General features: G+C 40.5%; 5 protein-coding genes and 3 long non-coding RNA genes across 14 annotated transcripts; 5 read left to right on the forward strand and 3 right to left on the reverse strand.

The window, feature by feature from the left end:
* Positions 1–7937: 7937 nt before the first annotated feature.
* LOC108440279 (Fc receptor-like protein 5) lies at positions 7938–38465 on the forward strand. 7 transcript variants are annotated; one of them, XM_037535012.1, is made up of 20 exons: positions 7938–8001; positions 20587–20622; positions 20918–21187; positions 21315–21611; positions 21731–22030; positions 22150–22449; positions 22923–23198; positions 25004–25279; positions 25370–25651; positions 25883–26161; positions 26605–26853; positions 26965–27084; positions 27203–27316; positions 27583–27627; positions 27700–27774; positions 27932–28003; positions 29306–29383; positions 29578–29637; positions 37602–37674; positions 37848–38465. In XM_037535012.1, coding segments are annotated over exons 1-19 (3168 nt in total). In that variant the 5' UTR covers positions 7938–8000; the 3' UTR covers positions 37640–37674; positions 37848–38465. The 7 variants fall into 7 exon arrangements, 4 of the variants coding, with proteins under 4 accessions (XP_037390909.1, XP_037390895.1, XP_037390902.1 ...); XM_037534998.1 differs by lacking the exon at positions 7938–8001 and adding an exon at positions 9975–10020; XM_037535005.1 differs by lacking the exon at positions 7938–8001 and adding an exon at positions 9975–10020 and having other exon boundaries at positions 27583–27612.
* Positions 35449–40823, reverse strand: LOC119262524. Its single transcript, XR_005129719.1, has 3 exons — positions 40710–40823; positions 36432–37635; positions 35449–36318 (listed from the first exon to the last, which is right to left on the reverse strand). It is a non-coding gene; the product is annotated as an uncharacterized LOC119262524 (long non-coding RNA).
* Positions 40824–41895: 1072 nt separating this feature from the next.
* LOC108417099 lies at positions 41896–42588 on the reverse strand. The gene is made up of 3 exons (XR_001857326.2): positions 42282–42588; positions 42071–42187; positions 41896–41964 (listed from the first exon to the last, which is right to left on the reverse strand). It is a non-coding gene; the product is annotated as an uncharacterized LOC108417099 (long non-coding RNA).
* A 6274-nt stretch (positions 42589–48862) lies between these two features.
* LOC119264782 (cation channel sperm-associated protein 3-like) lies at positions 48863–52184 on the forward strand. The gene is made up of 6 exons (XM_037543675.1): positions 48863–48912; positions 49131–49272; positions 50207–50440; positions 50788–50970; positions 51550–51690; positions 52068–52184. The coding sequence occupies exons 1-6, from the start codon at positions 48863–48865 to the stop codon at positions 52182–52184; spliced, it is 867 nt and encodes a 288-aa protein (XP_037399572.1).
* Positions 52185–52470: 286 nt separating this feature from the next.
* Positions 52471–53682, forward strand: LOC108440280 (cation channel sperm-associated protein 3-like). Its single transcript, XM_017719077.2, has 2 exons — positions 52471–52650; positions 53190–53682. The coding sequence occupies exons 1-2, from the start codon at positions 52508–52510 to the stop codon at positions 53293–53295; spliced, it is 249 nt and encodes an 82-aa protein (XP_017574566.2). The 5' UTR covers positions 52471–52507; the 3' UTR covers positions 53296–53682.
* An 8036-nt stretch (positions 53683–61718) lies between these two features.
* On the forward strand, positions 61719–79815 carry LOC108440283 (Fc receptor-like protein 5). Its single transcript, XM_037535055.1, has 13 exons — positions 61719–61752; positions 66685–66720; positions 66864–67139; positions 70987–71265; positions 72777–73055; positions 74473–74721; positions 74839–74940; positions 75087–75179; positions 75362–75397; positions 75918–75995; positions 76191–76250; positions 78096–78157; positions 78437–79815. Exons 1-13 carry the CDS (start codon positions 61722–61724, stop codon positions 78449–78451), a joined length of 1596 nt encoding a protein of 531 aa, XP_037390952.1. The 5' UTR covers positions 61719–61721; the 3' UTR covers positions 78452–79815.
* Positions 79816–84621: 4806 nt separating this feature from the next.
* Positions 84622–104358, forward strand: LOC108440286 (Fc receptor-like protein 5). The gene is made up of 15 exons (XM_037535075.1): positions 84622–84655; positions 86934–86969; positions 87107–87373; positions 87707–87982; positions 88067–88342; positions 88667–88945; positions 98229–98477; positions 98588–98692; positions 98793–98885; positions 99071–99118; positions 99186–99260; positions 100690–100767; positions 100960–101019; positions 103125–103186; positions 103453–104358. The coding sequence occupies exons 1-15, from the start codon at positions 84625–84627 to the stop codon at positions 103465–103467; spliced, it is 1950 nt and encodes a 649-aa protein (XP_037390972.1). The 5' UTR covers positions 84622–84624; the 3' UTR covers positions 103468–104358.
* On the reverse strand, positions 98644–99922 carry LOC108440281. Its single transcript, XR_001858824.2, has 4 exons — positions 99781–99922; positions 99434–99506; positions 98975–99229; positions 98644–98882 (listed from the first exon to the last, which is right to left on the reverse strand). It is a non-coding gene; the product is annotated as an uncharacterized LOC108440281 (long non-coding RNA).
* Positions 104359–115752: the final 11394 nt, after the last annotated feature.

Genomic DNA, 115752 nt, shown 5'->3' on the forward strand with positions numbered 1-115752 from the left:
GTGAGATACAGTCTCACAGTAACTGGAGATATCAGTGGTATAAAGGCAGCAGTAGAACTGCAGTCAGTCAGTCTTTGACAAACACCTTCACCATCAGATCAGCAGCAGATCAGGATCAGTACTGTTGTAGAGGAGAGAGAGAAAACAGACCCTCATCATCACAGTTCAGTAACAGAGTGAATCTCTCTGTTAAAGGTGAGTAATTACTGTGATAAAGACTCTGAGATCAGTGTGTGGACTCTTCATGGTCTGAACTGCGTGCTTCATCTCCAACATCAGAAACACCTAAACCTGAACTCACATCAAGCCATAAAGGAGCTGCACTGATAGGAAATCCAGTGGTTCTGTACTGTAAGCTGGATCAGTCTGCTGGATGGAGGTTTTACTGGTCCAAACACACACAGAGCCCTGAGACTGAGACCAAGACTGAAACACACTCCTACACCATCAGCTCAGTCAGTGTCTCTGATGGAGGACAGTACTGGTGCAGAGCTGGGAGAGGAACCCCAGTCTACTACACTCACTACAGTGACGCTCTCTGGATAAACACGACTAGTGAGTACAACAGTTTGTGGTTTTACTGAAAATAAAATTGAGTTGTCATTATCTAGACCTTTTATAATTATTTTACTTCAGGTAACACTGTCACATGTGTCCATAAATTGTAGTTGTGACACTCAAACTCTAATGATTATGTTGTGACGGTCAGACAGATTTGCAGATGCTCGCAGATAAAGTGCGGTGACTTTAATTATCCACTCAGTCCAAAGGGTAAAACACAACTCACAGTATAAGATCCAGTCCAGTAATTGATAACATGAAACCATCCGAAAAAAGGGCAATAGTATCCAAGGGGCAAAAACACAAATTATACACGGGAAAACTCGTCCAAGGTTCGATACACAAAATATACAGAATAGTAGAATCAGGGAACACTCAGTGATTGTCTAAACAATACTTCGCGAAGTTCTCAACCTGAGTCCCTGCTTAAATATTAGAAGGGGGTGAGCATCAGGTGAAAGGAGTTCAATAGGTGACAGAGCACTGATAGGTGCATGGGGAAACCACATGACCTGTCTGAGAATCTTGGGGTTTGGAGTTTTCAAAGGCCGAATCCCCTAGCACGTGATCGATCATGTGGTCTCCCCTAGCACTCTGGGAGATGCTCCATCTCCTTCGCAGAATGCATGACAGTACCCCCCCCAAAGAGTCCGGGTGGACCCGAACACGGGGACGACCAGGACGACCATTCCCACCACCACCGGACCCCGGAACAGGAACCAAACCAGAATCGCCGGAGTAACCCCGAACCATCCCTTCTGGACCGCAGACGGGCAGGCAGTGAGCAAGAGAACCCCCCGTGTGGGTGACCTCGTGGACGGGGTGCTGGCCTGTCCGGACACTGATTGTGAAAGTCCCTGACGAGGCCCGGGTCCAGCACGTCTCGGGCCGGCACCCAGGTCCTTTCTTCCGGGCCGTAGCTTCCCAGTCAACGAGGTACTGTAAGAGTCCGCCACGCCTGCGTGAATCCAGCAGTCTCCAAACTGCGTACACTGGCTCTCCTTCTATCCACTCCGGTGGCGGGGTGTGGCGTCTGGCGTCTCCTCATCTAACGGACCTGTAACCACGGGCTTGAGAAGAGAGACATGGAAGGAGTTAGACATACGAGACAGTGGGGGTAGATCTAATTTGTAGGTAACTTCATTAATGTTCTTGACTACTTTATAAGGACCTATATATTTGGGAGGCAGCTTGCGACAACTTCCCTCAGTTAGTCGTAAGTTCTTGGTGGCCAACCACACTCAATCCCCTGGTTCGTATGTAGGAGTTGGCCCTCGATGCTTGTCTGATTGTTCCTTGTGTCGGCGGATGGCTCCTTCTATTCTTTGATGTGTCTGCTCCCAGACTTGTTCACTTCTCTTCATCCACTCGTCCACTGCTGGAACATCCGTTCGGGTTCCGGTCCATGGTGCGACAGGTGGCTGATAGCCTAAAATACACTGGAAAGGCGTCAATCCTGTAGCGGAACTGATTAATGAGTTCTGTGTCATTTCCACCCAGAGTAAATACCTTGACCAGTCCACTGGGTTGTCTAGACAGAAGAGCCTTAGGAATTTCCCCAGCTCCTGGTTGACCCGTTCACATTGTCCGTTGGATTCCGGATGGTAACCCGAGGATAGACTAATTGAAACCCCCAAATGTTCAAAAAAAATGCAGCCCATACCTTAGACGTGAACTGTGGTCCTCTATCGGAAACTATGTTTTCAGGGATCCCGTAAAATCGGAACACTAAGTGGAATAAAGTTTCAGCAGTTTGAAAGGCACTAGAAGGGCTTCAAAGGGTATAAACTTTACTCCTTTAGAAAATCGGTCTACCATGGTCTGTTAGGGATCGGTAGGGGTAACAGTTTACCTGCTGGTAACGTCTTTGGCGTTTTACATTGAGCACAAATGGAGCACAATGCCACAAAGGTGTGAATGTCTTGGAGCATGGTTTCCCACCAATATCTATTGACCAAGAGTTGCTGTGTCCGAGTCTCACCTGGGTGCCCTGATGTCAAAGAGGAGTGTGCCCATGAGATGAGCTCTGCTCGGAAAGATGGGGGAACATATAGCTTCTCTGGGGGACACTGCTCAGGTATAGTAACCTGTGATAGGGCCTCCTCAATCTCTTCATCTATCCTCCAACGAATGGATGAGATTCTAACTTCTGGGGGAAGAATCGGATGTGACCATTTTTCAGGGTCCAGAATACCTCCAGTGGAAAACTTCTGAGACAGTTCATCGGCTTTTGTGTTGCGGGTCCCCGGTCTATAGGTTATGCTAAATCGGAAACGCAAAAAAACCAAAGACCACCTAGCCTGTCGTGCATTCAATCTCTTGGCTGTCCTAAGATACTCTAAATTCTTATGGTCACTTAACACAGTAAATGGGTGATTGGCACCTTCTAGCCAGTGTCGCCATTCTTCCAGTGCTAGTTTAATGGCTAATAATTCTTGATCCCTGATGCCATAATTTCTCTCCATTGGGGATACCTTATGGGAATAGAACGCAATGGGGTGTAACTTCATTGGAGACCCGGTCCTCTGCGATAGAACAGCCCCTACTCCTGTTTCCGAAGCATCTACTTCTACCACAAATGGCTGTTCTGGATCTGGATGTGTTAACACCGAGGCATTAGTAAAGGCCTTTTTAAGGTTTTGGAATGCCTTTTCTGCATCCTCATTCCAGGCTAATTTCTTGGGATTTCCTTTTAGCAAAGAGGTCAGAGGGGCTGCGATAGTACTAAAATTTCTAATTAACCTACGATAAAAATGGGAGAATCCCAAAAACTTCTGCAACTCCTTTACAGACTTGGGTTGTGGCCAATCTAATACTGCTTCAACCTTGTGATCATCCATAACAATTCCCTGTGGACTAATAATATACCCCAGAAATGCGACTGAACGCAAATGAAATTCACACTTCTCCCCTTTTAGGAACAAGTTATTTTTCAACAATCTTTTCAATACCTCTCTGACGTGGGATTCATGGGTTTCCCAGGAGGGAGAATATACCAAATTATCAAGGCATGCTATCACGAATTTACCTAACATGTCTCTAAGGACATCATTTATGAACGCCTGGAAGACAGAGGGGGCGACAGAGAGTCCGAAAGGCATAACCAAATATTCATAGCGCCCCCTAGTGGTCACGAAGGCAGTCTTCCATTCATCACCTTTCACCCTTATCAAATTATATGCACTCCGGAGGTCAAGTTTGGTAAAGTACTGCTCATCTTGGAGCTGTTCTAGTGCTACTGGAACTAAAGGCAAAGGGTATGGGTAGGCCTTAGAGATCTGATTGAGTGCTCGGTAGTCTATACAGGGCCTTAAGCCCCCATCTTTCTTCTTGATGAAGAAGAAACTTGAGGCTATCGGAGAGGTGGAAGGTCTGATAAAACCTTGTTCCAGAGCTTCATTGATATACACATCCAGAGCTTTTTGTTCTTCCTGCGTTAGGGGATATATTCAGGCTTTGGGCAGTATTGGCTCTGAAACCAGTCCAATGGGACAATCATAAGGTCTGTGGGGTGGCAGTTGGGTGGCGTTTTTCTTTTCGAACACTTCCTTTAAATCCAGATATTCAGAAGGAATATTAAACGTAGAATTTGAATCGGGGCTTTCAATGGTTGTGGACCTGAGAGAAAGGGACGGTATACCAATACAATTTTGCACACAATTGTCTGACCATTTTGTTACAGTACGCTCTGTCCAGGAAATTGTAGGAGTGTTTCTCCAACCATGGAAGTCCCAAAATCACTTCAAAATCTGATTGCCCCAATATGAGAAACAACAGGTTTTCAGAAAGGAGAGCACTGACTTGCGTTTTGATGGGGACAGTAGCCTGGGTGATGGGGCGAGGCCCCACAGGATCGCCATCCAAAGCAGTAACTTTAAGGGTTTGTTGTAAGTTTTGTACAGGGATTTTTAGCTTCTTCACAATCCAAGAATTGATGAAATTCCCCTCAGCTCCTGAGTCAATCAATCCTGAAACGATAATATCATTATGGTGAAGGCACAACCGCACCAGTAGTAGAACAGATTTGGAGACCAACCCCTTTGTGGGAAGTGAACTCCGCGTGCTTTCCAGGGGTCGGCGCCGTGCTTTGAGAGGTCCTCCTGCGACACTCTCTTATACGATGACCAGGTTGCCCACAGAACAGACATAAATGATGGGAGAGACGATGTTGTCTCTCCTCTTGTGATAATCGGGATGAGTCACACAGCATGGGTTCAGAGCTTTCTGTAGGTTCTCTTCTCAATTGAAAATGGTGAGATGTGCTTTTGGGGTTCCTGAAACTTTCTTCTTACAGGAGTTCAATAAGTGATCTAGCTTTATTGTCAATGATATTAACTGATCCAAACTTAAATCTTCATCCCTGCTAGCAAGTTCATTAAGGATTTCTGGTTTCAGTCCTTGCCTAAATGTCACCAAAAGGGCAGCCTCATTCCAGCCACTGCTGGCAGCGAGAGTTCTGAACTCTAACGCGTATTCTACCACAGAATGTGATCCCTGTCGTAACTGGGCTAAACGTTCTCCACTAACTTTTCCCTCATAGGGGTTATCAAAAACAAGTCTGAACTCTTTCAAAAAGTGTGCATAGGTCCAGTTACTAAACGAGGACCAGCTAGCAGTAGCCCAGTCTAATGCTTTACCAGCTAGTCTTGATACCACAAACGATATTTTAGCTTGGTCTGTTCCTACAGGTGAATTATCAAAAAACACTGAGCATTGTAACAGGAAACCTCTGCACTGATCCGGATCGCCTGAAAATTTATCGGGCTTACTAACCGGAAATGTAGTTTGTGGAGTAGCAGCGGCTGGGGAAGTAGGTGTGAGCACCGCCGTCTGATCAGTCAGATTTGTGACGCGGAAGTGACTGGACATTTCTTTGATGCTATTCACGAGCTGCACCAGCTGAGCTTGCTGTTCCGACTGTTGATTACTCAGGGATTCCAAAGACCGTGTTACTCCTGAGAGAACAAGCTGATGTTGTCCCAAGAGTTGTCCCTGCTCCGAGAGCGCCCTTTGGATAGTATACTTCTCTGCCGTCTGCATAGTGGCTAATTATTCTGTGACGGTCAGACAGATTTGCAGATGCTCGCAGATAAAGTGCGGTGACTTTAATTATCCACTCAGTCCAAAGGGTAAAACACAACTCACAGTATAAGATCCAGTCCAGTAATCGATAACATGAAACCATCCGAAAAAAGGGCAACAGTATCCAAGGGGCAAAAACACAAATCATACATGGGAAAACTCATCCAAGGTTTGATACCCAAAATATACAGAATAGTAGAATCAGGGAACACTCAGTGATTGTCTAAACAATACTTCACAAAGTTCTCAACCTGAGTCCCTGCTTAAATATTAGTAGGGGGTGAGCATCAGGTGAAAGGAGTTCAATAATCAGGCGACTGAGAGCGCTGATAGGTGCATGGGGAAACCACGTGACCTGTCTGAGAATCTTGGGGTTTGGAGTTTTCAAAGGCCGAGTCCCCTAGCATGTGATCGATCATGTGGTCTCCCCTAGCACTCTGGGAGATGAAGTCCAGCTCCTTCGCAGAATGCATGACATATGTACAACCCCAATTTCAATGAAGTTGGGACGTGGTGTAACACATAAATAAAAGATATTTAATGTTCAAACTGATAAACTTTGTTGTTTTTTTGCAAATATTGATTAATAAAAATAACACCACACATCTGGCCACCGTTGATTTCACCACCTGCACTGCCTCACACCTTGGTGGAGCCGGCCCCATCTTTTTCTTGTTTTTTTCCTCTCTTTCTCTCTTGGCTTTCATAGGAGACTAAACCTGCTGTACTCCCTGGGCCAACTTGCCTGTGACCAGAACTACAGCAGTAAAGAGAAACTTATTTCACGCCTTTAAAATTACTGTATGCTCTTCTTAGAGGGATCATTGTTTTGGTCTTGTTAACCACTTATTTTGAGAGATTTAATAAAATTGACCCGGAGCCGCCCTGAACTGAATTTCCCTGAGCTCGTGCTGTCCCTCTCAGCAAACGCCCCACAATGTATAATCAATAGAAAAACATAATGTTTGTCATGTGTGTGTTTCAGGTGTGTCTAATTCAGGAGCTTCATTCTCAGTGTTCAGTCTGCTCAGTAGTTTCATGGCAGTGTCTCCATATCTGCTGGTGTCCATTGTTCTGGGGGTCAAATGCTACAGAGCTCGAGGTGAGAACTCTTTCAGTGTGACTGCAGATTACACACTGTTTTAAATCTATAACCATAACTGTTATTTTAAGTATGATTGGCAGGAGCAGGATTATTCATTTAAATAGCAGAAGTAGATTAAAATATTTTAACTGTTACTTACAGAGACTAACTGACCCACAGTTAAACACATTTTTGCGCTTAAAATAATTATATATATATATATATATATATATATATATATATATATATATATATATATATATATATATATATATATATATATATCAGCAGAGTGAACTATTTTAATGTGTTTTTGTTTGTTTATTTGTTTCGTTGCTTGTTTGCTTTTCTTTCAGCTCAGCCTGATGAAGATCAGTATTCAGTCACAGAAAATGTATAATGACTTACAATTGTTTTCCTACAGTGCTTTCACATTATCTTCACAACCTGCTCATGTTTCAACTTTAATCATTTCAAGTTATACACTTTTATCCAGTGTGAATAAAAATACTTCTACTTATTTTATTTTCATATTTTGTTGATAGTCATTTCAAAATCCTTTCAAAATAGCAAAAATATGTATAAAATAAACAAACGTTTGAAATGTCACTGTAAATATGTAAATAATGTTGATATGTATTACAAAGTTTTCTTACTTATCATTATGTAAATGGATATTACATTAAACTAAAAATAAAATTCATTTCAGAGAAAGCAGAGATTCTTTTGTTATGCTGAAATGTTCGACTCCTGATGAAATATTGTGTGATTGCTTCTAAATAATCTCCAGCTTTTAAACAGACAAGGGAATTTGTTAAGTTTATGCATGTTAGCTACTCTTGTGAGATCTCCACAGATCATTTGTGTTCATCTCAGTTTGAGCCTCATATAAAATATTGGTTAGATATTATTTAGCCTGTAGTACCACTGAGTGCCAGTATTTCATTTCAGCACACCAAGATCAAAAGTGACTGCAGAATCAAACTAGAGTCCATAAAAAAATCTACAAACATGCTGATACATAAAATCATGTGCTGGTGCATGCAAAGAAAATAAAATGATTTCCAGGCAAAACAAAAGGTAATTACAATAACAATACCTCTTGGAGGTCAGTCATACTACATAAAATCTAAAATACTCGAGAATCACCATTCAGAAAGCCAAATAAACCATATGGTGTTTTTAGGTAATACGATGGCATTTATCCTGTGCTGCCTCAAGAAATGTGTTTTGGAATATGCAGCTGCCAAAGTTCACTTAAGCTCATGACTAAAGTAAGTAAGTAAAAAAAAAAAGCCTCAGCAGAATCATTTAGAGGCGAACACATTCATATCATATCATATCATATCATGTCATGTCATGTCATGTCATATCATATCATATCATGTCATGTCATGTCATGTCATGTCATGTCATATCATATCATATCATATCATATAGTTATATAATTTCTCATTTTTTAATCACATTCATATTTACACAACTTTATATTCTTCAAATCTGCACTCGTGTTAAGAAACAAGACAGTTGTCAAACAATAAGGCTGGATGATCACTTGTAGCCCACAGGCCCATGAGCAGGTTAAAGTGCCCACGTATATACTGACACTTCATTAAGTAAAACTCTTCATTTCTACATTCAAAATTTATTTCAAATAAAGCCTTTCTGAGAAGATTTAATAATAAAATACAGACTGTAGTTCATATGTTTGCCTGGATACTTTGTAAACCCATTTTTACCATGTTCTTAAATGGTCAGGATCCCCACAGGACCACCACAGAGCAGGTATTATTTGGGTAGTGGATCATTCCCAGCACTGCAGTATCCCCTAGTCCTTAGCACTGCAATCCTCTAGTCCTTCATCAGTGGTCACTGGACACTCTTGGCTGAATATTTTTGCTTGGTAGGTTCCTGACTGAGCCGTAGAAGAGCACAGAACTCTGTGCCATGCAATGCAATACAATACAATACAATACAATACAATAAAATACAATAAACTTCAATACACAGTGCATTCAACAATAAAGTAAACTTCAAAACAGCGCAATACAATAAAATATGATATACAAGTGGAGCACAATATATTGGAAACGATACTTAATTCAATGTTCATTTAAGTGCTGTGTAAAGAGATGAGTCTTCAGTCTGTGTTTGAAGACAGCAAGAGACTCTGCTGTACGGACAGCCAGTGGGAGGTCATTCCACCACTTGGGTGCCAGTACAGAGAACATTCTCGATGCTTGTCTTCCACACACCTTGAAGGATGGCGGGTCAAGCCGAGTTGTCTTTGGGTGTGTAAGTTTGAGTGTTGGTTACTCTTTTTGGTGACCTTTGTGAATATTTGCAGCTTTTCAGTTGAGTTTCTTTCTGGCACAGGATTGAATGCAATGTCTTGTTCACACTTTAAATTGGGCTTGTTTGGTGTGTCAGGTGGAGATTCTGGCAACTGAGCTTTCAAAGTAGCTAAAAAGTAGCAGTACTTCTCAAAAAGTAGCTAAAAAATAGCCGCTACATTTTACATTAGCTAGCTACAAATTTTGGGAAGCACCTACAAAGGAGATAACTACAAATTTTTCAGCAGCTATCCCAACCCTTTATATATCACTATTATATTTACAGGGGGCAGAGGTGTTAACCTGGAGATTGCTGAACCTCAGTTTTGTCTTCTATCAAGAGGTCACCATTTACTCTGTTAAACACTTTAAAAACACATCAGAACAGGAGACATTATAATGCCCTCCTAAAACTCTTATGCCTGTTTAATCTAGTAGCTGTAAATGACAGGCTGCTTATTATTTCTACATTAATACAAAAATTGAGCTGAATTAAAGGGAAATTCCACAGATTTGTAAAATATTCTGTGATGGAAAAACAAAGTAAGTCAGTGTTTTGAGGTGAACTAGTTAATTGCAGAGAAACATACTGAATTGTCATTTGTTTAAAGTGATGGTGAAAGGCAGCAGAGGTCAAAATGTCTACAACACAAATTAACAGCCAATTATTAGACAACATGATGTTATTGTGTAATAAAGTTCTGCAAGGTAACAGGATTAAATCCTACAGATGACTATGGAATTGGTGAACTTATGTTTTCCGTTTTTTTTTTTTTTTTTATTGCTTAATAAAGTATTCTTGAGCTAACATGAGAAGTAAGACACATACATGCTTCTCTCTCTCTCTCTCTCTCTCTCTCTCTCTCTCAGGAAGTGATGGGTGTTGAACACAGAGCGTTGTTCAGTCAGTCAGTCATTACGGGGACAGTATGGAGTTCGGGTCTCTCTCTGTGATACTCTGTGAGTAAATGTTCTCTTTAAGTCTTCAGCAGAGTGAGAGCTGCTGTATGAAGATACTAATATTTAATCTGAATGATGAGGCTGGGTGTGATTATGTACACTGTAAAGAACTGATGTTAATTTAAGGGTAAATCTCTTTACCTTCATGGTAATTAGTTACTCTTTGTCAAACATGTTAGGATCAGGTACTTCATGCAGTCTTGAGCAGGCTGTCTTGAATTTTGTAGTGACAGGGGCGGAGCTTCCCAGCATTTTTTTAAATTATTATTTTTTTAAATGTATTTAGATGTTTTGTTGTTCGAACCATGATGGTGTTTGTCTTTTAGCAACTAGTCATACTGTAATCAGTGCAGTAACTGCTATAATGTGATGTTCAGTTCATCTTGTGGATACTAAACAGAAGTAAACTGTTGTGAAAGCGACAGTAGATTCACATTAGAGCACATATGAGCTGTACAGAAAAGAACTATGCAAATACAAAATGAAAATGAAGAGGAAACTGTTTTTTACAGTTTAAAAATGTGTATTTCACTCACCAGTCAGAGTAGAACAGAAAGTAATTTTAGTGACACTGCACAGAACAGTCTGAGAAACTGAGCTGTTTACCACATGCACTCATTTAACTCACTGTTTATTTATTTAGTCCCAAAAGTAGCATTTCTTTCTGTTTTTATATGGTAGACAAAGGCTCTGTAACAGCATAAGGTATAGCTGACAGAATTTTGTGTTTTAATTTTTATTTACTTTTTTTTTACTTAATAATGTCACATCTTTTGAATTAAGTCAGAACTTATTTGTCAAGGATGTATGTCCAATCGAATCATTTTACCCATTATAATCTGATTATAATATCATGAGATGTTAGTATTTAAAGTAATCGTGTTACCTTCTTATTCTATCTATTCTTCTATATTTCTTTATTTTTCAGATAATTCATAAGCACATCTCTGATAAACAACAGAAACGAATCAAATTTGACCTAAATACACTTGAATTATTCAGTTTGCTGTTGGAGTTTAGATTTTCTGTGCTGTAGTGTTAAGGATGTTTCTTTCTTGTTAATGTGTTTGTCAAGAATGCAAAGAATAAAGTCACTTTTTAGCCAAAGTGGAGAATAATGAGGGAGATGAAGCAACTAAACATGGCAGTTTATTAGAGTAAAGGTTCACAGCTTGCAGACAAGGGAAAGCAGACTTCCTGCCAAAGCTGAACACGCACTGACGCACCAAATTCATTGAGTCTCTTCCCCTTTTAAACAGAATAGGAGAGAGGCTCCCTCATTCACAGCTTTTACAAAGTGTATGTAACAAAAATGAAGGACAGACATAAAAATGGTTTCTCATCAGATTGTGCTTGTGTTATTCATATGTTGTACTGGCAGAGATGATTTGAATGTTTAGATAACAAACTGCTCTGTTAGTGCCACTAAAAAGATGCTCAGTGTCAGTTATGTGGGTTAACCGTGTTGTTTTAGTCCTCTGATGTGCTGAAACACCCACTGGTTTTGATCTGATGCAAAATAATACAGCTATTATGAGGTGTAAATGAATTGTATGGGAAATGTAGGGGAAATATTAGTTTTCTTGGAATTGCTTTTAAAATATAGTTTAATGAAGTTGTGGTGGAAATCGTGACAAAAAATGTATTTGAGCCTTTGAGTCTTTATCAAAGTGAGTAACAGGTTTATTAAAAAGCGAACATGATTCTCTCTCCCTTTCCTATATCTTTCCTAGCTGTGTGTTGTGCTTCTTATACCCTTCTGTCATTCCCCCGCCCTTACGTTCCTTTCATGGCAGTAAGCATTGGTCAGCATTATTCTCAAGTGTACACCATTCTCTTACATGTTTATCTTATACGACCTGTTTACTGCGAGCAGCCAAGCAAAACATCCAGATTCGACCCGTAGCCTCGTGGCTAGGCGCCACTGCCTTGCTGCCTCTATCTTCACACTCTGCTTCTGTTCTCATAGCGAGATCACTTCCACTTATCTCCTGAGACACAAAACAATCCCGCTACCTCTCGACCACTGTGACATTTAGAATCATCCTTAAGCATAATAGCTCAAAAGGCATATTTCAACACTATTAAATACATTTCCATGACATTTCCCCCCTTTGATTCTAAATCAACCTCTAAACTTTACTTTCCCTCATTAAACAATTGTTGCAAGTTCAAAGAATCAGAAGAAGGGTGATTTTGATCATCCTCAAAGTCCTTCTGTAACATGTGATATTGAGCAGTAAAGGAGCGGGCAATCATGGCAGAAATGCAATTAGAGATGCAGGGAGCAATACATATCACAAGAAGTAGCACACATATAAATGGTATTAACATAGTAACAATCCAGTGTCCCCATGGGCCCATCAGAGATGTCAGCCAGCTAAACCAGGAGTCATCTGCGATTGGTGGAGGCTGAATGCTAGCTCGCATGTGAGCAATGAGATCAGACATATTTCTATAATAATCTGGGAGTGAGAAACAACATGAGGTGTTCAATACCTTACAGACCCCTCCTTCCTTAGCCAGTAAGAAGGCAAGAGCCATTCTGTTCTGCAACACGGCTTGTCTAATTGCAGCCATCTCAGTATTCACTAAGGTGAGAGCTTTCTCTGTTTCACTGGCCAAGACTAGTATCTGCCTGGCATGGCCATTTATCTTGTTCAAGGCTGCTGCTGTGCCTCCCCCCAAGAACACAGACCACCCCACAGCTGTCCCTGGAGAGGTCCAGGGGTCAGCGAGGGTGTATCCATTGTAAGTTGGGGCACCTCGCCTAGTCCTAACGGGCTTATGGAACACGGCTAAATTGGGAACTACTATGGCGGGAGTACAGCACCCTCTCCAGTTATACCGCGATGCAATTGGGAACCCAGTGTAGGCCGACTGACCACAGACCCAGCTTACCGGGCTGAGGTTTAGGTGTACATGAGTAGGGTGCAGTTAATAGACTGGAAATAATGGGTGATGTTACCAGTAGAGACAGAACAATTAGTATTTTCTGGATTTAGGGCAGTAAAATTGACCCGGTACCGGTTGTGAGCTAAGATGGGGCCATCTGGGACACCTATTGAACACAAGCACATGGTAGCATTATAAGTGGGTATTGCAGAAAAAGATATGTTTTGAAACTGAGGTGAATACCTGGGACCATTAGTTTCACAATCATTGGGTCTATGTGCAATAGCTTTGGTGCCATTAGTGGCCCATACAGGCATCCGCCCAGTCAGTAAATATTCTTGGGAAACATTCAACATGAACCCCACCCCTGTGTTCAGTCCACAGTCTGACATGTTCTGGATCAGTGGAGCAGCTGTAGCATTGTCTAGTGGTGTGGGAACCCATGGGACAGTAAACTTGTGGCATGCTAAACAATGTCTGTCGGGGTCCACAGCATTAGCTGTCACAACAGACATCATGCAGGCTCTGTTACCTCCACACTGTTTCTCAGTGGTCTCCCAGGCTCCTGCCAGGGAGACGAGGCAAAGCAACAGTGTGATGTACATCATGTTGAAGTCGTTTCCTCAGGTGTCGTTCGAGCCCTGTATAGTGTCGAACTCTTATAGTGAGTGTGATGTACCCACGTTCCTTGTCCTTCCACCTTGACTGCAGTGTGGGTGACCAGAAGCACTTGGTGAGGTCCCCTCCACTTGGGCTGGTTCCACCTCCGCCTCCTCAGGTCCCGGATCAGCACCCAATCACCTGGCTTGTAGTCATGGAAGGGCTGGTCAGCTGCTTGAGGTAGTACTGCTTTCACCTGCTTAGACACAGACAGAAGCGTCTCATAAAGTGAGACGCAGTAGGCCGTGAGAGAGTGGTCAAGCAACTGGTTATCGAGTGGGGGTGGACCTATTCCCGTGTTGGGAGGCCTGCCAAACACTATCTCAAATGCACTTAGGCTGTTCTCGTTTGTGGTCTGGTCCAAAGGACGAGAGGGAGACATTTGACCCAATTAAGGCCTGTTTGTTGTGTCATTTTTTGAAGACCATTTTTGATGGTCCCATTAGCCCTCTCTACTGCCCCGGCGCTGGTGGGGTGGTAGCTGCAATGTTTTCTCATATCTATTCCTAGATACTTGGTCAGGCTATTCAAGCCTGTGTATACAAAGGGTTTACCATTATCACTTGAAACATGTTGTGGCAGGCCCCATCTGGGAATTATTTCCTTGAGGAATGCTTTGGCCACTGCTTCGCCATCCTGGGTACCTGTGGGAAAAGCCTCAACCCATTTGCTGAACATGCATAAACAGACCAGGAGGAACCTTTTCCCTTCTGCTGGAGTTAATTCAACAAAATCAATTTGCCAATGTTGGAATGGTTCTGTCACTGGGGGGTGACCCACAGACTGTTGTGACAGAGGTTGTGTGTGTCTGTGTTTGTTTTGTGCACATACTAAGCATGCTGAACAAAACTTTTGGGTGAGTGTGGAGAGTCCAGGTGCATACCAGTGTCTTGCTATCATATCCATTATCCCCCCTTTGCTCATGTGACTCCTCCCATGAGCAATAGTAATTAACCCTTTCATGTATGCTTTAGGGACACATGGTCTGTCTGTAGCATTGTGTACCCATACCTTATTTTGTTTAACACACCCTGATTTGGACCATTGAGCCCGCTCTGCCAGAGTAGCAGAGGACTGGATGTCTTGCAGTGTAGGTTTCTCTTGGTCTGTTACAGGAAGCTGTGTGGCGGTGATCGGATCTGTGCAGGCAGTATGTATTGCCACATGGTCTGCGAAAGCATTTCCCTTACTGACAGCGTCATCTGCTGAAGTGTGTGCTGCACATTTGACTACTGCAATTTGTCATGGTAGCAATAAGGCAGAAAGTAATTCATTAATGAATTTGTGATGTTTTATTTTAGTGCCAGAGCTTGTCAGAAAGTTCCTTTGTTTCCACATGTAACCGAAGTCATGTGCCACGCCCCACGCATATCTGGAGTCCGTCCAGACCGTGAGCGTTTTGCCTTCTGCGAGTTCACAGGCTTTAGTTAACGCAATAAGCTCTGCAGCTTGTGCTGAATATGAGCTAGGAAGGCTCTGTGTGTGCAAAATATCCGTAGCAGAGACCACAGCATATGCAACCCGATTTATTCCCATTTCATCTTTGCTGGCTGAACCATCAACAAATAGTTCTACCTCTGCGTTTGGCAGTGGCTCGTCTTTGAGATCTACTCTGGGTGTGCATGCATGTAGCAGCAGTAGCTGGCAATCATGTGGCTCTCCATCTTCTGGAGTAGGCAGAAGTGAGGCTGGGTTTAGAGTGGTGCAATGGCGCACCGTAACATTGGGCAGGTCCAGCAAAGCTGTATGGTAACGCAACCATCTTTGTGCGGAGAGGTGTACAACCCTTTGGTCTTGCAAGATGTTATGCACTGAGTGTGGAACCTTGAGAGTGAGGGGGGCGTACGCAACTATGTCTCTAGAGGCTACTAGAGCCTTTTCTGCTGCTGCCACTGCTCTAAGGCAAACTGGTAGGCCCTGAGCTAAAGGGTCCAATTTGCAGGAGAAATACGCCACTGGGCGTTACTTATCCCCATGTTTTTGTGTGAGGACTGACGTCATATAGATGCCTTTCGCATCCACCATTTGTACAAAGGGTTTTGTTGGATCAGGTATACCCAAAGCAAGCATGTTTTGCAAAGCTATCTTGAGCTGTGTGAAAGCTTCCTCAGCCTGCTCAGTCCACAAAAGCATTCGTGCTTTTTGTTGGAATGATTTCCCTAAGGGGCCCCTCTTTCTCAGCATAAAATGGAATGAAAGTGCGACAATATGAGCACATACCAAGGAAAGACAACAGTTGTTTCTTAGTCATTGGTTTGGGAGTTTGGCAAATCGCCTGTATTCTGTCTGCTGCCATTTGCTTTTGGCCTGCGGTGATAATGTGGCCCAGCAAGGTGACCTCTGGCTTGCAATATTGCAATTTGTTTTTGCTGGCTTTGTGCCCATTGTTGGCTAGATGCTGCAGCAACTGCTGGGTGGCCTGTTTGCAGAGCTCCCGTGAGGGGGCGCTCAGGAGCAAATCATCCACATACTGAACCAGCACCACCTCTTCAGGTAGTGTTAGTGAAGCCAGGCTATCTCCCAAGGCCGCATTATAGATGGTAGGTGATTCGCAATACCCCTGACAAAGACGTGTAAATGTGTATGCCTTGCCTTCAAATGAGAATGCAAACCAGAATCTGCTGTCAGGGTGCACTGGCACACTGAAAAACGCATTGGCCAGGTTCACTACTGCGTAGTGGGTGTGGTCAGTGGGTATTTGGGACAAAATGGTGTGGGGGTTTGGAACCTCTGGGGCTCTGGCTTGGACTGCTGCATTTACTGCTTGCAGATCTTGAACAAACCTCCACTCATCCCGGCCGGGTTTCTTTACTGGGGAGATTGGTGTTCTTACTGGTGAGTCTGGACATGGAACTATTACCCCTGTCTGGAGCAATGCTTGAAAAACAGGCTTAATGCCCTCAACTGCCTCAGGCTTCAAAGGATACTGGGCCTGCATGGGTCTGTATGCTGATTTGGGAGTGATCACAACTGGTTCACAGTCCCTAATTAGTCCCACATCATATTTACTGGACGCCCACAGTTGAGGAGGAAGTGAGGCCAGTTCTAGTTCCTCCTCCTCTGTGAGCGTGGCAGCCTGCACCAATGGAGGGGGGCCAAATAGCTCCACAGTGTGCTCCGTTCTCAATCTGCATTGAAAAGGGCACTTCCACGTTTTCGTGGAGGCACTGTACTGTACATTAGGGCGCTCTGTGTCAATCCAATCGTTAGCCTTGGCCACCCTCAAAGCCCATGGTCCAAAGTCTCGCCATGGGAGGGTGTGTTTAAATCTGGCTAGGGAGATGTGTGGGTACGAATTACCTACTGTGAACAGTTCGCTCTGAGCTTTTGTCAGTGAAACTAGGGCGGCCGCCATTTTGTCGCTCCATATGAGTGCTGTAGTGGCAAGGGATTCTGTCACTGGTTTAAAAAACTGTTTCTCATAATCATGATCTGGGCCTCGACTAATGTGTGAGGTGCAATGCACATCTTGAGTTTTCCATTGCAAAGATCCTAAAACTGTTGGGCTTTTGACAGAAAATGTTTAACAGTTTCCCCTTGTTCATCAACACAGCGCCATATGTAAGTGTATCCAGGGACACCTGATGCTAATTGAACCATGCATGGTTGTTCTAGAAAATCTATGGCTAGTCCCTCTGGTGAGCTAATCAAAGTGCATCCCAATTTACACATTAGATCCCTAGCTAACAGATTTACCGGGCAAACGAAAGATATTAAGAAACAATGCAAAAACATTTTGCCATTTAGAGAGCACTGGAGAGGCACAGACACTTTCTCGCTAACTACTTCTCCCCCTACACCTATTAATGCTTGAGATTTTCCCTGCTGTGTGTCACAGTGAAGGTCATTCGTTCTAATCACCGAATGGCCTGCCCCACTATCTACCAAAAATTCCAAATCCTTCCCTTGTACCGTTAACGTTATTTTTGGCATGCTTAAAGGGCATGTTGTCAGCTGCTGCACTAATGAAAAATAGGGAGAAGAAGATGGGACTTCCCTTTTTGGTGTGTCAGTGGATTCCACCTCGCCATCCTGCCCCTCCGCCGCCCATCACTTCTCTTGAGTGGACTGTCCTGGACAGTCTCTGGTGAAATGTCCAAGTTGGCCGCAGTTATAGCACTGATTCTCCCATTCACCCATCTGATCCACACTTGGTTGGAAGGCTGGCCCATTGCCAGCGAATCCTCTCCCTCTGCCTCTGCCTCATCCTCGACCCTTCCCCTGCCCTCTCCCTCGGCCTCCTTGGCGTGGAGCTCTGATGGGGAGGGCTGCAACTTGTTGCACGATCGTCAACATGGCTTGATCCATCGTGTCTGCTCGTTTAGTTTTTTTTTACTTTGTTTCTGAGTTGAGGAGGCGTTCAGGGTGTTTGGCATGGTACTCAATGACGCTGAGAGGCTGTCTGGCAAATCCCACACAATGCTTTTTTATGGTGCTAGACAGTTCTGGCTTCAGTCCCAATAAGAAGCTGTTACGCAAGTGTGCTTCCCATGGGCCCACGTGCTCTGCATCATTCGCTCTTTGAGCAGGTGCTTCCAGCCCGCTGTAATCTGTGTGCACTCTTGTCAAGCGGACTAGATAATCTTGGACAGTCTATCCATCTTCCTGCTTACATGCTGCTATCTTCCCCGTGTTCACATGCAGAGGGAAAGCAGGCGAGTTCTCAGACCCCTTATCATATTCCGAGCGTTGGGGTCCGGTTGGTCAGCTGGTGGCTGATAACTGGGGGCTGCCAGGCGAATGTCTCCATCTGGCCAGTTCCGGTCGATCTTGCAGTAACCGGACCCCAGCTTCTTGAACAAGATGCGTTTTATCTCATTTACAGTTGGGCGACAAGACATAACAAAGTCCTCAAATTCCTCTCCAAACTTTCGTCCTCCTACTTGTCGAGGATCAGATAAACCAGAGGCAGCTTCCATTATATCCTTTTCAGTCCAATATCGGTGGACTAACAACGGGCCTTCAGGTCCTGCAACTTCCACCATTGGAAAACATCCACTCGGAGCCTGAACTGCTGTAAGAACATTCCCATGGTGATGTCGGCCTCCCGGGGAGGTGGGCATACCAGTGAATGTCTCACTCCCCTCTATGTTGTTCTCATTATGGCTCCTGGTGTGTGCAGCCACGGGTGACCACATGGGAGGAGGCTGCAGCTGTCCAGGGCCGGTTGGGGATGGGCTGGTCTGCGGAGCCGCTGATGTGCTCTGTTGGATCTCATCCAGGCCTGCTCTCGCTGGTGCGTATGGGCTAGGCGTTGCAGGTCGTGGCGGTGGTGGGTTGTATGGCGGTGGAGGTGGTTGTAGCATCTCCGGTGGTGGTGGTGGGAGCTCTTCTTCTGGTTCTGGTGCTGCTGGTTCTCCTGGTCGGGGTCGTCTCGGTGGGGCGGCATCGAGGTCAGGATCAAGCGTGACTGAGACACACTGAGACACAGGGTTAGTTCCCCTCCCTCTCTTTCTGCCTCCGTTCGGCCTCTTCCAGCCAAAACCCTGCTGCTCTAACCATATTCTTTTTATGCTTTTTACAGTGTTTGATTACTGCCGTGGACATCCCACGTGCGGTGATATTACTCTTTCTATAAATTTATTCAAATATTTCACACTAAACTACCATTTGCTGTTTTTTTTCTTTTGCTGAGGGAGAGTTAATTTGCTGGAAATCCGAAATATTTGATCCAAAGGGGAACATGCATTACACTGTCAGTACCATAATCCTGGCTCATTTGCTAAAAAGAGCTGCAGTATGGACTTTAGGGTACAACTTTAACTCCTTAACTAATTGGGAATTAAATTAATTAAACTAAATTAAAACAATTAAACTAACAGCTAATTGGGATCCCATTTTGTTCTCTCACTTGATTTGGCGACTCAGAGAAATTTAGCCCCAACAACCAAGTCTCACCTCATTTTATCCCTACTTAATACTCAATCAGCACCCTGTACTATTGATATTACTTATGCACTCCTCCCCACGGTCCGGACCTATTGCTCTAAAGATACGTCTATCAATAGAGGCCTCGCTCTGACCAGGCTAGTCTTTTCTTATGCTCCGTCGAGCGTCCTGCCCCGACTGCCACGCAATGTGTTACACCGTCATGCAACTAAACTCGTCCAGGGCGGAGTGCTTTAGGCAAGGTGGAGGGGTATAAAATTCAACAACATTCAAATAATCTTAAACTTGTCACTCACCACCTATTCGTTCGTTGATGAGGCTTGGACTGCGTGCGGAGGGATGATTAGTCACACCCGCCCCCACGGTACTTCTCCCTTATTCTGTTTGATTTTCCCCTGCTGTTGGGTCCGGCTTCAGCCAGAGAGCGTCCTCGGTGGGTGTTTCACTTCTCCTCCCTTCGCCGCAGTCCGCTGCTCATCCTGTTCGTGACGCCAAATTGTGGTGGAAATCGTGACAAAAAATGTATTTGAGCCTCTGAGTCTTTATCAAAGTGAGTAACAGGTTTATTAAAAAGCGAACATGACAAAAAATGAATTCTCTCTCTCTTTCCTTATCTTCTCTAGCTGTGTGTTGTGCTTCTTATACCCTTCTGTCATTCCCCCGCCCTTACGTTCCTTTCATGGCAGTAAGCATTAGTCAGCATTATTCTCAAGTGTACACCATTCTCTTACATGTTTATCTTATACGACCTGTTTACTGCGAGCAGCCAAGCAAAACATCCAGATCCGACCCGTAGCCTCGTGGCTAGGCGCCACTGCCTTGCTGCCTCTATCTTCACACTCTGCTTCTGTTCTCATAGCGAGATCACTTCCACTTATCTCCTGAGACACAAAACAATCCCGCTACCTCTCGGCCACTGTGACATTTAGAATCATCCTTAAGCATAATAGCTCAAAAGGCATATATCAACACTATTAAATACATTTCCATGACAAAGTGAAAATATTGTTTTATTTTAATGCTTCCTTTATAGCGCGAAATGTGCTGCTGTTGTGCATTTTCTTGCAGAAAGGAAGGTTTTCAGTGTTGAAATCGTATTTCTGTTTCTCTTCCCTTTTTTAGTGCTGGTTTCACTTGTTCGAGCTGGACGTGTTCAAGGTGATTTATATGAAGTGAACTGTCTATTTTGTGTGTGCTTGTTTCACTTGTTGGGGAGCTGGAAAGTTGTGTTCATACAGTATCATGAAGAAATGAATTCTGTTGCTGAGTTAGTGTAAATATATCCAATAGTGCCCTCAATGTACTGATGATGTCACTCTCACAGTGACAGGTACATGTCTGATGTTGTAAAATTAAATAAATTACTATAATAATGAAATGGATTGATCTCCAATTGCTAGAGCAGAGTTTTATCAGTGCCTTTTAATAATATTTCATATATTTACTTGAACAGAGAGACCAAAAGCTTCACTGATCCTGGTGCCTGCTGGACAGCTGTTTATTGGAGAGGTAGTGACTCTCAGATGTGACATACAAGGACACACAGACACTGAGTGGAGATACAGCTTTTATAAAAACGAATATCAACCATTTTATTCAGAAGTTCGAGAATATTCATTCAGTGTTGTAGAGTCTGACAGTGGTAAATACACCTGTAGAGGAGAGAGGAGGAGTGACTCTTGGAGATCAGAGATCAGTGATGCTGTTACACTGACTGTATCAGGTTTGTGCATTAATGACTTTTTTTTGATGATATTCATCAACAAAATTACATCACTTCATCTAACATAGATAATTATAACATTAAAATTGCACTGACTTTACACTCTGTTTCCAATCTCTTCTCACAGCTTTACCCAGAGCTACACTGACTGTAGAACCAGAGAGCTCTGTGTTCACTGGAGAGTCAGTCACTCTGAAGTGTGAGATTAAAGGTTATGTTGGATGGACGTATCAGTGGTATAAACAGGATCCATGGGGTGGATTGATTACAGTACCTCAGTCTGTGCATCACACTGTAAACAGAGACACTCTCACCATCAGAGGAGACGCTGTGATTCATGGAGATCAGTACTGGTGTAGAGGAGAGAGACGTTACAGAACAACATCATCACAGATCAGTGACCCTGTTACTCTCACTGTAAACGGTGAGCTCACTGTTATTTTATGTTTTAATAACCAAATCTTGTAAAAATGTTCAGAGCACTTTGGAGAAATGTATGTTTTAACAGTGTAAATCGAAGTATTTCTCTTTTTGATACCACAGCTTTACCCAGAGCTACACTGACTGCAGATCCAAAATGGAGTCCTGTATTCAGTGGAGAGTCAGTCACCCTAAAGTGTGAGATTAAAGGTTATGATGGATGGACGTATCAGTGGTATAAACAGGATCCATGGCGTAGATTGATTACAGTGTCTCAGTCTGTGTATCACACTATAAACAGAGACACTCTCACCATCAGAGCAGACACTGTGATTAATGGAGATCAGTACTGGTGTAGAGGAGAGAGACACGACAGATCAATATCATCACAGATCAGTTCCTCTGTTACTCTCACTGTAAACGGTGAGCTCACTGTCATTTTATGTTTTCATAACCAAATCTTGTAAAAATGTTCAGAGCACTGTGGAGAAATGTATGTTTTAACAGTGTAAATCGAAGTATTTCTCTTTTTGATACCACAGCTTTACCCAGAGCTACACTGACTGCAGATCCAAAATGGAGTCCTGTATTCAGTGGAGAGTCAGTCACCCTAAAGTGTGAGATTTACTCTTATGATGGATGGACGTATCAGTGGTATAAACAGGATCCATGGCGTAGATGGACTGCAGTGTCTCAGTCTGTGTATCACACTGTAAACAGAGACACTCTCACCATCAGAGCAGACACTGTGATTAATGGAGATCAGTACTGGTGTAGAGGAGAGAGACGCCTCAGACCAACATCATCACAGAACAGTGACTCTGTTACACTCACTGTAGAGGGTGAGCTCACTGTCATTTCATGCCTTTATTATCAACTTTTCTAACAAATTTCAGAGTGGTACAGTTTGTGGATATTTCTAATGCTGTGAATCAAAGTATTTCTCCTCTTAATGCCTCAGTTTTACCCAGAGCTACACTGATTGTAGAGCCCAGATGGAGCCCTGTGTTCACTGGAGAGTCAGTGACTCTGAAGTGTGAGATACAGTCTCACAGTAACTGGAGATATCAGTGGTATAAAGGCAGCAGTAGAACTGCAGTCAGTCAGTCTCAGACAAACACCTTCACCATCAGATCAGCAGCAGATCAGGATTAGTAATGGTGTAGAGGAGAGAGAGATTACAGACCCTCATCATCACAGTTCAGTAACAGAGTGAATCTCACTGTTAAAGATGAGTAATTACTGTGGTAAAGTCTCTGAGATCAGTGTGTGAATTCTTCATGGTCTGAACTGCGTGCTTCATCTCCAACATCAGAAACACCTAAACCTGAACTCACATCAAGCCATAAAGGAGCTGCACTGATAGGAAATCCAGTGGTTCTGTACTGTAAGCTGGATCAGTCTGCTGGATGGAGGTTTTACTGGTCCAAACATACACAGAGCCCTGAGAATGAGACCAAGACTGAAACATACTCCTACACCATCAGCTCAGTCAGTGTCTCTGATGGAGGACAGTACTGGTGCAGAGCTGGGAGAGGAAACCCAGTCTACTACACCCATTACAGTGATGCACTCTGGATAAACACGACTAGTGAGTACCACAGTTTGTGGTTTTACTGACTAAAGTTGAGTTGTCATTATGTAGACCTTTTATAATTCTTTTACTTAAGGTAGCACTGTCACATGTGTCCATAAATTGTAGTTTTGACATGATTATGTATACCCCAATTCCAATTAAGTTGGTACGTTGTGTAAAACATAAATAAAAACAGAATACAATGATTTGCAAATCCATTTCAACCTATATTCAATTGAATACACTACAGAGACAAGATATTTAATGTTCAAACGGATAAACTTTATTGTTTTTTGCAAATATTCACTCATTTTGAATTTGATGCCTGCAACACGTTCCAAAGAAGTTGGGACAGGGGCGTGTTTACCACTGTGTGTTACATCACCTTTCCTTTTAACAACACTCAATAAGCGTTTGGGAACTGAGGACACTAATTGTTGAAGCTTTGTAGGTGGAATTCTTTCCCATTGTTGCTTGATGTACAACTTCAGGTGCTCAACAGTCCGGGGTCTCCGTTGTCGTATTTTGCGCTTCTTAATGTGCCTCACATTTTCAATGGGAGACAGGTCTGGACTGCAGGCAGGTCAGTCTAGTACCCGCACTCTTTTACTATGAAGCCACGCTGTTGTAACACGTGCAGAATGTGGCTTGGCATTGTCTTGCTGAAATAAGCAGGACGTCCCTGAAAAAGACGTTGCTTAGATGGCAGCATATGTTGCTCCAAAACCTGTATGTACCTTTCAGCATTAATGGTGCCTTCACAGATGTGCCAGTTACCCCTGCCATGGGCACTAACACACCCCCAGACCATCAGAGATGCTGGCTTTTGAACTTTGTGCTGATCACAATCCAGACAGTCCTTTTCCTCTCTGGCCCGGAGGACACAACATCCATGATTTCCAAAAACAATTTGAAATGTGGACTCGTCAGACCACAGGACACTTTTTCAATTTGTGTCAGTCCATCTCAGATGAGCTCGGGCCCAGAGAAGCCCGCAGGGTTTCTGGGTGTTGTTGATATCTGGCTTTCGCTTTGCATGGCAGAGTTTTAACTTGCACTTGTAGATGGAGCGACGAACTGTGTTCACTGACAGTGGTTTTCTGAAGTGTTCCTGAGCCCATGTGGGAATATCTGTTACAGAATGATGTCGGTTTTTAATGCTGTGCCAACTGAGGGATCGAAGGTCAGAGGCATTCAATGTTGGTTTTCTGCCTTGCCGCTTACTTGCAGAGATTTCTCCAGATTCTCTGAATCTTTTGATGATATTATGGACTGTAGATGATGAAATCCCTAATTTCCTTGCAATTGCACATTGAGAAACATTGTTCTTAAACTGTTGGACTATTTGCTTATGCAGTTGTTAATGAAGTGGTGAACCTCGCCCCATCCTTGCTTGTGAAGTGAGCCTTTCAGGGATGCTCCCTTTTCTAATCAACCTGATCACCTGTGGACTGTTCCAAACAGGTGTTTTTTGAGCATTCCTCAACTTTCCCGGTCTTTTGTTGCCCCTGTCCCAACTTCTTTGGAATGTGTTGAAGGCATCAAATTCAAAATGAGTGAAAATTTGCAAAAAACTATAAAGTTTATCCATTTGAACATTAAATATCTTGTCTTTGTAGTGCATTCAATTGAATATAGGTTGAAAAGGATTTGCAAATCATCGTATTCTGGTTTTATTTATGTTTTACACAACGTCCCAACTTCATTGGAATTGGGGTTGTACATGTATTTTAATAAAAATCAATCAATCAATAAATAAGTGTTAATACAAAATGAAAAAAAAAGTAAAAAAAAAAATCCTTGCCACTGTCTTTCTGCAGAGAGTCCCAAAGCTGTGGCGTCCATAAAGCCTGATGAAAAGGTATTCAGAGGAGAGACCGTCACTCTCAGATGTGACATGCAGGGAGGAGGAGACACTGAGTGGAGATACAGCTGGAATAAGGATGATTATAGTCACAACTCATTCAGCACAAGAAAAGAGAATACAATTTCCCCTGTTAGAGAATCTGACAGTGGTAAATACACCTGTAGAGGACAGAGGAGGAGTGACTCTCAGACATCAGAGATCAGCGATGCTGTTACACTGACTGTATCAGGTGAGTCTGTGGGTTGTTTCTTGATGTCATTCCATCAGGTGAGGTTGTTATTGTGTCTAAGTAAATTAACTCTGTGTTTCTGTGTAACAGACAGAGCTCAGGCAGTACTGAGATCTTCTCCACAGAGCTGGCTGACTGAAGGAGACTCAGTGACTCTAAGCTGTGAGGTCAGAGGCTCCTCTACAGGCTGGACATTCAGCTGGTACAGAGATAAAGATGAGCTCCTCTCAGACAGCAGCAGAGGAGCTGGAGGCTCCTACACACTCAGCCCTGCTGCTCTTAATCACACAGGAGTTTATGCGTGCAGAGCAATGAGAGGAGAAACAGCCTATCACACACAGTACAGTGATACACAGCCACTATGGATCACTGGTGAGGAAACGTAGTGACAAAAGTGCTGAGTAGCAGCATATATGTGTAAATCTCATAAATTAATGCAAATAAAGAGTAGTTATGTGATTTTTTTCCCAGCTGGCATTCTTTTGCCAAAGGTTTAATAAAATTGTTCTTCATCTATCCATGTCAAATTTGGTGTCTACAATTGATCTATTGGTCAATACAACCATACTTACACATCTGAATGTTCATTTGTTCATGTTTAAGGTGTTTCTCCTCCAGTCTCTCTGATGGTCAGTCCCAGCAGAGCTGAACACTTTATTACTGATTCTCTCTCACTGAGCTGTGAGGGTCAGAGTGACTCTACTGGATGGAGAGTGAGACGATATACACACAGTGAGAAGGTGTCAGATTGTTCATCAGGCTGGGGATCAGCTGCAGGAACTACATGCAGCATCAGCTCCCTCATCACATCCCACACTGGAGTGTACTGGTGTGAGTCTGAATCTGGAGAGAGCAGCAATCCTGTCAACATCTCAGTGACCTGTGAGTCCATATGATGTATATACTCTGTTAGACCGAGCCTTGCAAACTGGTTGCTTTTAGGTTACATTTCTGCTGAGTTAAGTGTTTTCCCTCATCTAACACTCTGAAGTCAAGCCATTTTAAACATTATAATTACCTGACTTAATTTTAAATTAAAAATTGTTAATTAGCTGATATGTTGAATCAGGTATGTTTAATAAGGCAGAGAGTTGAAGTCTGAAGTGTGGTGACTTGTGAGAATTATAGACTGACACAAGTTAGACCAAACAATAGCAAACTCTACAGTCTTTGAAGACTGTACAAGTTTTTTTTTTTTTTCGTTTTATACAGAATGAGCATTATTATTTGTGCTTTATTTTCTGCCAGTTAACATTTACTACAATACTGTGAGTATTGTAGTAATTGTTCACTGAATAAAGTGTAATATTGACTCTCTTCAACAGTTGGCTTTATAATTCTGGACAGTCCTGTCCATCCTGTGACTGAGGGAGATCCTCTGACTCTGCGCTGTTTATATCACCACACAAAGCCCTCAAACCTCACAGCTGAGTTCTATAAGAATGGATCACTCCTCCAGACTCAGACTACAGGAGAGATGACCATCCATACTGTCTCAAAGTCAGATGAAGGTCTCTACCACTGTAAACACCCAGAGAAAGGAGAGTCTCCACAGAGCTGGATCTCAGTCAGAGGTGAGATAGACATCATTTATTAATTTATTTTTGTAAAACAAATTTAAACACATCATGGAACGTTCTTCACATATCTTGTGAATTGTTTCAATGTAAATTTATATTTTTCAGTGTCTACACGCTCAGCTGCTAAATCTGCTATTGGTCTGGTTGGAGTGGTTGTAGGAGTAAGTTTTGCTGTGTTGTTCATCATCTTACTGATACTGCTGTGGTGCTACAGAACCAGGAAAGGTCTGATTACTCATCCAGATCATTTATGTGTAAATAAAACATTGATAAACACAGAGCTAAACTTGCTTACATTATTTAATTTTATTAACACTTTTCCATTTATTTCTATGTTGACCAGATGGTCAGTCCCTGTCTCACTTTACTGGACATCAGCAGAACATCAACCAGACATCAGTGCAGAACCACAGAGAGTCAGGAGCTGGGGACTCTCAGTCTGGATACATGCAGGCTGGTGAGTCAGAAAGTCATCATATATCTATATATATATATATATATTTATATATATATGTGTGTGTGTGTGTGTGTGTGTGTCATCATATATTTCATCATATATAAATAATTCTTTATGTACTGCATTTCAACTTAGAAGTATGTCCTCACTAATTATCTAACTTTAAAGTGTTTATCACTTGTGTTTCAAGATTTCCCAACATTCACTATAATATTTATTTATACAGCATTTTTATTAATATTTTATGTTTTTGTTCTTTTCTGTAGAACATGTTTATGACACGGTTGAAAGAGCTGGTAGGATTAACAAAAGTAATTATTTCTTGTCAAACATTATTGACTCTTACAGTTTTGCAGTGACTAACACACTGTATTCTGTATCAGGTGATGCTGCAGATGAGCTCAGTGATGTCACTTACTCACAGATCATGAGAAAAAACAGGAAATCCAAAAACAAAGGTATGTTCTGATTGGATTATTGTGACGCTTTTCAATATTTCATGTTGCATCAGATATACCAAATCAGCAGATATGGTGTGTCTGCAGTAGATTCATCACTCTAAGAGTGCATTCAAGATTCTATACATGTTCTTCAAAAGTTTTTCTACCATATCAGGGAAATATATTCCAGCAAAGCCTTCACAGACTGAAACCATTTACTCTGAAGTTCAGCCAGGAAAAACCACAGGTACTCTGCCTCTATCCTTCTACATGTACTCACTGTTCTACATCACAGTAGATATCACATGTTGAAAAGAGATCTCATGATGAATGATGACTGTTATACATGCAGCCAGAAGTGCCCATAAGCTTTAGAGCTGAAAGTAGTTTTGTAGTACTTGAGTACGATCTTAGTCTTAATAGTGTTAAAAACAATCTCTGGGTCATATCTCTCAACTTCATTCTGTTGGACTCTGTTAATAATGGATATTAATTTCAAGACCAGCGTCTTTTCAAGATCAGTGTAGTGCCTCTGTCTGAGGTACTTAGAAAAAAAATCTTTCATTATTATATATCAACAGAACCTTCAAACAAAATAAAATAAAAGTCCTTTTTGCATAATTAATTATTTTTTATATATCACTGGTCTGTTCCATGATGGCTTAGCTGGGTATTATTTGTTTGTTTATATTTGATGGTTACAAAATCTGAAACACCTCTTGAGGCCAGATCAGAATGTTATTATTGTTCTATTTTATTTAATAATAAAAAATGTATGAACCTCACCATCATTTGCTACCAAATGTTACAATGTAAAGTTGGACTAAGATTTTAATAATAATTAATAATACATTTTAAAATCCTTATTATTTAATGTTATTTTTACAAAAAATATATTATGGCATGTAATCTTTATTGATATGTATCAGGTATAGTGAATAATACTACATTTACAGTGAACTACAAATGAATGTTGTTCCCGTTTATTCTTTTTATTTTTATATTCTAAAAAAAAAAACTTTGGACTTCAACTCAATGTATCCAGGTCTCAGTCTTCATTTCTTGATTCCTGCTGGTGATGCTGCTGCTGATGCTGCTGCTGCAGCATAAACTCAAACTATTTAATTAACCATTGCTCTGCCAGTTTTCCCCTGTTTTGTATTCTAATATTATATACTGTTTGCTATCCGGTGTCAACCAGAGGAGGTTTTGAGTTTTGGTTCCTCTCAAGGTTTCTTCCTGTTGCTCTAAGGGAGTTTTTCCTTGCCACAGTCTCCATTGGTGATGCTTATGGGGGCTTGGTCCTGGATTTTTCTGTAAAGCTGCTTTGTGATGACACCTGTTGTAAAAAGTGCTACATAAATAAACTTGACTTGATTTGAGCTTGCTTTTATTGGTCTTGACTACAACACTAGTTGGAAGATCTCTTTGACAAGCACCAAATGTTCTGTGTGGGAAGGAAGTGGGCACTGTGGGATAAAACTGAAAGTTAGATGTCAGTGAGATGGTTGCAATTGCATTTACTTTGTTGTGTTTGTGGCTACTGCAGATGCTGATACTGGATCCATGGCAGTGACCTATGCTGAGATTGAACTGAAAACACAGAAGAAACCAAAGAAAAAAACAGGTAGAGCAAAACGAAGTCTAACCTAGTGTCACATTAATCAATATTTTAAATAATGTACTTTTTAATAGACAGGTTTTGTACAATTTACAAATCCTCTTTTATTCTTCTTTTATGCGGATAATTTTTTGGGAGTTGGTGGTGGATCTTTCTGAAATCTAATTCTGGGTTTATTTCTGGGTCTTGCTTATTTTCAGAGCAGACTAGTATTGATGCTGACACTGTATACTCAGAGCTCAAGCAGAACACAGATAAAGGTAAGATAAATAGTACAGAATGATTAAGATTATATTTAAATGTCTGACAAACCTTATTCTAATCATGTAAGATACATAGTTAAATCTCTGTATTATAGAACCATTGGTGTACATTCTACACCTTTAATAGGAGAGCGTTCACTTGGTAGAGCTCTAGGGTTGTAACTGTCTAATGCTATCATGTTGTGGAGCTACTGTGGCCTAAGATTAGGTGTAGAGTGATGAGGGACAAAAGAGCCTATAAGTAATGCATTAAACTACTATGCCATGTAGCATTGATCACATTTATTAAATTAGATACTTCAATGCAGGCTGCATAAAAGAAATGTGAAATGAATATGCAGGAGATACTGTTAAAAATGATAGCCACTCGAGATTTTTATTTTTGTATACATTTGTAAGATAAAGCTTTAACAGGTCAATATTTTTCCTGGAATTGGATCTGTGATGGATCGATTGTTACTATCTTTAAGATCGGTATCTCCACTCTATAACACTTAAAGCAGTTCTAAAGGTAATTTCATGGTGATTCAAGCTGAACTGAATTCATCAGGAGCATCTGATGATATTTAAAAAAGTTTAAAAAAATGTAAAAGTTAAATGTATACACGTGCTACAGATATTGTCTATATAACACATACAGCACTGTGCGAAAGTCTTAGACACCAAAGACAAAATCTATTTATTTGTGTAGTATGTGTTTATTTGCAGAGAAAAGTGTTGATATTTGAATACTATAGAATATAGAATACTAATTAATAATGATTTATATATATATATATATATATATATATATATATATATATAAAACAAATATTGATTTTATGGATGTTAGTGTGTTTGTTTAACCACTTTCAAACCTCTCCTCTCCTCACTGCTGAGGTAAATTGTTTAAAAATTTGCTTAGATGCCTAAAACTTTCACACAGGACTGTATAACTAAGAATACATCCATCCATCCATCGTCATCAGCTTATCCGAGTCCGGGTCGCGGGGGCAGTGGCCTAAGCAAAGAGGCCCAGGCCTCCCTCTCCCCCGCCACCTCCTCCAGCTCTTCTGGAGGGATACCGAGGCATTCCCAAGACAGTCGAGAGATATTATCCCTCCAACATGTCCCAGGTCTTCCCCGGGTCTGCTCCCCTTCAGACATGTCTGGAACACCTCCATAGGGAGGTATCTAGAGGCCATCCTTACCAGATGCCCGAACCACCTCAACTAGCTTCTCTCAACGTGGAGGAGCAGCGGCTCTACTCCGAGCCTCTCCCGAATCGCTGAGCTTCTCACCCTCTCAGCATCTCTAAGGAAGAGCCCAGCGACCCTGTGGAGAAAGCTCATTTCGGCCATTTGTATCCACGATTTCAGTCTTTAGGTCACTACCCAAAGCTTGTGACCATAGGTGAGAGTTGGAATGTAGACTGACCGGAAAATTGACAGCTTCGCCTTCTGGCTCAGCTCTCTCTTCACCAGGACGGGCCGGTATAGGGTCCGCATTACTGCAGACGGCGCACCAATATGCCTGTCAACCTCTTGCTCCATCCTTCCTTCACTCATGAACAAAATCCTGAGATACTTAAATTCCTCCGTGAAAGGACCGGCCGTTTTTGGTCCGTTCATGAAGAGGAACCAGAGAGTGGATCACCTGTCCTGTGGAAAGCCTCAGTTGCAGCAGGAGCGCTCGGTGCAGGAAGACAGAACGACTCTCTTAATCAATCAAAGAGTTTATTAAGTCTTCTGCACAAAGAAAGAAGGGCACTCCTTCTTTTATACAAACACGTCCTGCCCTGTTGCGTACAAGCAAACAGGGTGGACCCAAATAAGTTGTCTAACAGTCATGAAATGCTAGGCTGACACTCACGGACCACCGGAACTGCCCAAAGGAGGGGGGCTTCTGCTCTGTGTACGATAATCTTACCTACGAAAGAGAACAAATGGTTCTGGACAGAATGTTGTCCCGATAAGAGGAGCAAGTTGTTTGTGCAAACTGCCAAGGACAGTAGCTATGCTTGCTGCAAAGTCTGCTTAGAGCAGAGTTGGAGCAGAGTTAACCCTTTCACTCCGCTTGGGGCAAGAGTTCATTCCCGACTTGGACAGAGCATTCCACCCTTTTCTGACCAAGGACCATGGTCTCAGATTTAGAGGTGCTGATTTTCATCCCAGCCGCTTCACACTCGGCTGCAAACTGGTCCAGAGAGAGCTGAAGGCCTGATGACGCCAACAGGACCACATCATCCACAAAAAGCAGATGTGAAATCCTGAGGTCACCATACTGGACACCCTGGACTTTTCCAAGAAATTCGGTCCATAAAAGTTATCAACAGAATTGGTGAGAACGTACAGCCCTGGCGGGGTCCAACCCTAACTGGAAACCAATCTGACTTACTGCCGGCTATGTGGTCGAATGCCTTCTTAAAATCCACAAAACACATGTGGACTTGTTGGGTGAACTCCCACGCACCCTCCAAGACCCTGGTAAGGATAAAAAGCTGGTACAGTGTTCCACGACCAGGGCGAAACCCACATTGCTCCTCTTGTAGCTGAGATTCGACTAATTTTTTGGACTCTCTTCTCCAGTACCCAGGTAGGCTGAGAAATGTGATCCCCCAATAGTTGGAACACACCCTCTGGTCCCCTTTCTTAAAAAGAGGGACCACCACCCCAGTCTGTCATTCCAGGGGGACCGCCCCAGATATCGACGTAATGTTGTAGCATTAAAGACAGCCCTACAACATCCAGAGCCCTCAAGAATTCTGGGTGGATCTCATCCACCCCTGGTGCTCTGCCACCAAGGAGTTTTCCAACCACCTTGGCTACCTCAGCCCGAGTGATGGACGGACCCTCGCTCAGATCTCCAAGCTCTGCTTCCTCTAGGGAAGGAATGTTGGGGGATTGAGAAAATCCTTAAAGTATTCCTTCAACCGTCCAATGACATCCCAAGTTGAAGTCAGCAGCCCCCCAGCCCCACTGTATACAGTGTTGGTCGGGAACTGCTTTCCTCTCCTGAGGCACCTTACGGTTTGCCAGAACCTTCTCGCTGCCTGTCAATAGTCTTTCTCCATGGCCTCACCAAACTTCTCCCACACCAGAGTTTTTGCCTCAGCAACCACCGAAGCCACGACCCGCTTGACCCTTCAGTACCCATCTTTTGCCTCCAGAGTCCCAAAAGCCAACCAGACCCAATAGGACTCTTTCTTCAGCCTGACGGCTGTTTTCCGACGAAGGAGAGTAGCATACTCGAACAAGTTTACAGCAACGTGAGGGGGGCCTACAGGGCTGTGCTTCGGCTGCACTTTGGACAGTCCGACCACATCTCTTTGTTCCTCTACCCAGCATACAGACAACTCCTCAAGCAAGCACTTCCAGTGAGTAAGACTATCAAAGTTTGGAATGAAGAAACCGACTTCGGGTGCTTCAGGACTGCTTTGACAGTACAGTGCTTCAGTTCTGCTTTGACAGTACAGACTGGGATGTGTTCAGAAATGCTGCTATTAGAGAGGACTGTACTGTTAATCTAAAGGACTATGCCTCTGAGGTAACAGGCTACATCAGCAGCTGCGTTGAAAGCGTTGTCCCTACAAGGCGCTGCAGAAAATACCCCAACCAGAAACCCTGGATAAACAGTGAAGTACGGTCCATGCTATGTGCCTGCCATGCTGCATTTCTCTCAGGCAACACTGAAGATTACAAAAAGTCCAGATATGACCTGCACAGACCTATCAGAGAGGCCAAGAGACAGTATAGGCTGAAGTTGGAAGGCTGTTACACCACCATGGACTCCTGGCGCATGTGGCAAGGACTACAGCACATCACCCACTACCAACAGATGATCAGGGCGGTCACAACCAGACACACTACACTACCTGATGAGCTAAATGAGTTTTATGCTCGCTTTGAGGCCCTCAACCCTGGCCAACCAAAAGACATTATGGCCACTCAGAACACATCATTCACTGTGACATCAGTGGATGTATGCAGGACCTTGAAGAGAATAAACCCACGGAGAGCAGCTGGCCCAGACAACAACCCCGGGTGTGCATTCAGGGTTTGCTCATCAGAACTGGCTGATGTGTTTGTGGATATATGTGGAGACCATTCCGAACACTATACACCCTCTTCAGTTTGCATCGGAACAGGTCCACAGATGACACAGTGAACACAGCCCTTCACACAGCCCTGGAGGTCAAGGACACGTATGTCAGAATGCTCTTCATCGACTACAGCTCAGCATTTAGCACGGTCATCCCACACAAACTCTCAGAAAAGTTCCTCACCCTCGGATTGACACCTGCCCTCTGTAACTGGGTGCTGAACTTTCTCTCAGATAGACCCCAGTCAGTCAGAGTCGGCAGCCACACATCCAGCACAAGAACAGTGAGCACAGGGGTCCCCCAAGGCTGTGTGTTGAGCCCCCTTCTGTACATGCTCTTCACTTATGACTGTGTGGCCTCCCAGAACAACACCAGCATCATCAAGTTTGCTGATGATACTACAGTCGTTTGACTGATCACTGGTGGGAACGAGACAGCATACAGTAAGCTGGTGGCCTGGTGTCATAACAACAATCTTTCCTTGAATGCAAACAAGACCAAGGAAATGATTGTTGATCCAAAGAGGAAGCAGGAGCTGCACACACCCCTGTACATTGGTGAGACTGAGGTGGAGAAGGTGAAAAGCTTCAAATTCCTCGGCATCCACAACAGTGAGGATCTCAATTGGTCTCACAACACACACCTCGTTATCAGGAAGTCCCAGCAGCGACTGTACTTTCTGAGAAGACTGAGGAAATTTGGAATGCCAGCCAAAATTCTCAGCACTTTCTACAGGAGTACGATCGAGAGTGTTCTTACCAGCTCCATCACGGTCTGGTATGGAAACTGCACTGCTCAGGACAGGAAGGCGATGTGTTCAAAACTGCACAGTCCATCTCAGGAGCAGCCTTCCCCTCACTACAGGACATTTATCACGCCAGGGTCATCAGGAGGGCCCAAACATCATTAGGGACAGTACACACCTCCAGCACAGACTCTTTAAACTCCTACCTTCAGGCAGACACTACAGGAGTGTGAAGTCCAGATGATTTACGGACTGGCGGCACAATCGAATTTAGTAACAAGGCAGTTTGACATTAACTATTGTTGATATTCAAGGACTTGGTGAAGACTTTTCACACAAACTTAAATACGAACTTGCACTCAACCTGTGCGGTCCGGAGGAGTGATCAGTGTATCAGTTCTGTAGAAATGTGGAGGCTATGTGGTGGCAGGCTGCACTGATGAGATCACAATGGATTTCAAGAGAGAGGGAGAGTCATTATGACATCATCAGTTCTGCTAGAATATTTAAAGCTTCTCTCCACCTTGTTCCTGTGCCCCATGATGCTTTGAGTGACTTATGGAAAGAACTTCTGGTGAAGCTTAAACAGACAATGCTTATAACATCCTAAGAGAAATAATAGTGGGTATAAATGAAAAAAATAAAACAATAATCTTTCATACTGGGATGCTTGAATGTGCTTGTGTGCTGATGTTTGCAGCTTAATCGATCTGTGAACAGAAATGTGAACCTGCATGAGAGAAATGTTTTAGTTAAGGTGACCGTTAACTTTTCCTTTGTTTTATCTATGAAATAAAAAGGGGGGACAGTTAACATTACTCTGAGCAGCATGCATGAGAACAAATTACAATACTCCTATAAACGATTTGTATTTCTTGCTTTCCTTCAAGCCAAATTTGTTGCTTAGAAATAAGATGGTTCAGTCACTTGCGGAACAAATCAGAGCCAGGCCGGGATCGGGGCAAATGACCGGGCCCTTTATACTCTTTATTATGTAATAAAGCTCATCATAGCATCATTTTACAACATACACATGCCCGCAACAGCGGGGCTTACAAGCTTTGGCACCACAGAAAACAACTATGTCACTTTGAAGTCCATCAAGGACATGAAATATAACACACCAAGAGAACAACAAAAACATTAGGCTACATGGTAACTAATGATAAAACAACACAAATTCAAAGCAGTTCAGCACCACGGATAGCGGTTGGATCATTTTGACACCCAATTTATCTATCTATGCATTACGCACATTCCTCTCCATCTCAGCGTCTGTTGTGCTGTTGAGTTTCCACTGTTCATAGACAATGCATGCACCAAGATGTATTTGCATGGATTCATGCTTCTCAACTTTGGCAGAAAGATGTTTCCATTCTCTTATTCCATTTACCCATGCATTGTTGTAATACGCGGCATTTCGGTTGTCAAAAAGCCAGCAAGGCTTACAGTAACAGCAGTCTAATTTGGGGGAATAGCACATCCAGCTGCAGGGAAGTTTCAGGTCAACTTTAGTGGTAGAGGTGTAATAACTTTCCGAAAAACATAGATTGTCTTTATTAATGGGAAATGGACCTTTGGGTCTGCATGGACACATCTTAAGTATGTATCTTTTAATGTTGGCGTCCTGGATGTTGTCAGCAAAATTGGCCCGATCAGTCGGAAAACATTCCAGATGAGGGTTTTCATCATCCGCAGTCTGCGTGTCACCTGTAGCGGGAGGAGACCTGCTGCTGCTTTCATTTCCAGTGTCCAGTGCGGGTGAGGAGGGGGGCTGCTGGTCAGGCACCAGATCTGGCTCTACACTGGAGCAGCTAGCAACTGCTAAGTCCCTGACATCACCGCTATACCGCTGAGAGAGAAAAAAGGGGATATAAGCTAGGCGGCTGGGCTACTACAATTTACAATCACCAACAGTCTACAACTAACTCACACAATGTAAATAGTGATTGTTAGAATAGCTACCTGTAATTAACCTGGCTCCCTGGCTGTGCTGGCAGTTTTAGTGGGCCTAAATCGCTGCCAACAAAAAAGTCGGGTTCATCTCCAGGACAACGAACAAAATATGTGTCCATTTTTTGTAACTTGGCTTTTCCTTGCTCTCTTTTTTCCCTTTCTTTTCACTTGGTCACTCCACTTTTATGCTTATTTGAATTAGTGCCACTCATGTTAGCTTAGTCGGTAAAAATGCTCCACTTAGTTTACAATCTGTTGCCAAGTGACCGATGATGATGTTGGTGGACGGTTGGTGACGAGTTTTACCCAAAATACACTTGGAGAAAATATCAGCGATCCACTTGAAAATTTGCATTTCATAAAGTTAAATGTAAGAGTGAAAATAAAGCCAGTAATGCAGAACAACATTTTATTCAATATTTTACACCTACTACATCACTAAAGTCAGTCGGTCTGGTAAAGTTTTTAGAAACCATGACTCAGTCCTGACTGTGGCAACCTTTAAAAGCCCCGTGTAAAACCTGAATGATGGGTGATGTAAGGTAGGCTATGACTTTATTTAAAGGTTTGAACTTGGAAGTCCATCTTTTATTATTGTAGCATTAGCCTTTTAGCTGGTTAGCTTTCTGCTACGTCTGCAGCCTACTATTGAGGGCAGAATATATCTAGTTATAAAGAGAACATAATGTGTAAAAAAAGTTAAAGCAAGTCTATTAGGAGTAAACAGTAATGTTTAACTGGCAGTTTATCATCTGGTTGCATTAAATGGATGAAGATTACAGCTTTAACAGATGAGCTTTTTCACTGAGTCATTATGAAGCCACATTCTCATGTTTGCTGACCCTGCTGAATAAAACAGCACAAACCAGCAATCATGCTGGTCTAAACTGGTCTATACTGAAATATGCTGGTGTATGCGATCCACATAGAATATCAATATTCCATAAATTAAATGTGTGATGCGTAAGAAAGACATAAGCAATCTTTTGCAGTATGGAAATAGGTGGTGTGATTAAATTATCTAGCTGTTTTTTATCTTTAAAATGAGTTTTTTGAGAGAAGAAAAAAAAATAATAGAGAACAGTGAACTGGCTTTTTCAAAATCAAATCGTAAATATCAAAGGTGGCCATGCTCAGTGAGTCCTAATTCAGAATACATAAATGTGTTTTCATTTGCAGGTGATGTCACTGGACTTGATGATTCAACATCTCTCTGAAAAGAGAAAACATAAAAAATAAAAATAAATTGCATGTAAGAGAATTTCCAGCACAATACATATAATAACAAATACAATGTAATATGTCACATATTAATTATATGATAAGCAAAAGATTATTGTGTGTTATGTTACAGGCCTAATTTACAGTACATAAGAAATATGTCAATTTCAATGTGAAGATCTTAATGGTGATATTCTTTTAAAGGTCCATGACGAATGAGCAGAAAAACAGAATATTGCTGAAGATGTGAGAGGACGCAAGCCAGAAACTGATCAGACATCAGACATGCAACAATATGGAGCTAGCATTTCCTTACTTTTCCAATGCTAAGCGGGGTTAGCACTTTCTTCACAAACGCAGTTATCATAGTGTTCTTTTCAGCTTTCTTTGGTTTTGCTAAGTTGCTAGTTCATATTTGTGCATTGTTTTTGGCTGTCAGAAGCAATATTATTAGCTATATTAATACCAGTAAGAGTGCATTTACAGTCTAATGCATTATGTAATACATTGTATATCCAAAGGTATCCAGACACCGTTTAATAATACCCTGGGTGTCAGAAGAACTTTTGGATGAGCAGTTGCCTACAGGTGCCAAACTGCAAACAATAACCATTTGTTTAGCACAATTGAAAAACTTTGGCAGTATGCCAGGCTGCTTCTATAAGACTTAGTTACACTTTTGACTGATGCATTGCAAAAAGTATCCAATGTAATGTGTTGTTCTTATATGAATATGTACATTTTGTATATTCATGTAAAAATATGTTGCTTTTGAGCAAAAGAGGGGTTTTGATCAATTTGCATTAAATACATTTGATGTCATCACCAGCAAATATCTGCTTTTTATAAGCACAATAAGAGCTGTCCAAGTCACTCTCATCAGGTTCCTTTTTTATCAGATTTTTAAATTTCTAAGTATTTTTACAATTAAAATATTCTGATCTTAAAAAATCTGATAGCTTGTAGAAAGAAACTGTTGTACAGTCTGGCTGTGAGGGGACCTGAATGCTGCAGTACCGTCTTCCAGATACCAGAAGAGGGAACAGTTCATGTGAGGGGTGTAAAAACCTTTTGCAGGGCATTCATGCTGTAAAAGTCTTGGGGATCACCATTTGGAGTTTGTTGTGCTGAAAGTGAACCACAGTAGGAAATTGTTTGTCCGGAGCGCTCTGGCTCTGCCTCCAAAGGGTAGGGCCTCTAGAAAAGTTCTGCGTTCTAAACACTGTGTTATAATACCACTGACAGTTGACTGTGGAATATTTAGTAGTGAGGACATTTCACGACTGGACTTGTTGCACATCCTATCATGGTACCACGTTGGAATTCACTGAGCTCCTGAGAGCGACCCATTCTTTCAGAAATGTTTGTAGAAGCAGTCTGCAAGTGATTGGAATACCTGGATTCAATGATTTGGATAGGTGAGTGAATACTTTTGGCAATATAGCATCTATCTATCTATCTGGTTCAGCTTTACAGTATTTTGACATTGTTTCCACTGTTACCTACATTTTTGCTGATTTATTGTATTACCTGTATCGTGTCATACCCTCTTATCAAACACTTACATTTTAAGCTTTGTGTGATGTGGAGCAATGAGGCAGATGTGCACGTGCTGAGATAAACGAGTTTTATTGAGGGCAAATGCAGGGTCATGGTGGAAACGGTCCAGATTCATAGAGCCAACACGTAGATAAGGTTGGACAGACATAACAAAAGAAACACAGGATCCAAACAATACACTTCAAACAGACCAAGCAAAACAAATTCAGAAAATCAAACATATCCAACAAAGACCAACAGAAACAAGGGACAAAAATAGCACAAGGATGATGAGGGACAAGTGGGAAACAGGTGGACATAATCTGGGGCCGAGTAGTGAAACAAGGGGGCAGGACATCAAAGCATCAAAACAAAAGGGCACCTGGACGACCAGAGAGTAAACAGAAAAGCACATGGAGGAGCGGAAGGAGCCAATCATGACACTTTGAGTGTTTTCTTTGAGTTCCTATATCTGTACATGTCTGTGTATGTACAGATATTTATATAACATTACTGTAAGAGATTGTAAATATTAATTAAAGTCATGTTCAGAAATATGTTATACGAAATAGGGTCCTGTTTGTTTTAAAAAAGCACTTCACAATGCTTTAACCTTTTTTAGCATGTTCATTTTAAATATTCGTTGCTGTAATAAACATTACTGAAATAATTTGACTGATTCGTTTTTTTGTCAGATAAACATCAGAGGTAGTCTTTTAAGAATATTTTTAGTGCATTACAGTATTTCTTAAAGAAGCTTGAATCATTGAATCAAGTCTTTTAAATTTACAACTACACCACTGATTCAACTGAAAGGAAATGACTCTTGAATCGATTCAATGTCAGCTCTAAGATTCAAATTTATCAATGTGCTTCACTCACTGAGTGACGTGGGTCACATTTCTGTAAAATAGACCTCTGATCCTGACTACAGCCCTGATTACTGTAATTATTTTAATATGATTATCAGACCACATTCACACACTGCTGCCCAACACTGCTGATCCTAATGAATGCTTTAAAAAGAAGAGTGCTGTTCAGGAAGAAGATCTTGTTAAGAAACATTTGATTAGGGGCGCCACAGGGGGGCAGCAGCCATCTTAATGCTGTTAATCTGATTTCTTTCCTTTGCTGCTCTCAAGCGCATTTATGTAGTTCCTCCTTTCTCTTTTTCTCTATTTATCACAGTGTGGTGACTCAGTATTTTTCATGCTGTATATTTATGGTGTGTTAATTGGAGTGCAGTAAAGTTTGTCTGCAATCAGTTACAAACCGCTGGGAAAAATGTGATGAACCCAGTTAAGTCAGTCATTGTGCAGCTGAATCATAGGTCAGCAGAACACAGTCTGTTAAGATGGGAGAACTACACGCCCCACATTTATCATAGGATGCCCACAAGGCTGCGTCCTCTCACCCAGGCTCTACACACTGTGCACCTACTACTGCATCATAAAACACAGCTCCAACACCATCATCAGGTTTGCTGACTACACAACAATAATTGGCAGCACCACCAGGCCCACTAACCCCTCCATTTCCTCTGAAGGCTGAGGAGAGTCAAGCTGCCACGACAGCTTCTCTGTTTCACTGTGAAGAGCATCCTAAGCAGCTGCATCACGGTCTGGTATGGCAGCATCTCTACCGCTGAAGGTAAGGCCCTGCAGAGGGTGGAAAAACCAGAGGTGGACGAAGTACACAAATCATGTACTTTAGTTAAAGTAGAGACACCCAAGGTAAAATACTTCTCCAGTAAAAGTAGAAGTCCTTACTCTAGACCTCAACTTGAGGAAAAGTACAAAAGTATTTGCCTTCAAATGTACTTAAGTATCAGAAGTAAAAGTACTAAAAGATTCATTGTGGTATCATTTTTATAACAAGACTCACTTCCTGAACTCATTTTAGGTTCCTCCAGCGTTTTAGGTTCCTCCAGCGTCTCTCTTGGTAAATCAGTCTTTTAATAGAACGTCATTAATTAGAGATGCTGAAGTCTATTAAAATGATCATAAGCACAAAACACTGAAGGTAAACAGTTTCCATCAGGGAGAACCGAGTGGCTCTGAAATCACTTTTACAAACAAGCAAAGTTTCAATTTAAGATTACTTTGTAAATTAGTTACAAGTTGAATAAAAAACTGGCTTTAAACTCAGTTTTCCATTACTAAACGGCATCTGTGGGTCTCTGTTCATAAACATAAACTAACCATAACTAATTTACTACAAAATGAAAGTGTTTGTATGAATTCAGAAAAAAGAAACGTGCCAGTCACGACTGCATGTGTGGACATATTTCTATATTGTGGTCTATTTACACAAAGTTAGGTTAGTTCATCATTTAGGTGACGCATGTGCTCCCAAATTTTTACGCTGCTTCACAAACATTGAGCTGTGTGCTGCACTGGGTCGGTATGACCAACAGGTCATAATAAGAGCTCAGAATAAAGTGACCACTGTGCCCTGATTGGTGTTCTTGCTTTGCGCTACTTTTGTTTTGTTTTGTTTTTATACACACAAAAACCAAAAGGAATGACAGATTTCTCAAATGGAAAAAGTGGAGTAAAAAGTCAGATATTTGACTTTGAAATGTAGTGGAGTGGAAGTAGAAAGTCGCCCAAAATGGAAATACTTAAGTAAAGTACAGATACACGAAAAAACTACTTAAGTACAGTAACGAATTACATTTACTTAGTTACTGTCCGCCCCTGATTATAACCATGACCAAAGAAACTTTCTCCAGCTCCAGCTTCTGTTAAGGGTCACATTGAGTTCAGCTCATCAGGTTTAGCTGTGAAATACACAATGATCAACACTTCAAATTAGCCTTTAATTAACTTAATCAAAATGATTTTAATGACAATTAATTCAGGTTAATGAACAAACTGTGCTCTTACCTCGAGCTCTGTAGCATTTGACCATCAGCACAATGGACACCAGCAGATATGGAGATGCTGCCTTTAAACTACTGAGCAGACTGAACACTGAGAATGAAGCTCCTGATTTAGATTCACCTGAAAAACAAAATCATTGCAGTGCTGAAACTGTTAGACTCATAAAATTATCAAATAATATAAAGAAAATTTGTAATTCTATGTACTCGATCACCTCTGACTGAGATCCAGCTCTGTGGAGACTCTCCTTTCTCTGGGTGTTTACAGTGGTAGAGACCTTCATCTGACTTTGAGACAGTACGGATGGTCATCTCTCCTGTAGTCTGAGTCTGGAGGAGTGATCCATCTTTATAGAACTCAGCTGTGAGGTTTGAGGGCTTTGGGTCACGATATAAACAGCGCAGAGTCAGAGGATCTCCCTCAGTCACAGGATGAACAGGACTGTCCAGAATCACAGCACCATCTGCAGGACAGAGTAAGAACAACACTGAAGAAAGAATCTGTAGAGAATACAGGAACTATAACTCAGTAGTAGAGCTCAGTACTGACGTGTAGGAATGTGTAAATGTGGGATTCTTCATGTATTTTCATATGTTAATATTTCAGTAGAAAAAAAGGATTTCAGTAGATTAGTCCTGAAGTGATTTCCTCTTTTACCAGCTTCTGTGATTTTACTTCCATCTGGATTGGCCATTAAACAGAAAAAATTTGCTTAAAAGTTGCTTTAAATGTACTTCTAATGTGATCATTGGCTCCACATGAAAGAAATATATCAACATGATTACTATGTGTAAGTAATTAACTTACTTAATTTAAGTTGATGTGTGTCATTTGTGTGAAACCAATGTACACAATTAAATCATTTAAAATTATCCACTTTGTTTTCAGTGCAGTGTTTTTTATCTCTCTGAATCTCCTGCTGTTTCTCCACTGAACTAACTCAGCAATGTGCTCATTCCAAATTCATTGTTTTTTGTGTTTATATTCAGAACCCAGGATTAAAAAATAAGATGCTGTTACACTACAGCAGCATGCTCCTACATATGAAAATAGAATTATAAACAGGAGTGGACAGGGGGCAATAAGGGAGGGTGGTCTTGCACGTACAGGAGGACATTGCACATACTAGACAAATACACCAGATAACAAGTAACAATAAATAAAGCAGTGACCGTAAACAGTCCAGGTGAGTGGCAGTAAAGAATTATGTAGGTGGCAGTAATTACAATAGCATTACACTGTGAATATACAGTGTAGCAATGTGTAGCAGTATGTGCGGAAATAATAATACAATGTGAGAGAGCAACGTAAAATATCACGAGGGGTCGCACATTAACAGACACTACTGAATACAGTGTAATGCTGCAGTATATACAAGTCACCAGAATGCATAAACCTTCTAAACCACTTATCCTTCTGGGTCACGGGGTGCAATTTATACAATTAATAAAACTAAGCTATGCTACATCTGTGTTAGCTGTGAAGAGCTCTGTTGGCCTGGGGGAAGAAGCTGTCTCTGAGGCAGGTGATGTGCACTGTATTGCTTCAGAAGCATTTGCCAGAGGAACAGGACATGAGCTGGGTGGGAGGTATTGGAGATGATACACTGAACCCTTGCCTGGCATCAGAATGCCTAAGTGTCCTGAAGTTGTGTGAAGTCTGTGATGTTGGAAGCAGTTCTGACAGTTCTTTGATCATTTTAGTTCTCTTTTTAATCTCCTATAGTACCCATATTAAACACTTCTGGAAACAATGGATGTTCAAACATTTATTGATCCTGGGTGGTAGAACTTCCATCCTCTCTACACGAGCAGCACATAAGCAGGAAGAGAAAGAATATCAGGTAAATCAGTGAAGTGAGATCCCACAGGCTGATTAAAGGGGCGATTATAATGGCAGTTACTAGAGTATTGTGTGTAGTCTGGGGCTGGGCATTTCAATCATATCTGATATTCTGGATGCGTCTGCCTGTTGCCAAGTGAGAGCAGTGTCATAACTGTCAATCAGTTGCTATAGCAATAGTTCAGGGTGCTCAGCGCCTGCAATCATCACTAAACGTTTACCTTCCTTTTGATTTGACTGGTCAGCACAGAAAAAAGTTTTGCGATATAGGCTTCCTGACCACTTTGAGTTTGTGTACCAGTCTTTTGCTCTGTACAAAAGGCAGCCGTGCTGAGTGCAGACATCGTCTCAAATGGGCCTCAATCTGCAAACAATCCATTGTGAAACCTCCCAAACCTACAGGCTTTCATATGCTGGACACACTTTAGCACAGTGACAAGGCGGTGATTCCCCTCTGAGTTTTTCTATTACTCTATCATATTAAACCTAGATATCAAATCCAAAGTAAGTGATGTGGCTTGACATTTATACTGAGAAAGATGTGACTTTTTAATAAACAGACTAATATGTCTGTTTTCAACATTACCAGCCTCGTCTCACTTCAGACAGTGCAGACACTAATCTCCCAACCTAAACACTCAATTTATCTACCAAACAAATAATTATTTGTCTGCACTGGAAACGGCTTTTCCAAAGTAAAGTTAGAGATTAACAGAACAGACAGAAATGTATAAAACTCTGATTAGAAGCCATCCATCCATCCATCCATCCATTTTCTAAGCCGCTTCTCCGTCAGGGTCGCGGGGGGATGCAGGAGCCTATCCCAGCAGTCTTCGGGCGGAAGGCAGGATACACCCTGGACAGGTCGCCAGTCCATCGCAGGGCAGACACACAGACACTCACACATAGGGGCAATTTAGCATGTCCAATTGGCCTGACCGCATGTCTTTGGACTGTGGGAGGAAACCGGAGAACCCGGAGGAAACCCACGCAGACACGGGGAGAACATGCAGACTCCACACAGAGAGGACCCTGGCCGCCCGGCCGGGGAATCGAACCCAGGCCCTCCTCGCTGTGAGGCGACAGCGCTACCCACCACGCCACCGTGCCGCCCTGATTAGAAGCCATTAACATAATTTATGATAAAACACAATTATACAGAAAATAAATTAGAATTAATAACAATTGACCTGAACAAGTATTCTGCCTAGAAATGTTGTAGAATGTATGGCAGGGGTGTTGAACTCCAGTCCTAGAGGGCCGGTGTCCAGCACAGTTTGGTGTTTTACCTGCTCCAGCACATCTGATTACACTTATCTTTTAATTGGCAGGTTAAGTGGGTATGTTTGAGCTGGGAAACAGGCTGGACAGCGGCCTTCCAGAGTTGTGGACCCCTGGTGTACGGTGCAAGGAATCTTAGACTGCTGAATGAGGAGAAGAATGTCCAGTCGCCCATCTCTGTATATTGAGGTCATTTCATTGACTTTTTAAACTGTTTGTTGTATAATAATGAACATATGATAACACAGCACTGTATAATGCAGCACTTTGCTTTATAAGTATATTTTGGTCACCAAATTACTACCGCAAGTCTTACATAGTGCATTACGTAGGTATTTAAATACTGGCTCCTGCATCCCACAAGCACATAATATCACTAAGAATAGCCATGTGGGAATCAGCCACATCCACCCCTTTCATCTTTTATATTGCCATTTTACAGTGAATCGTGTCCTAAGTACTTTACCTCAAACATGTGATATTAAAGTTGTTTAGCATGTTTGCTATATTTTATTATACGACAGGTAGTTCCGGCCACGCAAGCTGATTGGTTGAGAAGCCCTGCTGTTATTTCACCATAACATCACAGGATTTTCACAAACACTGTATCACTCCGCTGAGACGCTGTTGCTAAGCAATGATTTTGACAGCTGTAAGAGACACTCAAGCCATTTGAACATTTTCACTTATTACTTTGCACACAAACAGAAAATGGACACTTAAGATTACATTTGACTTAGAGCTGATTTGGTCAGCTCTGAAGATGAGCTGGTGCAGTGATACAGAACTCCCTTATTGTAAGCAGGTTATGAGTGAGCAATAAATGGTTTCACCCAACTACTAAGCATGAGTGGAAAAGCTGTTTTTGTGTCATCATTCATATTCTCCACAAAAGGCCAAGAAAGCAAAAATACTGCCGGGGTATGTAAACTTTTGAGCACCACTGTATATGCCCTTCTATTTTAATGCTATATAATACAGGTGAGTCAGATGCTGAGAGGGAAGAGACAGAGTCCAGTGAGACAGGAGCAGTGCAGCAGGAGATCCCACAAACTCAGACAGCTGTTAGTGTAGATGAGGAGACTGATTTTGATTATTTTGCTCATCCTCAAAGACAGGATCCAAAAATGTTTTTCAGTTACCATCCACAGCAGCCCACAAAACTCCCTACAGCAGCTAAAGTGTTTTACAACAAGCAAGGCACCAACCGCAAATGGTCGGCATATAGTGAAACAACACAGCCACTGTATTGTTCTGTCTGTTTGGCATTTGCACCTGCTGCAACTGATAATCCATTCAGAAAGACTGGTATGAAGGCATGGAAACATATTCATCAGCGCATTGGAGAGCATGAGAAAAGTAAGATCCACAGGGATGGTGCTGGTACTTACTTTCTGATGGCTAAAGGGGCAGATGTAAAAAGCCTTCTGGCAGGCAAACAAATGTCTTTACATCATGAGCAGGTGAAAAAGAAGCATCAGGTAATGGAACACATAGTAGATGTGGTTAAAGTCATAGGAAAATGTTGGGATAGTGTAGTGGTTAACACCTTTGCCTTCTAAACTGTAGAGTGGGGTTCAATCCCCACCTGGGCAAACACCCCACACTATACCAATAAGAGTCCTTGGGCAAGACTCCTAACACCACCTTGGCCTACCTGTGTAAAATGATCAAATTGTAAGTCGCTCTGGATAAGAGTGTCAGCCAAATGCCGTAAATGTAAAATGTGGTCTCAGTTACAGAGGGGATAAAGCAGAGAGTGCTTATACTCTAGAAAACACTGCAGTCAATCGTGGCAACTTTTTAGAGTTGTTCATTCTTTTGAGCTGGTATGTTCTGTGTCCTCAGCAGCACATTAGCAGTTGTATTGAGCAAAGCAAATACATCATGACAGTGGGGCAAAAGGTAGGGGTTCTCTTGTGACTCTTGTATTGAAGGACATAGCCAACAAAGTTGTGGACGTTCTTAAAAAGGTGATAAAGAGCACGATTGCAGATGAAGTTAGAGAGGCAGGCATGTTTTCAGTTCAAATTGATACAGCTCAAGACGTTTCATCAACAGACCAGTGTGCTATCATCTTAAGATATGTTACAGATGTCATTCATGACATATGTCAGGGACTTTGAGGGAGTTAAAGGAGTAGCTGATGTGTTTGTGAGTCGGGCCAATTAGAAACTGGAAGAGGCAGACAGTGAACTTGTTGTGGAGACTGCACATCCACAAAAACATGTTTGAAAAAAGAAAAGAATGCCAGGAGAGCTCCTGGAAAATGATCCAGTAGCCTCACCTGATACTGCATTTGAGGTCAAGGTCCATAATGTAATTCTGGACACTGTGGTTGGCAGCATAGATGGGAGGTTTTCAGCCAGTGTAAAGCTTGTCTCAGATTTTGCTTGCCTTGACTCTAAAAATTTTCTGGAGATAAGGGCAAATGGACTCCCCCATACAGGGAGGGAGCAAGTGTCTATTGAGGTTTGATGACAGCAACTATTAGTACATTGCATGGAGAGCTGTATAGCCTGGCATCCCAATGGGAGAGATTGAAAAAGTCTCCTCTGGATGATTACATTGTCAGGACAGGAAGAGAGGTGACAGACAATAGAGGAGGATAGTGGGCTGTCGTATATGGAGCCAGAGTTTGAACTTGAGAGTAGGGCCTATGCCATCTGATCCTCTCACAGTATAACCTCCTCACAGATGCTTTCCATGTAATTGGGCTGGCATGTAAGTTTCTGTTGACCCTTTCAAGCACTCAGGTTCAAGCACCACAGGGTTGGGCCAGGTTTGGGAATGAAACTCTGAAAAGGGGGCCAACTCCGGTCCTGGGTGCCACTCTTCAAGAGAAGGAGCTCTGACTGACCGCCAGTCTTGCACCAAAAGCCTCCTTCCCACCATCATAGCAGTGTGAACTGACGGGATATCTGCCTCGTCTGCCCTCAGCAGGGTCGTGGTAGGTTAGGGGTCTCTTACAATAAATAACTGGAGTAAAAACAAATGGATGGTCTCTTATCCTCTCAATACAATCGTTAACCTGACACCAAAAACTCTAGAGCAGCTCCAGAACGCACGTGCAGTTTTCCCGATAGAGTGTATATATAGGGGTTGGCGGCGGAAACCCGAGCAGTAAACTTAGAGACCGGAAAGGTGAGTGTTTTTACTTATTTCTACTTTTATGTGATTTATTCATTAATGAAAGAGAGGAAATGGAGAAATACCGAGACTAGTCGTCTTAATGTGGCAAGATGCAGTAAAAGCGCAGTTTGAGCTGCTCTGCAGTTTTTCGGAGTCAGGATAGTATTTTAAACGGCCTCCGTTCGTTTCTAAATAAGGGCGGGAAGGTCGCTGTGAGAGAAACGGCCTCAGCTAATCTCACCAGGCTAAACGGCTTCTTAGTGCTGTGCAGTTAATGCGACAACATCCGACAGACAAGCTCAGAACTAAAGAGCAGGTGGTCCTGTAAGACCACCGGTACGATAAGGTTAATTACTGAAGTGTAAAAGCGACGTCGCTAACGTTAATGTCCAACGGTGGCGTAGCCATGACGTCACAACCAAGCTTTTTGCCATGTTGATGTCATAATGGTTGTCATGACGATGTGTACTAAAGGCTTACATTGTGGTGTGTCTGTGTGTTTGGACAGTTTTCAGCGTGAGATTCGTTTATCACGACATCATGGACAGCAGAAGATTTTCGGTGGAGGACCCGACCTCCAGCTGCAGAGTGTAAATGATTTAAAGCTCTTTATCACCATCAGAAAGCCTTTATATTCCTGCTTCAGTGTGAAACGTTTAAATTTCAGCTTTAATTTGATCAACTCATTTATTTTAGCCTCAGTGTGAAGAACGTTTATATTGCTGTGTGAATAGTGGTGCAAGGGTAAAGAATATTGGAGTTGAAGAAAAGTAACAGTTGCTCTTTTGTGTTTGTTGTTTGTGTGCAGGAGGAGAGATGAGCGGTGTCACGCATTCATTTCTTCCCTCACTCAGCACTTTTTATTTCCTGCGTTCATTTTGATGATTATCATCGTGAACTCATTCGTCATCGCTCTGGAGGAAGAATACAGTAACCCAGGGCTGTTTAGGGTAAGTGCACTGTAAAGATAGAATTAGTCTGATTTTACACTGTAGAGAGAGAGAGTAATAGAGAGAGAGAGTGTGTAATAGAGAGAGAGAGAGTGTGTAATAGAGAGAGAGAGAGAGAGAGAGAGAGAGAGAGTGTGTGTAATAGAGAGAGAGAGAGAGAGAGAGAGAGAGTGTGTAATAGAGAGAGAGAGTGTGTGTAAGAGAGAGAGAGAGAGTGTGTAATAGAGAGAGAGAGTGTGTGTAATAGAGAGAGAGAGAGAGAGAGAGTGTAATAGAGAGAGAGTGTGTGTGTAATAGAGAGAGAGAGAGAGAGAGAGTGTGTGTAATAGAGAGAGAGAGAGAGTGTGTAATAGAGAAAGAGAGAGAGTGTGTAATAGAGAGAGAGAGAGAGTGTGTAATAGAGAGAGAGAGAGAGAGTGTAATAGAGAGAGAGAGAGTGTAATAGAGAGAGAGAGAGTGTAATAGAGAGAGAGAGAGAGTGTGTAATAGAGAGAGAGAGTGAGTGTAATAGAGAGAGAGAGAGAGAGAGAGAGAGAGATAGTGTGTGTAATAGAGAGAGAGAGAGTGTAATAGAGAGAGAGAGAGTGTGTAATAGAGAGGGAGAGAGTGTGTAATAGAGAGAGAGAGAGAGAGAGTGTGTAATAGAGAGAGAGAGAGAGAGTGTGTAATAGAGAGAGAGAGAGTGTGTAATAGAGAGAGAGAGAGAGTGTGTGTGTAATAGAGAGAGAGAGAGAGTGTGTAATAGAGAGAGAGAGTGTGTAATAGAGAGAGAGAGTGTGTAATAGAGAGAGAGAGAGTGAGTAATAGAGAGAGAGAGAGAGAGAGAGAGTGTGTGTAAAGGAGATGCAGAGAGTGAGAGGAGGAGATAGACGCATTGAGAGTTTATCAGAGACTCGTCTGAGGTGTGATTTAACGCAGTTCTTCTGTCCTGCAGGAGGCCGAGTGGGTTTTCCTGATCCTCTATGTGATGGAGTTCAGCATGAGGGTCTACGTGGAGCCGCGTAGTTTTTGGAGAAGTGGCTTTAATATCTTCAGCTCTGCGTTGCTGCTGCTGTCTCTGGTGGCAGTGTTCGCTGAGGGAGCCACTTCGTTCTTCTCTCTGCAGAACTTCAGGCCTTTCCGTGCCCTCCGTGTCTTGAAGATCATCTCCTTCTTCCCCTCACTTCAGGTAAGGTGTTAAGTGTTTTTCTTAAAAAGATTATTAGGTCATTTGTTATGTAGCACATCCATATCCAGTATGTACATTTAACAGTGATGATGATTAGAATCATTAGTTTCAGGTTTACTCAACTCTTTCTGTGTAAAACAAGCATGAAGCTTCTGCAAGATCAGGTAAATATTTAAGATCCAGTCAATTCAAGAATAGCACCTGTTCTTAGAATTGTTCTAAAGTGAAATCCTATGAAAGAAAATTGTGAAGATGCCTTATAATAATAATTTAGTACAAGTGTGATGTTTAAATATTAACATGTAAGATTTTGTTTAACTGTGTTTGTGTTTCGTGCTATTTTGTAGGCTCTGGTTGTGGTGCTGGCCAAAGCCATGAAGAGAGCAGTGTACGTGATGTGTCTGGTGGTGTTCATCATGTACATCTTTGCTGTTGCCAGTGTTCTCTATTTCGGAGAGCAAGCAACAGGGGACACCGAGCACTGGGGGAATTTGGGGTCCGCCCTGCTCACAGTCTTTGGCTTGATAACCGTGAGTTTTACAGAAGCATCTGCAATCACACGTAATGTATATCTAGACAACATCTAAACCATCTAAAGCTTGTAAAAGCACCGTTTATTTGACCTCAACAATCCCCAACAAACACAAACATCAACAATCAGCAGCAAACCCCCCACACTGTTCTAGAATGACCTCTCCATTCACTCGGTCACTCTGTGCTATAATCCCCCCCTTTCATATTATTCTACAATATTCATCTGGTTCACAGCTCTAGTATGTTCTCTCTGTTCTAGAATGTTCTCCCTATTCACTAATTTTCACTGTTCTACCGCATTCTCCCTATTCACCTGTTCTCTCTGTTCTAGAATGTTCTTCCCCATTCACACTGATGTGCTGGTGTCTTCTGCTGTACTATTGTTCCTAAACGATCTTCCCCACTCAGATTGTTCTAGAATGTTCAGCCCATTCACATCTTCTAGATGGAAACCCCTCCTCCTTCCAGTCTAAACTCCTGATGAATTTCCATCCCTGTTTTCTGTTTCCTGCAACAAAGTTTTCGCAATAGCAAACATGATGATTGACTGCATGCCGTGTCTTGTTCTATTTTAGTTGGACAGCTGGGTGGATTTGTTGAGGAAAGTGGATGGTTTAGGAGTGGCCTACAGTCGGCTCTTCCCCATCATCTTCATACTGATGGGCCACTTCATTTTCTTCAACATGTTCGTGGCCTTGGTCATCATGGAAGTTGAGGTAAATATCTTTACATTTACATTCATGTGTTTGGCAGATGCTCTTATCCACAGCTAGAGTTTAATCGTGTTACAGAATAAGGCAAATGTAGCTTTAGGAATCTTGCCCAAGGACTCTTACTGGTATAGTTTGGTGTGCTTGGCCAAGCGAGATATCAAACCAGTCTGCCATGTAGAGCGGACTGATATGACCACATCATTAAGCCTGACGCTAAACGTGATAAATAACCCTAACATTGAAATGAACATTAACCTGCCCTTTATTAAGCTTAGTCAGTTGCTTTAACACTGCTAGTAAATTTCATGGGGATTCTAACATTAACCCTCAGTCCAGAATTAAGTGTATGTGTGTATTTTCTTCTTCCTAATGTCAAACAGCGCATGACTAAAGCCCGTGAGGAGGAGGCTCTGCAGAAGCGGGAGGCAGCGAAGAAAGGGGCGAAGAAGAAAAGAACAATGAAGCAGCTGATTGGGAGTCAGGTGAGTGCAGGTTAAGTCAGGGGAGTGGAAGAAGAGTTCTACACAAAACTGAGTGGGAACAACTGTAAAGGTTTAAGAAGCTTTTTAATGACAAAGCACTTTGAAATGAGGCAGTGGTGTTTCATGTGGCCCAGAAGAAAGCAGGTGATGGCTTTCACTCTCCCCGCTAGGTAATGTTGTTTGATAAGGGGAGAACTACCTAGCAGGTGGAATCAGACATGATAAAAATGAGGAGATAACTGCTTTAAAAAGGTGTTTACTGAAGTGTTTTGTTTGATATTCTTTACCTTTAGTTGTCTAAACTGAAGAAATGGTCCGGTACCAACATAAAAACGGATATGGATTTTAATCGGATCATCCAGCAGCTCAGGATGTCTCTCTCTGACTCGGACCGCATTGTCACAAAGGATAAGAGCAGCAGTTTAACATTTCTGCAGATATATCTGACCACGCTGCGACACCAGGACACAACACTGGACAAGTGAGCAACACGCAGTACTTTACTGCTCTTCAGTTTGTAGTAGTGTATCTTTTTTAGGTTTGATGTGATACTTGATTTAATTTGTTGCGACAAAAGATTGCAAAGTAGCCAGTTATTGTGCAAAATAATGCTGATATAAAACAGTGGAACTGACTAATAATCAATACAGAAATGGATAGAGTGCACCCAGATGTGTAATCTCCACCACACTCACAAAGTCTGTTCAAATAACTTTGCATATCTTTTAAATTGAACATCTATAAATTTCCATATTTGTTAGGTATTGTTGTTACATTAGAAAGCAGTACTAAGAAATGGCATTATTAAAGGAGAAGAGTAAATTAGAGACAGAAAAGGCTGCTTTCTGCTTTAGGCATTATAGAGTTAAATAGTAAGATGTCTGTTACTTAAATTTACTATTAGTATTACTTAAATTTACTATGTAATGTGTTACATAGTAACACATTACATCACTGCCATGTTGAAGTGACGTTAAGGAGCTCCAACATTAACATTATGACCTGAATGTGTGTTTGTAGGCTGCAGCAGATCTATGATGAAATGCTAGAGGTCCTCAGTGAGCTGCTGGAGCTGCAGCAGGAAGAGAAGAGAGAGGAAGAGGAGCGCGAAAGAGACCCACAGTAATCTGCAACATCGTGCTACAGTATTATACATCCACTGCTAACAGGCCACGTATTTTACAAACCCAGTTCCAAAAATGTTGGGACAGTAAGTAAAATGTCAATAAAAACAGAACAGTGATTTGTAAATTCACTTTGAGCCGTATTTAAACAGGAACAGCACTGAGACCAGATAATTAGCGTTTTAGCTCATCAACATAACCGTCTGCCTGAAACCTCAACTGAATGTGAGCTGGTCTCAGATGACGGTGCATTAAAAATTGTCATGTCTCTGTTGGATATCACCACATGGCCTCAGGAAAACCTGGACAAATCATTGTCATAAACACTGTTGCTGCAAATCTCCAAATGTACGTTAAGACTATGATGCACAGTGGAATCCACAAGTCAACAATGTCCAGAAATGTCCAGTAGCTTCTCTGGACTCAAGCTCATAATATTTATAAATCTGTAACTGAAGAGAGACAAAAATCCACTTTTAAAACTGGTTCTTTTTTGTCTTCAGCCTCTGAATGTTCAAGTGCTATTTAAAGGAAAGGTGATGTAATAGTAGTAAACTTGCTTCTGTGCCCAATATTTTTGGAGAAAAGATACGTGTCATATTTGAAATTAGTGTATATTTACCAAAAAACGAGTGTTCATTAAGTAAAACATCAAATGTGATGTTTTGTGCTGTTTTTAAATTTAATCCAGGTGAGACACAATTTATTTCCTGCTTTCTATTTCTATTGGCATTCCATGCAATCCCAGTTTTTTGGAATTGCATCTGTGAGCACAGTGTCATTGAATATTTGGTAGATGTGAATATTAAAAAATATACCAATTGTTGTTATTGCCCCAAACAAATAAAAATACAAAAATTCCACTGCTTTTTTTTTCTTGGTGAGGACAGTAAAAGCTTAAACAGTTTGACAGAATTTGTGGCTGTTGTACTGAGCACCACCATCTGGTTGAACCAAAATCACTGCTGTTTACAAGAACTCTCCATGTTATCCAAACTAAAAGCTTTGGCTCCACAAAATCTAAGGCAAAAGTCATAAAACAGGATCAAGTTGTCTAACAAGTCTACAGCTTAAACTAAAGTTACTGTGGGACCGAGTCTGGACCTTGTGGGAGGTTATCAGCCCCCTTGCTCCATAAGGCATGCCAGTCAGCCCATCAATCCCTGCCTGGAATCCAGCTGCAGGCTACAATGTAGATATGGAGCCACAACACACCACCACTGTAAGGACATGTGCTTATAAAGAACCCAAAGAAACTTGTTGCGTTGTCTGCTTGATTACCATCATTTATATAATCTGGGAGCAATACTACTTGTTTTATTAGTCTTATTGTTGTGTGTTACCTTAAACCTGTATCTTTTTCTACTATTAAGTGCTCGAAATACGTAGTGTATAACTTCGATAACAGACCAAGACAAATTTAATTGTAATGAGTTTAGACTAGCGACCAATATGTATCCTGAATGTGGTTTTCTTTTTCTTTTGTTCCTTTTCTTTTGTTGTGCATTGTATTTCTTCACACATTGGGTGATATTCAGGTGTTACAGACAAACATTACCTGGATTCTTTAACATGTGGTCCCGGTTTGCACTGGTGAGAGCTCTGGGTGAACTGTACCGTTTGTTTTATTGCATCGTTTCTTTGTGTTTTTGCACAAATCGTTTTCAGGATCATTATTGCACTGACATCTAGTTATGAAATGCTTTGAGAGAAATCGAGAGAAAGTGACCACTTGACAATCCAGAACACTGCTTAAGGTTCTGTTATACAAGTCCACTGCATCATTGGCTGAAGATGGATTTGCTTGAAGCAGATGTTGTAAGTCCTTTATCATAGACTCTTGGTTAATATTTTTCAGGTTCCTGAAACTAATTTCCTGCTTTGACTGTGTGAAAGACACTGATTGTGGTATTTCCATGGACACAACCTTGTGGTCAGATGCACCCAGGTCATACACAGACAGATTAGTAACAACAGAAAAGCCAATGATGACCTAGAGTCTAGAGTATGTACCCTAACATGTTTGGGAACATCAATAAACTGGCTAAGGTTGAAACAATACAATAGCTGAAGAAATTCAGCAGCAGAACGGCAGGAGGAGGTGTTTACATGGATGTTAATATTGCCTAATATGGTAATATTTGCTGATGTTAGACAGAAAATAGAAAGAACGTTTGAAATCTCAGGTATGAAAGATTTAGGTGGTCAATAGATGAGAAGAAACGTCACAGGTGACGTAGAATTATACTTAAATGCCATGCATTCACAGGAGGACAGGTGAGGCAGGGCCAGCGGCGACAGCTTCAAATCACTGCGGTAGATGACAATCAGGCCACCACCGCGACCTGTGCTATGGGCTTTCTGTAAATATGAATAGCCAGAAGGACAAGCCTCATTTAAAACAGAGAAAGCCTCTGGTCGATGCCATGTTTCTGTAAGACACATCAAGTCTAAGCCTCTATCAGAGATGTGATCCTGAATCAGACATGATTTATTTGAAAGTGATTGTACGTTGAACAATTCCACTTTAATGGCAGATGGAGAAATGTGCCTCTGTAGTGGTCGGAGTACGTTGAAATCCACTCCGTTTTCCAGTTTGCTCAGTGACAGCTGTAGTCATGGAAACTCCAACTACTAGTTCACAGAGCAGTAGTGTTCTGATGACGTGTACGTTGTGCGACGACACGCAGAGTTGACCATTGTTGAGACGGAATAGCTTGACTTGACTGAAGAAGTTTAAACTTCCTCCCACGGCTTCTGTGAATATAACGAGGTCGGCGAAGAAGTCCAAGTTGTTTTTGTCGATATACATGATGGAGTGGAGTGAGTGTTGAGTTTTAACAGCTGGACAGCAGTAGAGTTGATCGTCATGGTAAGCACAGTTGTCCAGCTCGGATCAAAATGCTGCTCCAGAGAAAGGTACAAGCACTTTGAACAAAGATAAAACTGACTAAAGATAAACTCTTAAAAAATAAAAACAACTAAACGACAAAATTAGACACTTAATAAAAGTAGTAATAAAAATAGTTAAATCTCAGGTGAGAAGCGGCGGACAGACCACACCAGCGTCCTCTCACCGTCACTAAACCTAATGAATACATAATACTTATGAACCGATCATCGCTCAAAATGGACTTTAACACAAACGCACACGCTGGTGGAGCAGGAGGAAGTGCAAGAGGGGCAGGCGCGCCAGCATATTATGCAGGCCCTTTCCCTTTCACTGACGTCTTCAACCTCTCCTTAAGACTGTCTGTGATTCCCAAGTGCTTTAAGGAAACCACAGTTGTTCCGGTCCTCATCGTCTGTCACCTGTCTGAATGACTACTGCGCTGTTGCACTGACATCAAGTTATGAAATGCTTCAAGTGGCTGGTCGACACTCCCAGCCACCATGGACCATTGCCAATTTGCATACCGCTCCAACATTTCCAGAGGTGATGCCATTGCACTAACAATACACACTGCTCTTACACACCTGGACAGAAAGAACACGTACGAATGCTGTTCATAGATTACAGCTCAGCATTCCACCCAATCATCCCTGCCAAACTCATTCCTAAGCTCACAGACTTGGGTTTGAACTCATGTCTGCAACTGGACACTGGACTTCCTGATGAGCAGACCCCAGGTGGTGAAAGTTGGTAACGGCTTCTATTCCACACGGACTCTGAGGGATGTGTGCACAGCCCCCTCCTGTACTCCCTGTATACACATGACTGTGTAGCCAAACACACGTCTAACATCAAGTTTGCTGATGACACCACCATCCTAGGCCTCATCGCTGTTGGGGATGAAACAGCCTACAGAGACGAGGTCAGCGCTCTGTCAGAGTGGTGCTATGACAACAATCTCTGTCTCAACATCAGCAAAACAAAGGAGATGATCGTAGACTACCCGCCTCCTGCCTCCTCAGATCCTCACCAATGTCTACAGATGCACAATAGAGAGCATCCTCGTGGGCTGCATCACTGTTTTGTACAGCAGCTGCAACGCCTGCGACTACAAGGCCCTTAAAAGCCTACCAGTCCCGCTGCCTCAGGAAGATCAAAAAGATCCGTTCAGACAGCGTCACCCAGCACACTGCCTGTTCACCAGGAGATTCCGCAGCATCCAGGCTAGAACAACCCAGTTTCTACCCACAGGCTGTCAGGCTTCTGAACAAGCTGTAAAGCTGTGGGTCCTTCCCCAACTACCATTTTCACTCTGTCACTTTGTCTGCATGATGATGATTTTTATTATATCATAGCAGTGGTGATATGGACAATAATTCAATTCAACTTTGTCATTATACAATACAGTATAACGAAACACCATCAGGCTACTTTTCCAGTGCAGTAATAAAAGATGCATAGTAAACATTTTGTCAGTAAAAGACAGACAAAATGTGCATAGTCAGTAGGTACAGGTGTCGAATGTAGACAAGATGTGCATAGGCAAGTGTTATAGGTTTATTGGACATATAGACAGTTCATGCATAGTCAGATATTCAAGTGTATCAGGTATATGGACAGAAATGTGCTGGTGAATGTAAACAGTGATCTGTATATAAAGTGTACAGTGCAGGTACAGAGTAGCAGCATAATGTTCAGGTAACATCTTAAATAAACAGTTACAGTATAAATATATAAATATACTAGAAATAAGGCTAGTCAGAGATGAAGTGCACAACATACAGTCCTCTGAGCTGGTGGAGCTCAGTGTGTAGTGCGCTGGGTGATCAGGCTGATCATTAACAGACTGTAGTGTTATTGTTAAGCTCAGGTCGATGCTGCCACTGTGGCCAGTTTGACAGCTCGGGGATAGAAACTGTTCTTGAACCTGGTGGTTCTGGTTCAGATGTTCTGGTACCTCTTTCCGGGTGGCAGCGGATGGAACAAGGGGTAGCTGGGATGTGTGGGGTCCGAGGATATGTTGGTGGCTTTCCTCTCACATTGGTTGTCATATATGTCCTCTATGGGTGGGAGGATGTGTTGAGCAGTTTTGACCATCCTCTGCAGGGCCTTGCGTTCAGCAGCAGTGGTGCTGCCGTACCAGACGGTGGTGCAGCTGGTCAAGATGCTCTCCACTGTGGCTCTGTAGAAGTTGCAGAGGAGCTGTTGTGGCAGGTTGACTTTTTTTTTAACCTTCTGAGGAAGTGAAGGCGTTGGTGGCTTGCTCTCTACTTCCCCTGCTGAAGTCAACAATCAGTTCTTTGGTTTTGCTGACGTTGAGGGAGAGGTTGTTGGCAGCACACCACTCTGTGAGGAGCTTGACTTCCTCTCTGTACGGTCCTTCATTATTGATGGTGATATTGCCTATGATTGTGGTGTCATCCGCAAATTTCATTATCCAGGTTCTGGATAATACCTTAACACTAAGCCAATGTAAAGACCAATAATACAGTCACTTAAGCCACTTTAAAATGTATATTGTCTCTATATTTTGTGTATTTTCTCCATATTTTGTGTATTTTTTATATATTCCACTTGACATTTAACTTGAAACTTAAATGAGCTTCCTGAGGTTCTTTGTGAGCAACAGTCCCTATGGTGGTGTTGAGGTAATTCTCATTTTCATCCCTCGTGGGGTGCTGAGGGTCCATGATTGAGATCCTCAGGGAATTTAGGAAGTTTAAGTTTTGGTCCAGATTGTTGTATCCGTTTCATTCTTGGTATGTCTCGTTTAGTTAAAAGGAGTTCTAACAAATATACCCTAGAAATGTACTTTGTTACTTAGAGAGTTGTCCACAATACTTGGAGAGCCATGGCCAAATTCCAGAGAGGTGTTGTGTTGCCCCCTTGGTTGAGGGAGAGAAGGGTTCTGGTCCTTGATTCAGTAGTAAATTGGAGTGAGTTTGGAGTTGGGAGTGTTAAATCGATTTACACTCTTTAACTCCAGACTCGCTGGAGCCAAAAGGCCCCTAACTTCGGGTTGTTGATAAGTTAGGTAAACACTCAGCTTGATGTAAAGTTTTAGCCAGTGTTTGCTATGCCACTGGTTGTCCACTCTATTAGACACATGTACCTTGTGGGACCACCTTGTAGATATAAAGTTGACAGGTCATCTGTTGCTTTGTTACATAGTCTTTGTTGGTCCACCTATAGTCCAGGGGTCTTGAATTAAAATTCCAGGTCCAGTTGGGGAAAATATCCTCAAGCAAAAATCCAAAACATAATATTTAACTTGCATCATGATTCATTGCCATATACTGTTTACTGAAGTAGCCTAGTAAGTATATCAACACCTTATGTAGTCAACAACTGAATGTCAACTCAAATAAAGTACAGTTCAGTTATATTTCAAGAATATTTATTGTCAGTTTTCTCTTCTTAGATCACACCATGTAAAATAACTCCTCTCTGACTCACTTTCTTCTCTGACTGCTGTTTTTCACTTCATCCCTCCCCTGTGTGCGTCACTCACTGGAATCTCAGTGCTCATCGTAATTCACAGGTCTGATTGGCTAAGTCGCATCATGTGTGACATTTACAATGAATGCGATAGGTCTGCGAGTCTCCCGGGCAGCTAAAGCCGTACTGTAAAGGCTGGAAAAGTTATGTCGATTAAAAGAGGACCACCTTGTCGAAATTAAATAATTATCCATAGTTTATCAGTTACAGGTTCAGGTCCGCAAAGGACAGCATCTGGGATCACACTCAGTCTGCCGTCAGCCTATTAGTGACCTCTGCTCTAGTCCTTCATCAGTGATCCAGTCACAGGATGCTGTTGGATGGATATTTTTGGCCCCTATTTTCAGTACAGTAGTGACACTGAGGTGTTTAAAAACTCCAGCAGCACTGCTGTGTCTGATCCACTCGTAGCAGCACAACACACACTGACACACCACCACCACATCAGCGTCACTGCAGTGCTGAGAATGATCCACCACCCAAATAGTACCTGCTCTGTGGTGGTCCTGATCAGTGAAGAACAGGGTAAAAGTGGGCCAACAAAATGTGTAGACAAACGCATGGACTGCAGCCTGTTATTGTAGAGCTACAAAGTGCACCCAAATAGAAAACGGACAACTGTAGAAACAAGGAGGTGTTCCTAATATAGTTCTGAGAGTGGGTGTGTGTGTATCGGAAATGAGTGTTTGGTTTGGCTTCTGCTCTAGTTCAGCTCTGAGGGGTTGACAGAGAAGGAGGTGTTAAAGTGGAGATCAGTTCTTTTTATCTTCTATCTGTACTTCAGAACACGGAACATTATAAAGCCCTATAACTCTCTTATTAAGCTTTTTCAATCTAGCAGCTGTTTAACTCATTCTTACTCAACTAAATTGAATTAAAGGGGAATTTTTGCTGAATATTTTGTGCAATTCAATAAACACGATGCAAATAATGTAATTTATTATTTTGAATTTTTATATGCAATGTTGAATGTGTCGTGTTTTTTTTTTTTCAAAACTATCATAATGTAATAATTTTGTGTAATAAATTTCTGTGAGATCTATTTTACAGGCTTTAGATATGTCAGATGTCTGGTTCATTTGAACACCACAGTGAATAATTCAGACTGTGTGAGGTTCTCTAGAGCAGCACATTTTACATCACCGCTCCGAATGACTTTATTTACATCTTCACCAATGATGTTTTGTAAATGATGGTTTTTTTGTCTGCATAATAAATTATTAATGAGTTAATTACCAACTGCTTTATAAGGTTTAGAGATCGTGAGATCTTTACATGAAATGTTTATATTCTTTATTTATTAACCAGAGAACAGCAACATCTCCTGCTGCTTCATGAACTCATGAACACTTGAGATCTAAACACAGACTGTTTGCATCTAATTTTACACCACAGCTTTAACTTGACTGATGAGTCTATTTTCTCTCTTTGACCAGTTCTTCTTTCTAAAGCTGATCTCTCATTCTGAGACTGCAGTTTTGTGTTCTGCTCTGTCATTAATGTAAATCTTCTGAATGTGTAAATCTTTTGTTGCTTTCAACAGGAGAAAAAGATTTCATGCTGAATCTGATCATTTCTATCCCTCTTTATGTGAATGTGGTGGTGGGAGGGTGGTGGGCTTTTCCTGAAAAGAGGAAGGAGCAGGACTGTACAGTAAAAGATAAGTTAAACAATCTACATATACACCCCCCCCCTCCCCCCTACTTAGTGCGCAGAGGTCATCAACTTTCTGCAGAGTCAATCACTACAGACCTCAGACTTCAGATTAGCTAATGAACAGTGTAGAGAGCTTCATGGAATGGGTTTACTTGGCTGAGCAGCTGTATCCAAGCCTTACATCACTAAGCACAATGCAAAGCATCAAATGCAGTGGTGTAAAGCGCCGCCACTTTTCCTGAAAAGACGAAGGAGCAGGACTGTACAGTAAAAGATAAGTTAAACAATCTACATATACACACCCCCCCCCTCTCTTTCTCACGAAGTGATGAGTGTTGAACACAGAGCATTGCTCAGTCAGTCAGTCATTACGGGGACGGTATGGAGTTCAGGTCACTCTCTGTGATACTCTGTGAGTAAATGTTCACTTTATGTCTTCAGCAGAGTGAGAGCTGCTGTGTGAAGTTAATATTTAATCTGAGTGATGAGGCTGGGAGTGATTGTGTACACAGTAGAGAACTGATGTTGATTTAAAGGTGAACTACTGTATTCTGGGAGAAACTGGTCCAGATTCTCATCACAGCAGTTTAAATGTTGGATTTTTAAGAAATTGGGTGTTATTTGCAAGGCATGTTGGAAAAGTGACACACATTTTATGCAGTCTTGTCTCTGAATATTGTAGTGAGGAAGGTGAAGCTTCTTCCTTTGATAGTTGTAATTTAATTTGCTTTTATATTTTCATCTACAGCTTATGTTTGTTTTGGTATGTTATTCCACAAATACATGTTTGAATGTATTTTGTATTGTTTTGTTACTCCAACCGTGACGGTGTTTTGTGTTTCAGTAACTAGTTCATTCTGTAATGTTATATTAATAGATATTTGATAACTGCAGTGCATCTGTCTATTGTGATGTTTAGTGCATGGTGTGACATGAAATGAACATCACAAAACAATCTAAACTGTATAACTTTCTGCATGAACATTCAAGCATTTCCTATCAGCTCACTAGATATATTTGTTTACATATATCTTTACATTTTGTACTACTTAAGATAAATCTGAGGGTCCTCAGTCAGCTGTAGGCTCACATAAGAGCACATATGAGCTGCACATTAAAATACAGGAGTGCAGGAAAAAACTATATTCAGCTGTATTTAGGAATAAAGTATTGTGGGATTGATTAAGTGATTCCCGGGCTCCAGACAAAATTCCAGCAATGAGGCTCCCTGGATGCACATTTTTAAATTAGGTGAGGTGCTGAGCTCCTAAGTAACATTAACACTTACACTGCAAACAGTTTAAAGTGAATTAATCTTAAATCTAATTTATATACACTATATTGCGAAAATATAGTATTTTTTATAATATTCACTCTCCCATCCAAATCATTGAATTCAGGTGTTCCAATCACTTCCATGGCCACAGGTGTATAAAGCAACGAAGCTAGGCATGCAGACTGCTTCTACAAACATTTGTGAAAGAATGGGTCGCCCTCAGGTACTCAGTGACTTCCAGCGTGGTATCGTGATAGAACACCACCTGTGAAATTTCCTCGCTACTGAATATTCCACATTAAGCTGTCAGTGGTATTATAACAAACTGGAAGCAATTGGGAATGACAGTAACTCAGCCACGATGTGGTAGGCCATGTAAAATGACAGAGCGGGGGGTCAGCGGATGTTGAGGCACATAGTGCGCAGAGGTCATCAACTTTCTGCAGAGTCAATCACTACAGACCTCCAAACTTCATGTGGCCTTCAGATTAGCTCAAGAACAGCGTAGAGAGCTTCATGGAATGGGTTTCCTTGGCTGAGCAGCTGTATCCAAGCCTTACATCACTAAGCGCAATGCAAAGCATCAAATGCAGTGGTGTAAAGCGCCACCACTGGACTCTAGAGCAGTGGAGACGTGTTCTCTGGAGTGATGAATCACACTTCTCCATCTGGCGATCCGATGGACAAGTCTGGATTTGGTGGTTGCTGTGAGAACACTACTTGTGTGACTGCATTGTGCCAAGTATAAAGTTTGGTGGAAGGGGGATTATGGTGTGGGGTTGTTTTTCAGGAGTTCCAGTGAAAGGAACTCTTAATGCTTCAGCAGACCAAGAGGTTTTGGACAATTTGACGCTTCCAACTTTGTGGGAACAGTTTGGGAATGGCCCATTCCTGTTCCAGCATGACTGTGCACCAGTGCACAAAGCAAGGTCCATAAAGACATGGATGAGTGAGTTTGGTGTGAAAGAACTTGGCTGGCCTGCACAGAGTTCTGACCTCAACCCGATAGAACACTGTTGGGATGAATTAGAGCAGAGACTGCAAGCCAGGTCTTCTCGTCCAACATCAGTGTCTGACCTCACAAATGTGCTTCTGGAAGAATGGTCAAAAATTCCCATAAACACACTCCTAAACCTTGTGGAAAGCCTTCCCAGAAGAATTGAAGCTGCTTTAGCTGCAAATGGTGGGCCAACATCATATTAAACCCTATGGATTAAGAATAGGATGTCACTCGAGTTCATATTTGTGTGAAGGCAGACGAGCAAATACTTTTGGAAATATAGTATATCCACTGATACTGATTTTGAGATTGTTGCAAGAAATATGCAAAATATTGTAGACTTTTTCAGTCATACTTTAATTATAATAATGATGATAATTAATTTAAGTAAAATTATTTGAATATACAGACAGATTATTTGACTTATTTTTAGACTTTTGCTTCAAAAATTTAAATGTTCTGCTGATGGAGTGAGATCATTTGGTACAAAGTAACATAGAAGTAAAGTAATGAGAACTTTTTTCAGAAAGGAATAAGGAACATAATCCTTTTACATTTTGAGAAAAATACTTAGTAGCAAAACAGTAAAGATCCAAACAATGTAAATGTCTTTATTAACATTAACGGTATCATTACACAGAGCCTGTGTAGCACTCTGTTCTGACTAAAGAAATGAAGTTAGTTTTGGAGAGCAGCAACAGATGTTTTGCTTTTCTCCCTCTTTAGTGTTTTTCTACTGCATTTGGTTAATTATATTTGATTTTCTTTCTTAACACAAAAAATCACTCTGAAGAGCCTCCTGTCCAAAATGTACATCAGGCATGTCGAATTGGGGACCTTCTGGGTCGAAGTGCAGCAGGGATTAATGTTTATCCTCATCTATAGCTCTGAATTCAGTTCATAAAGGTCTTATTAATTCGCCGATCAGCTGAATCAGATGTGTTTAATGAGACAGTGATGATGAAGTCTGCAGTGTTTTGGCCTGAGAGGACTGGAGCCTGACATATGTGATGTAGATTATCACTTTATCATCTTGTTAATGCCAGTTTGTATTTACAGAGGTGTGCTCACTTGCGTTTCCAGCTATTTAGACATTAATGTTTGTTGAGTTATTTTCAGAGGACAGTAAATCTATACGCTATGCAACCTATACACTGACTACTTTAAGTTATATCCAAGTTTCATTTCTATAGTGTTGAAAAGATATAATAAAATATTTGCAGATATGTGAACGAAGTACAAGGAATAACAAGTTCATCAATTACTGGGGTTGGTGCTGTATTAATATTATTGAAAATAATCTGATCAGCTCTGTTTTCATTAATAATACAGTGTAAAGAAAGACAAAATAGTGATAACTTATGTTGTTAAAATTGGGGTCTGTAGAAGAAGTTTATAATGTAGATGAAAGTTTTATTGCTTACAAGTTAAAGTTTAGTTTACATACATTAGCCTGGTCCAGCATTCAGTTCACAGGAGTGGCCTGCCATGAAAGTCTGCCTGGCAGAGCTACCACACAACAGTCAGACAAAATTACTGACCATAATCACTTTGCAGAATGAACATATCATGCTTCCTTTTTTCTCCTGCTATGAATGGTTTTTATAATTGAATCAATACTTCCTAACTATCACAAATAACAGCTATTTTTAAAATGTATAGACGCTCACTGAGCACTTTATTAGGAACACCTGCCTCATATCTACACTCATTGTCCATCTTATCAGCTCTGTTTATGATGGATTGATATACAAATAAATTGAAATATACTTGAATTACTGTGTTTGCTGTTGGGGGTTAGGTTCTGCTGCAGCTTTAAGGACATTTCATTCCATCTACTGTAGTTGATCCATAAAGCTAAGCATGCAGTTCCTTTTGTAGCCAAGATGGAGAATAATAAGAGTGATGAAGCTGCAGCTGAGCTAAAATAAAGTGTAACAGGCAGTTCCTCATACAGAAAACGAGAGAGGCACCATTGTTAAGACCCCCAATTGTAATAACCCTTCTGTGTATCTGTTTGCAGCCATTTTGTGTGTTTTTCTGTTGTTGTATTGTGCAGGTACATGAGTGACCACTTGGGGGCACCTAGCAGTATATGAGGTCACTAATCCACCATCTTGACATAACCTGGAAGAACATCTCTTCACACCACTTTTCACTTCACTTTGTGTGAAAGTGTGAAAACTTTGTTAGATTTTGTGAAACTCGGTGAACACTGGAAAAGTAGGGGATGGTACCGTTTTGTTTACCTTTTCTCCTGTTTAAGGTAGGGAGTTTTGTTTTCAGGATTAGGTGGTTTTTCATCAATAGTATTTTTGTTTGTAATTTTGGCAAATGCTTGTCCCTGAAGCCATCACCTCAACTTGTTTAAGCTTTTGAAGAAAATCAATCATTTTCTGGTTTACATGGTGTCCGGTGTCTGGTCTGGCAGGAGGTCTGGAGAGAGAGCCCAGTCTCATTCTCTGTTATGGCCTAACCCTAGACCTGGTCATAACTGAATTGGTGGCTTTTCCAGGATTTGAACCCAAGACCTCATCATACTCCTAGGTTGTTGCCGGGTCATAACAACTATCACTATAAGTTTTACAAAGTGTATAACAAGAAAACACAAAGGACAGAAACAACACACATACAAAAAGGGTCTAATCAGATTTTTCTTGTAAGGTGTTATTCACAAATTGTGCTGACAGAGGAAACACAAACTGCTCTGTTACTCCCAGTAAGCAGATGCTCAGTGTCAGTGATGTGGGTTAACGGTGTTGTCTCAGTCCTCTGATGTGCAGTAAAACAAAATGAAATGTATGAAATCATTCAGCTACAGATCAGCAGATCAAACTTCATGTGAACCACATCACACATTAAATACATTTATTCTCAGCCTGTTTGCATGATGGGAAAGATTAGTGCTTTTCTTAGAATTACTTTTAAAATACAGTCTCATGAAGTGAACACATTTTTATCCTTAATGCTTCCTTTATAGTCTGAAATGAGCTGCTCTCATGCATTTTCTTGAAAGGAATAATTTCAGTGTTGACATCATGTTTCTCTGTTTCTCTTCTGCTTTTTAGTGCTGATCTCATTTGATCAAGTTGAGCATTCTCAAGGTGATTTATATATAGTGAAATGTTTATATTGTGTTTGCTTGTTTAATTAATTACTGAACTGAAATGTTGTGTTTATAGAGTCTCATGAAGAATCTGAGTTCTGTACAGTGATAAATGTGTTTTTTACTGCTTGATTGTTTCAGCTCTGTATAAGGCAGTTCTGACTGTGTGGCCTAAAGGACCACAAATATTCAGTGGAGAGACCGTCACACTCAGATGTTTAATCCCAGGACAGAGAATAACAGCCTGGAAGTACTACTGGTTCAGCGGTGACAGAAAACTTCACTCCTCTGATGAAAACTACTATGTCATAAGAGACATAAACAGGCATCACAATCTGAAATACAAATGTTATGGTTATTGGAAACTGGGCCTCAGAGTCTCTACCTGGAGTAATGAAGTGACTCTCCCAGTGACAGGTACACGTCTGACTCCTTTCACTCTCTATTCATTATATGAAATGGACGGACGGATGGACGGCCAAGCTGTTATGTTAATTATCATTAATCATTAGCACAGAGTCTATTAAATATAATAGACCAAAACACAATCACACAAACACAACTGACCATTTTTACAGCATTCTGAAAAAAATGCAGTGTGTTTAGTGTTGGCCAACAACCTGAAGGTGACATTCCATAAAATAAAATGCTCAAAATAAGTCAAAGCAAAAGCAGTTACTGTAAACCATGGAACGATACTATAGCACATCATGCGCTACCTCAGGCTCAAGGAGGACACTTGAGGCAAAGGTCAGGTTGGCCTCAGTCATCTTACTTTAATTTTCACTCCAAACTTCCAAAACAAAACAAACCTATGCTGGCCACTTTTCAGTGGCTTTAAACTACAGACTTTTCAGCACTTTCTCTAACCCAAGCTGTTCAACTCTTCACTCTCTTGCTGCTGCTGCTCGTCCCTCTTCTCTCTGCCTGTTCGCTCTCCACCTGTTCTAAAAGGCGTTCATGCAGCCAGGCAGATGAGCTTTAGCTGGCTCCCATAGACCACTGTGGTCATGTGGTCATTTTGTAGTCAGCGCCATGCTCTTACGTCTGTATTAGGATCTCTGGGTCTAAGCCTGATTTCTCTATGGTCAGAATGAATAGGGTTTTAATGAAAATGTTCAGAACCCGGTACATTTTGTCCTGTGAACATGCTTCTCTTGAATATCACTGCATCCTCTGAATTTCGAGGTCATTAAAGTATTGAATTATGAATATTGCTAATATTGCTAAAGCTACTGTGCACTGAGTTCACATCATTTGACTGGCAGGTTTTCGCAGTGTATGTTTCTAAGTACAGACTGAGGGCAGATGAAAAGAAGTCAGAACAAAATCAGCAGGTTTCCCTGCAGTTGTCTTTTCTTCATCTGATGCTCACTGAAACATGATTGATCTGTACATAGCTTGATTTGACAGGCTGGAGAAACGTACCTGCACTCAGGCTAATTCAGTACAGACTCAGCTTAACATCACTGCTGACCCCCTGATCAGCTGATTTAGACTCTCAAAATATCCTGATTGCTGTTTTGGACACTTTTTTGGGACATTCGCCAGCTTTTTGTTTGACTTTTTTTTAGTTCCACCTTAAATGGCATGGCAGTTGCATTCTGAGCTGCTGCAAATTTAAGGTGGCACAAGAAAATTCAAACAAGCAGTCAGTGGAAAAGAAGCTGACTTCAGCCTCATGGAGGGTCGAAAGGTATGATATAAGGAAGTTTATCTATATTTATTTTAGGGGTATACTTGTAATTATGCGCTACAGTACATTTCAATAAGGTAGCACAACTCGTCAGGGCATCGCCACAGCCCGCCTTAGTTTCGTGTAGCTTAGTAACATCAAATTGATGTACAGTAGCTTTAGCTCTCATGTAGCAATATTATCATTAAGGCTCTTTAATGACCTTGTAATTTTGAGAATCCTGTATTTGGTAGAAAAACGTATGGGATTCTAAATATTTTTATTTAACATGGGGTGTGATAGGGGTGATTTTTTTGAATACCCTATTCTTGTGGCCATATAGAAATGAAGCTTAGACCCGGAGTTCCTAATATGGGCGTAACGAGGACCACAAAATGACGCATGCCCACAGTGGTCTATTGAGGTCAGCGTGAGCACCTGAGTCGAAAGGGCCCAGGGTGGTGGAAATCGAGATTCAGTTCCCGCTCTCGTACTAGTCATGGCCATCATCATTGTCATCAGCTGATGTCCTTCTACTGGCGTCCCCCACTTACTTGCAGCTCTCTCCCAACTGTCCTTGCTGAGGTTCGTCCTCGCACAGAGTTCAGGCTCCGCCTTCTTGCTGGCCATCATCGGGGCTGGGGAAGAGGCATGTGCCATATATACTAAGCAAAATAATAATTTCAAGTTAATATATTTCCACCATCAAATGAAACAAAGCAACGGGGATGTTATGACAAACGTAACACTTATGATAAGATCACATGTGTCTTACTGGCCTTCTCTATTTTAAAAATGATGTCTACCTTGAAAAGTTATAGAGTCACTTTTTAATGTAAAAAGTTGCAAAGCTTTCATGGTGTAAACATTAGCCATGTAGCTTTAATTAACCTATTACCCCTTCTTTCTGAGGGACTTTATTCTCACTGATAACAGATCATTATTTTTATGCATTAATTATTATCACCACTGTTTTAATATTTATGTAACTCTCTAAAAGTAATGGCAAGAACAGCGGTCATAGCAGTCTATAGGAAGGAGAAGGTTTAATCGGAGATAAACTTATGTGGGGTGTTTTTAACATTGCTTTCCAGCTATACACATACTTATAGTACCTTGCCATGGTAACATTACCCGTTTCATATTTCGTATGTTACACTGGCATCAAAAACTCCAATTCAAAGTGAAAAAGAAAAAAGAATGGAGACAAATCAGATGGAGATAGGCCTGTCACGATAACAAAATTTTCAGAACGATATATTGTCCCAGAAATTATTGCGATAAACGATAATATTGTCATTTTAAAGTGTCATTATAGACTTTTTTCTTGCTTCTGGGCTCCCCAAAGGAGCTTTAAGACAATGTGCCACAATAATAATATAGTAGCATAATAATACAATTACACCATTTTAACGTGAAATGAACTTTTTTATTATTAAGAACAGACATTTGGCTTCCAATATGAAAATATTTTAATATCCCAAATAAATAAAACAAATAAAATACAACCACACTTGGGCTCTGTGGATTCTGAGAAAATTGCACAAAATATTAAACAGACCTTTATAACAAAATAAACTCTTTAACAAAAAGTGCAAAAGAATGGCATCGCAACATTAAGTAACAACATAAATATTAAAGTAACATTTACATTAATTCAACTTTTTTAAACTCTGAACATAACACAAAGGTACTTGGAGTATCTCTTATCTGATCATATATGTATATGCTATAAATCACAGTGATACGAATCACAAATTCACAAAAAGTTTATAAATGTTTGCTTTTTCGACCGGATTTAACGGCAGCATCTCTTCGGCTATATAGCGAGTTACACTATCTGTGAGTGTGCGCCATTTTGCGCTATCGCGTTTGTATTTACACTGCCGAGCAAAGGCGTCTGTAATAGCCACCTGACGGGAAGACCCCTCTCCAGCTCGGGAAGACCCCTCTCCAGCTGAAGTTTTTGTTTTCAGCTGGGAAAACTGGGCTGGATGGTTGTGCTTTAAATGTGACCTCAGGTTAGTTGTATTGCCTTCGTTGACACCGTTTTGAAACAAAGTCGTCATACCGGCTCGTTCACATTGATGGGTTCTCCACGCTCATTTGGCTTAAAGCCAAAATACTCCCACACCGGAGCCGTGGAATGTGGCTTTGAAACAAAGTCCATCTGGACTGGACGACTCTGAACGTTCTTGCTGGAGCTGTTTAGTTTTAAGAAAGTCCTATTAGCCTCGAATACGTTCGCGAGCTAACACATCTCCACGTGTGTGTGTGGAGGCACTGTTATTGACGCATGCGCTCTCCGTGTACTGCACTCATTTCCTAACCGGTACATGTCGCGCTCTCATCACAGATTCGTCTTCCCATCCCAAATTAGTGTTACTAAACATCATCACAACACAGCACTCTCACAGTGAAAGGTACTAGATTTTATACCCTCATTGCAAATGGTGAATTAGTATGATGTAATTAAGATTACAGACCCTCACAGTACAGTAACAGAGTGGGTCTCTCTGTCAAAGGTAAGTAATTACTGTGGTAAAGACTCTGAACTGTGGTCTGAACTGCGTGCTTCATCTCCAACAGCAGAAAAACCTAAACCTGAACTCACATCAAGCCATAAAGGAGCTGCACTGATAGGAAATCCAGTGGTTCTGTACTGTAAGCTGGATCAGTCTGCTGGATGGAGGTTTTACTGGTCCAAACACACACAGAGCCCTGAGACTGAGACCAAGACTGAAACACACTCCTACACCATCAGCTCAGTCAGTGTCTCTGATGGAGGACAGTACTGGTGCAGAGCTGGGAGAGGAAACCCAGTCTACTACACCCATTACAGTGATGCACTCTGGATAAATGTTACTGGTGTGTAAAGGAATTTACAGTCTATAAATATTGCAGATACAATGAAGTATGAATTTTCAACATTTTATGTGTAACATCATCCTTGCAGAAAAGTGCATGTGTTAATAATACAACCCTAATTCCAATGAAGTTGGGACGTTGTGTAAAACATAAATAAAAACAGAATACGATGATTTGTAAATCCTTTTCAACCTATATTCAATTGAATACACTACAAAGACAAGATATTTAATTTTAAAACGAATAAACTTTATTATTTTTTGCAAATATTCACTCATTTTGAATTTGATGCCTGCAACAGATTCCAAAGAAGTTGGGACAGGGGCGTGTTTACCACTGTGTTACATCACCTTTCCTTTTAACAACACTCAATAAGCGTTTGGGAACTGAGGACACTAATTGTTGAAGCTTTGTAAGTGGAATTCTTTCCCATTCTTGCTTGATGTCCAAAGTCAGTTGCTCAACAGTCCGGGGTCTCAGTTGTCGTATTTTGTGCTTCATAATGCGCCACACATTTTCAATGGGAGACAGGTCTGAACTGCAGGCAGGCCAGTCTAGTACCCGCACTCTTTTACTACGAAGCCACGCTGTTGTAACACGTGCAGAATGTGGCTTGGCATTGTCTTGCTGAAATAAGCAGGACGTCCCTGAAAAAGACGTTGCTTGGATGGCAGCATATGTTGCTCCAAAACCTGTATGTACCTTTCAGCATTAATGGTGCCTTCACAGATGTGCAAGTTACCCATGTCATGGGCACAAACACACCCCCAGACCATCAGAGATGCTGGCTTTTGAACTTTGTGCTGATAACAATCCAATCCCAGTCCTTTTCCTCTTTGGCCTGGAGGACACGACGTCCATGATTTCCAAAAACCAATTTGAAATGTGGACTCGCTTTTGATGATATTATGGACTGTAGATGATGTTCCATCCCAAATTCCTTGCAATTGCATGTTGAGAAACGTTGTTCTTAAACTGTTGGACTATTTGCTCATGCAGTTGTTCACAAAGTAGTGAACCTCGCCCCATCCTTGCTTGTGACTGACTGAGCCTTTCAGGGATGCTTCCTTTATACCCAATCATGACACTCACCTGTTTCCAATTAACCTGTTCACCTGTGGAATGTTCCAAACAGGTGTTTTTTGAGCTTTCCCAGTCTTTTGTTGCCCCTGTCCCAACTTCTTTGGAACGTGTTGCAGGCATTAAATTCAAAATGAGTGAATATTTGCAAAAAACAATAAAGTTTATCCGTTTAAACATTAAATATCTTGTCTTGTCCAACTTCATTGGAATTGGGGTTGTAAATCAGTTGTGGTTCTGCAGTCCTAAACCTGCTGTGTCCATAAAGTCTGATAAACAGGTGTTTCTATGAGAGACTGTCACCAAATTAGTGTCACTAATTAAATTTGTTCATACGTTTTTTTTGTCATAGTAGGAATAATTATAAATGTGGTATTGGACTGAATGAAACAGCATAATAAAACATCTAATTAATCATTTCGGTGTTTAAGGTGTTTCTCCTCCAGTCTCTCTGATGGTCAGTCCCAGCAGAGCTGAACACTTTATTACTGATTCTCTCTCACTGAGCTGTGAGGGACAGAGTGACTCTACTGGATGGAGAGTGAGACGATACACACACAGTGAGAAGGTGTCAGATTGTTCATCAGGCTGGGGATCAGTTGCAGGATCTACATGCAGCATCAGCTCCCTCAACACATCCCACACTGGAGTGTACTGGTGTGAGTCTGAATCTGGAGAGAGCAGCAGTCCTGTCAACATCACAGTGACCAGTGAGTGAACATGAAGTGTTTACTGTGTTAGAACAAACCTTGTAAACTGGGTTCCTTTCAGGCCACAGCTCTGCAGAGATGAGGGTTTTCCCTCATCAAACACTCTGAATTCACAAAAGCTTTGCTAATTAGCGAATGAGTTGAATCTGGTGTGTTTAATGAGGCAGAGCACTGACGTCTGCTGTGCTTTGTCTCGTGAGCACTGAAGACACACAAGTTTAGCCCAAATACAGTGTGTAATTTTTGAGCCTGATTTTGTCGTATCTGTCTATATTTTTGGATCAGGCTTTATTGGATGTTGTTTGCTGTGCAGTGTGAGGGGGAAGTGATGCCCAGTTAATGACAAACTAGCCACGACTGAAAAGTCAGACAATCAGATTAATTTGTGACATCAGAAATTTTGGTTGGTTGCAGTTTGAGCAGATCTGACAAACTGATTTCTCAAAGTCACATTCAAACCACAAATACAGTCACAACCACTGCACCTACACAGGTGAACACAGGTCAACTTAGAAGATGGAGGAAAAGAGTTGACATTTGTGGTAGCAAAATCAGTTCATGCTGACACTGATCTGTGAGGTATAATAGATAATGGGCTGCAATTCAGAAGTCATTAAAGGCAAAAGGAAAAAAAAATAATTGAAAGGGTGCCTGAGTCTATGTTGAAAATGATTTATTCATTTATTTACCAAGCACCGCTAACAAAATTTCTAGCATCACTCTGTAAAATAACAATAATCATAGTAACAATAATAAACTGCCAGGATATTTTCTATAATTTAATGGATTTTTTATTATTTATTTTTTATACAGTGTAGAAATATTAGTATCTAGCATCATGATGAGCCAACTGGCTAACAATTCGCTTTTTTTTATTCTTTTTATTTTTGTTGTTGTTATTCAACTGGTTTGCAAAAGATAAGGTGAAAAGGGCCACCCCAGCTTGTCAAAGGTGATGTAAGATGCTAAGTGATAGCCATTTTTTAAATACTATACAGGAAAGAAAATTGTGGAGGAGGATTTTTTTGAGGTTTTTAATACCTGAATTTTTTCATCTTACTCTTCAGGATTTCTGCAGAATCTTAAATGTTAGTGCTGTTTATTAGAAACTGTCCATAGACAGAGCCCACAATTCTGTAGCCCACATCACAGCGAGACAAAGAGATTTTCCTACTTTGTGAGTGTGAACATTTTTGTCTTAGTGTGAACAAGATGTGTGATTTGAATCACACACTGTATGTCGGCATTTAAACCAAACACCTACAAACTCTGCAGCCTTTGAAGACTGTATGAGTCTTTACTTTTCCACAGAATGAGCATCTTTGTGTTAGCTATATGGTCTGTAAAGCTAATTTTACTAACATGATTAGTGTTGTAATTGATCAGTGTATAAAGTGCAATATTTTATCTTTTTCAGATGGTGCTGTGATTCTGGACAGTCCTGTCCATCCTGTGACTGAGGGAGATCCTCTGACTCTGCGCTGTTTATATCGTGACCCAAAGCCCTCAAACCTCCCAGCTGAGTTCTATAGGAATGGATCACTCCTCCAGACTCAGAATACAGGAGAGACGACCATCCGTACTGTCTCAAAGTCAGATGAAGGTCTCTACCACTGTAAACACCCAGAGAGAGGAGAGTCTCCACAGAGCTGGATCTCAGTCAGAGGTGAAAACATGATTGGTTTATTGTAAAACTGATTAAAGGAGATGATGAATCATGTTTCAAACATTTTATAATTATTTTTAATTTTGGTATAAACAAATGTTTTCTCTACACGTTCAGCTGCTGAATCTGCTCCTAATCACGTTGGAGTTGTAGGAGTAGGTTTTGCTGTGTTGTTCATCATCTTACTGATACTGCTGTGTCGCTACAGAGCTAACAAAGGTCTGAAACTCATCCAGATCATTTGTACATGATTAAAACATTGGTTAGCAACACAAAACAAAACTTGTTTACATTATTTCATAATATTGCACTTTTTCATTTTTTACTGTGTAAATCAGATGATGAATCTCTTTATCCCTCTACAGGACATCTGGCGAACATCAATCGGATGTCAGTTCAGAACTGGAGAGAGTCAGGAGCTGAGGACTCTCAGTCTGGATACATGCGAGAGCAGGCTGGTAAGAAGAAATACTGTATATATTTTGTCCTCATTTATAAACAATTCTTTATATACTGAATTTTTCTGATGGACAAACCAACTTAGAAGTGTTTTCTCACCAACAAGCTAGTTTATGATTTTAATTTTAAAGTACACAGAACCAATATTTCAATATTTGTCTGTTCTTGTTCTTTTCTGTAGGAGATGTCCATGTTTATGACACTATTCAAAGAGCAGGTAAGAGGTGCAAAAGTAACTATATCATGTTAAACATGTTTGACTCCACTGATTGGGTATTTGTGATGCTTTTTAAATGTAGAATTAGATAAACTAAATCAGCAGATATGATGTGTCTGCAATACATTCATCCATCTATGATTCTAAACACGAGTTACTTTACATCCATTTTTTTCTACTGTATCAGGGAAAGATAGTTCAGAACAAGATTCACAGACTATTTACTTCAGTTGTTCACAGCTGCAGGCACTCTGCCTCTATCCCTCTGTATCTCTCAGATAATGCGTTCACTGTCACTCTGCAAACTCTGCCTAAATGATATTAAAAGATCACATGTTGAATTATAACTGTCTGTGTATAGACAGAGGAAGTGTCTGTGCATGTTAGAGTTGAGAAATCTCTCTGAGCAACAGAGTTTCTGTGTGGGAAGGAAGTGGACATTGTGGGATGTTTATGACGGAACATTAGAGATTAGTGAGATGGTTATAACTGCATGTGTTTGTATTCTTTGCTACTACAGATGCTGACACTGGATCCATAGAAGTGACTTATGCTGATATTGAACTGAAAACAAAGAAGAAACTAAAGAAAAAACAAGGTAGAACAAAATGAAGTCTAAACTAGTGTCACATCAATCAGTGTTTAATATGAACAAATCCTCATTGACAGGTTCTGAACATTTTATCAGTCATCTTATTATTAGAATCATTCGGTATTCCGACCAAAATCAGTATTTATTGATTGGTGTTGGCTCTTTCCGGAAGCTAATTCTGGGTTTCTTGCTTACTTTTAGAGATGATAAGTGTGAATGCTGACACTGTGTACTCAGAGGTGAAGCAGAACACAAACGAAGGTAAGATAAATACAGAATGAGAGAGATAATATTATAAATGTCTGGCAAACTGAATCTCATCATGTCAGACATTGTGAAATTGCTGTTATTATAGAACTATTAGTGTGTGCTCTACGCTTAGCAACAGAAGATCTTCAGTTGATGTATGTGTCAAATTTTATCGTGTTGTGGAGTCACTGTGGCACAAGATGAGGTGTAGAGTAATGAGGCACAGGAGAGTCTTTGAGTGACGTACAAATCACTGGTACTGTATTGATCTACTACGCCATCTAAACAAATGAGTCAAAGTAGATGCTTGTATGCAAATAGTACTGATATAAAGTCATAGCTGATGTTTTTTGTGTGAACATTATTTTAAAATTAAAATACATCAAACTTGCTAAAAATGACTAGCAAGATTTTGTTCTGAAGTGAAAGAAATAAAATTCTGAAGAAAAAAAAACTTCATCAAGCTAACATCCGTAGCTCCAGCTCATTGAGACTCAGACATCAGAATAGATCGAGAGAGAGAGAAAGATGGCGCTATTATGACATCATCAGTTCTGCTGACAGATCATTTTACAGTTTTTGAAAATTCTGTGATGTATTTCAGTGGGACAGTTTTGCTAATGTCTTAAAAAATTCTTTCTTCTCAAAAAGAAGAAAAGAAGTGACAAGTTCTTTGGGGCACTCTTTGAATGAAAGATTGGATGAATGAAAAAAGGCATATTAAAGGTAAAAGCGTTCCATGGGTATGAACTGCATTTACGTGTGATGGATGTACAGCTGGATCTTTCTTGCCAGAGTGATGTTTGTTTGTTGAAGATTCACAAAACATGTTAAATGTGGAGATACAGAGATAAACAAAACAACATCAGGCAAACACATGATACGCCAATATCATTCAGTAACGCACTTAGTTTGTTGATGTTGATGGGTGTATAGGACGCTGGTGGTATAAATGGGGGGTTTCAAAGTCAACCACAAAATGGGCCATGTTAAAAAATCTCAACAAATCCATGGACCAAAGAACATCTATGTTTTATTTCATTTTTAAACATTTTGCTAAAAACTGACCATTGTTTGTTCTAAAAACACAAAAACTTCAACAATAAAATTTGGGCACTTGTAGCAGACTTTACATAAATATTACATGAATACTTCATATGAATAATACATGAATTACATGAATAATGTCCTCAGGAGCTCAGTCTACTCCAACTTCATTAATATTTGGGCTCAATTGAGCTAACATTAAGTGTTTATATTGGCTGAAGTTGTTTTTAATAAGACTTATTTGATTAATTGAGCAGAATTGCTGTTCGGGTAGGAGAGTCCGAGTGAACATTACTGTGCCATGTATGCTGGGGACTGTAGTACAGCGCACCTTTTAATATTAATCAAAAAAATGTAAATATTTTGAGGGCCAGATAGGATTGTGTCACGGGCCAAGTCTGGCCCTTCAGCCTTGTGTTCGACACCTGGGGTATAAATAAAAGAATAAACTGCTCTTCTCTACAGTGTAGAGTAGAGCAGATGACATTATGATGATCAATGTTAATGTTTAATATCTAATATTAATCACAGAATTTGTGCAATTAATAAAAAATAACTAAAGAAATCATCCTATAGAAGATGTGTAATTAAGCCTCATAACTATATCTTAAAAGCTTTAGTTTGTTTGTAGTAGAGTAGCAGTTTGTTCTTTTGAGGAAAAAAGAGAAAAAATCAAAGAGAAAACATTAAACTGGCTTTTCAAACTAACTTAATAATTAATTAAGTTGTAAATATCTTTACGACAGGCTGTATTCAATGAGTCCTAATTCAAAATAAATAAATAAAACTTTTTTTTTGCTCTCCTTACAGGTGATGTCACTGGACTTGATTCAACACATGGTTTTAACAGAAAACTTAAGAATAAATTTCAGGTAGGAGAAATTTCAGTACAATAGATGCACTAGATTAAAATGTACATTGAAGATATTGCAATATAGTAAATCATAACTTGTTTTGACAAGCAAACAGATGGTTGTGTGTGTTGTCTTAAGGTCTGTATATTTTAGAATATTCTTTAAAGCTGCCTTTTAAATGTCCTTTACTGACTTTGCAGGACTACTTTACAATCTGGAAGGAATATATGTTAAAATATTATATATTAAGTATCTAAGTGTGAAAAGTAAATACTAAATGGTGATGTTCTTTTAAAGGTCCAAGAGGAGTGAGAACAAAAGCAGTATATTACTGAAGATGTGAGAGAACGCAAGCCAGAAGCTGATCATATGTATACATGTGCAATAGCAGTTTGACTAAGAGATAATTCCACCAACAAATCACATTTAGGTATTACATTTAATTTTCAGTGGGAGTACGATATGAGAAAAATAATAGCTCTTTTTGCACATGTCCTGCTTTTAACTGGCTAAACCTGATGAAACATCAACCTGCAAGTCTTGGTATAGAAACTTTTAGTTGTTCTATTAAAAAATATGTAAATGATAATATAATATAGCTTGCTAAGAATGTGGCCATTCAAGTATTTAAAGCCAGTAAAAATGTTCATGTCATCTATTATTTTAGCAATTTAGTGTCATGTATTCAGCCAGTCAGCCTAGGAACTACATTTTCCAGAGAGTTCCGCCTCATCACCAGACTCCAGGAAGATCATCAGCGGCCAATCACCGCTCAAGTTCGTCTGAATACTGATGTTCATCTTTGTGCTTGTCTCATGTGACTAGTGTAGGTTAATATTTAAGCCCGGGCTTTAGACAGGTTACTTTGCAGGGTATTGCATTCCTAGTTAATCTACCGAGCATTATTTCAGGTTTGATCTCCAGTGTTTTTGACTTAGTGTTTTTCTCCTGTTTCTCGTTGACGTTGCTTTTTGGACTTGTCCTTTTGTACTGTTGCCTGGTTGTTTTAGTATTCGGTTTTTGACCTTTTGCCTATGTTTTTGACTCTGCTTTGCCTGTCTTGGTTATGTTTGCCTTCTGTGTTTTGTGGATTACCTTGGAACTGACCCATGTCTGTGTATTGACGACGATATCTCTGCCCGACTCCCAAGCTAAAGCTTCTTTTGTGTTTTATAACCGTGAGCGTCTGCTTATTGGTCAAATGTTGCATTTAGACTGATGTCCTGCAATAAGTTGTTTATCCAGTGTGGTGATTTGCTTTATAAAGATGTACATTTTATATATTCATGTGAAAAGATTTTGTCCACTATGAGGGAGATTCTTTTGAGCAAGAGAGAGTATTTGATTAATTTATATTAAATATAGAGCATGTTATCACCAGCAAGTATCTGCATTTGATAAGCAGTCAGGTTACACCAGTCAGATTACTGAACCTACATCAGGTTCGGTAAGTCTGAAATAACAGTAAGGAAAAAAGCAGCTTCAGTACTTTCTGAGCTGAGTTTCAGTAGCTCACTATAGTGCCATCTCCCTGTAGTCCACCAAAATTCACTTAAATACAATCAAATATTTTTTTTGAAATCGCTATGAACCTTTTAACAGTGTTTTATAAACATTTTGATGTAATATTTTTTACTCTGTTAATATATTGTGTGTATTTTTGTACTGATGTACTGCTTTTTACTGTTCCCTTTATTTGCTTTTTTGAGTGAATTAATCAATGATTTTACTTTTTTCGCTTTACTACTGGTGATGTTGAATAAAACAGACAAACAAAGTTTATTTAGGTGTTTGATAAGATCATCTGCTGACAGAGTCTGTACAGTTGCAGGTGTTGTGTGTGAACAGGAGTTCATACTGTACTTCTGTTTATTGAGAAGTAGCTCAGAGGATGTGGAGAGTAGACACACCCCTAGGTTCACCCCTGTTCACTCCCCTAGGTTGGCCTATGCTATTTTGGACACTTTAATTGTTTAACGATAGTTTAATGATAGTTGTTTAACTATCATTAAGAGCAGAGGAGTAAGTGAGTGATGGAGAAAGGTCTGTTAAATGGGAAGTTTCATTTCAAAAGTTTGCCAGATGGCTCACTTGACAAAACAAAGGCTGTTTGCAGTTGTCAAGCTGAGTTTAGCCATCACCAGAGTACATCCAGCCTGAAATACCACATGCAGGCCAAGCACACATTTGGCAGCAGGTTGAGCTCTGGCAATGTATGACAGACAACATTGGACAATGTACGATGGCAGACGATGGATCAGCCAACCTCCAACAAATTAACGGTAGCAATTGCTAAATGGATAGCCACAGCATGCAGACCAATTAACATGGTGGAGGACAAGAGTCTGCGCGACATAATTAGGATTGCTTCCAAGGACCCATCTCATGAGTTACCCTCGAGGTCAAGTATCGTCAACAGGGTTCACAAGCTATATGAAATGGAGAGGGTAAAACTCAGTAGCTCAGGATTTGGAACTCAGAGCCACTATTGCTCTTACGGGTGATTGGACATCACTAGGTAACGACAGCTTTCTTGGAATTATAGGTCATTATATAGATGAACAGTGGCACCTTCATTCACATGCTTTAACGGTCATGAAAACAGGAGAGGCATCATGCTGCCACTTGTGCCGAACATTTTATGGATATGGCGAAGCAGTGGAACATCAAAATTAAAGTGAGCATCCTAAGCACTGATAGTGCAAAGAATATGATAGCAGTGACGAGACATCTACTGTTCAAACATTTGCCATGCAGTGCACACAGCATCCAACGTACTGCCACAGTTACTAGTTACTGTTACTAGTGCATTTGACTGTGCGCTTTCTAAGTGTCGCAAGGTGGTGGGCCAAACATAGTCCACCAAATACCTCTGAATTAGAAAAACGGCAGGTTGCACATGGGCTGAAAAGTAAAAGCCCCACACAAAACCAATGTTGCCATGCCAACAAAGGCCAAGCTGGAAAAGCTGCAGAAGCTGGAGGCATTGTTGGAGCCCTGCAGGTAACCTCTTGTTCTCTCACTGGTGAAGCTTATTTTGTGTCATTGCTCATATGCACAGTGCTAGCATGTGCCAATGATTTTAGTTGTGTTACAGGGCAATTACCTTAGCCTCACTTTTTTCTAACTGATGTGCAATAGGCCCTATAGTTTTTTTGTGTGTGACTGAAATGAATAATTAGGCTATCTCAGTAATTTTCAATTTTGTTTTGCAGATACTTCAATGAAATCCTGGGAGGAGAAAAATGTGTTTCCTGTTTGGTTGTATTGCCTGCATTATGCCATCTGTCTTAGGTAACAGAGTTCAGAGGATGACCCTGCCTACTTTGTCAAGTTCAAGCAGACCTTCACCTTGGACATGGAGAAATGCAAGGAAAATGCAGTACCTGGCTGAAGATTTTCACAGCACTTCACCCTAGATTTAAGGACCTCAAGTGTCTACACAGATCTGAGAGCTGAGGTGTGGGCACTGATTGCTGGTATTATGATGGAGGAGGGAGATGCTTGCACAGGAACCAGTGCAAACAGTGACATCTGAACCACCACAGAAAAAGGCAGCTCTCTTGGTTGCTTCAGAATCTAAGTCTGGTGAAGAGAAGGACTGCACTGAAAAATGTCTGGAGCACTATAGAGCTGAGCCTGTCATTAGCATGGAGGACTGTCCCTTGGAATGGTGGTCTAAACATGCTGGGTCACACCCCAAATTGGCCTGCCTTGCTCGCAATTACTTAACAACACCTGCCACATCAGTATCTCTTTCTGGGCACACTGTGCAGAAAAAGCAAGCTGCTTTGTTATCTAACGATGTGCCTAAGCAGCTGGCTTCGGTCAGATAAATAGAAGCTGTGCCAACTACATTATTCAAAATTAAGGCCAACCTGTTGTTGCTGTTAACTGCTCTAACTTAACCAGTTGCTTGAATTAGAATTAAGCCTAGGCCTATGTTCTATTAAGAAGAGTTTGATGGAGTTGGTTTTTGTATGCACTTTGCATTAAGTGAGATTTCAATATGCTGTAGCACTGTGGTATGACACTACATGGACAAAGCCCAACTTTGTGTAATTTATTTTTGTTTGCGCAGGACTGTGAAGTCCTATCGGCTGTGACTAAATACAACTGCAGCACAACTGAAGTTTTATTTATTTAAAAAAATTTTTTGTTACACATGTCTGAACTGAGACACAGCAGTATGTGACTACATGTCTTATATTTGAGACTACAGCTCCCTAATCTATTACAAATCCAGTTTTGTATATTCAGTTTTACGGTCTAGTATGTGAGAGAATAAAACTCCTTTACAGTTTTCTCTTGTCCCAGCAGTTTTGTCCCATAAGAACATTTGGCATAAAATGTGTTCACCATTTTAATTGTAACATTTCACTTAAAAAACCCTATTTTCTATAACATTTACACAGATTATTTAAAAAATGTGATTAATCATGATTAACTATCTTTTTTAATCATTTGACAGCCCAAATATATATATAAAATTAGTGATGGGACTTTATAAAAAATTTTAATTGAGTTAATTACTGGGTCTGTAATTAAGTAATCGCAATTAATTACAAAAATTATTTTGCTACTAAAATTTTGAATGAATACTTGTACATTCTTAACAACAAACATGTTTATTGCTTCCACCTTGTGGAAACACCCTGGATTAGGGGTTCATTTTCCTGGTCAAGTGCCCTTTGCTCTTTATACAGTTCCATTGTGTTGGCTGGATTGTGTCTGAAATGACCCGCTGTCTTGAGGCACTTTGCTAGTACATCATTAAATCCACAACTGTCCAGGCACACAGTGATGGATCTCTGCCAAATATGTGTAACACATGGCATGTGCTGAAATGGGAGCTGTCTTGCTGATCAGTGTTCTGGGCCCTCTTTAGAATAATAAGATGCTCTGCTATGCCCATGTTCCTGAGCACATTCTATATTTGTTTGTGGTCAACTTGTGGAAAGTAAATGTAAACTGTCAATGAGAATGTCAATGAAACACAATTACTTTCTTCATTATTTCCTTTCTTTTTCAATTATTTAAGGAATTAATATATCCTTCATTTTATATCTTGTTTCTCTGTTTTCACTGAATTATACATGTATGTCTGGCAGTTCTCTTTGAATATAAGACGCCGGTCTGCATTGAAGGATCTTGAGTATAATTTTACTGGTGAATGATATTAGGGAAAATGTACAATATTTGCACATTCTTTCTGGTCTCCTTTCTTTGATGTAAGGATATAAAATTTACTTCTTCCCATCAGCCAGCCATTGGCCAGTTTCCAGATTTGTTGGCATAAGTTGGTCAATATTTTAACTGAATCTTCTCCAGAATTTTGAAATATCTCAGTTGTTGTGTCATCAGTTCATGTTGCTTTCCTTTTTTGGCAATGATCTCAGTGCCAGTCTGACTTCAACTTCTGTGTCTTCCTTCTGTCTTAAGGCCCTCCCATTGACATCTCTAAGTATACCTGCTTAACAATTTAATATCTTCTGGAAAATTGTGTTTGGACATTTCCTATATTTTACAGGTGTTAATCAGACTGAGCTCATACTATACTTCTGTTTCTTAAGCTGGTACATGAGCGAGTACTCAGTGAATGGGGTTTAATGGAGTTGTGGAACACACTCTTATATATATATATATACACTGCTCAAAAAAATAAAGGGAACACTTAAACAACACAATATAACTCCAAGTAAATCAAACTTCTGTGAAATCAAACTGTCCACTTAGGAAGCAACACTGATTGACAATCAATTTCACAGCTGTTGTGCAAATGGAACAGACAACAGGTGGAAATCACTGGCGATTAGCAAGACACACTCAATAAAGGAGTGGTTCTGCAGGTGGGGACCACAGACCACTTCTCAGTACCTTTCTGCTTTCTGGCTGATGTTTTGGTCACTTTTGAATGTTGGTGGTGCTTTCACACTCGTGGTAGCATGAGACGGACTCTACCACCCACACAAGTGGCTCAGGTAGTGCAGCTCATCCAGGATGGCACATCAATGCGAGCTGTGGCAAGAAGGTTTGCTGTGTCTGTCAGCGTAGTGTCCAGAGGCTGGAGGCGCTACCAGGAGACAGGCCAGTACACCGGGAGATGTGGAGGAGGCCGTAGGAGGGCAACAACCCAGCAGCAGGACCACTACCTCTGCCTTTGTGCAAGGAGGAACAGGAGGAGCACTGCCAGAGCCCTGCAAAATGACCTCCAGCAGGCCACAAATGTGCATGTGTCCACAGGACAGCAAATATTTAATTTTTATATTATTAATTATTTCATTATTTTAATTTTTAATTAATAACTATTAATTTTGACAAGTGTGAGTGCACATAAGCTTTTCCAAAGAAGAGGAAGGAGAAAAACTGCAGTAAATGAGAAGTCAAACTATTCAGAGTGTCTCTCTCTCTCTCTCTCTCTCTCTCTCAGGAAGTGATGGGTGTTGAACACAGAGCATTAGTCAGTCAGTTGTTACAGGGACAGTATGGAGTTCAGGTCACTCTCTGTAATACTCTGTGAGTAAATGTTCTCTTTATGTCTTCAGCACAGTGAGAGCTGCTGTATGACGGCACTAATATTTAATCTGCGTGTGTAAGTGATGAGGTTGTGTGTGATGAGGTGATTGTGTGTATTTTAGTCAGTGGTCAGAGGAAAACTATAGTTTCTGTTCTGTATGTTCAGCTTTATCTGTGAATCCATGTCTGTGATATGAATGATTGTGTATTTAATTGTTTCAAGCTTAGTAAGCTATGATAGAATTATCATTGACTATGATTTCTCAGTCATCCTGTCCTTATTTGGGTTTTCTTAATGACTGATTCATGAGTCAGTTGAATGTCTCTGTCCATCTTGTTGGTGGTTTTCTTCATCATTTATTTTCAACTGTTCCAAGCATCATGATCTTTTACATTGAATTTGTTCCTCTCATCATATTTCCATATAAGACAGTTTCTGTGTAGTTATCTGGGCTTTGAGTGAGAAGAAAGGATTGATTTGATGAAGAATGTGTTTAATTGTTTTCTTTGCCATCAAAAAACACTTTCCATAGCCTGGACAATAAAGCTCTTTTTTTGTAGGGCGACATCGGTTGAAGATCTTTTTAAGCTCCACTATCTTTGTTCTGCTAAGTGTTAATCTGTGTTGTATATGACTGCTGGATCCTTTAAATAACTGATCCAAATAGGCAAAGTCTGTTGACCACTTCTACATCTTCACCATAAATGGTAAAGTTAGCAGACGTTTTAATTGTCATGACCTTTATTTTTTCATATTAAGCTGAAGTCCCATATTTTCACTCTTTTCTAACTTTCCTTATTAAGACCTTCACATCTTCATTTTCTGCTGTGTGTGTGTGTGTGTGTGTGTTGTATCATTCATGTATCTAAGGTTACTGATGTTTCTTCCAGCCTTGAATCCTCGATCATCCTCCTCCAGTCCTACTTAACTAATCTGTTCAGCATAGAGGTGTCACACATATGGTGACAGTATATCTGTCATGACTGTAGCTTGCTGATCAGTGTAGAGATTCTTCAATGAGAGGCTCTGGTGTGGTCATTTTTCTGAGCACATTCCATAACTTTTCATGCTCAACACAGTCGAAGGCTTTAATGTAGTTGATGAAACAACTTCCTTCATTAATTCCTTTGCTTTTTTAATTATTTAATGTACATCGGCAATTGTACAGCATCTCTTGTTCTCTGTCGTCACTGAATTCTGGTTGTAAGTATGGCAGCTTTGAATAAAAGATTCTAGTCTGTATTGAAGGAGCTTGAGCGTAATTTTACTGATGAGTGATATGGAAGTTGTATAATGTTTGCACATTCTTTCTGTTCTCCTTTCTTTGACATTGGGATATAAACTGATCTCTTCCCATCTGCCAGCCATTGAATTTTTGGGGATTTATTGGCATAATTTAATCAGTACTTTAACCCAATCTTCTTCTGTTGTAGTGTCATCAGTTCCTGTTGCTTTCCTTTTTTGCCAGTGATCTCAGTGCTAGTCTGATTTCATCTTCTGCGTCTTTCCGGTTTCATTATTAGTTTTTTGTTTAATCTGATTTTTATGTTTGAGAGGTGTTTTGCAAGAATGGTATTACTAAAGTGACAGTGATGTGGGCTAACACTGTTGTTTTAAACCTCACTTGTGCTGTAAAACTCACTGGCTTTGTCCTGGTGCACCAGAACACTGCTATAATGAGGCGGAAATGACTTCACACTATAAAAGTAAGACCGGTGAGCAACGCTGTGACCTGAGAAGAAGTGTGTCAGCATAAAATCCCTTTTGTTGCCAAGATGGAGAAGAATGAGGGAGATGTTACTGTAATTAAACTAAAAATGTTTGTTTATTAGAGTGAAGGTGAACAGCGTGCAGACTGGAGAAAACTAGAGTTCCTGCCAAAGCTGAACCTGAACTGATTATTTAACTGTTTACTGTAACAGTGTTGTGTCAGTCCTCTGATGAGCTGTACAACTCAGTCGTTTTGATCATGTGCACCAGACCACTGCTATCATGAGGTGTAAATGAAAACATTCAGCTTCAAATCAGAAGATAAAACTTCATATGAATAACATCACATCTTTAAATACATTTACTAGCAGCCCAAAGAGATGCTTGGTGCCAGCAATTTGTGAGCAAAATATAAGTGGATTTCTTTGAATTGCTTTAAAATGATATTTATATGAAGTGAAAACCCTGCAACCCTGAGGGAGAAGCGGCTTAGAAAATGTGTGTGAAGTGAAGAAGGGGATGTTTTCAGTGTTGACATCATATTTCTTCTTTTTCTTCCTTTTTTAGTGTTGGTTTCACTTGTTCGAGCTGGACATGCTCAAGGTGATTTATTTATAGTGAACATTTTATTGTGTGTGCTTGTTTCCTTTATTGGGGAGCTGAAAACATGTGTTCATAGACTCTCGTGAAGAAGTTCAGTTTCAGTGCAGTGATAGATGTGGGTTTGCTGTTTGTTACAGGGTATTATAAACCAGTTCTGACTGTGCAGCCATTGAGACCACAAATATTCACTGGAGAGACCGTTACACTCACATGTTATATTCCAGGAGAGAGGTTAACAGACTGGATGTACCAGTGGATCAGAGATAACACTGAATTTCACAACTCTAACTATTACATACGAAAAATCAAAGTGGATCAAAGTTCAAAATACAGATGTTGTTGTTATTATAAACATAGCCAAGGATACTCTGGCTGTACTGATGAAGTGACTCTCACAGTAACAGGTAGATATCTAATCTTATTAATCTGTCATACACTATAGAATTTAAACATTAATATAATAAAGTAACCAATTTCTATAGCACAATTTTATTATTATTTTTATCAGTGGTTTATAATAATTATTTGATGTAGCACAGATACTCAAAAACTACACTGTTCCTGGTGTTACACTCACTTTGTAGACACCAGAGTGTAAAAGAGTAGGCACCATATCTTCAAAACTTCATAAGCAACTCTTATAAACTAATAATTTTAACTATATTTCCAGAGCACTCTATGTAGACAATTCTGTTCTAACACTGAAAATCAATGTATTTCTCTTCTTAATGCCTCAGCTTTACCCACAGCTACACTGACTGTAGATCCCACATGGAGTCCTGTGTTCACTGGCGAGTCAGTGACTCTGAAGTGTGAGATACAGTCTTACAGTAACTGGAGATATCAGTGGTATAAAGGCAGCAGTAGAACTGCAGTCAGTCAGTCTCAGACAAACACCTTCACCATCAGATCAGCAGCAGATCAGGATCAGGATCAGTACTGGTGTAGAGGAGAGAGAGATTACAGACCCTCATCATCACAGTTCAGTAACAGAGTGGGTCTCTCTGTTAATGGTGAGTAATTACTGTGGTAAAGACTCTGAGATCAGTGTGTGAACTCGTCATGGTCTGAACTGTGTGCTTCATCTCCAACTGCAGAAAAACCTAAACCTGAACTCACATCAAGCCATAAAGGAGCTGCACTGATAGGAAATCCAGTGGTTCTGTACTGTGAGCTGGATCAGTCTGCTGGATGGAGGTTTTATTGGTCCAAACACACACAGAGCCCTGAGAATGAGACCAAGCCTGAAACACACTCCTACACCATCAGCTCAGTCAGTGTCTCTGATGGAGGACAGTACTGGTGCAGAGCTGGGAGAGGAACCCCAGTCTACTACACTCACTACAGTGATGCTCTCTGGATAAACACGACTGGTGAGTGAAAGAATTTACAGTCTATAAATACTGTAGATACAATGAAGTATGAATTTTCACCATTTTATGTGTGGCATCATACTTGCAGAAAAGTGCATGTGTGTGTTAATAATAAATCAGTTGTGGTTCTGCAGTCCTAAACCTGCTGTGTCCATAAAGTCTGATAAACAAGTGTTTATATGAGAGACTGTCACTAGATTAGTAAAAATATCTGTTTGGGTATATATTAACCAAGCTGATATTTAACTGTCTATGTTAAATATGTTCCTTACAATGAATGAAACAGCATAATAAAACATCGAATTAATCATTTCTGTGTTTAAGATGTTTCTCCTCCAGTCTCTCTGATGGTCAGTCCTAGCAGAACTCAACACTTTAGTGCTGACTCTCTCTCACTGAGCTGTGAGGGACAGAGTGACTCTACTGGATGGAGAGTGAGACGATACACACACAGTCAGAAGGTGTCAAATTGTTCATCAGGCTGGGGATCAGTTACAGGATCTACATGCAGCATCAGCTCCCTCAGCACATCCCACACTGGATTGTACTGGTGTGAGTCTGAATCTGGAGAGAGCAGCAATCCTGTCAACATCACAGTGACCAGTGAGTGAACATGAAGTGTTTACTGTGTTAGAACAAACCTTGTAAACTGGGTTCCTTTCAGGCCACAGCTCTGCAGAGATGAGGGTTTTCCCTCGTCAAACACTCTGAATTCACGAAAGCTTTGCTAATTAGCGAATGAGTTAAATCTGGTGTGTTTAATGAGGCAGAGCACTGACATCTACTGTGCTTTGGCTCGTGAGCACTGAAGACACACAAGTTTAGCCCAAATACAGTGTGTAATTTTTGAGCCTGATTTTGTCGTATCTGTCTATATTTTTGGATCAGGCTTTATTGGATGTTGTTTGATGTGCAGTGTGAGGGGGAAGTGATGTGACGAATAACATAAACTTTGTGGTTGTTTTTTTTTTTTTTTTTATATTTGCCCTTATGTCACACACAGCGTAGTAACCACTGGTTAAACTGAAAAAATGAATGAAGATACAATATTCAGAATCATAATCCAGATAAATATACACCCTATAGTATAAACCATTTGAATCAGTCATACTTAAGGACATGCTAGATTAATAACAAATTTCCGAAATTTAAATTCAGCATTTAAACAGCATTTACAATTTCAAATAAAGGTTTTCAGTCTAATAAACCGCCAATACACTTAACTTATAAATCTTTACCTCCAAGCATATGAAAAAATACACATAATATGAGGATGTTACAGATCTACACACAAACTTAAACCAAACTCGCACATCTCACGAACATTCTAATTGAATACAGCGACGTATCCCATTTGAAACACTCAGGCAGAAAACATACACAACCCAACAGATGATTTAACATAAAACCGAACCACTTACCACGTTGGGGCAATGTTATTTGCCTTTTTTAAGTGTAATTTAAGTGCATTTAATTCCGCTCAGTTCGTTTATAGCCGTCCCAGCTACATGCAAGCCGTCTTTTTTCTTCTCTTACTCGCCCGTCAGAAATGCGAGCACGTAAACAAGCGCGAAGCCCTCTAGTGGAAAGGAGTGACACCAACATCCCGGCCCCGATGACCAACAAATGGTCATCCAAGTAAAATTGGTGAACGACTACAGAACAATACATCAAGAAGAGCACTTTAGAGCAACCGCTACCAATCTTAATACAATGCCAACAGCCATTGCAACAGTCATGGGAAACACAAGCTGAAAGTCCGCAGAGCCTACCCGTCCATATTCCCTTCCAGCAAACATAGTTTGTGGATGGGGCGAGTATAGATACCTGTTCGTGTCTTTACTTGTACTGAACGTACCAGTCCATCAGCTCCAGCATTGACATCAATGACCAATCCAAGAGGCCACTGACTGCGAGGTGTTGATTCATTAAGGACTAGTACAAGATCACCTACTTGATAATTTCTGGAATGGCGGGTCCACTTCTGTCTCTGCTGTAAACTAGGCAAATACTCTTTCATCCACCGAGTCCAGAAAATGTCTGCCATGTACTGGACCTGACGCCAGCGCCGACGGTACAGATCCTGCTTCACAAAGCAACCAGGGGGTAAAGAACACTCGGGTCTTAACAAAAGCAAATCGTTGGGAGTCAGAGGCTGACCATCTCTTGGGTCCTCTGACGCCTTTGTTAGTGGTCGTCCATTGACGATATTTTCAATAATGCAGAAGAGCGTCATTAACCCTTCATCATCCAGAGACTGTTGACCCGTAAGGCCTAAAAGGATCGAGCGCACAGTACGGATTTGCCTCTCCCATACACCTCCCATGTGTGAGGCTGCTGGGGGGTTGAACTTCCATTGTGTTTCTCTTTGGAGCAGATGTTCTTCAATCCTATTTTGGTTCCATTCATCCAGCGCCTTCTTTAATTCACTACAGGCACCAACAAAATTTGATCCGTTGTCCGAGCGTATCAGTTGAGGTGTTCCCCTGCGAGCCATGAAGCGCTGAAGAGCATTTATAAAAGAATCTGTATCCAAGCTGTGCGCTACCTCTAAATGAATGGCTCTGGTCGTTAGGCAAGTGAACAGGCAGCCGTACCTCTTCACCTCACTGCGTCCCCTTCTTACGTTAATGGGGCCGAAGTAATCAACCCCGACGCTGGTGAAAGGCGGTTGATTTGGTGTCACACGATCAGCTGGTAGGTCAGCCATATACTGAGTACTGATTGGAGCTCTGTGCCTTTTGCATGGTATGCACCGAGCTAAGACTTGTTTCACTGTAGTTCGTCCTCTGACTATCCAGAAGGATTGCCTAATTTCAGAGTGGACCCTTTCAGCTCCCGAATGACCTGTGAGTTTGTGGAAGTGCCATATGATGAGCTCACAGACATGATGCTTCTGTGGCAAGATCACTGGGTGTTTTGCCGCTTCCGGTATTGGAGCATTGTTGAGTCTGCCTCCGACTCGAAGTAGTCCATCACTAAGGCGTACTGGTACTAACCCTTTCAAGTTATCAACCCTCAATGGATTAGTGATCTGTGAGCGTTGAACATAGTCAATGATGGAAATCTCTGCCCGCTTCAGGTCATTAAGAGATATAGGTTCACGTAGTTTGGTTGTTGTCTTCTTCAACAGAATATCCTTTGCTCGTAAGATCAATGGAACAGCCCGCTTGAGTTTGTACCAGGAGGAATACTTCTGGATGAAACAATCAGTTGCTGAATGAGTGGTAACCTTGGATGAGACTGTATACGTCTGACTTGACTTCTTTACCTCCGCTTCTGGAGGTAAGCTACCTAGCTCAGGCTGGAGAGGCCAAAGCTCTTCTTTCTGCCAAAGAAAGGCAGGGCCTTTGAGCCAACGCTCATTTCTTGCAAGTTCTTCAGCTGATAATCCTCTAGAAACGTCATCTGCAGGGTTGCATTCTGTGCAGACATACCTCCATTGTGAGGCTGCTGAGACTTCACGGATCTGCGAAACTCTATTTGCGACAAAGGTTTGATACCTTTTATCTTCGTTTCTCAGGTAATGCAGCACAATCGTGCTATCAGTCCAGAAGACAGAATCCAGTAAGGGCAGCTCAAAGCTTTGGCGGATTTTCTGATCAAGCTGCGCTGCTACCACTGCAGCCGCCAGCTCTAATCGTGGGATGGTGGTTGTCTTGACTGGAGCCAGCCTGTTCCTGGACATGATAATGTTACAGTATATGCTGTTATGGCTAACAAGCCTGAGATAGGAGACAGCACCATATCCCAATTCGGACGCATCGCTGAAGTGATGGAGCTGCATGGTGACTGAAGGCACAACGTAGACTGTCGGTCTGAGACATCGAGGAATTTGCAGCTTGCATAGTGTTGGCAAGTCATCCAACCACCGGCCCCATTGCTCAGCAATCTCACTAGGGATGGTTTCATCCCAGCCTATCTTAATACGACACAGTGCCTGGAATAGTGCCTTTCCTCTCAAAATAAATGGACCCACTAATCCCAGGGGGTCATAGACTGAGCTTATTGTGCTTAACACACCTCTTTTTGTGCTGGGTTTGTCTTTAACCCTCACACTGAATGTGAGCTGGTCATTTTTTATGTCCCATAACACACCCAGAGCTCTCTCCATTAATGGATCTCGATCCAGGTCCAGCGATGGAGAGTGATTCGCATGTTCCTGCTCTGGGATAGACTTTAGAACCTCGGCAGAATTGCTTGTCCATTTGGTCAGGTGAAAGCCTCCTTGCTTGAGTAGGTTGGTCAGCTGCACTGCTAGATGGATGGCTTGTTGAGGTGAGTCAGAAGATTTCAGACAATCATCCACGTAGAAGTTTTTTCCAACAGTGGAGACGGTGTCCGCATCATACAGATGCACATTGTCAGATGCACATTTTCTTAAGGCAAAACTCGCTGCACTTGGAGACCACACTCCGCCAAAGACATGAGATGTCATACGATAAGTAACTACATCATTGTATTGCTCATGGTCTTTCCACCACAGGAACCGCAGAACGTCTCTGTGGTCAGGCGTTACATAAACCTGATTGAACATGCCTTCGATGTCTGCCATTATAGCAACAGGACCTTGTCTGAACCGAATCAACACGGTTATTAATTTGTTTGTTAGGTCTGGTCCCTGATGAACAACATCATTAAGCGATACTCCATCGTATTTAGCTGCACAGTCAAAGACAACCCGTACCTTTCCTGGTTTTCGAGGATGAATCACTGGATGATGCGGGAGGTACCATACCTTGCCATCGTTGCGGTCAGAGAATGAAGCTGGGACTTCTTCCGCATAGCCATTGTCGATGGTTGACTTCATTGCTTCCACATACTTCATTCGCAAGTCCGCATTCTTTGTCAGTCTACGTTTCAGGAGTTGTAGTCTGTGTCCTGCTAAGTTGATGTTGTTTGGCAGTGCTACTGATTTGTCCTTAAAGGGGATGCTTAAGATGTAGTGTGAGCCGTCTTTAGAGACTGAATTATCCCACTCTTTAATCACCTTCTGGTCACTGACTGATAGATTGTCCTTTTGGGTGGGGTCGTCGAGTTTCCAAAACCTTTCTACCTGCATTTGCAGACTGTGATCAGCCTTGAGGAAATAGGCCTTGACATTCTTACCGCCTTCCTCATAATCAATTGGCCCATTTATAGCCCAACCAAGCACTGTTATTGTGGCATATGGATCATTATCTCTACCTACACGATATTCTTCAGCTCTGAGAAGGCGTGGAGCATCCTGTCCAATGACGAGGTGCACATCATCCGAGTTGACACTAGGAATAGGAATGTCTGCTAAGTGATCCCATTTAGCAACCTCATCAGGTGTGGCGAGGTAGCTGAGACCTATGTTTAACTTACTTAGTGTTCTCACACCATTGAGTGTATACATGCTGCCATCATACAGAGAGTCTATCTCAAGGTTCACACATCGAGTGAATATACCTTCTTGGCTGCCTCCTACAGTATCAAGATCCAGCCTTGCAGGTTTACCTTTGACCTTGAGTTTCTTTGTGAGCTCTTCTGACACTAAACTTGTGTTGGCTCCAGCATCAAGTAATGCATAGGTGACAGAACTAATGTTACTGGCCTTGCCTCTAACTACCACAGGAACAATAGGTAAGCAAACTTTACCATTTCCGGCGCCAGCAAATCCACAAGTGACATTAGGTGACTGGGTAGATTGTTTTTGTTGAGTTGTTTTGTTGTCACCTGTGGCATTCTGACTTGCTGTTGCATTTTGCTTGTTAGTGTGGTTTGGGTGTAGCCATTTGTTATGTTTCTGTCCACAGCCAGGTACGTTGCATACCCAATTTCGTGTGCATACCTCAGCCCTATGCCCCATCATGAAACAGTTTTGACACAGGTGCTTCTCCTGAACAAACATGAGGCGTTCTGGCACAGTCAGTGATCGAAAAGCTGGGCACTGGTTCAAGAAGTGGGGCTCTGAACACTTCAGACATTTTGAATTAGCTGTCCGTTTAGTAGGTGTAGACTTGATCTCTTGAACTGCAGCTGCCTTAACATTTGCAGAGTAGTTTGGATAAGGTTTCTTTGAGCCCTTGTTGGGTATCATAATATTGCCTGGTTTCTCCTGCTTCTTATAGTTCACTATGCTACCAAAGACTGGATCAGATCTCTTCTCAGCCTCTGTCTCAACAAAGTTGACAACATCCTCGAGTTTAGGTAGACGTCCCCCCTTTGTGATATCGTAGTTTATATTCAACCATTTGGACCTGAGATCTGGTGGTAGTTTGCTGATTATTTCAACTAATGTGCGGCGACCACTGAGCTCCTCCTCACACTTCATGGCAGAAAGTGTATCCTTGCAGCCTCTCAGTTGGTCTGCAAAATCTCTCAGTTGCACATTGTCTCTTATCTCTTTAAAGTTCAAAACCTTCTCAACCCAAGCCTGGGAGATGGTATGAGGATTTCCGAATCTTGTTCTTAGCCGCCCCATTGCTTCCTGGAACCCTGCACTGGGATTGGGGTTGTATAAGCAGTGACTAATAGCATCTTGAGCTTTTCCTTCAGTGTATTGATGTAGACGAGTTAACTTCTCTTCTGCGGCAACAGACTCTTTGTCCACCATTGTGGTGAAAAGTCTCATGAACTTCCAGTACTGAAGGGGGTCACCATTGAACTTGATTAGATTAGTTGGTGGGAGCCTCAGGGAGTCTACTTGGGCTTGACACTGCTGCCTTGATAATTCAAGCAGTTGTGAGATCGAATCTTCTGATATCGGTGACAGTGATGGTCGTGTCGTTGATGGGCTCTTGCCAGCCTTGGGTGTAGAATAAAGATTTGTTGTTGCAGTTTGTATCTTTTGTTGGTTGTGTAACATCTGTGCATCTAGCTCTGCCTTGTGATGTACGCGCTGGAGTTCCAATTCAAACTCCTCTTCGTTGCGCTTAAGTAGCAGTTCAAATTTCTCTCGTTCTTTCTCTCGTAAGGCACGTAGGTTTTCTAGCTCAGCTGACGTGGGGTTGTCATCATCCGTGTTATCTGGGGCTTCCTTGGCTGGATCATTTGGATCTATGGTGTCAACTTCACCAGGAGTGTTTACTTCTTGCAGCCAGCTTAGGGCATTGTGACGCACCTCATGAACACTCATCAAGATGACCTTCTCATAGGCTTCTGACTCTTCTTTGTCATTGTCATCAATGAGCCTATCATGATAAAGCTTGTGTATCTCCTGGAAGCGAGTGACGGCTAGGCCAAGGCTCTCCAGTGCTGCCTTCAAACCTTCAGGCTCATATTCTGTCATATGTACATTTGCAGCTGTTATCATTTTAGTTATGGCTGCCTTAGCTTGTCCTCGCCTCCTCCTCACTGTCACGAGGTCTACTTCTCCCTCAGACTCTTCTGGGTTTGACATGTTGCCGTTCGTGTTTAACTTTATGTTACGAATAACATAAACTTTGTGGTTGTTTTTTTTTTTTTTTTTTTTTTTGCCCTTATGTCACACACAGCGTAGTAACCACTGGTTAAACTGAAAAAATGAATGAAGATACAATATTCAGAATCATAATCCAGATAAATATACACCCTATAGTATAAACCATTTGAATCAGTCATACTTAAGGACATGCTAGATTAATAACAAATTTCCGAAATTTAAATTCAGCATTTAAACAGCATTTACAATTTCAAATAAAGGTTTTCAGTCTAATAAACCGCCAATACACTTAACTTATAAATCTTTACCTCCAAGCATATGAAAAAATACACATAATATGAGGATGTTACAGATCTACACACAAACTTAAACCAAACTCGCACATCTCACGAACATTCTAATTGAATACAGCGACGTATCCCATTTGAAACACTCAGGCAGAAAACATACACAACCCAACAGATGATTTAACATAAAACCGAACCACTTACCACGTTGGGGCAATGTTATTTGCCTTTTTTAAGTGTAATTTAAGTGCATTTAATTCCGCTCAGTTCGTTTATAGCCGTCCCAGCTACATGTAAGCCGTCTTTTTTCTTCTCTTACTCGCCCGTCAGAAATGCGAGCACGTAAACAAGCGCGAAGCCCTCTAGTGGAAAGGAGTGACACCAACAAGTGATGCCCAGTTAATGACAAACTAGCCACGATTGAAAAGTCAGACAATCAGATTAATTTGTGACATCAGAAATTTTGGTTGGTTGCAGTTTGAGCAGATCTGACAAACTGATTTCTCAAAGTCACATTCAAACCACAAATACAGTCACAACCACTGCACCTACACAGGTGAACACAGGTCAACTTAGAAGATGGAGGAAAAGAGTTGACATTTGTGGTAGCAAAACCAGTTCATGCTGACACTGATCTGTGAGGTATAATAGATAATGGAGGTATTTATTTCAATTTTCTTTACAAAATAGGTCCTAATGCAAAAACCAGGAAAGGCAAAATGAAAAAAATTATAATAATAAGCGCGCCTGAGTCTATCTTCTTCCTTCCTTTGTTCATTTATTTATTTACCAAGCACAACTAACGAAATTTCTAGAATCACTAGAAATATTCCTGAAAAATTAGCTACTCAGCTAATTATTAGCATTTTTCTCCAACTGGTTTGTAAAAGGTAAAGTTAAAAAGGGCCACCCCAGCTTGTCAAAGGTGATGTAAGATCCTAAGTGATAACCATTTTTTATAATACTGGACAGGAAAAAATTGGGGGGAGATTGTTTTTTAAGGTTTACTAGCTGAAATCGCTGATACAAGTGATGATATATTTTGTTCTGTTTTTTTTCTCAGAAAAGAAACTTAAATAAAAACAATAGAATGTAAATGCAAACAATCAGACCAAATGGCCAAAGAGAAAAGGTATCAAACACAAGCCTAGTCAAGAATATACTGGTTTGTATAACTTATATCTTGATATAAATGCCAGTATAACATTTTCACAGTTTTTTCTGACGGCGTTTGGACTGATGTTCAGTCTCACCAGATCTGAGACATGATGTTGGCTTTTCTCAAGACCTGAAGTCATTTAGTTGAGGAACGATGTTGTTCTGACACAGAGGTCTGAGGATGTCCTAAAGTGTACCCCATAGCCCCGTCTAGTGCTAATTGACAAATATTTGCATGTTGGTCAGTTTGAAAACAAAAACACAAAATGGAAAACGAAAAGTAAATCTCCAGGAGGTGGCGCCGATGTGCGTTTACATTTGCCTTTTCATTCTGACAGTTACAGCGCATCCACACCCAAAACTGAATCACAAAGTGTCATGCTGTTGATTTTGCATTTTCATTTTGTAAGATATGCAGCCGATTGCTATGAAAGAGAAATAAGAACATAAACACTGCATTTTGATTTTAGTTTTGACATGTATTCTGCATTTCATGAAGAAATGCCAAAGTGAAGCTCGGATTTTCTTTCCTCCGTTAGCTTCTTCATTATTTGCCAAGATTTGGCCATGAAATACCAGAATAACAACTGAAATGACAAATAGCGGTTTTCTTTTTTTTTTTTTTCACAAACAGCTCATGTAAAAGATGAAATTGCAAATGTAGGCATTTCATTTCATTTTCAATTTTAGCAGAATATTTGTGCAGATGTTGGGAAAAAGAAATGGCAAAAAGAGGTTTGCATTTACATTTTATTGTTTTCATTTTAATTTCAATTTTGGCTCAATTTGCTTCCTATATAGACAGAGCCCACATGCCTGTAGTCCACATCGCAGCAAATCGGTGAGACTTTGTGAGTGTGAACATTGCAGTCTTAGCATGTACAAGTTCAAACACACAGTGCGAGTCACCAAAGAACAAGATTTCTAAAACAACACACTGTATGTTGGCCTTTAAACCAAACACCTACAAGCTCTGCAGCATTTGAAGACTGTATGAGTCTTTACCTTTCTACAGAATGAGCATTTTAAATAGTCTATATTGTCTGTCAAGCAGATAATAATGGGATTCTGGACAGTCCTGTTCATCCCATTATGGAAGGAGATCCTCTGACTCTACACTGTTTATATCGTGACCCAAAACCAACAAACCTCACAGCTGAGTTCTATAAAGATGGATCACTCCTCCAGACTCAGACTACAGGAGAGATGACCATCCGTACTGTCTCAAAGTCAGATGAAGGTCTCTACCACTGTAAACACCCAGAGAGAGGAGAGTCTCCACAGAGCGGGATCTCAGTCAGAAGTGAGAACACAATTGATTTATTGTAAAACTGATTTAAGAGAATGATGAAATAGGTTTCAAGCATTTTATAAATTATTTCTGTGTAAATGAATATTTTTCTACATGTTCAGCTGCTGAATCTGCTCCAGATCTGGTAATAGTGGTAGTAGGAGTGAGTTTTGCTGGGTTGTTCATCATTTTACTGATACTCCTGTGGTGCTACAGAACTCACAAAGGTCTGATAACTCATTCAGATAACTTGTACATGATTAAACATTGGTTAGAAACACAAATTACTGTGTCAACCAGATGATGAATCTCTTTATCCCTCTTCAGGGCATCTGGAGAACATCAATCAGATGTCAGTTCAGAACCAGAGAGAGTCAGGAGCTGAGGACTCTCAGTCTGGACACCTGCCAGTGCAGGCTGGTGAGAAAAAGAAAAATGTCCTTATGTAAACAATTATTTGCATACTGTGTTTTCCTGGTGGATAATGCAACTTAGAAGTGTTTTCTCACCAACAAGCCAGTTTGTGATTTTAATTTTTAAAAGTACAGAGCTCCCATTGTTTATGGAGTTCAATATTTGTCTGTTCTTGTTCTTTTCTGTAGGAGATGTCCATGTTTATGACACTATGCAAAGAGCAGGTAAGAGGTGCAAAAGTAACTATATCATGTTAAACATGTTTGACTCCACTTATAGTAACTCATACACTGTATTCTGTATCAGGTGAAGCAGCAGATGAGCTCAGCGATGTCACTTACTCACAGGTCCTGAGAAAAAACAAGAAATTAAAGAACAAAGGTACGTTCTGATTGCGTATTTGTGATGCTTTTTAAATGTACAATTAGATAAACTAAATCAGTAGATTGCAACACATTCATCCATCTATGATTCTAAACACGAGTTACTTTACATCCATTTTTTCTACTGTATCAGGGAAAGATATTTCAGAACAAGATTCACAGACTATTTACTTCAGTTGCTCACAGCTGCAGACACTCTGCCTCTATCCCTCTGTATCTCTCAGATAATGCATTCAGTGTCACTCTGCAAACAGAGAAAATACCATGTGCCTAACTGATATTAAAAGATCACATGTTGAATGATAACTGTCATGTGTAGACAGATCAAGTGTCTGTACATGTTAGAGTTGAGAAATCTCTCTAAAACAGCAACTGTAACATGCCAGAATGATTCAGATGCTCATGGATAGCAAAAGAGAAAAAGGCTTTACTTGTAAAATCGTGATCCAAAATTGTTGTCAAAACACAGGCATGGATCAAAACCAGAAAGGGCAGAAAACACAAACAGATAAACCTACCAGGCAAACAGAATTCAAGGGGCAAAGGCAAACAGGCAAAGTCCAAAACACAGAAGGTAGTCAGAATCCAACAAAACAATATCCAAAGTGAACACTCAGTTGTTCTGGAAAGACACAATACCTCACAAGGACCTGAACTAAAAGCCTGGGCTTTATACTAAGCTAACTAGGCAAACAAAAGACAAGAACAGGTGAAACAGATTAGTATTCTGGGGAAGCTATGATTGGTGCATGGTGAAGGGTCATGAGTCACATGATCTCCCAGAGGATTCTTTGGTGCGTCTCCTCCCTCTCACTACGTTGCATCCACGCATCAATGGCTGGGACCTCTGAGGTAATACCAGTCCATGGTGCAAGAGGGGGCTGATAGCCCAAGATGCATTGAAAAGGGGTCAAACCAGCACTTGAACAGATCAAAAAGTTTTGAGCTATTTCAGCCCAAACAAGATAAGACCAATTAGCAGGATTGTTATAACAAAACAATCGTAAGAATTTCCCCCACTCTTGATTGATGCGTTCACATTGTTCACAGCAAACAGAGTCCAATGGGCAAAGGGAAAAAAGTCCAAAACACAGAAGGTAGTCAGAATCCAACAAAACAATATCCAAAGTGAACACTGAGTAGCTCTCAAAAGATGCAATACCTCACAAAGAACTGAACTAAAAGCCCGGGCTTTATAATAAGCTAACTAGGCAAACAAAAGACAAGAACAGGTGAAAAAAGTTAGTATTCCAGGGAAGCTGAAAGGTGATTGGTGATCCATGGAGGTGTCAGGGCTGGAGGGAGTTGTGACAACAACAAAGTGTCTATTTGGGAAGGAAGTGGACATTGTGGGATGTTTATGACTGAACATTAGAGATTAGTGAGATGGTTATAACTGCATGTGTTTGTATTCTTTGCTACTGCAGATGCTGACACTGGATCCATGGAAGTTACTTATGCTGAAATTGAACTGAAAACAAAAAAGAAACCAAAGAAAAAACAAGGTAGAACAAAATGAAGTCTAATCTAGTGTCACAACAATCAGTGTTTAATATGAACAAATCCTCATTGACAGGTTTTATTCTTCAGGATTTATCAGAATCACCCTGTATTTAGACCACAGTAAATATTTATTGATTTGTATTTAGGTGTTGATCTTTCCGGAAGCTAATTCTGGGTTTCTTGCTTACTTTTAGAGATGATAAGTGTGAATGCTGACACTGTGTACTCAGAGGTGAAGCAGAACACAAACGAAGGTAAGATAAATAGTATAGAATAGGAAACATAATATAAATGTCTGGCAAACTGAATCTCATCATGTCAGACATTGCGAAATCGCTGTTATTATAGAACTATTAGTGTGTGCTCTACGCTTAGCAACAGAAGATCTTCAGTTGATGTATGAATTTTATCGTGTTGTGGAGTCATTGTGGCACAAGATGAGGCGTAGAGTAATGAGGGACAGGAGAGTCTTTGAGTGACGTGTAAATCACTGGTACTGTATTGATCTACTACGCCATCTAAACAAATGAGTCAAAGTAGATGCTTGTATGCAAATAGTACTGATGTAAAGTCATAGCTGATCAAGATGTTTTTTGTGTGAACATTATTTTAAAATTAAAATACATCAAACTTGCTAAAAATGACTAGCAAGATTTTATTCTGAAGTGAAAGAAATAAAATTCTGAAGACTCATCTAGCTAACATCTGTAGCTCCAGCTTATTGAGACTCAGTCACTGTGTATGGGTTATTTAGTCGTTACTAGAGAAAGTGTTACTCAAAAGATGGTTTTGCAGTCAACCATGATAAAATGACAGTTTGAAAGTAACTAGACTTAACTGAGGACTTGAAGATTTTTTTTCCCACAAACTTAAATGCAAACTTCTGTATAAGAAGTGTTCAGTGTTATTTTCCTGCAGTCCTGTGGAGCGAATAAGGTTATAGGCTGATGACATCAGAATAGATCGAGAGAGAGAGAAAGATGGCGCTATTATGACATCATCAGTTCTGCTGACAGATCATTTTACAGTTTTTGAAAATTCTGTGATGTATTTCAGTGGGATAGTTTTGCTAATGTCTCAAAAAGAAGAAAAGAAGTGACAAGTTCTTTGGGGCACTGTTTGAATGAAAGATTAGATGAATGAAAAAAGGCATATTAAAGGTTAAAGAGTTCCATGGGTATGAACTGCATTTACGTGTGATGGATGTACAGCTGGATCTTTCTTGCCAGAGTGATGTTTGTTTGTTGAAGATTCACAAAACGTGTTAAATGTGGAGATACAGAGATAAAAAAAACAACATCAGGCAAACACATGATACGCCAATATCATTCAGTAACGCACTTAGTTTGTTGATGTTGATGGGTGTATAGGACGCTGGTGGTATAAATGGGCGGTTTCAAAGTCAACCACAAAATGGGCCATGTTAAAAAATCTCAACAAATCCATGGACCAAAGAACATCTATGTTTTATTTCATTTTTAAACATTTTGCTAAAAACTGACCATTGTTTGTTCTAAAAACACAAAAACTTCAACAATAAAATTTGGGCACTTGTAGCAGACTTTACATAAATATTACATGAATACTTCATATGAATAATACATGAATTACATGAATAATATCCCCAGGAGCTCAGTCTACTCCAACTTCATTAATATTTCGGCTCAATTTGTGAGCTAACATTAAGTGTTTATATTGGCTGAAGTTGAAGACTTGTGTAGAACGGTGTAGAATTGAGTAGAATTGCTGTTCGGGTAGGAGAGTCTGAGTGAACATTACTTTGCCGTGCATGCTGGGGACTGTAGTACAGCGCACCTTTTAATATTAATCGAAAAAATGTACATATTTTGCGGGCCAGATAGGATTGTGTCACGGGCCAAGTCTGGCCCCTTGTGTTCGACACCTGGGGTATAAATAAAAGGATAAGGGGGGGGGGGGGGGGGGGGGGGGGGGTATCTTAGTGATATCTTAGTGACAATCTCTGTAGAGTAGAACAGATGACATCACAGTGACCTAGAATTTGAATCAAAACATTCTGACATGCAAGTGAATGGAAATATGATCAACTTTAAAGTTTAATATGTAACAGAATTTGTGCAATTAATAAAAAATAACTAAAGAAATCATCCTATAGAAGATGTGTAATTAAGCTTAAAAGCTTTAGTTTGTTTGTAGTAGAGTAGCAGTTTGTTCTTTTGAGGAAAAAATAAGAGAAAAAATCAAAGAGAAAACATTAAACTGGCTGTTCAAACTAACTTAATAATTAATTAAGTTGTAAATATCTTTACGACAGGCTGTATTCAATGAGTTCTAATTCAAAATAAATAAATAAAACTTTTTTTTTTTGCTCTCCTTACAGGTGATGTCACTGGACTTGATTCAACACATGGTTTTAACAGAAAACTTAATAATAAATTTCAGGTAGGAGAAATTCCAGTACAATAGATGTACTAGATTAAAATGTACATTGAAGATATTGCAATATAATAAGTCATAACTTGTTTTGTTGTGTGTGTTGTCTTATTAAGGTCTGTATATTTTAGAATATTCTTTAAAGCTGCCTTTTAAATGTCCTTTACTGACTTTGCAGGACTACTTTACAATCTGGAAGAAATATATGTTAAAATATTATATATTAAGTATCTAAGTGTGAAAAGTAAATACTAAATGGTGATGTTCTTTTAAAGGTCCAAGAGGAGTGAGAACAAAAGCAGTATATTACTGAAGATGTGAGAGAACGCAAGCCAGAAGCTGATCATATGTATACATGTGCAATAGCAGTTTGACTAAGAGCTAATTCCACCAACAAATCACATTTAGGTATTACATTTAATTTTCAGTGGCAGTACAATAGGAGAAAAATAATAGCTCTTTTTGTACATGTCCTGCTTTTAACTTGCTAAACCTGATGAAACATCAACCTGCAAGTCTCGATATAGAGCTGTTAGCTGTTCCATTAAAAAAAATGTAAATAATAATATAATATAGCTTGGTAAGAATGTCATCACCAGCAAATATCTGCATTTGATAAGCACAATCAGGTTACATTAGTCAGTTGTAGGTGATGTAGGTTCAGTAAGTCTGAAATAACAGTGTAACGCGAGACCAGGGTAGAATCCAATCGCAGGTTTATTGAGGATAAGGTTAAACAAATCCAAAAACATACAAACAGAGGGGAATTCAATAATCGTAGTCGGGGTACACAGAAGAAAGGTCATCCAGAGGCATACAAACAAAGGGAAATCCTAAATCGTGGTCAGGTTCAAACAAAGCAAGGTCATACACAAAAAAATACAGAGAAAGATAAACGCTTAGAAATGACTATGGGAAGACAAGACGTCGCGAGGTGAGTTCAGTGCAGCGTGCTTAAATACTGAGCTAATTACAGATGAGATGCAGGTGAGTGAGTGCTAGAACTGGGGCGAGAGTGACCTCCTGTGGGCAGGAGGGGTAACTGCAGGGCCAATAGTGACAAACAGTGGGGAAAAAAGCAACTTCAGTACTTTCTGAGTAGCTCATTATAGTGCCATCTCCCTGTAGTCCACCAAAAGTCACTCAAATACAGTCAAAGTAAATCTTTGAAATCTCTATAAACCTTTTTAACAGTGTTTTATAAACATTTTGATGTAATGTTTTTTACTCTGTTAATATATTGTGTGTATTTTTGTACTGATGTACTGCTTTTTACTGTTCCTTTTATTTGCTTTTTTGAGTGAATTAATGAGATTTTACTTTATTCACTTTCATAATGGTGATATTGAATGAAACAAACAGACAAAACAAACAAACAGAAAATGTATTTAGGTGTTTGATAAGATCATCTGCTGACAGAGTCTGTACAGTTGCAGGTGTTGTGTGTGAACAGACTGTCAATCAGACTGAACTCATACTGTACTTCTGTTTATTGAGAAGTAGCTCAGAGGATGTGGAGAGCAGACACACACACAGTAGGATATGTAGGCTTTTGTGACAATTTCACAAAGACTCGGCACTGGATGCATTTTTAGACTGTTAGATGTGTTTGATTAGGAGTGAGTCTGGACACTTCCTGTTTCTCCCATTATATCAAACACTTTAACGAGTGAAAACAGTGAGGTTCCAGAGTGTTACAGCATTTTGAGACATACCACCATGTGAACATTAGAGAGGATTCTTGGGTTGTGATTGAGAGGTTGGGACTTCAGGAATTGGAGGTCAAGTCAAAAGTGATTGGTGATTGGAAGACAAGAAGCCTCCAGTTCACAACTAAAACAGACAACTTGATGTGCTGTGACTTTTAAGGGGGTTAGACATAGATAGTGTTGAAATGCCTGTCATGTTTTGTCCAAACTAGTGTGTCATACAACTTTGAAAATCTTTCCAGTGCTTCAAAATATGTCATGGTCAATAAAATTCAGGAGAAAGAATGACATTACAGCAATAAACCTAGAAACCTTATGGGGGGGCTTATGGGGGGGCATTTCTTAGAATACCTGCTTAATAATTTCCACATATTTTCTGGAAAATTGTTTGTGTGCATTTTCTATATATTTACAGATGTTGTACATTTGCTAATTGTCTCACTTGGTAGCTCATTGGAAATAGAAATGGAAATAATAAAAAGAGAAAATCTGTTGGTGTTTTCAGTATAATGAACTGGCCATGCCGTGGTCCAGAGCCCAACATCAATGAATGTGATTGGGTTTAATTGGATTATGAGAAGCAAAAAATACAGCCAAATTTCAAGACTGAATTTTGGAGGTGTTGAAAAGTATCTCTACAGATTTTATTTGAAAAAATTGAAATCAAGACTCCAGAAAAGAAAGGATTATCAAAGTCAAAGAGTGGACAGACAAAATACTGAAAAATATTAGTTGTTTTGGCTTTTTCCATCAAATATATGTTTAAATAAATAACTTGTAATTAATGGCTGTTTTGAAAATTAAATGAATGAAGGCCAGGATTTGACTTTTGCATGGTACTGTATAAGTGTAACTAAAAAGCTTTTGCTTCTAATGTGATCTTCATACTGATGGATGTGTATAAGATAAGATGAGTGTTTAGTTCATACTTGCGTAAAATGCAGGTGCAGGATAATTAACTCACAGCGCTCATTGTTAACGTACTGCACTGGATGCTTGTGTCCACTAGAAGTTATTTCAAGTTTTTCCTCATAGATTTCAAAGCAATGAGTGTTGTGACATCTTCATATACCACAGACTGTCTGACATGCTCCAAGTTGGGTCTTCACATGATTGCTGGAAATTGCAAAAGTTATGAGTAATCTTACAGACACCTCCTGCTGACCATTTTAAAAAAGCTTTCAATTAGATTTTGCTGTTTCTTTTTTTATTGTTCTTTCATTTATGCTTGTGAATATGTAACATTTCTTTAGTAGAGTTCAGCTTCTTTTATTATAAGGGTTTAAAATTACATCACCCATCTATTTGACTGAAAAGAAGACAGTTACAGCTCTCATATGACACCCACCTTTTGATTGTAGCTTCTGAAATATGAAAGTTAGAAAGAATATGACAAAGTACATTTTGGAACCACCAGTGGTCTCATGCAGTTGAATAGGTTAACAGGGTGTTGCCACTCTGCAGTTTCATCCCGAGGCTTTAACTGACCTGTAAACCATACTAATGCTATTCCTCCTAATAAACATTCTCAGTCTTCTCATTTTTCACCATCATAATATTGTAACATTTTAATGTTTTATTTGGTGAGTTCTCATGAATATTAATACAACAAGATAGTGAGAAGAAACAGTGGAGAACATGTTTGCAGTGTCTGAGATTTTTGAACTGCAGAAAGAAGAACAGCTCACAGGGCAAACCACTGTCTTCCAATATAAATACATGTAACGTCCTTATGTTAGTTTGATTACATTTGTCATGCTGCCGGTCACAGTTGCCTAAAACAATAGAAATGAAAGGTTAAAGCAGAAGCTCCACCACTGAGGCACGACTGAGTTTCATGACAAAACAGATCAGAGTTTTCAGTGGTAGGATATTTCTGTTATATGACCCCCTATTCTTATCACATTACAGTTAAATCTGTTCAGTACTTTTATCTAAAACAAAACAATAATAATATAATAAAACATCTGAATGGTCATTTCTGTGTTTAAGGTGTTTCTCATCCAGTCTCTCTGATGGTCAGTCCCTGCAGAACTCAACACTTTATTACTGACTCTCTCTCACTGAGCTGTGAGGGACAGAGTAACTCTACTGGATGGAGAGTGAGACGATACACACACAGTGAGAAGGTGTCAGATTGTTCATCAGGCCTGGGATCAGTTACAGGATCTACATGCAGCATCAGCTCCCTCAGCACATCCCACACTGGAGTGTACTGGTGTGAGTCTGAATCTGGAGAGAGCAGCAATCCTGTCAACATCACAGTGACCAGTGAGTCTATGTGAAGTGCTTACTGTGTTAGATCAAGCCTTGCAAACTATTTTCCTTCTGGGTTACAGCTGTGCAGAAATCTTTGTTTTTCCTCATGTAACACTCTGAATTCAATTCACAAAATCTTTGCTAATTAGGTAATGAGTTGAATTTGGTGTGTTTAATAAGGCAGAGTGCTGATGTCTGAAATGCTTCTGCTTGTGAGCATTGACACATGAGTTTAGCCACACACACACACACACACACACACACACACATTTTCTAAGCCGCTTATTCTTCTGGGTCGCAGGGAGAGCTGGAGCCCCAGCGATTAATGGGTGGAAGGCAGGAAACACCCTGGACAGGCAGACAGACAGACAAATACATGCACATATATATTCACACCTAGGGGCAATTTAGCAAGTTCAATTAGCCTGATGTCTTGGACTGTGGTAGGATTTAGCCAAATATATAACGTAATTTTTTAAACTTGATTTTGTCATATCTGAATATATTGCCGGATCAGGCTGAGTTTCAGCTTTATTGGTTGTTGGATTTGCAGTGTGAGAGGGCAAGCGAAGTCTGATTAATTGCCAGATTAAAAATCAGACAGGCAGATCTCACAAACCTGTTTTTCAACGTCAAATTCAAACCACACACACTAGAAATATTAGCATCTAGCATCAAAACCCTGAAAAAAATGCAATTTATTTTTGTATTAAAAAAAAAAAAGCACATTGCATGTTGCCCCATCTTTGACCTGAAGTGGTGCCTTTTTTTCTCCTTTTGTCTTGGGATCCAGGTAAAAAAAAAATTAAAGAATAAATAAGGGTTAAAAAAAAAAAAAAAAAAAAACAGCGAGCCCCTGCTTGTCAACGGTGGTGTAACATTGTAAAGGATAGCAAATATTTTATACTATAGTGGGGAAAAATGTGGGGAGATTTTAATGGAGGTTTTTGATGGCTAAAACTGTTCAAAGCATGTTATACAAAAAAAATAGCAAACTAGAACTCAGAAACACACTCTCATTTTTTTCTATCTTATTCTTCAGGACTTCTGCAGAATCTTAAATGTTAATGTTGTTCATTAGAAACTGTCCATAGACAGAACCACATGTCTGTAGCCCACATCACAGCAAGTCTGAAACTGATTTTTGAAATCACACACTGTATGTCGGCCTTTAAACCAAACACCTACAAACTCTGCAGCCTTTGAAGACTGTATGAGTCTTTACTTTTCCACAGAATGAGCATCTTTTAGTCAATATTGTCTGGCAACCAATTTTTACTAATATGAATATTGTTGAAGTTGTTTATTGTATAAAGTATAACATTTTCTCTGTTCTAGATAATGACATCATTCTGGACAGTCCTGCTTTTATGTCATTACAATAAGCCCTCAGTCCTCACAGCTGAGTTCTATAAGAATGGATCACTCCTCCAGACTCAGACTACAGGAGAGATGACCATCCGTACTGTCTCAAAGTCAGATGAAGTTCTACCACTGTAAACACCCAGAGAAAGGAAAAGAGTCTCCACAGAGCTCGATCTCAGTCGGAGGTGAGAAATACAGATATAATCAAAATACGGTGTTTCAATCATTGACAGTGAGGTTTGTATTAGACTGTAGTGTGTTTAGGTGGACACGACACAGGTCAGGAAATAGGAAAACCACTTACTGAACATAAAAATAATTAATAACCTAAAACCCATTTTATAGAATTCAGTACAGCAGTATCTTTAATGCAGTGTAGTAGCCATGAAGTTTCTGCAATTTCATTTCTGTCTTTTTATGTTTTTACATTTTTTCATAATTCATTATAAGACAACTTCACTTAAAGTGAATCTGTGGGTTGCTGGTGTAAGAGGAAGAGGGCAGGAGTTAAGAATGAGAAGGAACGAGAACTCAGATTAGAGCAGCGCTGTTTGGCTGAGAACACTTAAAGTAGTGGTGTCGTTATTTTGGGCCAAGTTTATGTTTAAGCCTGAAAATCTTCGAGAAATCTTGTGTGACGTGGCGAGCAGGGAACTAAGATTAAATAATTAAATAAGACTAGTGTAGCCAACTACGCCACTCTGGGAATTGCACCCAGAGAATTTTAAGTGAAGGACACAGGTTCGTGGATACAACAAAGGAAAAGTGAGACTAAGATTTCCCAAACAAACGTTTTATTTAATCAAAATCAAATTTAGATAGACAGATAGATAGATAGATAGATAGATAGATAGATAGATAGATAGATAGATAGATAGATAGATAATGTATGTATGTATGTATGTGTCTTACTTCTCTTTCACAGTGCAGTTGAAGCTGTAGGATATCCTGTAAGGAAGAAATTTCTCAAACTGTCTTGTTGCAACAATGGCATCCTATTGCGTTACCACACGTGTGTGTGTGGAAACAGATGGAGTACAGCCTGTAATTGTAGAACTTTCACACACATGGAAAGTGGAGCTGATACAATGGAAAAAGTGGAGACATGACAACTGCAAAAATAAGCATTTAATATTAACAACAACAATATAATACTAGATTGATCAAACTAGGAATGAAAATTTATTAATACTACAATTATTAAAAATAATATAATTAACATTAAAATCTTTTGGCTGCTAACTGATTCAATAAAATACAATACAATACAAACACACCCTGTAGGGCAGAGACTCACCAGGGGAGACAGATTTCCTACAGCAATACCAAAAATCTCAACACAAGTCACCCGTGCAAAAAGAAGCAAACCAAAATACAAATTCCCAAACATAAAGTGAACACACAATAAGCCTCTCCCCCTGAAACACTCAGCACCTACAACACAAGCAACCCAACTCAACACACAAAGAGAAAGAGAATGGGAGTCAATGGCTGCACTGCTGCTCAGCTTAGTGGGTTTAATCTTAGGCACCGCCAAAAAATGGCTTGAACTACAAAGTTGTTACATTAACTGCACAAAGCAAGAGCACGAATATTTCTCAGCAGCCAAATTCCCCAGAAAAAGAGGATAACACAAGGCAATGGCAACCCACAGCAAATTAACACAATAGCTGCAGCTTATGCTGTGATGGCCGAACATACAGCTGCTCTGACGTTCATTTAGTTCTTAAAAAGGTGACTAATGGGCGCCCTAGCCCCCCAAAACACATCAACTATACAAAACAGCCAGAAGAGCAAACATTAAAATACCAGCCGCCCACTCAATAATGCGAGTGCATGACAGATACAGGCCCCTTATAGCGTTTATACAGCGGGCACGGCGGCCGGCACCATATCCACTGGTCCCGCTGATAAACGAACATGAGCGTAAGCGCTGTTGGATTAAAGCCAAGAGTTTCCAGCAGACGCAACATATTCACGGAATGAAAGAAACGCCGCAGAGAAACTTCCTGATTGGTCAAGCGCCGTCAGGCCAGCAGGTGAATAAACTGAAACCAACCAACGCGATAAAGCGACCAACCTGTCTGTTACAGACACACCTGCCCGTTGACCTGAATGCTGGACGGAGCGGTTTGAACGGAGGCCAGTGGCGATAAACACTAAATAAAAAATAATTAAATAAAGCCGCCGAACGCCAACGACCACGTGCGCCTCAAACAAACAAACACACACACACACCTCAGAGCAGCGCAGTGACCCGGGAGGGGAGGGGAGGGGGGAACTAAAGGCAGAGACCATGGAGCATTACCCAAAACCCTTTTATAGGGGCGCCGCGTCGCACAAACACAATCCCCAGCACATTAGGAAGCGGCAATATTAAACTATTACTACTACCACCATTACTAAATAATAATAATAATAATAATAATAATAATAATAATATAATAATAATAATAATAACATGCCACACTTGGATGTAAGCCGTTTTTATGTAGACGTGGGTACTAACGGTTCAGTGAAGGTTCAATTCATGAAAAGTTTCACCTTCGTTTTGGCCCATGGGAGCTACTAGAGAAGCACCAGAACTCCTGCGCTGATTAGCCAGTTCATGGCCCTCACATGCTGTGGTAAAGTCCTGCTGTGGAATACACAATTTTCTCATCATATTTAGTAGTTTATCACTGAGTCACCACATTAATGAGTTACTGAATTATTCAGTGAAAGTAAAGGGAAAATAATGACTAAGATTTCCTCATTTCCTGCATCAGTGGAAGTAACTGAGCACAGAACTCGAGGTGAGAACTCTCTCAGTATGACTGTAAGTGACACACAGCCAATGCAAATGTAACAGAAACGTGAATGCTAAGAAGCTGCCACCACTGCTGGTGCAGCTTATTTGGCTCTCATTACATTACTAATGTAACAAAACTCATTTTCCACTTCACAATTAACACAATTAACACATAAAATCATGAAATTATTATTCTGTGTAACATTTGGGTCAAGCTATGTATTTTGTAAATATTACACATTACAGCTATTTTATCGTCTTCCAACTGAGTATCATGTGACTATTTCTGTCCAGTTTAACCTTAAATGAACATAAAAAGCACTACTTATTTCTGACTGGACTTCTTTTATATTATTTTTTATTTACTTTGACTGGTCTTGAGAATTTTATTTATTTACTTACTTACTTTACTTACATAGTTGATTTATGTGAATTTAATCTTACATGTTATTCTGAATTGTTGAATTCATAAAACCTACATTTTTGTTCCTGGTTTTATTTTCTGCTCTTTGCTGCTTCACTCTCTGGGGAACAATTATGATGCTCTCCACAGATCATTTGTGTTTATCTCAGTTTAAACCTCATATAAAATCCTCTGAATCAGAATCACTGAGAAGCAATCAGAGTGAATGATCAATCAGAGCAGATCAACATCTTTTATATATACGAGCAGTAAATCAAATCAGCACAGAAACATGATCAGAATCAAGTCAGGATCTGGAGCTCTGTTTATTTCAGTGTGTCAGAAACAGTAATTCAGAGCGACTCTCCTAAATTCTGCAGTGGAACTAAAGTGATTGCTGAGCTCCTGACAGCTGAGCTTTACTGACCCAGCAAATAGTCTTTAACCTGTAGTACCACTGAGTACCAGTAGAGGCATCTCAGCACACGAGTTCAAGAGGCTTTGCTGTCATTCAGCTGTATACAAGGCCAAAGTGAAACAAAATAACATTCCTCCCAATGACCTTTTCTGCTGTCCTCACTATTCGCTGGAGGGTCTTGCGGTCAGAGGCGGTGCAATTGCCAAACCATGCAGTAATGCTGCTGTTCAGGATACTCCCAACATTAGCCTTCCTTAAATTCCGTAGATCAGCAGTAACTGCTGTATCACAAAGTTCATAAAAACCTCTACAAACACCAATACATTCAATTACATGTTGCACATCTGCACAAATGATGTTTTGTGAAATTGGTGGAAATCTCTTTTAAGATTTTTTTTTCTGCTTAATTCAGTAATAATGAGTTACCTACCCACTACTTGATACGTTTAGTGATCATGAGATCATTACATGAAATGTTTATGCTGTTTATTTATGAAGGAGTACAGGAGTACAGTTACATCTGCTGTTGCTTCATGAACTGATGAACCCTCAAGAGCTGAACACAGACTGTTTGTGTTATATTTCACACCTATTTCAAAAAACAGGCTAGGGTTGTTATCTGAAATCACAGCAAACACAAAGCATACAATATCTCAGGAATAGACAGAATTCGTGGTCTACAAACAAGTTCCAAGTCTAAACACAGAAAAGCCAAAAACTGCCAGCAAAAGTACAAGAGTCTGCGTCCAAGTCCGCCTGAGGCATGACACTCAGAAGCAAAGGTGGGCATAGGTTCACCAGTTTGCAAAAACTGCATCTTAAAATTTATGAACAACTTTTGAAAGATGTTCCTCACAAAAAATCTACAGTACATAATATCATCAAAACGAGATACTATCTGGAGAAATTCCTGTACGCAAGGCACAAAGCCAACGGTCAATATTGGATGGTTGTAAATTTTGGGCCCTCAGGCAGTACTGCATTGACAACAGGCATAATTCTGTACTGGAAATCACTGCATGGCCTCAGAAAACTTCCAGAAATCATTGTCTGTGAACACAGTTTGCTGTGTAATCCACAAATGCAAGTTACAGCTGTATCATGCAAAGAAGAAGCAATATGTCTACACGACCCCAAAACACCTCCAATTTCTCTGGGGCAAAGCTCATTTAAAATAGACTGAGGCAAAATGGAAAACAGTTTTGTGGTCAGATGAATCAAAATTTGACATTCTTTTTGGAAACTGCATGCCGTATCCTGCGGACTCAAGAGAAGAGGGACAATCCAGTAGAATCCTACATCAGGCATAAATGGGATAACATTCCTCTCCAAAAACATCAGCAGTTGGTCTTCTCACTTCCCAGATGTTTACAGACTGTGGTTAAAAGAAAAGGGGAGGCTACACAGTGGTAGATATGGCCATGTCCATTTTGGAGATGTGTTGCTGCCATCAAGTTCTAAATTAGTTCATATTTTTCAGGAAATTGTAAAATGTCTCACTTTCAACAACTGATATGTGTTCGATGCTCTATTGTGAATAAAATATGGGTTTATGAAGTTTGTAAATCGTTGCAATCTGTTTTTATTTACATTTTATACAGCTACCTGACTTTTTTGGAATTAGGGTTGCAGAATAAGGTGGAGAATCAGGTGAAGCTGCAGTTGAAGCATTTTTATCTTTAATACTTCCTTTTGTAGTCTGAAATGTGCTGCTCTTGTGAATTGTCTTGAAGGAAGACATGATTTCAGTGTCAGTATCATGTTTCTCTTCCCTTTGTAGTGTTGGTTTCACGTGTTACATTCCAGGACAGAGTATATCTGCTTGGACTTACCACTAGTATAGAATTCACACTGTATTTCACTACTCTTATTAATATTATTTCATCGTTGGAGACATCAAAGTGGATCAAAGCTCAATATACATTTCGTGTTATCATCACTAAAGTATCCAAGGAATCGCTGAATGTACTAATGAAGTGACTCTAACAGTAATAGGTTCATGTCTGATCTTGCACGCTTGCACAGTAACGTACTATAAAATATAATTATTGAAGTAACAGTTTAACTAATTAAGCTTCACTTGCTAGAGCAGAAAGGTTATTAGTGTTTTATAACAACATTATCATACTGGCTCAGAAAGACAATGCAGAAAAGCCATTTTTCTGTCAGGAAAAACATTTTATTAGAACAGACCGGCAAAACAACTGAGATGGGGAAAATTGGGGAAGGCTTCCAAGAGAAAAACACACCCATTACATAACACAATTCAGCTGTAATAGAACCACACTACCAACAACATCCACACTAACAACAACAACAAATGTCCTTTTCCAAGGGCGTGGGATTTGTACAGCTTTGCATGCAACACCCCTTTTATCTTCAACTGAACGCAGGCCATGTGGTAGACACTGCAACATTTAATTCACGCAACTATCCAGAGAGACAAAGAGCTTCACTGATTCTGCCTACTAGACACACTGACACATCATGGAGCTATAGCTAATATAAAGTTGGAGGTCAACAAATGTATCCCTCTCATGTGAAAAGAGAATATTCATTCAGTGCAGTAGAGTCTGGCAGTGGTAAATACACAAGAGGAGTGATTCTCAGAGATCAATGATGCTGTGACATTGACCATATCACGTGTGTAAATGTCTTTTCACCCTGATCCATTCACAGAATTACATCACTTTAGTGTAGATATTTAACACATCAACTCTACACTGGCTCTAAATAACAAGAAAATACTCTGTTCTCCATCTCATCTCACAGCTGTTCTACTGACTGTAGAACCAGAGGGTCCTGTGTTCACTGGAGAGTCAGTCACTCTGAGGTGTTCGGTTTACTCTTATGATAGATACAAAGACTTATAAGTAGTATAAACTGGAGGCATGGCATAGATGGACTGCAGTGTCTCACTCTGTGTATTACACTGTAAACAGACACTCTCACCATCGGAGGAGGTGCTGTGATTAATGGAGATCAGTATTTCTGCAGTGGAAAGGGAAGTGATGGAATATCACACAACAATAAATCTGTAACACTCACTGTAAAGGGTGAGCTCACTATCATTTTATGTCTTTATTACCAACTCTTATAAACTACTAATCATACACCCAATAATAACCATATTAACACAGTACTATTTAGATACTTTTCCTCTCCGATTAATATACACTGCAATATATCACAACTAATACTGTAATGATACTATGCACTTTACACTGTAATATTGATGCAACTTGAGTTAGGTATGTCTATAATATGTGCTTTTAGTTTACCTCATACCACACAGTGCTTGCTGTTATAAGTAAATACAACAAATCCGTCTCATATGCCATGCAAATAGATGTACTTTTATTTTATTTCTCTTGTACTTTAAGTTATGTCTAGATTATTTCTATTTACTATTGCATAGTATATGCAAGTTTATGTGCAAGTGTATGCCTTGCTACTGAAACACTGCAATTTCCCTCCGGGATCAATAAAGTTCTATCTATAAAAATATATTGATAAAAATGTTATTATGCCTCTTCTTAATGCCACAGCTTTATCCAGAGCTGACTATAGAATACAAATGGAGTCCTCTGTTCACTGGATAGTCAGTGACTCTGAAGTGTGAGATAGAGT

Source organism: Pygocentrus nattereri, chromosome 2, assembly GCF_015220715.1.
Source record: "Pygocentrus nattereri isolate fPygNat1 chromosome 2, fPygNat1.pri, whole genome shotgun sequence".
NCBI lineage: Eukaryota > Metazoa > Chordata > Actinopteri > Characiformes > Serrasalmidae > Pygocentrus > Pygocentrus nattereri.

Bases quoted from the DNA above. Each gene is read 5' to 3' on its own strand.
- LOC108440286 (XM_037535075.1), top strand. From the start codon at position 84,625: ATGGAGTTCAGGTCACTCTCTGTAATACTCT. The intron at 98,478-98,587 runs GTGAGAACACAA...CTACATGTTCAG, and splicing joins GAGCGGGATCTCAGTCAGAA to CTGCTGAATCTGCTCCAGAT. The intron at 99,261-100,689 runs GTACGTTCTGAT...TTGCTACTGCAG, and splicing joins CAAGAAATTAAAGAACAAAG to ATGCTGACACTGGATCCATG.
- LOC108440280 (XM_017719077.2), top strand. From the start codon at position 52,508: ATGGATTTTAATCGGATCATCCAGCAGCTCAGGATGTCTCTCTCTGAC. The intron at 52,651-53,189 runs GTGAGCAACACG...GTGTGTTTGTAG, and splicing joins CAGGACACAACACTGGACAA to GCTGCAGCAGATCTATGATG.
- LOC108440283 (XM_037535055.1), top strand. From the start codon at position 61,722: ATGGAGTTCAGGTCACTCTCTGTGATACTCT. The intron at 67,140-70,986 runs GTACACGTCTGA...CATCTCCAACAG, and splicing joins AGTGACTCTCCCAGTGACAG to CAGAAAAACCTAAACCTGAA. The intron at 73,056-74,472 runs GTGAGTGAACAT...TATCTTTTTCAG, and splicing joins TGTCAACATCACAGTGACCA to ATGGTGCTGTGATTCTGGAC.
- LOC119264782 (XM_037543675.1), top strand. From the start codon at position 48,863: ATGGACAGCAGAAGATTTTCGGTGGAGGACCCGACCTCCAGCTGCAGA. The intron at 50,441-50,787 runs GTAAGGTGTTAA...GCTATTTTGTAG, and splicing joins CCTTCTTCCCCTCACTTCAG to GCTCTGGTTGTGGTGCTGGC. The intron at 51,691-52,067 runs GTAAATATCTTT...AATGTCAAACAG, and splicing joins TGGTCATCATGGAAGTTGAG to CGCATGACTAAAGCCCGTGA.
- LOC108440279 (XM_037534998.1), top strand. From the start codon at position 9,990: ATGGAGTTCGGGTCTCTCTCTGTGATACTCT. The intron at 27,317-27,582 runs GTGAGTCAGAAA...TCTTTTCTGTAG, and splicing joins GTCTGGATACATGCAGGCTG to AACATGTTTATGACACGGTT. The intron at 27,628-27,699 runs GTAATTATTTCT...ATTCTGTATCAG, and splicing joins AGCTGGTAGGATTAACAAAA to GTGATGCTGCAGATGAGCTC.